The 144179-nt window shown below is 38.6% G+C and overlaps 1 protein-coding gene across 1 annotated transcript; it reads left to right on the top strand.

Moving 5' to 3' along the window:
• Window positions 1-62123: 62123 nt before the first annotated feature.
• On the top strand, window positions 62124-63084 carry LOC149244326 (uncharacterized). The gene is made up of 2 exons (XM_089367970.1): window positions 62124-62860; window positions 62973-63084. The coding sequence occupies exons 1-2, from the start codon at window positions 62174-62176 to the stop codon at window positions 63027-63029; spliced, it is 744 nt and encodes a 247-aa protein (XP_089224096.1). The 5' UTR covers window positions 62124-62173; the 3' UTR covers window positions 63030-63084.
• Window positions 63085-144179: the final 81095 nt, after the last annotated feature.

The following is a 144179-nucleotide window of genomic DNA, read 5'->3' as shown; positions in this document are numbered from 1 at the left end:
GCCCCCCCTCTCTCTCTCTCTCTCTCTCTCTCTCTCTCTCTCAAATATTTTGTATAGATCAATTGGTTCAAAGACTTTTTAAGAGAGTAGAGGTCTTGGGTTCAAGTCTCCATTTTGTGGGGGCGGATTTTTTCATTCCCGCACATTCGCGCACTTTGCCGGCAACGTCAACAATTTTTTTTCAAAAAGCCATAACTTCTTCATCCGGAAGCCTTTTTCAGAGCCGTTTTTTTTAAAACCGCCTATTTTTTCGAGATCTATCCATTGGACCACTTACTTTCAGCATCTTCAGCTTCAGGTTTTTTTTCAAAAAATGGAAAGTCCATGCCAAGTCATTCTTGACAGCACTAACTACTTCCAATGGGTAGCCTACATGGGAGATTTACTTAGAAGTAAAGGTCTCTTCAGAATAGCCACAGACCAAGAGAAGAAACCCAAAGATGAAGACAAGGCCGAAAAATGGGAAAATAGACAAGATCAAGCACGTGGTTTGATAGGAATGTCTGTTTCTCCTGATCTTAGATTCCACATTGCAGAAATTGAAACTCCTCATGAAGCATTAGAAAAACTTGCTAAAGTTTTTGGGATTAAAAATGAAATTAGAGCCCATCAACTTGAGAATGAGTTGCTTACTTTGGATCCTAATAATTTTTCTTGCATTGAAGATTTCTTGTCCAAATTCAAGACCCTTAGATATCTCTTGGAAGGTGTTAAAGTTAAGAAAGAAGATGGTAACCTTATTTATTCCATCCTTACTAAGTTGGGACCAGCCTACTCTGTATTTGTTTCCACTTTCCATTCTACAAGGGAAGCTTTCATTTGTCAAGGCAAAGACTACAAACCCCCTTCCTTTGACTCCTTTTGTGATTCCTTAATAAGAGAACAAGAAAAACTCTTACACCTTGGTCTTCTTAATCTTGGAAACTCTTCCTCAAAAGCGTTAGCCGCCCAGCAGCAACCAAATTCAAAGAATCCTAAGAAGTCTTATCCTCAAAGGAATGGTCCTAAACCAACTCAGCCTCAAGATGAAAGATCATTTCAGCAAAATGACAAGACCAATAAAAACAAATGGAAGAGGACTGACAGACATTGTAACTTTTGTAATCGAGATGGCCACTTAGAATCTAAATGCTTTAAGAAGATGGAAGCCTTGGAAGCCGCAATGAAGAAACATAACATCCATCTGGAGCCTACTTCAACTTCAACTTCCGGAACGGCACTTTCTGCATGTCATCGTCAATCATCTCAGTCTGGTTATGCATTAAATGTATCTTCTTCTTCTTCTCATTCTCATGAGTGGCTCATTGATTCTGGAGCCTCTTGTCACATGGCCAAAAACCAAGCCATGTTTTCTTCTTTAAATGATTGTAACACCAAAAATATATATGTTGGTGATGATAGATCTCTTAATGTTGTAGGGACTGGAACTGTTCATCTAGACAATGGTCAGTTCAATGATGTATTATGTGTTCCAAACTTATCCTGCAACCTTCTATCTGTCTATCAGATAACTCATTCAGGTGAAGGTAAAATTGTTGAATTTTCACCTCATGATGTTGTAATCAAGGATCTAAAAGATCCTAAACAGATTCTAGCTACTGGTCTTGCTGATGATTCCAAAAGGTTGTATAAGTTTCACAACTTTGGGTCATCCCATCTTCCCTCAGTATTTGTTGCTCATAATGATGAAGTGAGCAAACTTTGGCATGAGCGGTTTGGTCACTTAAACTATCGCTCCCTTCAGCATCTATGTAAAGAAAATATGGTGACAGGTCTTCCTATGGTATCTTGCAAAGATGGTGTTTGTTCCGGATGTGTACTCGGAAAACATCATCGGGACAGTTTTGACAAACGTGCCTCTTGGCACGCCTCAGCCCCTTTACAGCTTGTGCACAGTGATTTATGTGGTCCTCTTCCTGTTGCTTCATTCTCTGGCTGCAAGTACTTCTTAACTTTCATTGATGATTTCTCTAGACGCACTTGGGTATACTTCTTAAAACTCAAGAGCGAAGTATTTAGCACTTTTTTGGCCTTCAAAGCATTTGTTGAAAAACAATCTGGACATCAAATTCTTAAGCTAAGAACTGATAATGGTGGAGAATATGTTAAAAACGCATTCATCAACTTTTGCACCGAAAATGGAATTCAAATGCAACATACTGTTCCATACACTCCACAACAAAATGGTGTAGCTGAAAGGAAAAATCGCACCTTAAAGGAAATGGCTAATTGTATGCTGCAATCTAAAGGACTCAGTCTTAGTTTTTGGGCCGAAGCAATTAATTGTGCAAATTATATAATCAATCGCACTCCTACTAAGGTTCTAGAGAATATCACTCCAGAAGAAGCTTGGAGTTCCATTAAACCAGATGTAAGTCACTTTCGTGTGTTTGGAAGTGAAGCATGGGCCCATATTCCAGATGAAAAGCATAAAGCTTTAGAACCTAAGAGTGAGAAATGTACTTTTGTTGGATATTCTGAAGATGTAAAAGGTTATAGACTTATTCCATTTAAGTCCAAAAATGTTATCATTAGAAGAGATGTAAAATTTGATGAAAATAAATCGGCCTGCGAGCCTAGTCCGGCGGATGTGCCACCTCTTCCTATCTCTTCTATCTTTGAAAACATTTCTTCTTCTGATGATGAAAGCGAGGATGATAATCCTCCCCCACCTTCTCAGGATCCTCAACTTCCAAGATGGGTCCGTGCTACTCGGGATGCAGCAGGTGATCTTGCCGGTGATCCTACAGATCAGCGACGTACACGTTCTCAGTTTGAAAGAGCCTCTTCTTTACTGGCTCAAGCTCCAGTAAATCATGATCCTGACACTTTTGCAGAAGCTTCAGGCCATCCACATTGGGAAGCAGCTATGAATGAAGAATATCATTCATTGATGACAAATGATACATGGGATCTTGTTCCTCTACCAAAGGGACGCAAACTTGTTAGATGCAAATGGGTTTACAGAACCAAGTATGGACCAGATGGGAAAGTTGATAAACATAAAGCTCGTCTAGTTGCTAAGGGCTTTTCACAGGTTGAAGGCATTGACTACACTGAAACCTTCTCTCCAGTTGCCAAAATGAACTCTATCCGCCTTGTTCTTTCCCTTGCTGCCTCTTTAAAATGGGAAGTCCATCAAATGGATGTTAAATCTGCCTTCTTGCATGGGGACTTGCAGGAAGAAATCTATATGGAACAACCCATTGGCTTCATACAAACAGACTCCAGCCTCGTTTGTCGACTTAAGAAATCCCTTTATGGCCTCAAGCAAGCTCCTCGGGCTTGGTATGCCAAAATGGATAGCTTTCTTTTAGAATCTGGCTTTTCTAGGTGTCATTCTGACAATACTGTCTACACCAAGAAAGTGGGCAACTCTCTTATCATCCTTGTTCTTTATGTTGATGATCTTATTCTTACTGGTAGTGATCCCAACCTTATAAACCATGTGAAGTCCAGCCTTAAAAAGAAATTTGAAATGACAGACTTAGGACACTTACACTATTTTCTCGGTCTTCAAGTCTTGCAATCCCAAGAAGGTATTTTCCTTTCCCAGTCCAAGTATGCTTGTGATATTCTTCGTCATTTTCACATGGAAGACTGTAAGCCAGCCCCTTCTCCCTTTCAGTCTGGAGTCAAACTTTCAGTCTCTTGTACTTCTCCTGAAGTTGATGCTACCTTATACCGTCAACTTGTCGGAAAACTCTTGTATTTAACCCATACTCGTCCTGATCTTTCCTTTGCTGTTGGCCTTGTTGCTCGTTTTATGCAAAACCCCCGTGAAAGTCATTGGAAAGCAGCTAAAAGAATACTTCGTTATGTTCGAGGTACAGTACAGTTTGGGATTCATTACAGTGCCAAAGCAGCTCCTCTGTTAGTTGGTTTCACTGATTCTGATTGGGCTGGTGACCTTGATGATCGGAAGTCTACTGCCGGTTATGTCTTCACTCTTGGTTCAGGACCTATTACATGGGCTTGTAAGAAACAGGCTGCCATTTCTCTTTCGTCAGCAGAAGCAGAGTATCGTGGTGCCGTGGAAGCTAGTAAGGAAGCCTTGTGGCTTCGTCAGATCCTATCAGAGTTTGGCTTTGAGCAGCAGCATCCAACCACACTTTGGTGTGATAATCAAAGTGCCATTCAGCTATGCAAAGATCCAGTCCAGCATCAGCGCAGCAAACACATTGAACTACACATGCACTTCATCAGAAAGCTCATTCATGACCATGTTCTTGAAGTGCAATATTGTCCAACAGATGATCAGGTTGCAGACATCTTCACAAAGGCTCTCACAGAGGCGAAGTTCACTAAACTTCGATATATGCTTGGAGTTCAGGAAGTTGTCACTAAGGGGGGATAGGCTCTAGTGCCTCCTTCCTTCTCCTATTGTGTCATATTTGTAAATCCTTCAATCCTATCCCAAGTTGTTCTTAAGGGGGGATGTTAGGATATTCCGACACATAGGATATAGTTAAGTTCAACTTGGTCTAGTAGAGTTAGGTTAGAGTTAGGTAAAGTGTGTTTCTTTACCGTTGTACATTTTGTAACTTACAATCCGACGGTCACGATATGTAGTGATCCGACGGTTCACTCTCACCTCGGTATTACCGACACTTGATCCGTGGCTTGACACCCGATTGGTCCATGAGTTCTATTTAAAGCGCATGGAGGGTCATTGTTCGGGTAATCCGTGCATGAGAGAAGCTTATGTAAATTTTCATTCTTTGATTAATAAATTGTCTGTACCCACGTTGGGACAGGCCGTGGACTGTTTCCCTCCTTGCACTCTGAGGGTTTTAACCACGTCAAAAATACTGGTGTATTGATTTGAGATCTGGTTGTGAGCGGTGTCCTTTTGGTATTCTTTCTGAGGAACTTACCCTGTAAATTCCTACACACCACGCAGGGCGGCTATTAACAAGAGTGGACAACAGACAAAGACAGAGGAAACCTGGACAGAAGACATAATAACCCGATGAGAGGAGGAAAGCAGGGGTGGCAAGCCTCGAGGCAAAAGAAGGTCGTTGAGGACCAGGGGCCTGGTGGACTGCAAAGTCAGAGGCGCTTGAACATTTCCATGACCGGGTTAGATCTTGACATGTAGATCTGCCCTGGCTTGGACGAGTTGCCCTGCTGGTCTCCTGATGGTTCACCCTTCTGCATGTCGGAAGGCTTGTTGTCTTGCCCAATGGTTTGTTTCAGAAGCTTGATCAGCACAGTGAGTTTCTTATCCATGGTATCGACTTGTTGGTGAATCGCGCTTAATTTGAATTCGCTGCTTTCCACCACCGCCATGTGGTCATGCGACATAGTTTCGGCAAATTGCTTAAGCTTACGCATCTGCTCTGCGTGTTCACCTTGGACATCCATAGCTTTGACGAGGAGGGTGTTCATTCGCCAACTTTCCGCTTGAGTTCTTATGAACTGAGTGGCCCGAGTGCTGGGAGTTCCAGGGTCCTGGAGCCAGTCGACTTCTTTCCCGATTTGCTGATCAGAAAGCTTACTTTCCTTGTCCTGGATAGTGGCTTCTAAATCAATGATTTTGCGCTTGTTCCATTGCGAGGTTCGCCTCTCAAACATCTCTCTTGCCTGCTGTAGATCATTGTTGGTGGATTTGTTGTGGCTAGTCTCCCCAGCCATGGTGTTACTGTCTTACCTAGCTTTATCCCGAGCACTGTTTGCAGAGTGAGGAAGAATGGTTTTGCTACACACTGAGACAATGTTTATCGTTTGGCAATTGAGAGTGGTTAAATAACAAAAGTCGAGGAGATTTCCGGTGTGTGATCGATTAACTTTGTGCAACTTGCACGTCAGATCACCATAATTGCTACGTGATGGAGTTTTGGTTGGGTTGTGGGATAATTGAACCCGTCTACGGTCACCGTGCCCTGCTTGCTCTAAATTGTGCCATGTGTCCCTTTTTCTTATAATGTTTTGGCGGCTCATATCACCACAGATTGTGGCCCTGCACAAATCTTTGTCACCGGCTTCTGTCATGGTTTCCCTCATCTTGTGTGTCCTTCGCATTCTGCTGGAAATTAATGGAACGCGCCTAGTCAGCCTGTTCATGCAATTATGGCATTGGGCTATTCGACCCTCCGGTCGGACTCCTCTGCCATCACCATATCTAATCGTGAGAGTTGGATGCATTTGCTCCTTAATTTCTGGTTGTCAACCTGCTGCCAACAGCTGTCCCATATTTTGTTGGGGTGTTCAATCCCATGATTTTCCAAGTGGTCAGCAATCGCATTGGCATTTCGCCTTACCGCCTAAAAGATGAGGCCTTTCATTGCTCCTATCAGCTTGGCAATGTTGTCTGTGACCTTGGACAATCGCCAGTGTTTTGTGACTTTGCTGGCTGGCGTTCCTCCATGGATTTTCCTGGCCACATTGATGGCTACCTCTGAGTCTCCCTCAATTACTGCTTTGCTTGTTTGGTTAATTTGGAGGATTCTTAGCCCTTTTTCCAGAGCTGCAAATTCCATTTCATTATTTGTGCCTTCCCCAAGAGCTTTGCTGTAGATGTAAAGTATTTCTCCTTCATGGTTTCGAATGATTCCTCCAATGCCTGCTTGGCCGGGATTGCCTCTCAAGGCACCGTCAAAGTTTAGCTTTAAAAACCCTTCTGGCGGACGCTTCCAGCCCTGCGGCTCCATGTTTAGGTTTTGCTGCTACCCAATAGATCCCAGTTGTTGTGCGTTGAGCAGGTTGAAGGCATTCAGAATTCGCTGGTCCTCGGCCGAAGGATGGTTATCAGGGTCTGCCTTGCATTTTACCAGGATTAATTGGCTCATGTTTTGGATTAAGGTGCTTTGCAGGTACTCTATATTTCTGTGCTCATTTTGAAAGATTCTGCGATTTCTTTCTTTCCATAAGGTCCAAGTTATGAAGCCTGGTAGAATTTTCCATATGTTGTTGATTCTTGTGTTGTTGGAGTACTTGCTAGGCCAATTCGTGATGGTATTTTGAATGGATTCCCTGTCTCTATTTGTTTGCTGCAATATAGTTTCCATCCCTTGCCATAGGTGATCGGCCCATTCACAGGTATTGAAAAGATGGTTCATGGTTTCTTCTGCTTGATTGCACATAGGGCATATGGAGGGGCCTTCAAAACCTTTTTTGCGCAGGTTCTCCCATGTGAGAGTTTTTCTTCTCATGAGGAGCCATAAAAAGGTTCTTATTTTAGGCCAGAATATGGCATCCCAAACCTTGCTCCACCATTGTATCACCTCCATTTGCTCCAAGAGTTCTAGATGTTCTCTGGCCTCTTTGAGAGTGAAGTTATCGCTCCCTTTCATACCCCATCTCAGGATGTCGTTTTCTGTGGTCTTTCTGATAGTGCGATTGTTTATGCATTTCAGGAGGTCCTTTGTGTTGTTGTTTTCTTCAATTGGGTTATCAACATCCTAGAGTGCCCATTCTCTCCATTCCTGGTCGTGGCTGTTAGGGTTCCAGTAGTGGACTGTAAACTTTCCCCTGTTCTGGCATTCTCTTTTGAACTCTTCTAGCTCTAGTTTTTCCAGCTTTGGGAGCTGCTGCCATGCGTCTTCCCAGAAGAGGGTCGTTTCCCCATTACGGATCTCCCAGAAGTTGTGGTCCTGAACTAAGTTGCGGTTTCTTCCAGCTAAGTTCCATATTGGAGAACCCTCCGGTGTTTCCTGTATCCTGATTAGGTCCTGATCATTGTAGTTAGGAGTGTATTTCTCCTTCCAGTGTCTGGCTCAAGGTAGGTTGATTTCCTTCAGCCAGCGCCACCACAATTTGGCTCCACATGTCATATTGATGGTGTGGGGGTCAATTAAGCTTAAACCACTTGCTGCTTTCGAGGTGCATAGCTTGTTCCAGGCTACTAGTGCCCATTTCCTTTTTTCCGCGTTGCCACTCCATAGAAAGGATCTTTGAATGTTTCTAATTTTCTGCAGGAGACCGCTGGGAGCCGGCATGATGGATAGCAAATATTGCAGGATGGCCTGCAGTATAGCTTTAGTGAGGACAAGTCTCCCAGCAAAGTTAAGAGCCCTGTGTGTCCAATGCTTGCATTTTTTCTCCAGTTTCGCTAAGATGTTTTCCCAGTGAATTTTTTGCCAAGGCTTAGTAGTGAGAGGGGCTCCCAGATACTTAGAAGGAAGAGTGCCTTTTCGGAATCCAAGAATGCTGGAGAGATGGTTCTGGATGGCGAGATGAGTGTTAAAGAAGAAGATAGTCGATTTGGCATGGTTAATCTCCATGCCTGAAGCTTTTCTAAAGAGATGAAGAATGTTTTTGAAGGCCATAGCTTCTTTGACAGTTGGAGTGCCATGCAGCATCGTATCATCGACAAACTGTTGGTGCGTTGTGGCAGGAATGGAGGGGAAAGGGTGTAAGACTTTAAGCTTCCTTTCCTCTCTTGCTTTGCGGATGAGCCTGCTGAGCCCTTCCATGAGGATTACAAATAGGAAGGGGGAGAGAGGGTCTCCTTGTCGAATGCCTCGGGAGGGTGAGAAAGGAGCCGAGGGGGAGCCATTTACCAGAATGGAAAAATTGGTAGATTTGATCAGAGCAAGGATCCATTTGGTCCATTGCTTGTCAAAGCCAAAGGCATTTAGAGTGGCCTCCAAGTAATTCTAGTTGACTTTGTCAAATTCTTTTGAGAGATCTAGCTGCATCAGCATGCCTGGAAGTTTCCTTGTCTGCAGGGTGTGAACCATCTCCTGTGCTAAAAGGATGTTGTCTAGAATTTGCCTACCTTCCACGTACCCTGACTGCTCTTCTGAGATTAATTCAGGTAGAATAGGCTTAAGTCTGTTGGCTATGACTTTAGAAATGATTTTATATATCACACTGCAGAGAGATATAGGTCGAAACTTGTTAGGGGAATTGGCTTCTTCTTCCTTGGGGATTAGCGCGATGAAAGTGGAGTTCAGGGATTTGAGAATAGAGCCTGAACGTCTAGAGTCTTCGACAACTTCCCATACCTCTGTTTTGATAGTTGGCCAGCAAGCTTTGTAGAAGTTGATTGTAAAGCCATCAGGCCCCGGTGCCTTATCATTTGGCATACTTTTGATTGCGTCTTCCACCTCCTCCATTGAGACCTTTCTTAGTAGAGCAGAGTTTTGCTCGGAGGTTATGATGCTGGGTATAGCTTGAGTTAGCTCCTCTATGGCCTCGGATCTTTCTTCCTGCGTTTCCTGAGCTATATGCTTGAAGTGCCTGGTGAGCAGTGTTGATATGTCCTTGTGGTTTTGAAGAGTTTCCCCTGCTTCATTTTTGAGCCTGAGGATTTTGTTTGCCCCCCTGTAGTCCAGCGTCGATCTGTGAAAAAACTTTGTATTTTGTTCTCCCTCCTTCAGCCATTGGATCCTTGATTTTTGCTTCCACAAAGTTTCTTCCTGTTGGCAGCGAAGTTGCCATTGCTGCATCAGAACCTTCTCCTGTTCTTTTGAGTCTTCTCTATAGTTCCCGGAAGCCCATTCTTTGTGAATTAGATTTAACTTACCTTCAACGATGTTCTTTTCCTGGAAGATGTTTTCAAACTCCGCAATGTTCCACTCTTTAATTCCTTTTTTGATGTGTTTTAGTTTGCTTTGGAGCTTGAACATTTTGGTTCCTCTTAGATCTGATGGTTCGCACCACCATTCCTTCAGCAGATTTGCAAAGTCGGGATGAGTTAATCAGAACTTTTCAAATCTGAAGGGCTTGTTTCTAGGGGTGCATAGGATGGCTGCTTCCAAAGCTATAGGTCAGTGATCTGATCCTCCACTGGGGAGGATGTCAGAGTCTATTGTTGTTCCTTCGAGTAAGATGCTTTCTGAAATTAGAAATCGGTCCAGTCGGGAGGCGATCCTATTGTCTCCTCCTCTTCTGTTGTTCCAAGTATAGGAGCCATTTTTGGGGAGAATGTCTACTAGCTTGGCAGCTTCTATGAAATCAACAAAGAGTTCTGTATCTTTGTCAAGCTCTCTGAGACCTCCTTTCTTCTCCAGTAGGAGGTAATCATGTTAAAATTCCCCCCCATGATGATCTTAGAGGTTGGGTATCTTAACTTTAAATTCACAAGAGAATTAAGAAAAGAAAATTTGGCATCTAATCTTTGTGGTCCATAGACATTTATGCATAGGTAGGTCTCAGAGTTACCTGTTATTTGAACTTCTGTGGCAATAAACGATCGTGCAGCCTCCATTGAGATAATATTTATTGCTCGGGTGTCCCAAAGTGTAGCTATGCCTCCTTCCCATCCTTGACTGGCTACATCTGTATGAACATAATGTCTGGCTTTTCTTGTTGGAACTTTCTCTTGAGCAGTCTTTGCTTAGCTTGGCTGTTGAGCCCTCTTGCATTCCATGAAATGACCTTCATTGATAACTAAAAACTTATTGGTACGACGGGAAGGCATGAAGAGCCTTCATTTTTCCAAAGTTGATCATTAGAATCCCCAGATCGTGTAGCACCTCCCCACTGGTTCTTCTGCCTCTTCTTTTATTTGGCTTCCGGCTTGTTGGGTTAAGAGATATGCTCTTTGACTGATTACCTGTGCCTTTTGAAATTCCTAATCTTCTGTTTTGCCTGTCTAGTTCCGCCTTTTATCTTGCGATGAAGAGATCACTGATCTTCCTGATTTCTTCTTCCGGAATGTTGTCTAGCCCTTGGGATTTCCAGTTTTTTTTCCATGGCTGGGAGGTTGACTCCTTCTTTTTCTAGGACTGCATTGAGCTCTAAATCCTCGCTACCCCCGTCGCTGGTTATCATGTCAGTGTCTTCATCATGTTCGTCTTCGAACTCTTGCATTTGAACTTCTGTTTTGAGTATATTTTCCTCCCCGTCCTTAGTTGTGTGTTCTGGCTTGTTTTTTGGTGCTTCAATAAGTTTTGTTTCCCTATTAGTGCCTTCTAAGTCTGTATCAGTTTCCAGAATGCTGAAGGTGTTACTGATGATAACAGGTCCTGTCTCTGCTCTGTGTATTCTTTTTCTGTTAGCTCTCTGTCTTATTTTTTTCTTTGTGAAGGCCTCTTTACTCTTTGCTGCTTGCTCTTGTTTGTGTTCATCCCCTATTTTGTTGAGAGGGCACTCTCTAACCAGGTGTCCGAGTTCATGACACCTTCTGCAACGGAAGGGGATTTGTTCGTAGTTGATGGCTTGATAGTAATCCTCATCTCTGAATTCCAACCACAGACCTTCATGCAGGGCTCCTGAGACGTCCATCTTGACACAAATTCGTGCGCAGGAAGTATATCTTCGTTGCACCGTTGCTTCTGAAGCTTTAATGAAGGTCCCGAGCCAGTCTCCTATCTGCTTAAGCGTTGCCAGTCCCCAGTAGTCTATAGGAAGGGAGAATAGGCGGATCCACATTGGAACCTATGTGAATGTCTCTTGTTCAGGTATAAAGTTTGCCTTCCAAGGTCTCATGTAGAGTCCAGCTGAGGCAAAGAAGTAAGGTCTGCCATCGAAGATTCTATTCTTGTCTTCCAAGTTTGTAAAGACAACCGTAAAGAAGCCTTTTGCTCCAAGGTGGAGTTTAACATCACCTTTTGGTTTCCAGTGTTGTTTGATCCATTGGAAGAGTGTGCGTTCTGTTGGCCACAGTCCCATAAATTTGCAAATAATTGCATGTTCCATCATGTGGTCTCTATAGGCCTGAATGTCCGGATCTAAGAAGACTACTCGAAGGGTTTCCTTTTTCTTTGGTTTTCATGCTCCTTGAGTTGCCTGTTTGGAGCCGGGGTTAGCAGTCTTTGCTTGCTTCTCTTCCTCTTGTGAGTGCTGCTCTGTTCCATTTTCGTTTTCGCCTTTTGTTTGGGTTATTATTGGTGCTGTGTTTCTTTGTTCTGCTTCTAGTCTTTTGTCGTTTTTCTCCTGTCCATTATTGGCTTTACCCGTCATCTTTGGGTTTTTTCTTGTCGATTTCTGCAGCTGCTGTGTTCTTTCTCCACTGCTGCCGCTGCCATCCTTACGATCTCCATAGCCATGGATTTTAAATCCTTCTTGCGTTTTCTGCTTTTGCATGACTACCTGCTTGAAAGTTGGGGTCCCAGTGGACCCCTCGTTTACCATTTGTCGGGTCATTCCTCGACCTCTGAGGAGTAAATCTGCTAATCTGTCTCTTTGTGCTTCCAGAACTGTTGCTAAGGCTGCAGGTTGCGGCCCCAAACCCTAGGTCTCGAACAACGCTCTCTAAACATTCCACATTACATTGGTAATATTATTATAATAACTAAATATAATTTAATCAATTTAAGTATTAATTCATATATTAATATATTAATTAAAATAATAATTTAAAATGGTTAGTTTAGTAAGAAAATACTTACTTAATACATAATTAATATTTAATATATTATTAATATTTAATTATGACACTAATATAATATAAAGGCACATACATAATATTAATAACATTACTATAACATTTAAACTCAATATTGTAAATCCTATTATATTAATCCCAACATTCTAAACCCAATATTATAAATCTTAATATTATAAACTCAATATTCTAAATCTTAATATCATAAACCCTATTATAAACTCAAATATTAGAAACTCAATATTGTAAACCTTAATATTAAATCCAATATTGTAAACTGTTACGTAAAAATTAGTTAGTTATAGATTATTAGGCAAAGGGCATGATCAAAGATCATGCCCATTCACCAAGAGGCATCTAAGGCGGTATATAGCCAAGGCCTCTCACAAAATGTAATCATCATATATTCAATTTAATAAAATATTTTTATCATGGCTGTCAATAGTAATACAAGATATGTTCCACCACATCGTCGTTAAGGTGAAAAATCTAATGTGGAAATTACAAGGATAAACTGGACCTTGCACTGTTGAGATTTGGCAGGATGGATATGCACATACTACTCTCCTACTGCACTTTCCCTATGTTCAAAACCCTAAAGAAAACTTGAATAATGCAAGGAACCGTATGAAGCAACAAGCAGACACCTTGTGTGGAAAGACGAAGGTATCTTATCTACTAGAGAAAGGAAGCTTTGATCTCGTACAATCAATGAATACTTGATCAAGTGGAAAGACTTAATAGAAGAAGAAGCTTCATGGGAGACTAAAGCGTTTCTTCAGCAACATCTGTCACTATGTATGGTTTGAGGACAAATCATTCTTTTGAGGGGGAGGCAATGTTATGTAAAAATTAGTTAGTTATAGATTATTAGCAAAGGGCATGATCAAAGATCATGCTTGTTCACCAAGAGGCACCTATGGCGGTATATAGCAAAGGCCTATCACAAAATGTAATCATCATATATTCAATTATTAATAAAATATTCTTATCATGGCTGTCAATAGCTAGTTTTCTGCTTCATAAACCTTAATATTAAATCTAATTTTATAAACCCTAATATTAAAACAAAGATTATAAACCCTAATTTTGTATTGTTGCAATGTGACATTGTAACATTGCAACAATTAATGTTAGATTGATTGTTACATTGTAACAATGTTTGTCACAATGCGATGTTGGATAAATTTAAATATAATTTTAATGTCACAATATCAAATGCCAATATTAAACAAAATATTATAAACCCTAACATTATCAATCATAATATTATAAACCCTTATATTAAACCCTAATTTTCCAATGTGACATTGAATAAGTTGCAATGTAATGTAACATTGCGACAATGGTTGTCACATTACAACAATGTATGTCACAATGTAATGTTGGATAAATTGTTCCATTCCAAAGTAAGAATATTAAACACTAATATTAAACCAAATCTTATAAACTCTAACATAATAAATCCAAATATTAAATCCAATATTATAAACCTTAATTTTTCAATATTGTAATATGATTGTTGAAGAAGTTCTGTAATGTAACATTGTAAGAATGATTGTGATATTGATTGTCACAATACGACAGTGTTGATCACAATCTGGTTAGATAAATTTATATATCATTCTAACCTAGAATATAAAACCCTTAACATTAAAACAAATATTGTAAACTGTAACATTATAAACTCAAATGCTAAAAATCCTAATTTTATAATGTACCAATGAGATGGTAACTTGGTATATATATAAAACAATGATCTGGCTAAAGTGTATTTAAAATCCGCTAATTACTCACCTGAGTCGAAAAGTTAATTCTAAAAGTTGCAGTCTTCCATTGTGACATTTGGGTAGTTACATGAGCTCACTCCATTTAACAGAGAATCAATTGGATAGATGCCTCTTTATATGCATCGGGTCCATCGGGTTTACGCTCAGGCTTATCCATCATTCACTTCACTACCCAATAGTTCCATTTAAGAAAAATGGTAATACATATGCGGTCATAACACAAATAGATTGAGAAACGGGATTTGGTAACCTGCAACTGATACAACTCAAGTATTCTATCTTATTCAATTATGCTTTACAAGAATTCCAATTAATAGAACTCGTAGTTTACAGAGAGATAATAATAAAAAATCGACGTCCATGTCGGCGCTCTCGATGCCCAGTGTAAGGTCCTCGAGTTCTACCTGAGCGTGGGCGCGGTTGGGCGCTGGGCGAGTCGACGGGCGCGCGGGTGCACGGGCGGTCGACGAGCGCGCGGGCGGGCGCGGGGGCGCACGGGCGGGCGCGGGCGCACGAAGTGGGCGTGGGCTGCACGACGGGTGGGAGAGAGCTGCATGGCGGGCGGGCGCGACGTACGGGCGTGCGACAGCCTGCGGAGAAAATGTGACGAAACAATGCGACGAAAACAGAAATGTTGCACGACACTTGGAAATGCGGCTAAGTGTTGGAAAATTTATAACGCGACTTGAAAGGAGCATGCTACAAGGATGTGTGGGTGCTTGTAGTGGTTTTGGGGGTCGGCTAAGGGACTGCACACCCCATGTAAGCCCACACATGTAAAACCAAGTTAAGACACATATAAATGTGCATGTGTTGATTCATTTGGAGCACACAACTTCGCACTTGAAGAAGTACGCATAGGTGAGAGGTAAAAGTGCGCAGGTTTAAGGGGTAAAGCGCATACCTCATGCGCTGGTCTTAAAGGAGCGCTTCGAAGATCTCTTGTAACCGGTTGTGGATTGGGCAAGGTATGCCCGGGCGGATTTCTATGGTGCGGTTCTTGGTGTAAGACTTGGCAAGGATTCTTGGTGGCTCGAGTGAGCACCGTCCTTTCTGCAAGAGATGCACAAGATGTTGCAAAGGCAGGTTTGCCTCTCTGTTGTAATATTCGGTTAAGTGTGAGACTTGGTTCGGCCAAGACACACTTGTATTGTAATCTGATATTCTTAATAAAATTGTCGGGCAGACTCACATTACGGAGAGTTGCCCCTCCCCTTTATACTTGTTGCAATTGTTGTTGTTTTCGGTATAATTGCATGATGATAATGAATGAGTATGGGCTTCATTAAGTATAAAGGATAATTGCTTTTACTTAGTTGCGAAACACAAGCTAAGTATGTTAATGTGAAAGTAGGCGTAGTCCACGAATGTTAGTATTGGTGAAAAGAACGCGTTCGGTGGTGCCGCACCTTGCTACAAGCAGTTGGAAGATTACCGCAGGTGTAGGGGCGTGACAGTTGGTATCAGAGCTCGGTCAGAGCTGGTGAGCAAGGTTTGCTCGTGAAGGTTTGAAGTTGATGACAGGTATTGAGACTTGAACAAGGTTCAGGTGTTGAAGCATTTGAAAGTAGTTTCAAGACTCAGTTTGAGCAGGGTTGCTCGTGACAGTGGAAGCAGGTTTAGCAGAGGTGAAGCTTAGTGCTTGGGCCAAGCTGAACGACAAGGCATGGCAAGTTTGGGAGAAGGTGGAAGGAAGCTCTTGCTTACCTTGGACAGGTTGAAAAGGTTGAAGGAAGAGAGGCCCCGAATCCGGAAAGAACTTGAAGTCTTGGAAAAGAATGTTGAAGACGAACTTCTTCAACTTGGTTGGACAATGGAGCAAGATGAAGTTGCAGATTGTGCTGGCCGGGAAGAGGAAGCCGTGATAGTTGAAGATGTTGCAGACATGACCATGATGGAGGATGAACTTGAGGATGATCAAGTTGGACCAGGATCGTGCAGTTTGTGGACATGGATGAATGAGGAAGAGCCTCATGATGATGAAGTAAGTATTGGTACTTGTATTTCATTTGGGCATTTGGGAGATGGACCGTATGCAGGGAAGGGATAAGCCAGTTTGCCAAGGCAAGGGAGCATCTTACCATGGATGACTATGATGGAACCTTGTAATGAGAAGCAAGGATTGTTGATTGTTGAAGGACTTGTTGGGGTTGTTTGTGACCTTATGGTAGAAGGTACAAAGGCCCGTGACAAGGGTGGAACTTGATGATCATTGTGGATGATTGGGTCATGCTTTAGCCACTTTGGCTAAGTGCCCGGCATGACTCATGGACAGATTGAAGGGCACACTCTTGGGTGGACTTCTCATGGCTGAGACCAAGAGATAGTCTTGGTGGACACTTTGGTGGAGGAGCTGTGATGGAAGAGACTCATAACATGATGATATGGTTGAGTGACCGAGTTCACCAGACCGAAGATTGAAGACTTGGATGAGGATGACCGATTGTTGTGATGAGTCTACTTGGTTGGACTACATGGGCAACTTAGTCATGGACATCAGGTTGGAGACATGGAGCATGGCAGTCTTATGCAGGGACATTATGTGGGAGCACTTGTAGAGGTGTCATGGACATCCAATGAGGAGTGCCAAGGCAGGGATGTTGTGCAGATGGATTTGCTGATGTGACATGGAGACTTACTACTTATGAGCCTATGGAGAGGTTGTACACTCTTGTGCAACAAGACCATGGACTTGGATGGAGTTGTGAGCAGATTATGGAGCATTCCTACTACATGGAGATGTTGGTTGGAGATGACTCAAGGAGCTCATGATGACATGATATTGTTGTGACTTTTAGGGACTTCAGACATGGTGGACTCAGAGGATTTGATGCATTGAGGAGCTGAGGTCAGGAGACTTTGATGCAGTATGGGATGCATACTTTCAAAGTACATGTATGGCCATGGCTTGGAAGAGTGACTTGATGTGGAGGATTGATATGAGACACTTTGGAGTGATGGAGTTACAACGATGATGATGATGCCTTGGTGGCTGCACTTGGGCATGGGTTGAGCCGAGACTCAACTACTTTTCACACATGATGATGTTGGGATAGATGTGGCTGATTTCATATAGCACATTGACACCAAACATCATGGACAGCATGTTGCAAATGAGGTGGATGGAGTTCCATGGACCTGAGCATGGATAGTGGAGATAGATTCTTGATGAGTCAAGAATGTGGCAGGATGTTTTGAGAAACGACTGATGGCGGCATGAGGATGTTCACTCTCATGGTTTGAGCGTGGCAGTTGGACTGGCCATCCGACTAGTTCAAACATGGGGTCGCGAAGTGTACAGAGATGTGTTAACATTATGTTGGAGTATCGTGGCAACAGTTCACATGAGGACACATGATGAAGACAGGAGGTCAGTAATCATGGATCAAGATGACATCTGATGGAGTGCATACCGTGGAGGTGCATGCCTTGGTATGGTGAGCTTGGTGGCAGTGGGTCACTAAGTCAAGGCATGATGGAGATGAGGGTCTACATATGTTGCAGAGATGTTGCCTTATGTGGAGAGGTCGACATCATGGATGACAATGAACTTGGTGGATGGCTACCGGGATGGTATGTTGTCGAGGACGACAACGATTTCAGGTGGAGGAGGATGTAAGGTCCTCGAGTTCTACCCGAGCGCGGGCGTGGTTGGGCGCCGGGCGAGTTGACGGGTGCGCGGGTGCACGGGCGGTCGACGGGCGCGCGGGCGCACGGGCGGGCGCGGGTGCACGAAGTGGGTGCGGGCTGCATGACAGGCGGGCGAGGGCTGCACGACGGGCAGGCGCGACAACACGGGCGTGCGACGGGCTGCGGAGAAAATGTGACGAAACAATGCGACGAAAACAGAAATGTTGCACGACACTTGGAAATGCGGCTAAGTGTTGGAAAATTTATAGTGCGACTTGAAAGGAGCACGTTACAAGGATGCGTGGGCGCTTGTAGTGGTTTTGGGGGTCGGCCAAGGGGCTGCACACCCCATGTAAGCCCACACATGTAAAACCAAGTTAAGACACATATAAATGTGCATGCGTTGATTCATTTGGAGCACACAACTTCGCACTTGAAGAAGTACGCATAGGTGAGAGGTAAAAGTGCGCAGCTTTAAGGGGTAAAGCGCATACCTCATGCGCTGGTCTTAAAGGAGCACTTGGAAGATCTCTTGTAACTGGTTGTGGATTAGGCAAGGTATGCCCAGGTGGATTTCTATGGTGCGGTTCTTGGTGTAAGACTTGGAAAGGATTCTTGGTGGCTCGAGTGAGCACCGTCCTTTGTGCAAGAGATGCACAAGATGTTGTAAAGGCAGGTTTGCCTCTCTGTTGTAATATTCGGTTAAGTGTGAGACTTGGTTCGGCCAAGACACACTTGTATTGTAATCTAATATTCTTAATAAAATTGTCGGGCAGACTCACATTACGGGGAGTTGCCCCTCCCCTTTATACTTGTTGCAATTGTTGTTGTTCTCGGTATAATTGCATGATGATAATGAATGAGTATGGGCTTCATTAAGTATAAAGGATAATTGCTTTTACTTAGTTGCGAAACACAAGCTAAGTATGTTAATGTGAAAGTAGGTATGTTAATGTGAAAGTAGGTGTAGTCCACGAATGTTAGTATTGGTGAAAAGAACGCGTTCGGTGGTGCCGCACCTTGCTACAAGCGGTTGGAAGACTACCGCAGGTGTAGGGGCATGACAGTTGGTATCAGAGCTCGGTCGGAGCTGGTGAGCAAGGTTTGCTCGTGAAGGTTTGAAGTTGATGACAGGTATTGAGACTTGAACAAGGTTCAGGTGTTGAAGCATTTGAAGGTAGTTTCAAGACTCGGTTTGAGCAGGGTTGCTCGTGACAGTGGAAGCAGGTTTAGCAGAGGTGAAGCTTAGTGCTTGGGCCAAGCTGAACGACAAGGCATGGCAAGTTTGGGAGAAGGTGGAAGGAAGCTCTTGCTTACCTTGGACAGGTTGAAAAGGTTGAAGGAAGAGAGGCCCCGAATCCGGAAAGAACTTGAAGTCTTGGAAAAGAATGTTGAAGACGAACTTCTTCAACTTGGTTGGACAATGGAGCAAGATGAAGTTGCAGATTGTGCTGATCGGGAAGAGGAAGCCGTGATAGTTGAAGATGTTGCAGACATGACCATGATGGAGGATGAGCTTGAGGATGATCAAGTTGGACCAGGATCGTGCAGTTTGTGGACATGGATGAATGAGGAGGAGCCTCATGATGATGAAGTAAGTATTGGTACTTGTGTTTCATTTGGGCATTTGGGAGATGGACCGTATGGAGGGAAGGGCAAAGCCAGTTTGCCAAGGCAAGAGAGCATCTTACCATGGATGACTATGATGGAACCTTGTATGGAGAAGCAAGGATTGCTGATTGTTGAAGGACTTGTTGGGGTTGTTTGTGACCTTATGGTAGAAGGTACAAAGGCCCATGACAAGGGTGGAACTTGATGATCATTGTGGATGATTGGGTCATGCTTTAGCCACTTTGGCTAAGTGCCCGGCATGACTCATGGACAGATTGGAGGGCACACTCTTGGGTGGACTTCTCATGGCCGAGACCAAGAGATAGTCTTGGTGGACACTTTGGTGGAGGAGCTGTGATGGAAGAGACTCATAACATGATGATATGGTTGAGTGACTGAGTTCACTAGACCGAAGATTGAAGACTTGGATGAGGATGACCGATCGTTGTGATGAGTCTACTTGGTTGGACTACATGGGAAACTTAGTCATGGACATCAGGTTGGAGGCATGGAGCATGGTAGTCTTATGCAGGGACATTGTGTGGGAGCACTTGTAGAGGTGTCATGGACATCCAATGAGGAGTGCCAAGGCAGGGATGTTGTGCAGATGGATTTGCTGATGTGACATGGAGACTTACTACTTATGAGCCTATGGAGAGGTTGTACACTCTTGTGCAACAAGACCATGGACTTGGATGGAGTTGTGAGCAGATTATGGAGCATTCCTACTACATGGAGATGTTGGTTGGAGATGACTCAAGGAGATCATGATGACATGAGATTGTTGTGACTTTTAGGGACTTCAGACATGGTGGACTCAGAGGATTTGATGCATTGAGGAGCTGAGGTCAGGAGACTTTGATGCAGTATGGGATGCATACTTTCAAAGTACATGTATGGGCATGGCTTGGAAGAGTGACTTGATGTGGAGGATTGATATGAGACACTTTGGAGTGATGGAGTTACAACGATGATGATGATGCCTTGGTGGCTGCACTTGGGCATGGGTTGAGCCGAGACTCAACTACTTTTCACACATGATGATGTTGGGATAGATGTGGCTGATTTCATATAGCACATTGACACCAAACATCATGGACAACATGTTGCAGATGAGGTGGATGGAGTTCCATGGACCTGAGCATGGATTGTGGAGATAGATTCTTGATGAGTCAAGAATGTGGCAGGATGTTTTGAGAAACGACTGATGGTGGCATGAGGATGTTCACTCTCATGGTTTGAGCGTGGCAGTTGGACTGGCCGTCCGACTAGTTCAAACATGGGGTTGCGAAGTGTACAGAGATGTGCTAGCATTATGTTGGAGTATCGTGGCAGCAGTTCACATGAGGACACATGATGAAGACAAGAGGTCAGTAATCATGGATCAAGATGACATCTGATGGAGTGCATACCATGGAGGTGCATACCTTGGTATGGTGAGCTTGGTGGCAGTGGGTCACTAAGTCGAGGCATGATGGAGATGAGGGTCTACATATGTTGCAGAGCTGTTGCCTTATGTGGAGAGGTCGACATCATGGATGACGATGATCTTGGTGGATGGCTACTGGGATGGTATGCTGTCGAGGACGACAACGATTTCAGGTGGAGGAGGATGTAAGGTCCTCGAGTTCTACCCGAGCGCGGGCGCGGTTGGGCGCCGGGCGAGTCGACGGGCGCGCGGGTGCACGGGCGGTCGACAGTCGGGCGGGCGCGGGCGCACGGGCGGGCGCGGGCGTACGAAGTGGGCGCGGGCTGCACGACAGGCGGGCGAGGGTTGCACGGCGGGCGGGCACGACGACACGGGCGTGCGACGGGCTGCGGAGAAAATGTGACGAAACAATGCGACGAAAACATAAATGTTGCACGACACTTGGAAATGCGGCTAAGTGTTGGAAAATTTATAATGTGACTTGAAAGGATCATGCTACAAGGATGTGTGTGTGTTCTTGTAGTGGTTTTGGGGGTCAGCCAAGGGGCTGCACACCCCATGTAAGCCCACATATGTAAAACCAAGTTAAGACACATATAAATGTGCATGCGTTGATTCATTTGGAGCACACAACTTCGCACTTGAAGAAGTACGCATAGGTGATAGGTAAAAGTGCGCAGGTTTAAGGGGTAAAGCGCATACCTCATGCACTGGTCTTAAAGGAGCGCTTGGAAGATCTCTTGTAACTGGTTGTGGATTGGGCAAGGTATGCCCGGGTGGATTTCTATGGTGCGGTTCTTGGTGTAAGACTTGGCAAGGATTCTTGGTGGCTCGGGTGAGCACCGTCCTTTGTGCAAGAGATGCACAAGATGTTGTAAAGGCAGGTTTGCCTCTCTGTTGTAATATTCGGTTAAGTTTGAGACTTGGTTCGGCCAAGACACACTTGTATTGTAATCTGATATTCTTAATAAAATTGTCGAGCAGACTCACATTACGGGGAGTTGCCCCTCCCCTTTATACTTGTTGCAATTGTTGTTGTTCTCGGTATAATTGCATGATGATAATGAATGAGTATGGGCTTCATTAAGTATAAAGGATAATTGATTTTACTTAGTTACGAAACACAAGCTAAGTATGTTAATATGAAAGTAGGCGTAGTCCACGAATGTTAGTATTGGTGAAAAGAACACGTTCGGTGGTGCCGCACCTTGCTACAAGCGGTTGGAAGACTACCGCAGGTGTAGGGGCATGACACCCAGCATGTCGGTGACGAAGGAATAGACCTTTGAGTTCTCCTTGATGTCCACGGTGGTGCCGACGATGGTCTTGGTGTCACCGATGTAGCCCTGGGCGGGCAGATCTAACATCTTCTCGAATTCGTCTGGCAGTCAACACCTTAATGACCCACTGTGAGTGGAACTCAAGGCTGGAGGGTACACAACAATGAATTAATTGAAAAAAAAAAACGTGTTATCTTATGGGCCTGCTGTGTTAAAAAACCCACCACAGTGAACAGATCACCATTAGATTAAATGAGAAAACATGTGACATCTTTTTACAGGTTCGGGACAATGTTATCTTATGGGCTTGCCGTGTTAAAAAACCCACCATAGTGAACAGATCACCATTGGATTAATTGGAAAAAAATACGTGTTATCTTATGGGCCTGCCGTGTTAAAAAACCCACCACAGTGAACAGATCACCATTGGATTAAATGAGAAAACACGTGACATCTTTTTAGAGGTTCGGGACAATTCATAACTTTTTTTTTTTAATATTCTGGGAAATTTATTATAACTTAGTTGAGGACAGTCATTTCTAACTACTATTCTCAAATGCAGGCTCACTCATCAGCAAAGAAAATCAATCCACCTGAAATAATTTGCCAATAATCCGTAAGGGCTTGATCTTAGACTATTAACTAAACAAAAAGAGTTTTAAAACATAATTAATTAACTTTTTAAAATATTCATATGGTTTAATTAAAATACTCCTTAAAACTATATATACAGGATACATACATACATATATATATATGAGATATGAATGACAAAGTATTGAGCAAGTTTATGAGCACACAGTGTCATGTTACTTTATGGTCTCTTTACTTGATACTAGTATTAAAAAAACTCAATACAAACGACGTATCCGGTTGGTTTTTTCGATGGTGCTACGCAAACGAACATTTGTGGATGTGGCTTTTGGATAGCCATATCAAAAGAACTAGAATACAGGATTCACTGGAATGCGGGAAGCGGCTCTAATACTAGGGCTGAAGCAATGGCCTTGTGGGGTGTTTTATGGGTCACAAACTTCCTCAATATATCTGATATACATATTTTTGGGGATTCCAAGATTCTTATTGATCATATAAATGGGTCTGCAAATATCAACCAACCATTGCTCATTGGATGGCTATGAAGAATTGACAATCTATGGACTCAGCTCAATAATACAACAATTAAGCACATAAACAGAGAACATAACCATCTAATAGATAAACTTTCAAAGAAAGAACTTCAAAGAAATTTGAGTGATATACACATTAAAATAATTTTAGAAGACAATATTCTAGATATTGGAGAAATTCCTTTTCCTAAATAATTCCCCTTGGTTTTTTTATTTTTTATTTTATTTTTTTTTATTTTATAATTTTGTGATTTTTTTTTTAAAATCTACTAGACACATAATCCTCGTGCATGAAATTAGCTATAATTGATATGGTACACTATGTATATCCACATTTTTCTTTATATCCTATTCTATATATCTGAACCACAATGTATATAGGACATATGCGTACATATGATGTATATAGTGGTATCTGATTTTTTGGGTTTGGGAAGCATGTTTTCTTTCCCAGATAAATATTGAGATTTTCGGTTTTATTTAATTGGGCAGAAATCTCATGTATGTGACAACAATAGGATTAGTTTCTGTATTAGCTCCAGTATTTTTTGAGGAGGAGTTAATGCATCCTATATTTGTTGTGAGGGAATTTATGATTCAGTTTTATGCTCCAGCTATATAGATATGTAATCCATAAATGATTGTAAAGAGTGTGTAGAGAAAATAGAGGAAATAGGGGAGAGCTGAGAGCATGTGTGAATTATTAGATTTGTTGTCTCCTTTGAATAATAAGATTGTCGATGACTCTGTTCTGGTGGACGTAGCCCAGATTGGTTGGGTGAACCACGTTAAATCTCTGTGTTATGGTCTTATGAGTTTTTTTGTTTTGTGCTGTGTATGTTTCTATTATTTCAGCTGCGCTTTGTTTAGTCTAACAAGTGGTATCAGAGCAGCGCAACGGAGCATGGAGGGCCCATAATCTACAAGTCGCTGGTTGTGGAGCTGGTGCACGTGAGAGATCGGTTGAAGGTGGAGTTTCAGCGATTGGCACGGTTTTAGCAGAGATAGTCGTGCCAATTTTAGCAGTGAGCGGGTTGGCGCGATTTATTTTTGAACAGAAGCGCCAATTGGCAAGGATCCGAGTCTGATACTCATGCCAGACATTTAATACATCGATTGGCGGAGAGTCGACCGGTTTAAGCATGCCAATTTGTCGTCACTTAAACGGATTTTGCTCTGGCGCGGTTGATCGGCTGTCAGCAGAGCGCCAAGCAGTGAATGTGTTTTAGGCACGGTTTTTTCGCTGTCCAGGAGCACCCGACAGATTTTCCCTCTGGTAAACTTGCAATTTTGGTTTTTTCTTTTAAAATTGTGATTACACAGTACGACAGAGGCGTTTTTTAATTCGGAATTGGAGATTGTTTGTTTTATACAACATGGCAAAAACTCAAAGTGCTCATTTTGAGATCGAGAAGTTTAATGGCAAAAATAACTTCGAGATCTGGAAAGTGAAGATGAACGATCTGCTTGTGCAACAAGGCATGGCAAAGGCGTTGTTGGGCAAATCCAAACAGCCATACAACATCACAGATAATGAGTGGGCCGAGATGGATGAAAGAGCAGTGAGTGCTATTCGGCTGTGTTTGGCGAATGATGTTTTGTTTAACATCGTGTCAGAGAAAAAGGCTGTTGGTTTGTGGACAAAGCTGGAGAAGTTGTACATGACAAAATCCTTGACCAACAAGATTCTTCTGAAGCGACAATTATACAGTCTACGTATGAAGGAAGGTACATCTATCACTGATCATTTGAATGTCTTTAATACTCTGTTGGTGCAATTAGAAAGCATAGAAGTAAAATTTGAATCAGAAGATAAAGTTATAACTTTATTGTGCTCGTTGCCCGAGTCATGGGATCATTTTGTTACTTCTATAAGCCTAAGTACATCAGAAACCATTGAGTTTGATGATATCGTTGGAGCTTTGTTGTCCGAAGAGACAAGGAAGAGGTCAAATGCCGACACCTCTACATCAGAAGCAATGATGGCTAGAAGTCGTTCGCGAGAAAGACGCTCTGGTAAGCACAGCGACTCACGATCAAAATCAAAAGGGAAGAAGAGTAAGGTAAAGTGATGGTTTTGTGGCAAATCGGGACATTTGAAGAAGGACTGTTGGAAGAGACAGCAAGCTTCCAAAGAAGACTCTTCGACAACGAAGCAAGAAGCAAACACGACAGATACAGGTTCAGCATCTGGTTCAGGTATGGGTGAAGAAGTGTTATCAGTTAATTTGTCAAATCATGATCAACATTGGCTGTTAGATTCTGGTGCATCAAACCACATGTGTATTCATAGAGACTGGTTTAAGACGTATAGATCAATTAATGATGGAGTCGTGTACATGGGTAATGATGTCACATGTAATATTGTGGGAATAGGGAGCATACAACTGCAAATGTTTGATGGGACAACCAAAATGTTAACTGATGTAAGACATGTACCAGATTTAAGGAAAAATCTAATTTCACTAGGAGCACTTGACACAAATGGATATAAAATTGTAATTCAGGGTGGAGTAATGAAAATTTACAAAGGTATTTTACTAATAATGAAAGCTAAGAAGGTAGGAAATCTATTTCAGTTAGAAGGAAGAACAGGGTCAGATCATGTGTCTACGGTGTCTGAACATGACAGTAGTTCCATTCGCTTATGGCATCAAAGGTTGGGCCATATGAGCGAAAGAGAGTTAAAAATTTTGGCTGATCGCAAGTTACTTCCTAATCTAAATTCTGGAAAGTTAGATTTCTATAAACATTGTCTGTTTGGAAAACAAAGTAAGCAAAAGTTTAAAAAAGGCAAACATACTAGTAAAGGAATACTTGATTATATCCATTCCAATGTTTGGGGTCCAGCCCCTACAACTTCATATGGTGGCTCGTCATATTTTGTCTCATTTATTGATGATTTTTCTAGGAAAGTGTGGGTCTACATGCTGAAAAAAAAGTCTGATGTTTTTACAGTTTTCAAGCAGTTTAGAGCATTGATAGAAAACATCACTAGTAGAACTATAAAATGTTTAAGAACTGACAATGGTGGTGAGTTTACTTCCAAGGAGTTTGAAAACTATTGCAAGGATGCAAGGATCGAGAGACATAAGACCACTGTTTATACTCCTCAGCAAAATGGAGTTGCTGAACGCATGAATAGGACTCTTTTAGAGAGAGCAAGGAGTATGCTGAGTAACGCCAGTTTGCAGAAGGAATTGTGGATAGAAGCGGTGGCTACAGCTTGTTATGTGATAAATCGATCACCATCCACGGCAATAGGTTGCAAGATTCCTCAAGAGGTATGGAAAGGTCACCCTTGTGATTATTCTAAACTCAGAGTGTTTGGTTGTGATGCATATGCTCTAGTGCCTAAACATCAGCGAACTAAATTAGATCCAAAGTCAAAAAGGTATATCTTTGTTGGATATGGTGATGGAACTAAGGGATATAGATTGTGGGATCCTACTACCCGCAAGATCATCATCAACAGAGATGTAAAGTTTAATGAGTCCTCTCTTGTACAGTTAGATGTAGATAATAGATTGAAACAGGATGATGTATCTGATTTTCAGCACATTTAGTTTGAAAGCACTTCTAATGATAGTCATGATGACCATAGTTCAGATACTAGTGATGAACAGGTTTCAGAATCAGATCATGAACAAGGTTCAGATGTAGATCATGAACATGTCTCAGATGTTGATCATGAAGAAGTTCCTACAGATGGTAGTCAGCCAATTGTGGAAGCACCAGAAACATCTTTAAGGAGGTCTACGAGAATTAAATGTCCTCCTAGAAGGTATGATGATTATGTTACTTTAGTTGCTTTAACCGCTAACGATGATGAACCTTTGTGCTATCAGGGAGCTGTAGAAGGTTTGAAAAGTGAAAAGTGGAAAGAAGCCATGAAGGAAGAGATGATGGCATTACACAAGAATGGCACATGGGATCTGGTTGAACTTCTGAAAGACAGGAAAACTATGGGATGTAAATGGTTTTTCAAGTTGAAACGGGGTGTGAATGATACTGAGGACAGTTACAAAGTGAGGCTGGTTGCAAAAGGTTTTTCTCAGAAAGCGGGCATTGACTTTCATGAGATTTTTTCACCAGTTGTTAAAATAGTTTCAATTAGAATTGTGTTAGCATTAGTTGCTTTGCTTGATTTAGAATTGCAGCAACTAGATGTTAAGACTGCATTTTTACATGGAGACTTAGATGAGGAAATTTATATGGAACAACCGGAAGGGTTTGTTCAGCATCGCAATAAGAAATTTGTCTACAGGCTCAAGAAATCATTGTATGGCCTGAAGCAGTCGCCTCGGCAATGGTACAAGAAGTTTGATTCTTTCATGTTGAGTCAGAAATATATAAGAAGTGAATATGATCATTGTGTTTATTTTAAGCAATTAAATGATGGCATGTTCATTATCTTAGTGTTATATGTTGATGATATGCTTTTAGCAAGCAAAAGCATAGTGGAGATCAACAAGTTAAAGGCTCAGATGGCAAGGACGTTGGATATGAAAGATCTAGGAGCAGAAAGACAGATTTTGGGCATGGAGATTTTCAGAGGCAGGAGCAATGGTAAGCTGTGGCTATCACAACATAAGTATGTTAAGAAAATACTCTTGAGGTTTGGTATGAACAATGTGAAGCCTGTGTCAGTCCCTTTAGCTTCCCATTTTAAGCTTTCTTCCAGTTTATGTCCTAATACAGATGAAGAAAAGGATTATATGTCTCGAATTCCATATGCCAATGTAGTAGGATATTTGATGTATGTGATGGTTTGTACTAGACCAGATATTTCACATGCAGTTGGGGTTGTCAGCAGGTATATGGCAAATCCAGGTAAAGAACATTGGTCAGCAGTGAAATGGGTGCTTCGGTATTTGAGAGGCACAAGTGATTATTGTATCACTTATAATAAAAGCAGTGAATTTGTTTGTGGATATGTTGATTCTGATTTTGCAGGTGATTTGGATAAGAGGTCAACTTCAGGGTATGTATTTACTCTTGCAGGTGGAGCTATTAGCTGGATGTCAAAGCTACAGAATATTGTTTCTTTATCCACTACTGAAGCAGAATACATAGCTGCTTCACATGCTTGCAAAGAAGCGGTTTGGTTGAAAGGTTTGGTTGGTGAGTTTGGGAGGTTACATGACAACATCAAGCTATTTTGTGATAGTCAAAGTGCAATTCACTTGGCTAAGAATCCAGCCTATCATAGTAAATCAAAGCATATACCAATCAAGTACCATTTTGTAAGACAAGTTATCACTGAAAGGGGTGTTTCTCTTGAAAAGGTGCATACGAAGGAACACTGTGCAGACATGTTCACGAAACCAGTTTTGTTAGAGAAGCTGCGTTGGTGTCTGGCTTCTCTTGGCTTGTAGAAAAGACAAAAATAATAAATGAACAAGGCATCAGGGTAATTGTTGTCAAGGTGGAGATGGTTGAGATTTTCGGTTTTATTAAATTGGGCAGAAATCTCATGTATGTGACAACAATAGGATTAGTTGCTATATTAGCTCCAGTATTTTTTGAGGAGGAGTTAATGCATCCTATATTTGTTGTGAGAAAATTTATGATTCAGTTTTATGCTCCAGCGATATAGATATGTAATCCGTAAAGGATTGTAAAGAGTGTGTAGAGAAAATAGAGGAAATAGGGGAGAGCTGAGAGCATGTGTGAATTATTAGATTTGTTGTAATCTCCTTTGAATAATAAGATTGCCGATGCCTCTGTTCTGCTGGAGGTAGCCCAGATTGGTTGGGTGAACCACATTAAATCTCTGTGTTATGATTTTATGAGCTTTTTGTTTTGTGCTGTGTATGTTTCTATTATTTCAGCTGCGCTTTGTTTAGTCTAACAATAAATTACGCTGATACTAGATAGAGATAGATGACAACTTTAGTGGGGTCCCTTCATTTATAATTTACCCTTGGGTGACCATTTTTATGGGAGGAGCGTGTGTCTCATGACCACCTTAAGTGGTGTCCATTCAAAGTTTTCGTTTTCTATCCTGAAGACCCGCTTCTTCATTTCTTCCATTGGCTGGCCTGATGTCGACATGGTTATTATCCATTGCATCCCAAGCTTTTAGGAGTGGGTCCATTTCATTTTGACTCCAAATCGGATGGTTGGCCACCATGAACCTCATGATTCACATCATATATTATTATGAAGTTTGGAAAAGTTTAAAGTTGATTGATAACGTGTTCGTTCAATTTTTCTTTCAGCTGGCCACTTGTCAACGTGGCATTGTATAATTGTGTATTGAAACATTTTAGGAGTCAGTTCATTCCTTTTTTACTCACGCTGATGGTAACACGTTCAATATGTATCGCTCTATAACGTATCTGTGCACCATCGGCATCACCGTGTTTCCCTATGCAACCTTAACACTGATTTCTGCGGGCCTAAGAATCTCCTCCCTTAATTTCTGTCTTTACTTTCAAATTGGCAATGGTTGTATCAGTATGTATTTATAAAAGGGAAGATTCTTTTATTTGTAAATATTTTATTATTGACCTCTATCTATTTTGATAGTAATAATAATTTCTGACTGTGTATGTATTTATAAAAGGGAAGATTCTTTTATTGGAAGATATTTTATTATTGAAAATTACATAGAACATTAAACTAAATATTATAAATTTAAATGTTAAAAATTTTAATTTCGTACTGTCACACTGATATGGTAATTTGGTATATATATATATATATAACAATGGTTTGGGTAAGTGTATTTACAATTTCCTAATTACTCACCAGAATTGGAGAGTTAATTCTAAAAGTTGCACCCTTCCATTGTGACATTTGGGTAGTTACATGAGTTAACTCCAGTTAACGGAGAATCAATTGGATAGATGCCTCTTTGAATGCATCTGGGCCATCATGTTTAAGCTCAGGCTTATCTATCATTCACTTTACTATCCAATAGTTTTATTTAAGAAAAATGGTAATTATTTTGATAGGCTTCTCTTTTATTGTAATCGGGAATTTTAATCATTTTTCTATTTAATATTTTTGATCGAGCAGTTTAAATTGAAAGATGGTACTATATCAATAGATGAAATTCAAATTACTAATTTTCTTGCATATTTTAAATCACTAACTTTCTTACCTATCTAAACTATATTTAAATTATTTTTTTATAAAACATGATTAAAAATACACTGTGCTATTTATTAATGGTCATTTATTAAAACTAACGTGAAGTGGAAAAATGTGGAAATATAAAACGATCCAACAATTTCAAATTTACAAAATTACAATTAAATTTACTATACCACCTGCCACATATCATTTAATGAGAAATAAAGTGGCGCTACAGTTACAAGACGTCCTCCATCAAGGGTTAACGAGCTTGCTATTGGGCATTAAATGTCTGTTTAGCTGCAAGCTCGATAGCCATATAACTTTCGGTGAAAACAGAGTGTTCGGAAAGCACCGCGCGCGTCTATTTTATATGACTATCGAACTTACAAGTAAGCGGGCATTTAATACCCGATAGCAAGCTCGTTAGCCCTTTCCGACGTCCTCCATCATATGATTTAATGAGAAATAAAGTGGTGCTACAATTACGAGAGGTCCTGCAACATCCGTCATTGTTAGCGACGTGGCCCCACACATTTGCAATACCCGTTGTTAGCATTCAGGGAAAAAAATAAAAAATTAAACCTTTCAACGAACCAATCAGAGACATGGCAATGTGGAAGTTGGGTTATGAAATGCCCTCCTGTTCTATTTAACTTTAAAAAATGACATTAAAACAATGTAGGAAACATTGCATATTTTGGTTTTCTAGAACCAAGATTTGGTTAGTGAACATTTTGGAACATAACACTGTCTTTATTTTTATTATTATGATTAATAAAAACCTACTCTATTTAGCCAAAATCGATTATTAAACTTTAATATTAAAGAAAACCCAATTAGCGATAACCTATTTTGATACGTGTCTTTATTGTTGAAAGGCTGATTGGATCATGAAAGGTAGCTTGAGATGGTTCGTTAGTTCGAGATTGGATACATTTAATTATTTGGAAGTTTCGTTAGCTCAATATGGTAGTTATCAATTTGAAAAACATAAATAAACATAATTGGTTCCTCCCAGTGTCAAAATCTTATCATGTCATAATCAATGTACGTAAATCTAATAATAATATTATTATTAAAGTTTAATAATTATATTAATTAATAATAATAGAAGGTTTTATGAAAGCTAATTTTTAATATTAATATTTAATGTTTAAAATTAATATTAAATAATTTTTTTATAATAATAGTTATAATAAAGGCTACTAAATTTAATATTTTTAGAATATTTTAATATAATTAATCAAGGATATTTATGATTAATGCAATAACTTTTGTTAACATGATAATCATAACTTATCATAAAAATGTATGGCAATATGTGAAACAATAGGAAGTTATGTTTAACTATGGGAAATATAGGTTAATAATGGTCAATCATGATCAACCATGATGGTCAACCATAACCTTACAATTGTTAACTATAGTGAAAACATAGTTAGCAATGTTTAAACATGGTGAATATGGACAATTATAGTCAACTATGGCTAGTCATAATCAACAATTGTTAGACATAGTCTTTCTTTAGCTTTGATAGACCAAAGTTTGGTCTTAGTAGACATTAACCACCACCATCATCATCATCATTAACCACTATTAATAAATATTTATATTAATGTAACCATTAATATTAAATAAATGTTATTAATATTAATTATATTATAAATATTAATAATTATTAATCTTATTAATCTTACTATATTAGATAATAATATAATAATATTATTAATATATTTTATCTAATATATTAATATTATTAATATATTAAATATTATTATACTTTGTTCCTATGGAATAGATTAGAAGAGCTAATGGTTCCTTTCGAGTTGAGAGTTGTTGCTATAAGGTTATAAGAGAATATAATTGCCAAGTTGAAGAGCAATGAGGGGTGGTCGAAAGATATTAAGTGTAATACCAGAGTTAAACAAGGTTTCCCCCTCTCCCCTACCCTATTTGGCATTTAGATCGACAAGCTAGAAGGTTGTTTAAAGGAAGCAGGCTGTGCTGGCACGATATTAGCTGGGATAGTCATCATCCTTCTTCTCTATGCTGACGATATTGTTCTTCTCACAAGGTGCCCATCTGATCTTGATAAGCAACTTAGACTCCTTAAGGATTTCTACTCTACCATAGGTATGATTGTTAACACTGACAAAACAAAAGTTATGATTATCAAATCCAAGAAGGACACTTACGCTAATTTTATGTATGACAATAGTAACTTGGAGGGAGTTTTTTCTTACAAGTACCTAGGAATTGATATTCATCACAAGCTCAACTGGAACTATAGCATTGAGAAAAGGATTAATGGGGGGTGGAAAGCTTATTTTGGTCTTGAAAATAATTGTAAAACGGAAAACATCGTAATGTGGGATAGAAATAAGTTCCTCTTTGAAACTTTAGTCACTCCTGTTATCTTATATTGATGTGAGGTTTGGGGTTGCAGCCTCTCTAGAGAATCCTGGAGAAAGATTGAGCAAATCCAGAACCATTTTATAACGTATAACCTTAAGATTAAAAGCAATACACCCTATCCTATTCTCCTTATAGAAGTGGGTCTTTCCCCTATCGAGAGCCTAGCTATGACTAGGCTTATGTTGTACAAACACAAACTCAATAACATAGGAGACCATATACTTCCTAAGCTAGCTATAAATTCCAGCCAAAACCACCTAAGGCTCAAACGAGGTTGGTATAAAGACACTAGGGCCTGGTTAAACCATTGGGAGATCGACGAGAATGTTGCATTGCAGAGCATTAATAACATTAAAAATATTGTTACTTCTAAGTTCAAAGAAAAAATGTGGTGTGAGAAAGATTTAGCAGCTAAAAGAAAATTAAGATATTATAAGGAGGTCATCAACCCCACCCTAGAAGATCAAAAGTATCTCTTTGTTTTAAATAACTCAAAGAAGAAAATTAATATAGCCAAGACTAGAACGAACTCTCATGAGCTCCATAGTGAAACGGGTCATTGGGTAATTCCTAAAACACCATGGATGGAAAGGATCTGCCATCTTTGTGAGAATATGAACATCGAGGATGAAAATCACTTCCTCTTAGAGTGCCCTGCGTACAACCATATTAGATCTCAGTTTCATAATCTTTGTTGCAATATTGACCTTCCTAGCCTTTTACGGTGTCAAAATTATAGTGAGCTCGGGAAGCTTCTCTCCAAGCTTTTTTAGCACAAGAATAAAATATTAAATCAAACTAAATAATTCATTTCTTTAGGTCTGATAGACCAAAGTTTGGGTCTTAGTGGACGTTAACCACCACCACCACCACCACCATCATCATCCTCAACATCATCATACTATTATTTTTAATTAATATTAGTATTAAATATATTAGTATTTAATATTAAATAATTAATATATATTAGTATACTGATATTAATAAATATTTAATATATTATTGTATTAAATATTATATATTAGTATATTGTATTACTATTAAATATTAAAAATACATTAATATTAATAATTATTATTATTATGGTCATAGTCATTCATAGTCTTAAGGTTTATAATATTAATTCTTGGGTTTTTAATCCCTTGGGTTTATAATATTGATCTTAGGATTTATAATATTTTAGGTTCATAATATTTATCTGAGGGTTTAATATTATTCTCATGGCTTCATTATCCATTGGGTTTATAATTTTAAATTTTTGGGTTTATTAATCCCTTAAGTTTATAATATTATTAGTCCCTTGGATTTATTAATCCCTTGGGTGAAAAATATAAATAATCTCTTAGGTTTAATAATCAATAATCCTTTGTCAAGTCCTAGTAGCACAACTGATTGAGGGTGGGTCTCATTAGCAAGGCGACCCATGATCAAACCTCACGGGGGGTGGTTGTACCCTGTGCTAGGGGAGAATACATGCTAAAAAATCGAGTCATGTTAGGGTTGGTGTGGCCCAAGTCGGGTGCGATCCTCAAGTGGCTTTAATGAATTAGATTCTCGTGGGTCATGGCTCCTCAAGCCACATGTCAAGCCTGGAGGATCACAAACAACTTGACAAAAAAAATCAATAAACTTTTAGGTTTAATATTGTGACGATGTAATGGTATGGAAATCTACCCAATGTTGTACTGTGAAAGAAATTGTCATAATGTGACAAACAATGTGACAATCATTGTCAACAATTTATTCAATGTCGCATTGCGACATTCTTAAATTAGGGTTTAATAATTTCATTTATAATATTATATTTAGGGATTAGGGTTATTTCGACTTATAATATTGGTTTTAGGGTTTATAATCTTAATGTTTATAATCATATGATTTATAATACTAATTCTAGGTTTTTTAACCCCTTGGGTCTATAATATTAATCTTAGGGTTTATAATCCCTATGGTTTATAATATAAATCTTATGGATTAATATTATTCCCATGGTTTATGATTTATAATCTTAAGGTTTATAATCCGAGGGTTTATAATATTAATCCTAGGTTTTTTAATCCCTTGGGTTTATAATATAAATCCTAGTTTTGATAGTATTCCCATGGGTTCATTATTCTTTGGTTTTATTATATCAATCCTTCGAGTTTATTAATCCCATGAGTTTATAATATTATTAGTTTGTTGGGTTTATTAATCTGTTGGGTTTAAAATATTAGTAATATCTTAGATTTTATAATCAATAATCCCTTGGGTTTAATATTGTGACATTGGAATGGTACAAAAATCTATCCAATGTCACAGTGTGGTAAACATCGTCACAATGTGATAAGCACAGTGACAATCAATGTCACAATGACACATTACGCTGCAAGTTCTTTAATGATGCATTGTGGCATTGAATAAACTAGCTTTTAATATTGTGGTTTAGTATATTGGGTTTAGGGTTTATATTATTAAGGTTTACAATAGTAGGGTTTATCATAATAATCCTAGTGCTTTTAATCCCTTGGGTTTATAATATAAATCCAAGGGTTTAATATTATTTTTGTCGCTCCATTATCTCTATTAGCCTCATACTCACAATCAATAAGTCCAAAATAATAAAATTATGAAACATGGAAAATATAATTCCTACTTGTCTTTGATGTGCTCATAAATTCTAGAATGAGTTTGTTCCTAATACTTGGGAGTTTGTTGAGGTTTAGTTGGTTGAGATATTCTCTCCAACTAGTTAGCTTCCTAGATTAGTCTGTGGTTGAGATATTCACTCAACCAAGATATTGCATAACTAACTATCTCAAAACATAGCTTGATGTATATATATTGTATCATAATTTTCTGTAAATTAATGAATTAAGGGTTGAAATCCTTTTCTCAACATTTTCTATCTCATGTCATTAATATTTTGTTTTTAATAAATATTTCAATTATCTTCAATTGGTATCAGAGACTTGAGATATTTCGGGAGTGATTAAAGGAGAGATGGATCTTGTGTTTTAGGCTACATGAATATGGTCCGTGAATCCGCTTTGGAAAAAGACCTTTGTGCGTGGAGCAAGTGTTGATCACACTTGAGCCTCTTAAACGATTTGTGAAAATTGTGATACCTTTGATATGTGAGTTTGAATTCTATAATTTTGGTTGATCATGGAGTTTTGTGGTGTGTTGCTGCACAAAAATAAAAGAACGTTAGAATTTTGTGACATCCTTAGAGACATGTTGTGTTGGGTGAAGCTAAATTCTAACGTTACTCTAATTGTTCTGAGGCATTTGATGTTGTATAACTATAAGTAAACCATGTTGTGATGTGGATAGGTCGATCAATGTGAGCAAAGTTGAAGTGTCTAGTGTGTTTGGACCTGTAATGTTTCAAATTTGAAGAAATCATTGTCGAAGCAACACACTATGTAGAGGAGGTTTCCATTAATGGTGAAAATTTTAATAACAAAACCTAGGGAAGGTTGAATGGTGATATGAGTCGAGTAGCGTTCACTACAAAGATGCATGGAGAAGAGGTGAAACAATTCCTTTTGCATTGATTCAGTTATTCCACTTAAATCAAATCATCCAAAAATTGGAATCCCTCATTGAGTGATAACCTTTTGTAAATTGATGGCAAGTCGGTTCAATAGACTTATAAGCCAGATCTCTCAAAATATTTTTTTCATGATCCTTCTACTTGCCTCCAAGATATGTTTTTTCAATCTAGCTATTAACGGTCTAAGTAAGGAGAAATTGATTGTTGAAATAGATTCATTGTTAGTAGCAACCACTGCGTGATCTTCTGACCATGCATCATTGCATTGATATATTCTGCTAGATAATTTGTAGAGGGAACAACACAATTGTTTAATCCATGAAAGGGAATTTTGATTACCACTAAAGAATATACCATCATTATCTATCAGATTGGATGTGTAGTTGTTGAAGAATACAAGGGATATGTGTTAGAATAGATTCCATGAGTCACCATCTACTGCAGCACTATGTGAAGAAGGTGGATCATGAAAGATTGGAGGTAAGGTCTTTGAAATATGATAGCAATAAAAGTTGTTAGAATTAATGGAGAAAGTTACAATCAATTGTTTTAAGGATAGGATTGAGACTGTGAGATTAGGTCTCAGATCCTACTATCTAGGGAGTGGTTGAAACCACCCTGTCAATGTGAAAGCCTATATGTACTAGGTTATCCTAAATGAATAGAAGCGCATTGTGTGAATTGCTTGGGCACTCTACAAGTATCTCACCTGGAGAGCCACTTAATTAATTGAATATTAGTTTTTAAAATGGTATCAGAGCTATAAGTAGTAGTAAGGAGAGATTGTTTCTCGATTGAGAGAGAGGTCCTAGGTAGAGTGAAACCTCCTCTGAGTCGTATAGTCTGTGTGCTAATAGTCAAGGTTCCCAACTGCTGAGAGAAGATCGCCCCGTGGCAGGAAGATCACCCATGGCTAAGCGTTGGTGTTGTAGGTGAGGTGAGATTTGCCTCATGCAGAAAGTCGGCTACCAGGAAGATGTTTGATCGATTCGATCTGTTGGGATAGGAGCCCAGGTTTGTGTCTGGTGTATGTGAGCCTATTGTGTGAAGCTATTTTTGGTGCAGCATGTTGGTGCTGGATTGAGCAGCATTTGAAATCTTTGTTGGAGAATTGAAATTGGAGCAGCCTGCATGTCTGTTCATGGGCATGTTTTTTTATTTATCTGCAACATTTTTTTTATCTGATCGTTTGGTACGGTGATATTTGCTGCCAGTGCATGCTTCCCGTGAGGATCACTGGAGGACGCAGTGCGTGATTTGTTTTTTTTATGTCCGCTGGTGGGTGGTGGATCTGTGGTGAAGTAGAAGTAGATCTGTGTGATTTGCAGATCTGCATGAGAGGAGATATTCATGGATCTGCTGGATCAATTGAGCAACGAGGCATTGAGAACGTGAAGAGATGCCATTGGTTGTAAATACAGTTGTGGTGGATTGTAAATAGCAGTGGATCCTGAGCTTGGCCGAGGCAAATTTTTTTGCTATTGATTTGGAGCTGTTGCATGGGTGGAGTCAATCCGCATAGGTCGAATTGACTTGTGTTAGACGTTATGGAGTTCTGCAACAGAGGAGTGAAGGGCCCGAGTCTGGCATCGACCCACCTAGTTAAGCCTGTGGAAGTGTTTGAGTGGCCTGGGTGTGAAAGTTGAGGTCTTTTAGCCAGGGAATCAAAGATCCATTCTCTTCCCCTCTGTCAAAAAGAGGAGATCCACTTGATAACGAGTCTAAGGGAGCTGTGTGGAGATGTAGGGTGGCGCAAAGGAGACAGAGGAAACAAATATCACTTTTCTAGATGTGTATTCTTTTCGTTGAGTTGTGTTTTTTGTTGCTACTTGTTCGAGGTGTCTTGACGGAGTCCATGTTTGAAAAGGTCAAATTCATTTTGTAATGATCCAACAAATTTCTATGTTATTCTTTTAGTTGTATTGGTGACTTTCTTTAGATTTGGTTGTGGCATAGAATCCACAACGTGCACCCCAAGGTTCTACAGTTGAAGAGCTGCCAAAGGGAGAAGTTTCCCACCTGCATGGTAACGAGGTTGTTGGAGCTCTTGAGAGGACTAAGTGGAGTAAGAAAGAAATCTGGAAGTGAGATAAGCTTGACTTTTCCAATATGGTTACACTTTTAGACAGATTTGACCCTGATGATATTTTTTTCATGAGGCTTAGTGGTTTTATTAATGCCCATGATTATCAAGAGATACTATATGTTCTGCAACAACGTGAGACTGAAGACTCACGAGTTGTTTTTCAGGAATGATGTAAAGAGGAACATATGGTTGAAGATCAAGAAGACCCATTAGTCATTCTTGAGGAAGGGAGTAAAGAGGAACATATTGTTGAAGATCAAATGGACAAGCAACATGAAGCTGATTGCAAAGACTTGGCAGAAGAAGACAAAGCTGGAAAGAATTCAAATTATAATAATCTCATGAATGTTGAAGACAACATGACTAACGTTCAGTTATTTGACATCGGAAGTAGTGAGAGGAAAAATTCTTCTACCAAGCTTGTACATTCTAAAGTACTATCAATTACCATCCTACAATCAAGATCGAGGAGGATAAGAGTTCAAACATTCCATCTTTAGGGAAGAAAACCCAAAAAGGAGGTGAAAATCTACCACTACCTCATGGCAAGGAAAGTAATGATGAAGCCTCGCCTAGGAATGAACAAGCATGGACTCTCAAGCAAGAAGACTAAAATGAAAACTCTGTTACCAAGTTTTTATGTACTATTGTAAGCCTAGTTGAGACTAGACCAGCAAGCATATGTTATTTTTTCAGTACCCTTTCTCCATTAAGGGGGAGTATTAGAATTAATGGAGAAAGTCACAGTTAGTTGTTTTAAGGATAGGATTGAGACTCTAAGATTAGGTCTCAGATCCTACTATCTAGGGAGTGGTTGAAACCACCCTGTTAGTGTGAAAGCCTATATGTACTAGGTTCTCCTAACTGAATAGAAGCGCATTGTGTGAAGTGCTTGGGCGCTCTCCGATTATAATTATATCACCTGGAGAGCCACTTAATTAATAGAATATTGGTTTTTAACCAAAGTCAGGTCAATAGAGGCAAATGGAGTAGATGAGACGGAGAGGGCTTTCAATAAATGTGCATAATATAATGAATGAATGGAATTCAATGTGATATTGAATGCCTTTGTATTGGATTGAATCCTATTGAGTGGATTAATTAGTGGATTTTTTTTGTGGAAGATTTCTCTGTGTACTTCATCTATCATTGAACACTCTAGGTTGATTGTTCACCAACGTGCGATAAGCTTGTGGAAACTAGAGTTTCCTTTTATGAATTGTTTATGTATTGAAATCTTGGTGACACTTTGTTGGGAAATTTATGGTTAAGCTCATGAAATATAATGAAGTTATGGGTTGGAAACCTGCGTGAAAAATTAGCTACCTGGAAATTGGTGCCATCCCTGAAAGAGAAAGTTCCTGTTGCAAATCTCGTTGGGCATTTAAATTTCAAATAATTGATTCTCTGACTTTTTGAGTCAAAATATTCTTAATTATTGTATCCACTAATGGAATACTATTCTTGAAAGATCATCATCAATGACATTTGATTCGTTGGCTCTTAGTTTGGTCAAAAGTATATTAGCCAAGGAGCCCTCTGTGGTTAGAAAGTGGCTACGGTGCATTGTGAATAGATAGCACTTGCTAAGCTAAGGGATTTGAAGGGGTTGCCTCCCTCATATGACAAGAAGAAGGTAAAAGATCATAAGAAAACAATCCCCAGAAATTAAAGTACAGAGAAGCCCAGAGTATACTCCATTTTAAGAGGAAACTACCTAGATTTCCTTGTGTGTGGAGAAGATTCAAGCCATGATCAATGATATTTGAAGCCAAAAAAGGAACGGAAGGAGGATCTGGTGACAGGGAAGATGAAAGAGTAAGATTTGCGAGATCCAAAGAGAAGCCACAAGAGAGATTTGTGGTGCCCAGGTCGTGGCCTCAAGAAAATAAGAATAAATATTATTCTTGTTTGAATGCTACTTAGGGAAGAAGAATTTATGAAGTGATGGACTGTGGCAAGAAAAGGAAAGAGGTATAAATTTTAAACAATTTGGAATGCAACTATTTGAATCATTTTGGAAATCAAATGCTTAGAAAATGATGACCATTGTATGGCCATTGGCGGAGAAGAAGTGTTATCCAAATTATGGAATAGTAAGCTAAGATGGAATATCATCCTACGTTGTGCTATTGTGATTGCTTCCCATTCACATTGAATACTTATGGAAGTCTTCTTGTGGATCTATGCATAGGAATTGTTGAAATCGTGTTGGTAGCTTCTCATTCATTCAATCTACTCCCTTTTTGTGGAAGAGATCGATGTTTCATGGAAGCATGTTGCTTGTGGCAAAGAGGTGATGATGTATGTTGTTGAATTTACAAAAACCTGTATGGAAGATCGAGCCTGAGGAAGCCTCTAGTGTTGATAATCAACGTAAGCACCAGCGTGAGGAGCACTGGATTAAAGTGTTGCTGTGTTGGATTGAAGAGTTGCATTGCAAGAACAACGTTGAGCCAACGTAGAGGATCAAACACTGTGGACTCACTGGAACTCATCTACATTGGACTGTTAGCTCAAAAATTTCCAAAGGATAAGTATGGTGCATGCTTTATAATTTTAATTCCCGTATGGTGCATGTTTGAACACAAAGTTTAAAGTGATATATATATATATATCTATATATATATATATATATATATATATATATATATATATATATATATATATATATATATATATATATATATATATATATGAGTGTGTGTGTGGAAATATAAGGTGTAGCTTTTATTTTGAAATTTCTAATATTTGAGTGTTTCTTTATTTTTAACTTAGTAATATTTTGGAGTGATAAGAAGATATTTTGGAGAGATAAAGTGTGCTACAATTTTTAAATTTTGTTGTAGTACAGTAATAAGGTAATTTTGTAGGAGGGGTAAATCTTTTGAAGTGATAAGGTAGTAATTCGAGTAGTTTGAAAAGTCTTTTTGCTGAGTCAAGTCCAAGCTATGAATGGTTTAATTTTGTCAAATTGAGTGAAGTTTATAATTTTTAAAATAAGTGTAAAAGTCTAAATTTGAGTCCAAGTCAAGTTGAGAATCATCAATGAAGATGAGTTTAAAGCCCAAGAAATGTTTGTGTTGTAACAAAAAGGGTGCATTCTCAGTTGATCCCGACACCTAAAATATTCATTAAGTCAAATCGATAGGGGTTGAGTTCTTTAAAATTAATAAGAAGTCATTTGAACTCGTCATCTACTTATTGTAAAATCATTAACTTGGGTGTATTTTTGGTGGTAACCGACACCCTAAGCTTGTTAAAACAAAATCAAGTGAGCATGTATTTGAGAGAAGCAAAGTACAAATCTAAGATCAAGCGAATGAGTTCAAGAAAGCAAGTTTAAGCAAACAAATGCAAGCGAGTGAGTTCAATATTTCAAGTGAATGAGTTCAACTGGATCAAAGCAGTCAATTGTTAATGCTTCTGAACAATCTAATACTATCCACTGCTAAAGACACAATGAAGATCAATAAAGCCACTCTTCCTAATACTAAAATGCATCTACATCAGGCGCATGAAATGATTGAATTTGTTGAACTTGAATCACAACTACAACGTGATGAGCTACAACAAAAGAGTCAGAAGACATTCAACAACAAAACTTCAAATGATGTAGATAATTCCAAGCTACTCAAGGATATAATTTCAAGTGTAGAAGTTGTACATGATCAAGTTCAACCTTCTTTTTCCAATCCAATCATCAAACCATGGGAATAAATTCAATGTTACAAAAATCGATGTGGTTTAGGATATGAAAAGGATGACAACAATTTGCATATTCTTGATTATTCAAAACCAATCAAGTTCATAATTAGACGATTTCTTGATCAAGAAACATCAGAAACCAATGAGAAAGTTGATGAAAAGTCAAAATATCAACATTGTTAAAGAACTGGTCATATGGAAGATCATTGTTTTGATCTCCATTCTTGTCACCATTGTGGCAAGAACAATCACTCGTCAGAGAGATGTTGGAAATGAAACAAAATATCCAAATTGATGATTAATTATGCATGGATTGATCCTTGGGAGTGGTTATCCACAGTCAAACAATTATATATGTTTTACTGCAGAATTCATTCTCACATGAAGACAAATATTTCAGCCAATAGTGAAAAGATGTTACTCTAATGCACCTGAAAGGGGGAGTACAACAATGAAACTCTCCTACGTCTTAAGGGGCGGAGTTCAAAATCAAGTGAATTAGTCTCTCCTTTCAGTTGACAAAGGGGGGAATTGATGATGAAATTAAAATTGAATTGATGATGATGTTTGTCACACTAAAAGTTTTGCCAACAACACAATTTTTAAGTGGGAATCAAAATTTTTCAATGGACAAGCAATTAGGATGTTGATTGAGAGAAAATGTGGGAATTTTTGTTCACTTGGATGGTCATTGGACCCAACAAAGGATAGATAGATCCTTTTTCATTGTAGCTTGGCATTAGATTGAGTTGTTAAGCATTTTCAAACATGTCTCAGACTTGTAGTTGATTCACTTATCTAGGTTCGTTCTCTTCATATTCGAGTTTTCAGCATCCAGTTTTAGCGGTTTTTTAGTGAGGCGCAGCTCATCTATTTTAGCATGAAGACTTGGAGATGGTACCAAGTTCTTACTTTGGACTTATGATTGAGGAGGGGAATGCTAGCCTAATACTCACAATCAATAAGTCCAAAATAATAAAATTATGAAACTTGGAAAATATAATTCCTTGTTGTCTTTGATGTGCTCATCAATTCTAGAATGAGTCTGTACCTAATACTTGGGAGTTTGTTGAGGTCTAGTTAGTTGAGATATTCTCTCCAACTAGTTAGCCTCCTAGATTATTGTGTGGTTGAGATATTCACTGAACAAAGATATTACATGACTATCTTGAGACATAGCTTGATGTATATATATTGTGTCATCATTTTCTGTAAATCAACGAAATAAGGCTTGAAATCATTTTCTCCCAATTTTATGTCTCATGTCTCTGATATTTTGTCTTTAATAAATATTTCAATTGGTTTCAATCCCTTGGGTTTATAATATTAATCCCTTGGGTTTATTAATTCCTTGAGTTTATAATATTATCAGTTTCTTCGGTTTATTAATCCTGTCAGACCAGCAGGTAACTCCTCAAATCAAATCATGTTTTCATTTAGGTTGTTCATTATTATATACAAGAGGGAGTGACTGTTCAGTTCATTTCCCGGTGACTCTCCATGTTTTCTATTATTTATTTGCATTAATTACAGTTGTTCACCCAATCCATATGATTAGGTGTCTACATTCCACCCCTTAATCTGAAGGGATGTTCGTGAGTCCAAGAATCGTTCTGAATCTTTCAAGCTTTTCTCTTCCAAGCACTTTCGTGAAGATGTCTGCAATTTGCTCATTAGTGGAACAATGGCAGAGATGGATTGTTTTGGCCTCAACATGATTTCGAATTAGATGATATTTAGTATTGATGTGCTTTGTTCGATCATGGAACTTTGGGTTCTTGGCCAACTTTATTGCCGAGGTATTGTCAATCATGAGTGGAGTCGATTGTACTTGTTTTACATGCAAATATTCAAGAATTTTCCTGAGCCACACAATTTATTTTGTTGCCTCAGCTGCTGCCACATATTCTTCCTCTGTTGTGGAATCTGCTAGAATTTATTGTTTGTGTGATCTCTAGGAGACAGCTCCTGATCCAAGACTCATAGCATAACCTGAAGTAGATACCCTAGTTTCTTTGTCTCCATTGAAGTCTGAATCAAAGTATCCAATCAAGCTAAAGTCACCCACCTGTGTATATTTGATTCCAAAGTCTTGAGTTCGCTTCAAGTACTTTAGAACTCCTTTTGCAGCAGACCAATGTCCCTCACAAGGCTTTTGCATAAGCTTGGAGAGGATTCCAACAGCAAACGAAATGTCTGGTCTGGTAGTAGTTAGGTAGTTGAGAATTCCTACAAGCTGTCTATACTTTGTTGCATCCTCAAATTCTTTTCCTTCAATGGATGTGAGCTTTAAGTTTTGTTCCATTGGAGTAGTCAGAGGATTGCATTCAGTCATGCCAAATCTGTTCAACAGATCTCCAATGTACTTCTTTTGAGAAAGGAATATGGACTTCGGATGTTGAGTTACTTCAATACCAAGATAGTAATGAACATAGCCCAAATCAGTCATTTCAAAACCTTTCCTCAATTCCTTCTTTATGGATGCAATGTAGCTTTCATTGTTCCCTGTCATCAAAAGATCATCTACATATACCACAAGATATAAAAATGTTTTTCCAACCTTCTTGACAAACAAAGTTGCATCATCAAGATCATAATGTTTGAAATTGAGTTTCAGAAGATGCTCAGTTAGTTTTTCATACTAGGCTCGCGGTGCTTGTTTGAGGCCATACAAGGATTTCACAAGTTTTCATACTTTATGTTCATGTCCTTTCACAACAAATCCTTCAGGCTGGGACATAAAAACATTCTCTTTTATATCTCCATTCAAGAAAGTAGTTTTTACATCCATTTGATGGAGTTTCCAACTGTTCTGAGTTGCTAAGGCAAAGAGTGTCCGGATGGTAGCCCATTTTACTATGGGGGAAAAAGTATCCTCATAATCGACCCCTTCTTTCTGTGCAAAACCTTTTGCCACAAGCCTGGCTTTATGCTTGTCAAGTGAGCCATCAACTTTATACTTGTTCTTGTGGATCCACTTGCAGCCAATTGGTTTGGTTCCCAGTGGAGGATCAACCAGCTTCCAAGTGCCATTCTTTATCAGGGCATCATACTCCTTTTGCATCACTTCTTTCCATTCATCATGAGAAGCCACTTCTTTGAAGGAAGTTGGTTCAAAATATGTAGACAAATTCAATTCACAATCATAAGAAACATCCATATCAATAGGTGAATCAGAGTCATCTACATCACCTCCATTTTGCCGGTTTGAATTTCTAGTGCCTGCCTTTCCAACCTCATCACGATGAATACTTTCAAATGTCTTTGTCAGCCACTTTGGGGGACCTTTCTGAGATGGTCCATGCTACTCTATTGATTGAGTTGGGACTGAATCAGGATTGAGTCTCCCAATTCTGTCAATCACATCACTCAAAGTATCATCCGTTGTTGGAGTTTCATGTGGGGGAGAGAGTGCTTCAGAAGAAGATTCCACAGGTTGATATAGTATAGGAATACCCCCTTCAAGATGTGGAATCTGATTATCAAACTCTTGAAATGATTTTGCATTTGTGAATCTATCCAAGTGATCAAGTTTCTACTCAACAACATTGTCAGTTTTAGATGATTCTAGAAAGATTACATCTATAGACACCACAAACTTTTTATTGACTTCATCATAGAGACGGTATGCTTTGGAGGTGTTTGAATACCCTAGGAAGATACACTTATGACTTCTTGCACCAAGTTTGTTTCTATGTACCTTTGGTATCAAGGCATAACATGTGGAACCAAAGACCCTGAGATGATTTACCGAAGGAATGTGCCCATAACACATTTCATAAGGAGTCTTGTTTTTAATAGCATTTGATGGACATCTATTCTTTACATATACAACACATAGAACTACATCAGCCCAAAACATCAATTTTATATTTTTGAAAAACAACATGGAGCATACCATATTTAAGATTGTCCTATTCATTCTTTCAGCTACTCCATTATGTTGGGGATTATAAGGCATAGTTGTTTGATGTTTGATCCCATGTTGGTGAAGATAGTTTTCAAATTAATTTGAAGTGTATTCTTTTCCATTATCAGTGCGAATAGAGCCAATATGAGATTGCGCATCATTTTCAATCCATGTATGAAAGTTCTTGAATGTTTGAAAAGCATCAGATTTGTTCTTCAATAAATAAACCCAACACATTCTGGTATAGTCATCAATAAATGTCACCATATATTTATTTCCATTTGCAGAAGGAACACACATTGGACCACATAAATCTGAATGAATGAGTTCAAGTTTTATATGTGCTCTTGAATGTGAATCATGAAAAGATTGTTTGATATGCTTTCCTAGAATGCAAGCATCATATTACTTAAGTTTCCTAGGAATTTTAGACAAACCAGTCACACCATTTTTCTTCAACAAGCAGAGGCTGTCATAGTTCAAGTGTCCAAATCTAGCATGCCATAATAAACTTGATGGAAATATACCTTCTTCATAATGAGAATTGTATGAGAAATTTTTTGCATGAGCAGAGGTACCCTGCAGCTTGAGAAGCCTTTCTTCTTCTATCCCCATCATGAAAAGTGAGTGGTCTAACGCTTTTCTCACCTCATGCTTGCCATCAAACATATGAATGGAGTGTCCTTGCTGAAGAATGTGGACTAAGGACAACAAGTTTCTCCTCAGCTGTGGGAGATATAGAACATGATGCAAAAGAAAGTTTGGAAGACCAGGCAATTTAAGCCTGATTGTGCCAAGCCCTGATGGCTTGAGTTTTGATTTTTCTGCAAAGTATACTTCTCCATCAACATTGTCAGTAAATTCTTCAAAAAAATCTTTTCTAAAATTCATGTGGCAAGTTGCTCCTGAATCAAGCAGCCAATCATTTTTCCAAGAAGCAAGTGAAGCATTAAATAAGTCTTCATTTACTCCAATATTACAGTGTGCCACAACATAGTGAGCGGATTTAGGTGCTTTACCTTTCACTCTGTCATTAATCTTACCTTTGGGTTGGTTTTTTTCCTACTCAATTCTGTCCCAAGGCAGCTTGCATGTGGATGCATCATGTGATCCATCTCTTTTGCAGTGTATGTAGTGCAAATCTTCCTTTTCTCCTTGAGAGTGTCTGCGCCCCCTCCCCCCCCCCCCACCTCTGAAATTTCTTCCTCTTCCTCTTCAACCACCTCTTCCTATGGAAGAATCTTGAGCAAGATTCTTTTCTCTATGAGCAAGACACACAGCCTCTTCAGAAGATTTAGGAGCTGTCTTCTTCCCAAAAGCTTTCTCTCTTTCAACAATTTTTTTCACAAGGGAGTCAAAGGTAATATCTTTGAGATTTCCATTTGCTTGCAATGACTCAAGATAGTTTGAGTAAGTGGGATAAAGTGCCTTGAGAAAAGCTATCAGAGGAATATCCAGTTCAACATTAGTGACTTTCATATCATGCATTATAGATTTTACTTCTGATGCGAGAGCAAGAGGATCATTGTTTTGTAATTCAAGGGTGAAGAGTTTAATCATGAGTTGAACAACTTCAAGTGCAGAGTGTGAGTCATAGAGTTCCTTCAGTTTTTGTAAGGCTTCGAAAGCATTTGAAAATGACGAAATATGGCGACTCACGTCTTCATTTACTGATGCTGCAATCAATGCATAGGCCTTTCTATTCTTATTTTCCAAAATGGCGAACTCCTTGCCCGAGGTAGGCTATTTTGGCACTTTGTCTTCGTCTCCAACACACACTCCTTTCCACAACTCATTGAAAATGAGGGTGTGTTTTATCTTCTGGGACCACTCAGGATAGTTCTCCTTGCCAGTGAGAACTACTCCCACAATAGATATGATTGAATGCATTGTAAAATCTGCATATTGTGGAAAACAAACTTCTGCTGCAAAAAAAATCTGATTCTGATAGAGGTATTATGTGGGGAAGGAGTTATATCATGTCAGACAACGTTCAACTTATCAACATTGTATATATTGGAGTGGATATCAAAGTGGGTTCGAGCCCCACAACGGTATTTACAAACAATATATTAAAATCACAGTGAATATACCACCCGTGCTACGAACATAGTAGTATGGGGAGACAGAGGTGTGAGGGGACTGGTGTGTACAAGAGTGTAACCAAAGCGGCGGTAGCGTTAAAAAAAACAACACAATGTAAAATGAAGTGATACCATGCAGCGAGAAGCGCAGTGTGGAGGGACGAGGGTGGAGCAGCGAGCAACGCAGTGTGGAGGGTCAAGGGTTGAGCAACGAGAGACACCAGAAGCACTATTGAACTCGCGAGGTGTATAGGAGAATCGATCAGGGAGAGGGCCGTAGGGAATGAGACTTCCACAAAGTGAATCGATGATAGAAGATACTCCAGACAGAGCCACTGCAAAAACTCCACGTTCTTTAACTGTTGCCTCCCCTCATACAACATTTAGAACTTGAATTCTCACCTGCACATGTAGTCTACTTGAATTCGCTCCCATAGCGCTACTCTAGCTACATATGGCAACAACGACGGTTCCAATGATAAGGAGTATAATGAGCTGTGGGTTATGGTGCATCCATGCCACAACATGCAACAACAATATAATACAACAATTATTAAAAAAGACCATACAGACAGTATGGCATAGATCACAGAGAGCGCAGAGAATAGAGGGATAGAATATCGCAGAAAACTGATACCAGGAGTTACACAAAAGCTAATTTTGGGAGCTGGCTCTGATACCATGTCAGACCAGGAGGTAACTGCTCAAATCAAATCATGTTATTCATTCAGGTTGTTCATTATTATATACAAGAGGGAATGACCTTTTGGTTCATCTCCAGGTGACTCTCCATCTTTTCTATTATTTATTTACATTAATTACAGTTGTTCACCCAATCCCTATGATTAGGTGTCAACAAATCCCTTGATTTTAAAATATGATTAATTCCTCAGGTTTAATAATCAATAATCCCTTAGGTTTACTATTGTGATGTTTGAATGGTACATAAATATATCCAATGTCGCATTATGACAAGCATCGTCACAATGTGACAAATAGTGTGACAATCATTGTCAAATATATATTCAATATCACATTATGACATTGAATAAATTAGGGTTTAATATTCTCATTAATAATATTGGGTTTACGGATTAGCACTTATTCCATTGGGTTTATAATATTAATCCTAGGGTTCAAACATTGTTGCAATGCGACAAATAATGTGAGAATCATTGTCAGATACTCATTCAATATCACATTGCGACATTGAATAAATTAGGGTTTAAGATTCTCATTAATAATTTTGGGTTTACAGATTAGGGTTTCTTCCGTTGGGTTTATAATATTAATCCTATGGTTTATAATCCCTTTGCTCTATAATATAATCACAGGGTTTAATATTATCCCCTTGGGTTTATGATTTTAGAATATTATTATTCCCTTAGGTTTATTAATCCCTCAATTTAAAATATCAATAATACCTTAGGTTTAATAATCAATAATCCCTTCGGATCAATATTATGACATTAGAATGGTATATAAATCTATCCAACATCACAATGTGGCAAGAATTATCGCAATGCAACAAGTAGTGTGACAATCATTGTCCCATTCATACATTACATGCAATTTATTCAATGTTACGTTCTGACATTGAATAAATTAGGGTTTAGTATTTTCGCTTATGATATTGGGTTTAGGGTTTATAATCTTAAGGTTTATAATTGTAGGGTTTATAATATTAATCTAGAGGGTTTATAATCCGTTAGGTTTATATTAAAAATCATAGGGTATAATATTATTCCCTTCGGTTTATTGTCCCTTATATTTGTAACATGAAACCCTTGGGTTTATGATATTAATCCCTAATATGTATAATAATATATTAGGTTTTATAATATTAATCTTAGGCTCAATATATTAATCTTAGGATATAAAATCTCTAGGATTTTTAATCCATTGGTTTTATAATATAAATCTTAGGGTTTAATATTATTCCCATAGTTTCATTATCCTTTGCATTTATAATATTGATTCCTTGGGTTTATTAATCCTTTTAGTTTATAATATTATTAGTCTCCTAGGTTTATTAATCCCTTTGAGTTTATAATATTAATCCCTTGGGTTTATTAGTCACTTTGGTTTATAATATTATTCCCTTAGGTTTACAATACTAATAATCCATTGAGTTTATAATACTAACTAATAATATTTTGGGTTTATTAATCCCTCGGTTCTATAATATTAATCCCTTAGGTTAGCTAAGTTCAACTAACATCATCGTTGGTCAGTCACAATCAAGATTTAAAATTGTTTAATAATAATGATATTAATATTAATAAAGTAGGCTAATAATAATAATAATGCAACATTTGAGTGGTACATAAATATATCTCAACTATGATCAACATTATCCACAATCATAATCAATTGTGGTCAACCATTATGGTGATCTATAATGTTCAACCAATATGGTCACCCAGAATGGTCAACCATTATGGTAACTATGGTAAACTATGGTCAACCATGGCTAACCATTTTCAACTGTTATCAATTATTGTGAACCATAATCAATCATGGTCAAACATGGTTGAACATGCTTAATCATAGTCAAACATTATGTTCATAAATAGTAAATGAATATGGTCAAACATATTGATCAACCCATTATGGTCATAATATTAATCCTAGGATTTTTTTATCCCTTGGATTTATTAATCCGTTTATTTTATAATATTATTAGTCCCCTCGGTTTATTAATCCTTTAAGTTTAAAATATCAATAATCCCATAGGTTTATTAATCCCTTGAGTTTATAATATTAATTCCTAATATGTATAATAAAATATTAGGGTTTATAATATTAATCTTAGATTTTATATATTAATCTTATGGTTTATTTAATCACAGGGTTTTTAATACCTTGGGCTATACTATTAATACCTAGGTTTAATATTAATCCGTTGGGTTTATAATATTAATCTTAGGGTTTATATTCTTCAGGTTTAATATTAATCCTATTGTTTAGTACTAATTCTTTGGGTTTATAATCCCTTAGGTTTATTAATCCCTTGGGTTTATAATATTAATCCCTTGGATCAGCTAAGGTGATCTAATGTCATTATTGGTTGGACACAATCAAGATCACAACCATGATCAACATTAACCACAAGCATGATCAACCATGGTCAACCGTGATCAAAATATGATGAGAACTCAACCATGGTCAATCGTGATCAAAATATGATGAGAACTCAACCATGGTCAACACTAATGGTTAGTCATGGTTGGTCATAATGGTGAACCATGGTGAATCATTGGTAACCATGGTAAATCGTTATCAACCATAGTCAACCATGGTCAACCATGGTCAAACCTAGTTGAACATGTTCAATCATAGTCAACCATTATTATCATAAATGGTCAATAAATATGATCAAACATATTGGTCAACCCATTATGGTCATAATATTGAGTTTATAATATTAGGGTTTATAATACAGGGTTAAATATTAAGGTTTATAATATTAGAGGTATAATATTAATATAATAACACAATATGTGTGTTGGGTTGTTATTGTATAACTATTAATACTAATAAATAGTCAATTAATAATTATTGAGTGTATGGTAGGGATTTAAGCCTAATTAAGTATATCAATCACATTTACTAATGTGGTTGTAAATATCCTTCATATATATTTATCCGGCTATATCAACCATATTAATAAATGTGATTTGGCCGGTCTATATCAACCCTATTAATAAATAATATGATTATGATTGTATAAAATATGATTATGCTAGTTCATATACGATCATAAGACAAATAGATTAAAAGAATGATTTGGTAACCTTCAACTCATACAACTCAATGTTTTATCTTATCCCATTACAGTTTACCAGAATTCGAATTAATACTACTCGGAGTTTACATTGGGATCATCAATTCAGGTAGTACTCTTTCTTGTGATAGATTGCCCTTCCCATACCTTGATTCATTTATAAAGTTGTCTACCAAAAGTGGTCGAGGAGACCACAAGCTATCTAGGGCATCAAGCGCATATAGATAACAACTTTAAGCTTTACAGATACATGTGTGATTCTAGTCTACGCGCTACTATAAATGTAACATTGGTTATGACCCAATTCCAATAGCGTTTGATTGTATGCCGCTTAAGCCGCTTCATTGTGTATGATTGCTATTCAATGATTGAAATAAAATCATAATCACAATTTTTAAACAATAAAAAAAATCATAATCACAATTTTTTTTTTTTTAATCATGGAATCCCATTAGAGGAAATAAAAAATAATTAATCGTATCAGACCCTGTCTAAATATCCATATCGTCGAGTTGTCTGATTCTCGACAGCATCGTTAAAAGGAAATCTTGCCGTACATTAACAGTATGATACCCGTCACAAAATGTCGACATCCTCCGGAAATAATTTGACTTCTAATTCCTCCCTATAGGGCCTTTCATGATTACATCTTACCTCGCCTTTAAGTGTGCGCAACTTCACCGTTCTTTCGCACACCAGAGAATCTGCTACGCGCATATCAGTTCGGCATTAAATGAGAGACAACTTTTACGAACGGTACTTTTTGGCTTTGGCCATTCGGCCGGAAGGCTTAAAAGATGTAAAGCACACCCACTCGCTGCACATGCACGAATTTCACTCTACTTAAATTAAATTGTATAATTAAATTTAAATTATAAATGAATAAATGAAATTTTAATGTAAATTAAATTTATAAATGAATAAATGAAATTTTAATGTAAATTAGACTAAAAATAGTTTACGGAATTCTTAGTTTTTTTATTTTTAGTTTTTTGTAATCTAATCATTGGGGTGACTCAACTTTTTAGCAATCCCTTCAAAAAATACACATTTTTTTTTCCTCAAGTTCTTTAGGCCTTTTCCACCTATGGTTTCGCATTTAAGTTGATGCGAGTTAATTCTTAATTAAGCAATAAGAATCTTTTCTGTCCATGGAATACTAGCTCCAATATACTTTTTTTGTTGGAGATCACAAATGGGGTTGAATTCCTGAGCATAGTACTTATTATTTCTACCCAACTATTTTCCCCATATATTCCTCCGAAACTTCTCTATAACAAAATTCTTTAAGTCCTTTCTATTTGTGGGAAATGCATTGAGGTAAATATTCCATTTTTGCATCCATTTGTTGTTTTGTCTCATCCATGATTTCTTTCTTTTACTCATGCCTTCATTGAAGATAACTTTAGGCCATCTACCTATTCCCATTTACTCAATTTTTTGAAGTACCTTATAAAAAGCACCAATAAAAACTACTCGAATTTCACTTGACATTGTCTTATAAAAAAACCATTTTTTATTTTATTTTAAAATTACCCATAATCAAATTAAAAAAAACCATTAGCTTTATAGAAATTTAGTTTACTACTTTCCATCCCAATTCTCACACGCAATTTAGTTTACTACTTTCCATCCCAATTCTCACACGCCATTGTGGCATTGAGCTATCGCTTAATTTCTAAGTACTTTCTTAGACTTTGACTAATTTAGTAATTTATATTATAATTTAAAATGATTAGACACTAATATAACTGTACATTAACTCTTTAAGTATTTCTTAATAAACCTAATTACATTTTTTATTAAAATTAGAATATTACTAGCAAGAAAGTCAATAACTATGTTGTTAATTCTTTAACAAATACAACTTAAGTATTTGAAAAGAGAAAACGAAATCCCCCATAGATTTGATTGTTGACCTCTGAAATATGTGAAAAACACAATCGAATTTACTTCCAGATACTTTTTATAGCCCTGTCTATGTTATTGGTTAAAATCATCAAAGGGACCAACGTCAGCAGTCTCTATTCTTAGTTGAGCTTCATGGGGGAGGCCAGCAAAAAAGTCAATCGTTATCGTTGCTGCTTAACCTAACAAACACACGTCACAAGTCACCTTCTGAGTACTTGGGTAGGAAACCCGCAGTCTGGACTGCGTCATCTTTATTTGTCAATTTGTCATACCGACCAGTAATTTTAAGCACTTCATGTTACGAATTAAATTTCTCAATTCAGATCTTATTCATACCCTATGATACTCTGATAGCTCATATGACGTTGTTGTGATGAAAATAATGGGTCACTGGTAAAATTTTTAAAAGAGAGGGCGTCATACAGTAAATGGGCGAGGGGAATGCTGCAAATAATTAGCGTGGGCACGTTAAGTCTCACTATCCTTAGAATTGATCAATCTCCTGCATAGGTTTTGCAGATTTGGAAGGTGCTTCAAAGGCACGATTACGTTGTAAAGTTTTCTCTCAGAGGATGCATCAGACGAATGAGAAACAGAGGAACGGAAGTACAATTGTTCGCCCGTACTTATACTGGATATAAGTTGTCATCGTCCATTTGTGCTGTTATATTTATTACTTTGGTCTTATCGGATGTGTGGAAGGCCTACCGAAGGAAGGCTACCTGGATTCCGGGACGAGCTCTTGTTCTGAGCGCTATTACGATCCAGTTGCTCCTTTTTATTGATCATTTGGATGTGAGTGTAAATTCAAGCAACCAATATTTGAAAGATATGCAACTGATTCTTTTGGTGGAGGAGCAACTCCTTATCGACAGCAGGAGAGTTATGATGTGTGTATTCATTGCCTACTTGCTTCCTGGAATTGTGAGTCGGGGCTTGAGAAGTGTATGGGGCGATGTTGAAGCATTGGCATTAATTGTAATAGCCCATATGGCGTATGAGGCTTACTTCCTTTTAACATATGATGAATGGGAGGTTTCTCGAAATTATGAGGAATATTGGGCCATATACGATCTTGGTCCTGTAGAATGGTTGATACCGTCTTACATTGCCGTATCATTAGCCATGATATTGTTGGTTGTGCTCTTGAGTTGTGCAGTCATAGCAGGTAAAAGCATCCGAAACACCACGTCTCAAAAGGTTCCGTCAGTCCTCTCTTCTTGTTGCGAAAACAGATTGTGCAGCAACATTAAAGATCACGTCCTCAGATCTTGGATTGTAGTTCGGGCCTCCCAACCAGACTACATCATGGCCAGATCTGTATTCAGTGCATTCGCCGGTGTGGTCGTCACAGTTTGCGATGTGTTATTAGTAGTTAAATGGATATGCGTTGCACTTCCTGTCCATTATCCCTTCGATATAACAGTTTATGCGACTCATTTTAGCTTCGTGGTAGTAGGAAGCATAGTCGTGGTAATCAGATGGTTCACTGCTGTTTTTTATTTTCCCAAAGATGTGGGCTACTTGTTGTACTGCGAAGATTTTTGGACAAGGGAACTTGTTCAACAGAAAGGCGATCTCCGTGGATGGGGATCCTTTCTGTCAATTCTACTCACCGTGTTTCTTTGGGTGCAGAAACTCATGGTCAAACTCAGCAAAATCTGTTGGTATCTCTCTCAGTTTGCATTCGGAATGATCAGACTTTTCTGTTGGGGATTTTTCTGATAAAATCCCCAAAACAAACAAAAACTGAACACACACAGAGACAATGCTCTGTTTCTACCTTTCCAGGATCTTTTGTGCACAGGGAAACTTTAAAAAAATGACTGAAGAACAGAGTATTACACCACCACGAAAAACATTTCTATTGATTAAAACAAAATGTCTGATACAAACTTCATCCTCTTTGCTGAGAGGGATTCACCAAAAATACTCTGCCTCTTTTACAAAATGATTTTTACACTGCTGTGTAAAATCTTCATTCACTGCTGTAAAACAAATTTACATGGATTTACTGCTGTAAAAGAGCTTTTACATTTACTGGTGTAAAACTATTTTTACACACTGCTGTAAAACTAATTTTCATATGCAGCTCCACACAAAATGATGTGCTTACACTCCCGCACTGCTGTGCATATTCTACATACCTCACTCAAACATATGCGCTCCCCTCTGTTCTTTTCTTCATGCACTGCTGTGCAAATTCTCTCTGTTCTCTTTCGCTGCCCCCGAGCTCTCACATATTACAATTGGTCAACACACTACAAAAAACATAACATATATATTGTATATACAATACAATAAAAATATAATACGTAACCTGCATATGCCCATACCTCCGACATATATAAAAAAATAAAATTGAAGTTTTCACCAACCTATTACCAATCATAATAACTATGCAATAAATACTTTTACGACGGTCAACCAAAATTGAAATTCACTCCACGCAAAGTCATTAATGCAAGCTTGAATGCATGTTGAAGCGATGGACGGCGGAGAATAGTGGAGCAGATCGAACGGCGGACAGAGATATCGGGAGGCCTTACTTGACTGAACGATAGCACCCGAGAAATGACGTCTGCTTACGTATGCTGAGAACCACGCGGCAGCACTATATTATATCGGCCTCAAAAATACGAAAACTGCCTTCACGCAAAAGCGGTCCGATATCCCTCAAGCGGTTTTGCTGAGCGGTTTGGGCGTTGGTACGGCTGCGTTGAAATTACATATTCAACACTCCCCTTTAATTTCAACTGCTGGGCATTCGGTCATACCCAGACACTTCCTCAAAAATTCAAAGCTTTTCTGATCCAAAGGCTTTGTCAAGATGTCTGCAACCTGTTCCTGAGTCCTGCAATGTTCTAGGACAATTTCTCCATTGTTCACCAATTCTCTGATGTAGTGAAACCTTGTATCAATGTGTTTCGTTCTCTTATGAAACACTGAATTCTTTGACAATGCAATAGCTGAGCTATTGTCACAAAAAATCACTGTCGCTTTTGCCTGCTCTTGGCCTAAGCTCCTCAACATTCTTCTCATCCAAACTGCTTGACATGCTGCTGCTGTAGCTGCCACATATTCAGCCTCTGCTGTAGACAATGCTACAATGGACTGCTTCTTAGAAGCCCATGAAATGGCTCCTGAACCCATATGAAAAACATAACCGGAAGTGCTTTTCCGATCATCTACACTTCCAGCCCAATCACTATCAGTGTATCCAATTAAATCTGAACTTTCTGAGACACTATATAATATGCCAAACATTTTGGTACCTTTGACATACCTTAAAATTCTTTTTGTTGCTTGCTAGTGTGCCTCCTTTGGTCTCTCCATGAATCTGGAAATTAAACTAACAGCAAACATAATGTCAGGCCTAGTAGCTGTTAAATACATAAGGCTGCCAACAATACTCTTGTACAAACTAGGATCAAAATCCTTGCTGCTGTCCTCTCTGCTGAGTTTTAATCCCATTACTGTGGGAGTGATCGCTGCTTTGCATTCTTGCATGTTAAATCTGCTCAATACTTGATTTACATTTCTTGCTTGTGAGATAAAAATTAATTTTTCATTTTGATCTACTTCTATGCCTAAGAAGTATCTCAAGAAACCCATGTCAGTCATTTCAAATTCCTCTTTCATGACTGACTTAAAATTCTCAATGAGCTGATCATCATTACCTGTGAAAATCACATCATCAACATATAAGACAACAATTAAAATTTTACTATCTTTTTCTTTGATGTAGACGGTGGGTTCTCCTTCACACTTGTCAAATTCATTATCCAATAGATAGGAATCTATCCTGCTGTACCATGCTTTTGGCGCTTGCTTCAGCCCATAAAGAGCCTTCTTCAATTTGTACACTTTGTGTTCTTCACCTTTCTTCTCATAGCCTAGAGGCTGTTCAATGTACACCTCTTCCTTTAACACTCCATTTAGGAATGCTAACTTCACGTCCATTTGGTAAACTTTCCACTTGTTTTGAGCTGCTATAGACATCACTGCTCTCACGGTTTCCATTCTTGCAACCGGTGCGAAAGTCTCCTCATAATCTCTCCCATATTGCTGCTTGTACCCCTTGAAAACCAGCCTTGCCTTATGCCTTTCTATCTTGCCTTTAGCATTGCTTTTGGTCTTGTAAACCCATTTAACTCCAATGACTTCTTTACCTTTTGGTAGCTCAATCAAATCCCATGTTTTGTTTCTCTCTATGGCATTCATCTCCTCATCCATAGCTTCTATCCATTTCTTATCTTTAATTGCATCTTCGAAATGAATAGGATCATCAACATGACAATACAAGGCAAATAAGGAATTTATTTCTTCATCATAAATATCACTTAGATTTCTAAATTTCTTACCTCTTTCATTTGGTGTGCAAGTGCTTGAAGACGCACTTGAATTTCCTCCTTGTGGTGTGCTTGGAGAAGCACTCTCATTTATCCTCAATGGTGTCCCTTGCTGTCCTTGTGTTGGCACTGCTGTTTGGGGATGCATTTCAACCACCTCCTCATCATCTTCATCATGAGACAAACAGTTTTTAACATTCACTGTTTTCTCTATGCTTCCATCCCAAGCTTCCTCTTCAATGAATTGAACATCTCTGCTGACAAAAAACTTCTTGGTGGATGGGATATACAACCTGTAAGCTTTTGATTCCTCACTGTATCCAATGAAAATACATTTCTCCCCTTTGCTGTCCAACTTCTTCCTTAGCTGATCTGGTATGTGTGCATAGGCCACACATCCAAAAACTCTCATGTGGGTGACTCCTTGCTTTCTCCCACTCCATGCTTCTTCCGGCACTTTGTTCATCACTGCTTTTGTAGGCTGTTCAAAATATACACTGCACAATTTACAGCTTCAGCCCAATAATCATTTGGCAAATGCTTTGCCTTCAACATGCTCCTTGCCATATCCATGATTGTCCTGTTCTTCCTCTCGGCAACTCCATTTTGCTGCGGAGTGTACCTTGCTGTAAACTGTTTATGAATTCCATTTTCTCTACAAAAACGTAGAAACTCCTTGGAGATATACTCACCTCCTCTATCAGTTCTCAAAACTTTAATATGCAGCCCGCTTTGGTTTTCCACAAGTGCTTTGAAATTTCTAAATTTTTCAAACACTTCACTTTTGTTTTTAAGGAAATATACCCAAGTTTTTCTTGTAAAGTCATCAATGAATGTTAGGAAATATTGGCTGCCTGCTAATGATGGAGCTTGCATTGGTCCACATAAGTCTGAGTGGACAATCTCTAAGGGTGCCTTTGCCCTTATGCTTTTCCCTGATGGAAAACTTTCTCTATGTTGTTTCCCCAATATGCAACCTTCACAAAGGCTGTCTGGTTTCTCTATCAATGGTAATCCTCTTACCATTCCTTTCCTACTCAACAAATTTAGACCTCCAAAATTGAGATGTCCAAATCTCAAGTGCCACAACCAATTTTCATCCTTTGGCACGCTTTGGAAAGCCTCTTGGGTAACTGCTGCAATTTCATTTTTGTTTTTCAAATATGCCTTGATCCTGAGAGGGAACAACCTGTTCCTTGTCATTTTTACTTCAGCAATGCATCGTTTGCTGGGTGCTATATCCATGATGGTGCACACATCATTCACAAAGAAAACATTGTACCCCTTATGGACAAGCTGTCCAATACTCAAGAGGTTACATCTCATTCCAGGGACATAGTAGACATCTGCTATGGTTTTCCTTTCTCCTTGCTTTGTAAATATTTTTACCTCTCCTTTTCCCATAACAAAGATTTTACTATCAGTGCCAAGTGTAACTTCTGATTTCATATTCTGATCTAGAGCAGAAAAGAGGGCTATGTTTCCTGTCATATGGTTGCTGCAACCTGAGTCTAAAAACCATATGTCTTCACTGTTTGTTTCAGCCATGTTACAAGCTAACAACACATTATCTTGGCTGTTGTTTTCTCTAGTAACATTTGCATTTGATCTATTGTTCATATCATGCTGCTTCTTCCTACATTCACTGGAATAATGCCCATATTTTTTACAATAATAGCATTGGAAATTGGATTTTTCATACCTTTGTCCTTGAGCATGATGTTGTCCTCTTTTTTGGCTGCTGCCTTGGCCTTGGTTCTGATTTAGATTGCTGCCTCTTCCTTGAGCATTTGCTAGACTGTTCCTTCCACCTCTATTCTGACTTCTGCCTCTTCCTCTCTTGTTTCCTCTGCCTTGACCTCTTCCTCTTGCAAAGGACATCTGGGTCTTGAAGGCTTGCTCTAGAGATGAGTTTTCATTTCTACTCAACCTCTGCTCATGTGTTATCAGTGATGCATGTAGCTCATCAACTGAAAAGTTTGAGAGATCCTTTGTCTCTTCAATGGTGGTGACAATCGCATCAAACTTTGAGGGCAAGACCCTCAATATTTTCTCCACAATCCTCCTTTCTTCAATGGTTTCTCCATGAGTCCTCATCTGTGTGATTAGACCAATCACATGTGTGAAGAATGAGTCAATGTTGTCTGACTCCTTCATGTTCAGATTCTCAAAATCCTTCCTCAGCAATTGTAGTTTTGCTGTCTTCACTCTCTCCATGCCTTGATAGGTTGTCTTGAGAGTTTGCCATGCTTCATTGGATGTCTTAGCTGCTGCTAACCTTGGAAACACACTCTGGTCTACTGCTAGATACAACAACACACGGGCTTTTGAATCCTTCTTCCTATTGCTCTTCAGCAGATCCTTCTCTGCTGGAGTTAATCTATTAAACTCATTTTCATCTGCTGGTTCTTCAAAACCATCTTCAACTATTTCCCATAAATCTTGAGAGGCAAACAGGGCTGTCATGGTTATTGCCCAATAGTCATAGTTTTTCCCATTAAACTGTGGGAGCTGGGTGTTAAACATACCCATACCAGTGCTTGTGCTGGCCATTCCTTGCATCCTTAGTTATGCTTCAATTTCTTGACTGTGTATTTTAAAGCACTGACTGTTTCTTCAACAATAACAAAAAAAACTTTGAGGAATACCTGAATCTTTTGCCTGAGACTTCACTTTGCTGGAGAAGATTTACTGCTGCAACAAAAGACTCCTCCCTTCAGCTTCTTTGTCACCTTCAAAGAGCCTAAGCCTTCTCTGATACCACTGTTGGGGATTTTTTTGATAAAATCCCAAAAACAAACAAAAACTGAACACACACACAGAGACAATGCTCTGTTTCTACCTTTCTAGGATCTTTTGTGCACAGGGAAACTTTAAAAAAATTACTAAAGAACAGAGTATTATACCACCACAAAAAACATTTCTATTGATTAAAACAAAATGTCTGATACAAACTTCATCCTCTTTGCTGAGAGGGATTCACCAAAAATACTCTGCCTCTTTTACAAAATGATTTTTACACTGCTGTGTAAAATCTTCATTCACTGCTGTAAAACAAATTTACATGGATTTACTGCTGTAAAAGAGCTTTTACATTTACTGGTGTAAAACTATTTTTACACACTGCTGTAAAACTAATTTTCATATGCAGCTCCACACAAAATGATGTGCTTACACTCCCGCACTGCTGTGCAAATTCTCTCTGTTCTCTTTCGCTGCCCCCGAGCTCTCACATATTACAATTGTTCAACACACTACAAAAAACATAACATATATATTGTATATACAATACAATAAAAAATATAATACGTAACCTGCATATGCCCATACCTCCGACATATATAAAAAAATAAAATTGAAGTTTTCACCAACCTATTACCAATCATAATAACTATGCAATAAATACTTTTACAACGGTCAACCAAAATTGAAATTCACTCCACGCAAAGTCATTAATCCAAGCTTGAATGCATGTTGAAGCGATGGACGGCGGAGAATAGTGGAGCAGATCGAACGGCGGACGAAGATATCGGGAGGCCTTACTTGACTAAACGATAGCACCCGAGAAATGACGTCTGCTTACGTATGCTGAGTACCACGCGGCAGCACTATATTATATCAGCCTCAAAAATACGGAAACTGCCTTCACGCAAAAGCGGTCCGATATCCCTCAAGCGGTTTTGCTGAGCGGTTTGGGCGTTGGTATGGCTGCGTTGAAATTACGTATTCAACATTTTCATGATAAGTAAGTGCAAATCTGGTCTTTTGAAAAAAACGACCAAATCTGGTCAATTTAGGAAATACGAAGATGCTTTGAACATCATGCGAATGCCAGGGGAAAGTGCTTACAGCGTGTGGAGAGCAAATAAATACGCCTTTAAGAATACAGAGAATAATTTCAAAAAGGGCATTGAAAATGGTAATTGTACTTCTAAAGAATTGATCAGTTTGAAAGAATACAAAACAGGGACCCCAAAAGGTGAGCTTCCCACTTCGCTGGAAAAAGAAAAGCATTTGAAGGCAGTTGGTAAAAATTCGTGGAAGATGAGAGCAGTGTCATTGATACATTTAATCATCTACTTCTATGATGGAACTAATTCTGATTTGGTTAATAATTGTATAGAAGCTTATCGTCAAGCATTGTGTTTCATGGATATGGTCGACCATTCAGATCCTGAAGCCAAATTAGTGAGCGAGGCGGCGGACAACGAATTCAACACTATTGAAAGCGTTTGGAAGAAGCATCGTAAGATGCAGTCTCTTGAAAATTTGAATCGCGCCCAATGGGACGAGGAGAAAGCATCAAACAGACCGCACAATCAACTGGAGGAGGCTAGCGAAACAGATAATCAGGAGAGAGAGTCAAAGAGGCTACACAATGAATGGGAGGAAGATATTGAAACAGAATATCAGGAGAAAGCATCAAACAAGCTATTGAAACAGAAGATCAGAATGCCTCTTGAAGACAATATGGAGCAGCTGGCCCGGGAAGAAAAAGCAGGCGGCAAAGAAGGCCACAAAAATGGTTGCGTGCATACTCTGCACGACACCAAGGATTTGAAGACAATAGCTGCAAAAATTAATTTGTATAAAGTCTGGAAAGCTACCGTTCCAAATCCTAATACTAATCCTAATCCTAATCCTAATCCCAATCCCAATGATGCAATCCGTATTTTAAGATGCGTATTGGCAAACATTATTTTTCATTGCCTTGAAGAGAAGGTGCTGGACAAAGCCCTTAGAGAAAATTGCAACAAATGGGCAGAGGAAGGTGAGGAAAAAGAGATATTCAATGCAGCGTTCATAGCAGGCAAAGCCGAAGGAGTGTGGCAACAGGTAGGTACACATTTAGTAATGTGACACCATAATATCATCACTATAAAATAATTCGATGACAGGCAACGCTAACAATTATTCTGTTAACTTTGTGATTTTGTTTATTATGTAGATACGCGAAGGCAAAGACGACGTTGTACTGGTTGTAGTTGAAGGGGTCGAAGGCTAAGGCTACTGCACAGTTCGTAAGTTTAGGGTTGACTATTGTCAAATTTAGGTACAAGGTCATGTTCAATAGTTATCAGATTTGAAGCACTGTCTTGTAATTGGAATTTCTGTTACCTTTTTCGTATTTTGTAATTCATGTATTTAAGTAGGTAGGTTATAGTTGATTTTAAAGATGATTTTACATATTATTTTTTTTTTTTGTTATTAATGCAAAAATTATATTAGTTATATTCATTTTTTATTAAGTTAATTTTTTTTTTTGGGGTAATTTAATGCTTTTTTGGAATGATAAGAGGGATCATAGCGAATGGACGATTGAAAGTGGGATGATGATACTCTTATAATATCAGTAAAGAAGTTTTAGAACTAGGTATATTTTTATTTGCTATGTTGTAAGACTTATTTTCTAATTATCGCTATAAGCTTTTATTGTGCTTATAATTAGATGGTTGTAAATCTTTGTAAATTTTTATATTCAAGCATTGAAATCACTTCTCCTCCATTCTTTAATTGTTATCTTTTTGTAATAGGTCTTTTAGGCTTTGCACTTTAGTCCTTGGGTGATTTTTGCACACTTGCATGGTATTAGAGCTTCACTACAAGCACCTCATTTATTTTGAGAGATCTATTGCAAGTTGGGATCAAGACTACTACATAGAGGTGGGTTTTAAGACAATATTTAAGACAATTTACAAGTTTTTTTTGTCTCAAGTTAAGACAATTTACTAAAAAGTAAATTGTCTTAACTTGAGACAAAAAAAACTTGTAAATTGTCTTAAATATTGTCTTTAAGTAGGTGTCTCAAATTATTGTCTTAAAAAATTGTCTTTATAAAGACAATATAGAACACAAGTGTTATTATCTCTCAAGACACTCTAGCTATTTGTCTTAGAAAATTGCCTCTATAAAGACAATATGGAACACAAGTATTACTGTCTCTTAAGAGACAATTCATATTTGTCTCTCAAGAGACCATAGCTATGCTTAATGACATATTGTCTCTATAAAGACAAAATCTGAGATTAAAGACATACTGTCTCTATAGAGACAATATGTCTTTAATCCCATTTAGACAATAATTTTTTTTTCTCTAGAAATAAGATATAGAATGTAAATGTTCTTGTTTCTTCATTAATTAATTCATGGTAGGCTACGATGGAATTGAACCACCAACCTCTTGCTTGTAAGGCAGGTGCTCTTCCATTGAGCTAGTACCCTTTAAAGAAATGTGTTACCTCAATCAGAAAAGTTAAAATGAACGAGAACTCAAAGAAACCAAAAACCTGAGAAAACATAGTAGTGAAAGATATCAAGCCAAGAAATATAAGGTATCTATATACAAATAAAATATTAACAAGAAAAATGAGGGTAAATACAGATGAACTAATCCATGATTTTGTGTGTATATAATTCAAATCAAATAACTATGTTATATATGTTTTAAAGCCCCAACGTTTTAACCTTTGAATCTTTATTACTCAGTCTAGTAAGAAATTAGACAAGTAGTAAATGTTACATAGAGTTAGGCAACCTGTACTATTAGGCATTTTATTATATGATATTGACCCAAATAAAACCCACACACTCCATAGTGAATCGGTTGAATGAATGTTGAAACATAGGAAACCGACAGTGTCCTCCTTTACATATGAGATTATTGCATATGATTGCTTTAAAACGGAAAAAACAAAATTGAAGTAGGAGTTTGATAAATATATCATTCTCATGAAATTTCAAGTGAGTAATCTCAACCTTAGTTGCACATTGTACTACCACGAACTCTATAAACATCAGAAATGAGAACAAAAGCACTAGAATGTAAAAATCAATGAAAATAGAGAGTTGTTTTATTGAGACTTTGTGTTGAAGAAACGTCTTGACATTTATTGTCAACAGTTGTATTCCTTGCATAGATATTTCTAACGAAGTATCGTGTGCATCAAATGAAGATCGTATGCCAAAGTTATGACCCCGGGAAATTGATGTACCAATTTAACCCAACGGGGCCCATAGTTTGGCGTTTCATCTCCTAGGGTTAGGTTTTTGGATGTTTTGAGGTTTTGCATTGCTTCTCAATAATAAATAGGCCTTTAAGCAGGGAAAATTTTAGGGGCTAATTTTCCAAGCTTTAAAAAAAAACAATTCGTGAATTTCCAATTTTTTAGAATATGATTTGCCCAAATTTTATAGTATAAGAATATTTTTCCTTAGAAATCGCCAAAATTTTATAGAGACTATACAAAATCATTAGAAATGTGAATATTTTTACAAAAGTATCACCAAGCCTTTTACAATTTTCATATTAGGGACTATTAATATTCGCCAAGATTTCTAAACTTTACGATAAATTTATATCCTTAAAATTTGCCCTACCTTTAAGCCTCATTGTAACACAGTTCAGAGGCATGTAGCCATCACATCTCTTCTCAGAGATATGCTACCATCGCATGAGATAGTTTATTTCCATTATGTATGTAAGCATATTTCATTTATTTGATATTAATGAAATTAAGTTTTATTTATGCTCCATATTTGTCTTTATGGTTATATCTGTAATTTGTTGCATTCCTGTTTAAATTCGGATCACAAATTAACTTAGTTAACTACTACAAGTTGCTATGATAATAGAATTTCGATTTAATTCCTAATTTAATTGAAGGAAAAATTAAATTATGATTTCTTGTTTCTATTTTTAACACTCCCTCTCAACAAGAAAGGGATTATCTGTTACCCCCATCCTGCCTCTTTGAAACTTGAATTTGCATCTTGAAAAACCGTTTTTCAAAATATCTGCATCCTTCTCCTCTGTGGGAATGTACTCCAACAACATAATTATCCTGTGCACACAATCTCGAAGTTCATGATACTGAATAGCAATAGGCTTGGACCAATCATGAAAAACGGATTCTCAGAGAGTTTGATACAACTCTGATTGTCACAGTAAATCACAATTGGATCCATATGCTGACCAAACAAACCAACAAGAATCTTCCTCATCCAGATAGCCTCACAAGCTTCTTGACTAGCAACCACGTACTCTATTTCTGCTAAACTGACTGCAACTGATCTTTGTTTCTTGTTGTACCAAGAAATAGTTGCTGACCCAATACTGAAGATCCCGCCTGATGTGCTCTTCCTGTCGAATGGAATCCCTGCCCAATCGACATCGGTGAAGCCTTGAAGCTTCACTCCCTCTATCTGTTTGTACCAAAGGCCATACTAAGTAGTGCCTCTAAGGTATATAAACACATGTTTGGCTGTGTTCCAATACAACTTGGTTGACTTAACCATTGCTTGACAAAGGTGTTTAATTACATAACACATGTCCAGTCATGTGTTCACCAAATACATGAGTGAACCCACAAGCTGCCTGTAAATATTAGCCTCCACTACTTCACCGGAAGTAGCATCCTCCTTCCTTCAGTTGCCAACTAGAGGAGTCTCCGTGGGTATACTGCTATCCATGTGGAACTTCTTGAGTATCTCATTGGCATAATTTCTCTGAGAGACAAACAGTTCCTCATCTCCTTTCCATACGTCCATCCCTAGAAAGTAGTGCATGAGCCCTAAGTCCTTCATTTTGAACCCTCTTACAAGATCCTCTTTGCAAGACTTGTTCAACTTTTCATCAACTGTTAGAATAAAATCATTGACATATAAAATAATGATCAACAATTTATCTTCAACCAAAATATGGTAGAGTTTACCTTCAACAATTATGTTGCATGCTTCAGCCCACAAGTTTAATGGTAGACCTTGTTCATGCAACATCACCTGTGCCACTCCCATAATACTCATGTTCTTCCTTTCAGCGACCCCATTATGCTATGGGTTATGAGGTGCTTTCAACTCTTGTCGAATGCCTTTTGATGCACACATTTTTTTGAACTCATTCGAAACATACTCTCCACCGTTATCACTCTTGAGAGATTTAACTTTCTTGCCAGTTTCTCTCTCAACAAGTTATTTAAATTCACAAAACTTAGCTAAAGTCTGATCTTTCTTACACATGAAGAAGATCCAACACTTAAGAGAAAAATCATCAAAAAATATCACATATACATGTGCTTGGTCGTGGATGTTGTTGAGAATGGTCTGCACACATCTGAGTGAACTTGATCAAGGATCGCCTGTTCTCGACTGTCTTTGTCATGGAGGAACCTTTGGTGTACTTTTCCAATGTACACCCTTTGCATGTGTTTACCTGCTCTAGTGTATCCTTGGGAAGACCAATATAAATTTGTTGCATGATCTTCAAAGCGCCATGGTGCAAGTGACCCAATCTCCTATGGCACATCTCACTGATGTCTCGTCTCTGCGCCTTCTCTACTTTAGTGCTCAAGGCAGTACAATATTCTACCTCCAACTTATAGAGGTTCCTCACTCAAACCCCTATCCTCTTCACTTGTATTGTGTCTATGTGATGAAGGATTGCATTTCCCTTACTAAATATCACATCATAGCTTCTATCCTCCAACATGGAAACAGATACAAAGTTCTTCTTCAACCCAAGAACATACATAAAATCTAACAAAGTGAGGGGAGAACCTGACTCCCTCTAAAAGGTAACTATATCGATTTCAGTAGCACTATACCTCCCATCATCACCCTTCTCGATATGCATTTGGATATCCTTCTCCTCCATGTTACTGAAGAGCTCTTTGTTACCAATCATGTGGAAAGAAGCTCCATTGTCCAGGTACCGCACACTACCCATCATCGATGACACCATACAAGCGATGAGGGTAAAGTCCAATTTGAACTATGAAGCAAGAGCTTCACCTGTCGCTCCTCCTGAGGGATTCTTATCGACCTTCTTGAGCAGTCACTTTGTGGAAAAGTGTCCCATCTCATGACAATGAAAGCATTTGACTTTCGACATGTCCTTCTTCTTGCCACCCCGACAAGAATTTGATCTGGACTGGGATGGCTTCCTCTTCCCTTTTTTCCTTACGCTCTAAGGGACAATTCTCCTCGTCATCATGTTTTTATGAGGATCTGTCTCTGGTGTCCCCCCGAATCTCTTCCTGTACCAAGTCGGAGGACAACCAATCCAACTCTAGTAGCTTCTCCCTCCCATTAACTGAGTCCTGGTAATTGTGCCAGCTCTTGGGAAGTCCTAGAAGTGTTAGGCTCACCAAATCGTCTTCAGCAACAGTAATCCTGACACTTACAAGCTCATCCTGACATTGGGTGAACTTGGTCAAGGACTTCGGAATTAATTCGCCCTTCTCCATCTTGATCTGTCTCAGTTTTTCCTTCAGTGCTAGATTCCTATGGTCACTGCTATTTTTAAATGGGTCTGTCAATGCCTTCCACATTGAAAATGGACTTTCCTTACCGTGGAGTTTCGATACAATGTGATCTTGAACTCCTTCTAGGATAATCCTTCTCGCTTTTGCCACACACTTTCTCCATTCAGCTAAATCTTTAGCATCAGATGCTGGAGGCTTCAGAATATCATGATCTATGAATTCCTTGAGCTCGTTTTATTCTAACACTACCTCCACCCTGTCCTTCCAAGCTATGTAATTCAAGTTGCCCTCCATGGCATACTTAAGTCTCGAACCAGAGAATGACATATTGTTGACTCTGATGTATGAACTTGCAAATTCGATTTCACCTACACAACAAACTCAAAATCTTCTCTTCTATATTGTCTTCAGTTCCAATACCATGTAGATTCAACAGCTTATGTGATATTCTAAAACACAAGACAAGAATCTACTCTACTCTTCAGCTGAAACTAAAATTGATCGATGAAAATAATAAGCAGAAAAGGAAGAATTTCAATCGCACATAACACAATATTTTTATAAGGAAAGCAACTGCTCAAAACCCTGACTATCTATATTGCATTAACCAGAAGATCTAAGAATAAAATACAATTCTTGTTCAACCTGAACAATTCTTGCACAAGTACAATCTATCTCTTTGCTTCACAAACAAACTCATGACAACACTTAGCCAAATCTGCTACCTCCCAAGCCCCTACTTCCTTGTGCAATTCTTGAGAGAATTAGCCCATATTTAATTATTCTTTTTTGTCACTGCAACAAACACCCTCCAAAATTTTGCTTACACTCGAATGATGTAGTCTATTATGGATCTTGTGATCAATCATTCTATATTCACTTCTTGGTCAGTTGATGCTTTTGAGCTCCCTTCTTGGATTGGAAGTGTCAAAGTCACCTTCTCACACATGTCGAGCCTGTAACAAATGCATGAGAGAATTCTTTTACGCAAGCTTGAAAAATCATAGCACATCCCATCAATATTGTTCCCATGCTAGTACAATCCATGTCGTCAGTCAATGTGCACTAACATCAACAATTTCTCACTTTTAGTTGCATTTGTACTTCTATTTCGGTGAGTTTTGCAAATTGTTGCTTCACGTAGCTTTGTTTTCACGAGTTTCATTTTCATTGTTGGTTATATATTTTGCTTGATTTCCCTTTAATTAGTGTTGTTTTCATGTCATCTTCACCTTGGCATGTGTTGTTTTCACCATCCTTGGCATATCGCAAATGTCGTTTGCACTTTTATTTTCATATAGCAAGTGTCATCTTTTGGCGTGGGAATTGTCGCTTATTGTGTAAAGTGGAGTTTTGGTTTATTTCAAGGGGAAATATTTGTGATAATTATTTTTTGTTATACAATCAAGACATGTTTCGCACTCATTTCCAAAGTTTCACGCACTGTCACATGAATGTCGTCATTGTCGTTGCAAAGTTTATAATTAGTGTCACACTTGGAATGGGTTGTCGCAATGTTGTTGCAATGAGGAAAGTATGTTGTTCATGTGTTATAAGTGTTCCATGTTGTGTCGTCAAGTGAAATAAGTGTGTGATAATTTTCAAGCCTTGATTTTATTCAACTTCCTCTCACTAATCCAACACTTAGTCAAAGTTGGAAAAAATCCCGACTGGGCCACTCAGCCTCATCTAGCCTCCTGAATTACACACTGTGCAGTCTTAGTCCTCAATTAGTAACCTTGTATCTTGTAACTACGTAATGCACAATATATACTCCTAAAACTACGCATTTCACAACCTCAATGCTCAAGCCTAGCCCTTGATTCCTAGAACTACGCAATATTTTTCTCCAACCAAGCCAACATTGTGCATTGTGTAGTCTTAGTCCTCAAGCCTCATTCTTTAGCCCCTGAACTGTGCGACTAAGGAATCACTAGCCTTGCTTATTTCCAATACTGTTCATTTCATTACATGTGACCCTAACATTCTAATTGTTTAGGTTAGGAGTAGGACTAGTTGCATTGTTGTTACAGGGAAAAGTGTCTATTTAGAACTGCTCTATCCCACTAAGGTGTGACAGCTGCCTTAGAAACAAACAGAGAAAAACTACTTTTGTATTTCCTTTATGAATTATAGATAGAGAGGAATAGAAAGAACCAACCTGTGTCTTGCGCTAATCCTTTGATCCAATCCCTCTCTCCTTTGATAGTCTTCAGCTACCTGCTCCCTTGCATGCCCAACTTTCACAAAGTACCTGTAAGATCACAGAAGAAGAGCACTATACAAAGACATGGATCTATATTCATAAACAACTTAGGATCAGATTTAAGTAACCATACAAATGTAACAAGCATCAATGATACAAAAGCATGGAGGAGAACTCAAATAGTTTTTATTGATAAACAAGAAAAGATCCAGGAGGAGTTACAACCAGTGGTTCTGACCCAGCATCAGCCTCCCAGCCAAGAAGCCCCTCTTCACCTCAAACAAAGCATAAATGACCCAACAATCTGATGTTTGTCTCTAGAAACCAACAGCAATTCCTTACAATATGCAAAATTCCAGCCTCCGGATCTCTGGGATGAGGGATCCATATATAGATATATGTAAGGAGGATGAGTCAGCTTGTGATTTGATTAGTGTCTTCTCTCTGTCATTTCTTGCTTCCACTTGGAGACTGAGGGCCTCTTACTCATCCTTGGTCGAATTCAGTGAGGCAAGTGTCACAGGAGAAGATTCTAGAAGCTTCCATTGCCTCTCCACCTTGCGGAATGACACTGCCATTTGTCATTTCTCACCCATCGCACCCTACAGAAAGGAGTTTTGAAATGCAACGCACCCTCATAGTGCATTTGGGTGAGATGCAATGCACCTAGCCAGTGGAGCAACTGCAATGGTCCTGTTTTGACCAATTCTGAGCAGTTTCTGGTGGAGAACTTCTGGGAGAAGCTGTAATCTGTTGACCTTGTTCCTTTAGGGGTTAGAACAACACTTTTAGGGACTTAGGAGCCCTTGGTTTATGGACATTTCATGCTTAGAGTTGTAGGGCACAAAAATGTCTATAACAGTTGCCCCCTAAAGTATGAGGCCGTTAACCTTTTGGTGTCGGGTGAAATGCTTTATTATGAGGATCCGAAGTTCTTTCAATGCTGGGAGGAGACCTGTAATAAGATACAATACAATACATTATCTTCATACTATTTTCATGATCTAGCTGAGGCGGGCATTCCCATGCTCAGCTTTATAAATTCATTTTCATGTACATAGGACAGACAATCGTCTAAGTGTAGACTGATGATTCTGATAGAGACATCATCCTTTTGGTAGGATGATTATTTATGCTGCAATGCTGTACATTAAATGTCTTTATTTCCTTGAATATATATCGCAGTCCGAATGGATGAAACTAGATCCGGGGTCTTCAATCTCGTCTGATCTTCACTCGAAGTACAAGTCGATCCATGTGGGAAATGTTCTAAAGTCGAACATGGAAAGACATCGCTTGATTACCAGTCAATGATGTAAACTGTTAACAAGCATGAGAGGAATCACCGATAATGATAATGATCCTCAAGGTACTGCAGTACAATTCACGTGGTGTGAATAAAGGACTTGGCGTCGAACACCACGCAAAATCTTTCGGTCGAAGGTCATTGATGTAAACCTGTCGCCGGAAGTGAGAAACTTGCCATTGAGGCATGCAAGCTTCAAAGTACTGAATGGGGTGTTCCTAGATCAACTTCTTGGATAATGAGCTGATGTCGACAAAAAGTGATCCGTCACAGGAGGGCCTTAATGAATCCCACATCAATGACATGGAACGGAGCAAATGATTTTGGTGGAGGTGAAAACGATTTGATGATATAAGGTTCAGGGTGGCGGTCATGAAAGAATGGAGTATAATGTATGGTAGTGGGTGAGACACAGGTGACTTCTCTTGAACATATCGGCGACACTGATGTGATGGATTGGTAGCATTAACCCCAAATGTGGATGGTATGGCATGACCATGGTGATGTGATCGATAAATGAAACAACCCAACCCGACTCGGACACGGAGTGGAAGTGTCATGTTCAAGAGCGACTTGCTACCAACAAAGTTTCTTTGAGTTTTCTTCCCAATTTTTCCCCAGTCATTGCTGACCAGTACCTCTTTATTTTTGTCAAGCTTGAGGAGGATAACATATGCTTGTTCTATAATTTTCCCTTCGGGAAAACCCATCGCTATGTTTTAACGAGCCTAGCGATAGTGAAACTCGTTCGCGTCTAAAGACAAGTTTGTCGCTATTAATCTTTTTAACGAGTTTAACGACAAAGATAACTCGGTCCTTTTCAATTTTAGAGAGTCTGAAAAGGAACATAAAGGTAACTCCAAAATTCCTTTTTCGTCATCTAATCCCTTAAGTCCGAAAAAGTATAAAACAATACAGAAGGGATGAATTTTCGATAGTTTTAACGAGCCGAACAAAACAAGCGCTCGATCTTTTTGTGTAATAATCCCTCAGGTCCAAAAAGATTAAAATCTAGAGGAGGGATAGCACTTCCTGTCCCTTTAACGAGCTGGAGAGGCCAATGGCTCGGCAATCTTTTCATATTTTACGAGTCAGTTGAAAAGAGCTTAAAGGAGACTCGTCTTTTGAGGAACGAGTGATAAAACGGGTAGCAGCTGATTCCAGGTAAGGTTTGGAATTTTCCAATCACGGCAGTGTCACGAGGATGGCTAGTGAAATCACTCTTCGCAGCTGTTCCTCAAAATGGGTAAACAATCAAATGGAGGTGAATGATCGGCCAATGAAAAGTGGAGGTGATGGTGCAAACACGACCAAGGCTTTAACGGCTGAAGTACTACATTCACGATGGTTATTTACCAGGGAATAGTTCATTTTTTAATGAGCTTAAACGCGGGTGGAAACATTTGCTCATGTCTTATGTTTATTTTTTAACGAGCTTGAACTATGTGCTAAAACTACTCGATTAATCCAATCTTGTGATAAGAATGTCCCATATAAAAACGACAACTTTTAGAGTTTTGCCCCACATCCTTTCTTTATGCAAGTTAGGAAACGACCAATCCTATGAGTTTAAAGGGTTAGAGGTCCTATAAATTTAAAAAATAAATAGCCGCTCTTCGCTTGCACTCCAAAAGGTTTGCATGCCCCCAGGTATAAAACAAAGTTTCAAGGTTACCCCTACTTCTTTCTGATAAAACATTTGTTTTGGCGAGAGGGGCCTACCTCTTACAGGTTACCAAAGATAGTTCTATTTACGGTGTAAACAAAACACTTCTCTGGCGATGTCTACCGAAATAAACAAAGGTGAGCGACGATGCCCACCAACTCACATAACTTTGACAAGAGAATCTTGTTCTAGAATAACCCCCTCTTCCAATCACGGACGAGGGTACAGACTAGTCATATTCTCCCGCGGAAACCTACCCTATACCCGAAGTTTTCCTGCCAAAGCAGACCAGGGTGCATGCCCCCTGGGTTTCAGTCATGTCCCTCCGAATCACTCGCGCTCATCGGGAGGACAGACTGGAGATTGAGACATTTCTTGCGTGAAAAGACCATTCAGGGATGGTATATGACTATTTTCTATGCGTGATCCAGGAAATGAAAGCTGGTCCACGAGCTTGACCACTCTTCCTTCGTGCAGAAAACACATCACTCTAAATAGTGATGAGACAATGGCTCTCAAGCAATAAATATAGTCTCGTCCAAGGAGTAGATTGTAATCTAGAGGTCCTTGAACTACCATTACGTTCATGTGAACGGTTTTCCCTCTCAATGTTATGGGCACATCGGGAAGGATCCCTAACGGTCGACTGGTTCCTTTATCAAAGCCTGTTAGATTTCTCATCTCATGCAAAAGCGATGGCGAACCAAGCGCTTTCCAAGCAGTTGAGGAAAGGATACTCACAGAAGCCCCCTCATCTATGATGGTACTAGCCATAATCATTCTATATATTTGAACAATAATCCGGAATGGTATACTGGCCGGTAAACGGGGTCTGCCTAGTTGATTCCAGTCGAAGGAGACAACTAGGTTGCTTGGAGGTGGGACCGAATAGATGGCCGAGTACGACTCTAACGAACTTCCTTCCTGCGGTAAAGGAACGGGTAAATTGTCCCCATGCTCGTTGGAGTCTGTGATTATGAAAAGAATTTGGACGGTGTCATCCTTGTTCTCTTCAGTGATTGTATCATCTGAAGACGGAACCTCTGAAGGCAAGACTGGGCCAACTGCCACCTCAACCTTTTGACTTTCGTCTGGTATGGATTAAGATGGTTCCTCTTCAATGATAGATGCATCGGCTGACCACCTGAGCAGGTCAGCCGGATTTTCAACTAGTGACGGACTCGGCAAGAGTTTTTTATATCCAGGAGGAAGTCGTAACGGTGAAACCGGACGATCATCCAAAACTCTTTTAGCTTCGTCTAAGAAGGGACAATGGTGGACGGCATGATCGCCTTTGCACAGTTGACAAGGAAATCTATATTTTCCTTTTTGTCCTGGGGCTTCACTTTCGCTAGTTGACGGTGTGTTTTCAACATGATCATCAGAGGTTGACGACACCGGGTTGTGCAAACGAGGAGACCAGTCCCTTAAGATCCGAGGGATGCAAGGACAATCTCTGTGAAAATGGTCTCCTTTGCAAATGACACATGGCGATTTAGGCCTGGTCGGTGCAGTGTGTGGATTTTCGTTAGACGACACTCGTTTGCCCCCATTCGCTTTCAGCTCCTTCTTCTTCTTCTCTTTCTTCTTCTTTTCCTTCTTCTCCTTAGGAACTTGACTTTTGGCTTTACCAGCCCCATCAAGCGAAGAGGAAGGAGGAGAGGAAGAATTAGAGGAAGTAGAAGGTTGGTGGGTAACTCTGGTCTCGTCTAATTGCTGATTTGATTATTCAGGAATAGTGGTGTTCTGAACGATAGAGGTTGAGAAGAGCCATACAGGCAAACCAATTGTCAGTCCTGGAAGCGACAATGTGGCCATATGGGGTGCACCAACATCTCCCCAAGAGGAGAAGGGACTAGGATTTCCTCCAAGGGGAATTCCTTGGTTGGTGGACTCCATTTTCTCAACCCAAGATCAACGTAGGAAAGGGGTAATGAATATTCCGTTTAAAATAAATTTTTAGACGCTTTGACACAACTTGTTTTTTCAGTTTTTAAGAGTTGAGAAAAAAGAAAAGATGACTCTAGTCGCCTTCGATTTTTAATGAGCCTGAAGTGACAAGTGCTTAGATGGACCTTTTCCGTTAAGGAGTCTGAAAAGGAACGAAAGGGACTACTCTGGAGATCTAGGTAGAGGGAGTACCAAACCAATCGCAAAACTGCAGAATAATTTTTACGGTACGACAGTTAATCTTCTCGAATGCTATGTTCAGTGCATTGCGATCGATAGGGCGGCAGACATGGCTTCCTAAGGATAAAGGATTTAAGCCTGTAGGGGTCTCCCAAAATATACTCGACGGTACGTGGGAGCACAAGTCCGTACTGGCACTTATCGTCTCAAAGTGGAGGAATCACCCAACCATCAGTGAGGACAACAGTTACCAGGTTTTACGACGCCGGAATACGTCTCTAGCCTAGACCTCTAAATGTTGTGCGTTAAGTTCCAAAGCGTTGTTAGATTCATTGAATTTATTTTAAGTTGATCTTGTTTATGAAGTTTGCCTTTCGGGTTCACCACGAGATGTAGATGTAATTCCTAAAATGCAATCTAAAGATGATAAACAAAATTTTTATCTCTTTTGTGCAATGAAAATCCTAGCTACTAGGGGAAAAGAAAGACATAATCTTTTCACAAAGAGCAAAGAGCACACTGTAAATGCACTTTCCTAAATCAAGCCAAACAGACTGTCTATATGCAAATGCACATGCATGTATTTGTTTTCGACTTTCTTAGTATTGATGCTAAAAAGAAAGTTGATGTACAAATCTAAATTTCTTTTCAAGCGACAAATATAAACAAGCTCTTTTTCGAAATAAAAAATAGAGATGATTACGACACCTTACGATTTTGAAATGAACACTCGTTCTTGACACTAGAAAATTACAAATTCAGACCAAAAGCAATAGTAATAGTATAATCGACCATCAACAGCAATCAAACTTTCTCCTATGATTGAAATCGACACTTGCAACAGATTCAAATCAAAGGACGACAGTACGACTATTCTACTTTTGCAATGGAAAACTGTAAACGACTCAACAAACACACAAAAACATCTACAGTTCTTTTGTACAAAGGAGGCGGAATAACAGCAAGGAAAAGAGGTTTCAAACAGACATATACTGATCACAGGCAGCAAAATTCAGGGATAGAACTGGAAAGAATGAAGCACAAGAACCACAGCTGCACAGAGCTAGTCTGATCAGCGCACTTGTAACACAGAGAATCTGAAATGCAGCGCAGGTTGTCCCTTCGGGAAGTGCACTGAAATTCAGGATCTCTGAACAGTACCTGCGCTGGGCCAGAAACGAGACTCTGTCCGGGTTCCGGGTCACAGTTTGCAGTTCAGTCCTTGGTTTTTGGCCGAGTAAAAAAGCAATCAGTAATGCAACAATCAGGGGTAGATTTAAGGAGGATCTAAGAGCTATCACAAGGGCAATCAGATAGTTTGTGAATCAGCTGTTTAAATCATAAACAGATCCAGTGAATGGATTGAAGCAGCAGTTATCTACTTTGCATTTGTTATGGCAAATGCAGTTCAAAAGCTACTTATAAGTTTATGAAACAAACAACAAAGAATGATACACAAACAAACTAATTAGACATTCCCCAGCGGAGTCGCCATTTTGTTACAGGAAAAAGTGTCTATTTAGAACTGCTCTATCCCACTAAGGTGTGATTGCTGCCTTAGAAACAAACAGAGAAAACCTACTTTTGTATTTCCTTTATGAATTATAGATAGAGAGGAATAGAAAGAACCAACCTGTGTCTTGCGCTAATCCTTTGATCCAATCCCTCTCTCCTTTGATAGTCTCCAGCTACCTGCTCCCTTGCATGCCCAGCTTTCACAAAGTACCTGTAAGATCACAGAAGAAGAGCACTATACAAAGACATGGATCTATATTCATAAACAACTTAGGATCAGATTTAAGTTAACCATACAAATGTAACAAGCATCAATGATACAAAAGCATGGAGGAGAACTCAAATAGTTTTTATTGATAAACAAGAAAAGATCCAGGAGGAGTTACAACCAGTGGTTCTGACCCAGCATCAGCCTCCCAGCCAAGAAGCCCCTCTTCACCTCAAACAAAGCATAAATGACCCAACAATCTGATGTTTGTCTCTAGAAACCAACATCAATTCCTTACAATATGCAAAATTCCAGCCTCCGGATCTCTGGGATGAGGGATCCATATATAGATATCTGTAAGGAGGATGAGTCAGCTTGTGATTTGATTAGTGTCTTCTCTCTGTCAGTTCTTGCTTCCACTTGGAGACTGAGGGCCTCTTACTCATCCTTGGTCGAATTCAGTGAGGCAAGTGTCACAGGAGAAGATTCTGGAAGCTTCCATTGCCTCTCCACCTTGCGGAATGACACTGCCATTTGTCATTTCTCGCCCATCGCACCCTACAGAAGGGAGTTTTGAAATGCAACACACCCTCACAGTGCATTTGGGTGAGATGCAATGCACCTAGCCAGTGGAGCAACTGCAATGATCCTGTTTTGACCAATTCTGAGCAGTTTCTGGTGGAGAACTTCTGGGAGAAGCTGTAATCTGTTGACCTTGTTCCTTTAGGGGTTAGAACAACACTTTTAGGGACTTAGGAGCCCTTGGTTTATGGACATTTCATGCTTGGAGTTGTAGGGCACAAAAATGTCTATAACAATTGTAGTTTCCCCTCTCTTCCACTCATCCCTCACATGTTCTCCTTAGTATTTCTTGTTTTTTCTTTCTTTTGTCTTGCATCATGTTTTGGTTTAGCCTCTTTTAGCTTGTGCGTTGGTTTTTATTTCTGTTTGTGTCATGTATTTTCCTTTTTTTCTATAAATAAGACTTTGCATGAAGGGTGTCCTATTTGGGCTCAAAAGAGAATGTGGAATAATAGAAAAGGACTTTGTGACACTGCAACATTTGGCTAACTCTCTATACTTCTTCCTTATCTTGGTTACACCTTTTGGTCAATGATTTTTAGATAGAAAATACGATCCTTGTGTTAGGAAAGCCTTCGGTCAAACCATGATCTCTATGTCTATTCTTTAAATCTTATTCCTACACTCGGGTTTTTATGTTTTGACATTTTCAGGCTGATCCAATAAAGTAGAGAAGGAAAAAGGGAAAATTTAAATGATTAAATCAATATCAGAGGTCTTATATATGATTCTTTGAAGGTACAACCTATTTTACTCTCAATAGGTTAGGATCCCTCTTCTGCCCATGAAATAAATAAGTGTCGATGCACTATCCTATATAAAATAAATAAATAAAGGTCAAAGAAGAGAAAGGCTTCCTGCGTAGAGAGGTGAAACAAGTAACTCTGTCAGGGTATTGTCCAGGCTTGTTGGCAGTGGAGTAATGTTTGTGTCTGTGAAGTGACTCTTCTAGGGTACTATCTAGGTCTGCTATTAGTGGAGTAACACTAGAGATGAAAAACTACACTTTGAAAATCTAAAGCTCGCGAACTTCATTACGCTTTCCTGGATCAAAATATTGTGTGGTCATTGACCTTATGTTTGTGTTTCACCGAGTAAAGGAGTGAAGGGGACTATGTTTATGCATGGGTTAAATGGGGAAGCCATGGTAATCTTAATGATGAATCAATACTCCCTAAAGAACTAGACCCTGCATGAAAGAATTGACCAAGGTAGATAAGTTGGAGTTCTACCAGTGTGTCACCAAGTGTTGTCTCAAAAAACACCCCCTAAAATTTTGCATACACTTGAATTTCAGAGCCTACTGTGGATCTTGCAATCGGTCATTCCGTATTCACTTCATGGTTAGTTGATTCTTTTGAGCTCCCTTCTTGGATTAAAAGTGTCGAAATCACTTGCTCACACATGCCCAGTCTGTAACAAGTGCATGAGTGCATTATTTTACGTAAGTTTGAACAAGAAAAGCATGGTCCATAAAGAATGTACCTATGTGATGTCCAATCCATATCAACTGTCAGTGTGCACTGACATTGATAGTTTCTCACTTCTAGTTGTGTTTGTACTTCTATTTCGATGAGTTTTGCAAACTGTCACTTCGCACACCTTTGTTTTCGCGAGTGTCGTTTTAATGTTTTTGGTTGTCTATTTTGCTTTATTTACCTTTAATTAGTTTCATTTTCATGTTCTCTTCACCATGGCATGTGTTGTTTTCACCATTGGTCACATATCACAAGTGTCATTCGCACTTTTATTTTCATATAGCAAGTGTTGTCTTTTGGCGTGGGAATTACCACTTATCATGTAAAGTGGAGTTTTGGTTTATTTCAAGGGGGGATATTTGTGATAATGAGCTTTTCTTATCATGTAGACATGTTCCACACTCATTTCCAAAGTTTCATGCACTATCACACAACTATCGTTTTTCATCGAAAAGTGTATCTTTAGTGTTGCACTTGGAATGGGATGTCGCAATGTTGTTGTATTGAGGAAAGTATGATGTTCATGTGTTCTAAATGTTTTGTGTTGTGTCATCAAGTGAACTAAGTGTGTGATCATGGTAAAGTCTTATTTTTATTCAAATTCCTCTCGTCGATCCAACACTTAGTCAAAATTGGAAAAACTCTTGATCGGGCCACTCAGCCTCATCCAGCTCTCCCAAACTGTGCACTACATAGTCTTAGTCCTCCAATAGTAACCTTGTCTCTTGGCACTACATAATTCATAATATTTGCCTCCCAGAACTGTGCACTTCACAACCTAGTGCTCAAGCCCAACCCTTGAGTCCTAGAACTGCACAATGTTTCTCTCCAATTATGTGCAATATCAAGCCTCAACGTTGAACTCCCGAACTATGCAATTGCGCAATCACCTGGCCTCTTATTATTCCAGTAATGTGCATTTTTCAATTTCATTGCTCAAGCCTAGGCATTGGCCTCCAAAACTTCGCAATCATGCCCTCCAGCCAGGCCTGAACTGTGCATTGTGCAGTCTAATACATCAAGCCCATCCTTGAGCTCCTGAGTTGTGCAACTGCACAATCACCTAACCTCCTCTACCTTGCAAAACTGCACAGTTGGCTAAAATAGCGAAAATCCCCTCAACCTAACTCACTGACTCCAAAAAATGTGTAATCTACTTGCCCCGTTCAACCTGAACTATGCATTATGCAGTGTCAAGGCTCAAGCTTCACCCCTGACTGCCTGACCTGTGAATTGCACAGTCACTGAGCCTCTCCCTCAGCCTATCAGAGAAGCATCATGCAACATCTGAGACTAGGGGTTTATCAGACTAATGTCATATTTTCATGAGTGGATTGCAGATACAGATACTCTATCATGCTATGGCAAGATGATGAAGAAGGAGATGGAGAAGGAGGACATGCTAGAAGATGCCTAAGGAGTTGAGGAGATAAGGTGATCATCAGGAAGGAAGACGAAGGAACACTAGACTATATCATAATATGGAAGATAAAGACCACATTGAAATCTCCTTATCTTCAAGTCATAAGGAGGAGGAAGAAGAAGAAAATTCACCATATTTTCAAGAAGACACAAATAAAGAAGCATCAAAACATGACTTGACATTTCCATGTCATCAATGTCATATCATGTTGTGTCATGAGCCATCATGTGCCACATCATTCATGGTTATGTAATTATATATTGGAAAATGTAATGTGAAGTGGAAGTGCAAGAGTCATCTATGTAATGTGAAGAGTCATGTAGGAAGTCGAAAAGTCATGAGAAGTCAAACAATCATGAGTATAGTCCAAGATTCATAAGGGAGGTGGAGGATCACCCCATTCGTTATATATACACCCTATTTGTACATGCAAAGGACTTTTGACCTTGGCTTCTACCATAAGGCATCTATGATACATAGTTAGTACTTTTAGGGAGCAAGTCATGGCTCCAATGCTCCACTATTGCAGCTAGTGATGTTTGTTGTATTCATGTATCTTGGGACTTTTACATTATACTTGAAGCTTGATGGTAGGCATGTTTTCATGCATGGATTGTGAATATTTGTAAGATTGTTCTATGAATATTTATGATTCATTTTTGTTTTCACCTATACTAAAGTAGTTGAACTATTTCGGTTATTTTAGTGATTATCTAATTGAAGATGTGTTGTAATGGTTGTAACAATCATCACATCTATGTGGACTATTCTGCTTAATGTTAGGCAGTTATCTTTTCACTTGTGTGTGCCTCTACTAGGATGATACTATTACCTCTCTCTTAGAATTTCACCTTTCCTCCCTCCTTAGTAGAAGAACCTAGATACACTTGCAATTAGACATTCACTAGGCACACTTGATTTTTGCAAAGGCACATATATGCCTCTCTCTCTTGCTGAGAGTTAAATCCAAGGAAAATATATAAGAAAATATGGCAACTGAGCTGATACTCTAGATGGGGCTCCTATTCCAAATGGTGTGAGGTATAATTGGGACTTCACATAAGGTATACCCCCTTGGTTGACGGATTTCCAGCACCATCAATATTCTCCAAGATGGATGTAAATTCTGATGGTGGAGTCTTAGCTATACTTTTTCTACTTCAGCGCCAATCATGTCATTTCTAACCAACTGTTTTGGAACATTCGGGTACTTGGAAACCCATTCCTGGATTTGATCAACAACGTTATTCGTCACCTTTAGGAGTTTATGGATTCTTGTGCTTTATTTTGTATACCAGCAAGGGGTGCCAGTACGTCATGGAGAAGTATCATTTCATCATACAATTGTGCCACGGTATCTTCCATTGGCCCCAACTCCTCCTGTATGGGTGACTCACATTCTAACATGTTGAAGTTGTGGGAAGATAGTTGTTGATTTTATGCAGCAAGATGTTCTACTTGTTTCTTTACTACAGCTGACTCTTTCCTCAATCGTGCATTCTTACTAAACAAATACTTTGAGTTATCTCATGTTGTTTTCATAAAAGAAAGATTAGCCGCCATGATTTCCCGGGGATTCCTCCTAGTGTTTGTAGTTACACCTTTTCTATGGATATAAATACTGGATTCTGAGGATAATTTGGGAATAATAGTTGCATTTGTTGCATGATCCATTTCTTTAGTTGATCAAATGTGACATTACACACAACGATGACTTTGTATTTTGGTGGAGGTGTGATTCTGATCTCATCAAATGAGAAATGGCCACTTGTGAGAGGAGGTTCTACCAGAGAACCTAGTCCATAATTTATGAGTTGGATGGCATCATCTTCCTCCAATTATTCTTTTATTTCCTAAGTCAATTTTTCTTCATCCAACCTCAATGTTTCTTCCTCCTACAATTGCCTTTGTCATTCTTCTTCCACTCTCCTTCTTTCTTCTTCTTCTTCATGTTTCCTTTTAAAACATTCATCTTACTTCCTCTTCTCCTCATCTTCTTGTTACATCTTTGCCTCTAATTCTCTCTTTTATTTTTCATCTTCAATAGCTCCCTTATTCAAAGGATCAGCTTTCCATTTCCTGCTACTTTCTGTCGTTGGATCATGTTTGATCCTTTTCCTGGGAGATGCAATCCTTTCTTGAGGAGTTGTTTGATGTTCCTCTTGTACCTATACATCTTGAGCTGGTGGAACTTGGGGGCGAGAGCTTCAATTGTTGGATGTTTCTTTCTTAGTGCATTGTACCATTTCTTCACCTTTTCATCTTTTACAGTAGCCATTGATGAATATCCCCAAGATAAGCCAATCCTATCACAATGTTTCTTGCACACTCTTCTGGGGTCATACCCATTAAATTCCTTGACTGAAAAGCGCAAGCAATCTAGCTCTTGTATTTCTACATTTGTCACCTTGTAGCTCTTCAAGTCATACATTCTGATCCTCAAGGGGAAAGTGGGCCAACGGGCTTTCATCCTTTTACGAAGAACTCTTGACAACCATTTATTCAACTGATAAGCAACTTCTTGCAAGATCAACTTGTTGGTCACATATCGTGGCATAAGATGAGGAGAAATCTAACATATAAATCATTTCATATATGTACCTTTTGGTGCAAAAAACCAATATGTGACATCTTGTAATGACTCCTTCACTTGGTCAGTCGTGCAAGGAGGATCAATGTCATATATCATTTGAAATATGACTACAGGTAAATGTTCTACCAATCTGTCATATGCCCCTCTGAAACTCAAATTTGATAACACTCGACAATGGAAGTAAACTGGAAACTTATCTTGTTGGGTCTAGTTCCAATACATCCCTAGGAATACATACCATGCATAGATCCCATCTAATAAAAAGGTTGACATATAAAACTTTAGTTCTTGGTTTGTCCTTAGAGATCCTTTAGCCTGCCCAACATGATGCTACAACTCAAAAGAAAGTATATCTTCCCAATTGAATATTTTTCCATGTGTAACAACCAAGTTTACCATAAATATCCAATTCTCTTTAAATAATTTATCTTTCTTTCGCTCATGCAGCCTACAAAACATAGCAATATCGCACTAATACACCTCCCTCAAAATCCTAGTCGGATAAACTGCAGATGCATGGTGTCAGAACTTAGTAGGCTCTCGACACCAGTACTTGATGATATCACTTGTGTCAAGATTGGCCCATCTAGTGTAGAAGTTGTTATTGGCATTGTTATATGGAATTTCACTTCTGTAGACAAAAATGAATTCCCTAGATCTAGTGGTTTGATCTAGAACAACAAAGGACAAAAAGAATTAATGTTTTCCTTAGAGAGATTGGAATATGGAAAAGGAACCTACCCAAAAATTGTAGCAGGTCCTTCTCACTGCTTTGCTTGTAAGATCCAATCCTAGCTCCACGTGCTATAAATGGAACTTGCAACAATGACTAAAACAAGCAAAGGAAATACAATATCCACATAGCATAATCCAATATCTCTATTCAATGAGTCAACATGGCATTGAAATACAAGAGCATAATCATAACACAAGTATAGGAAAACAAGATGCTTTTTGTATTAATAAATAAAGGAGAGAGTTACAACCATATATAGAAGCTGAATTTGTAGATGTGTCTCCCCACTTGACTTGTCCTTCCTTGTCACAAAGCAAACCTTCACACTCAACCCTAATGAAAATGGATGATGATTCCTTAAGCTCAAAGAAACAACATGAGGGCACTAGAAATCTCCAAAAGCCAACCTAATAATCTCCAAAAGCCAACCCAGACTCTATGGGAGGCAGTAAATTTATAAGGTAAACATGGTAGTTTAGGATTTACCAATCTAGGCTTGAGATCAACATTTCAGTGAGCATAAGATCAAGGGATAAGAGATAAGATCACTAGAGTAGGATCAAATAGGAATTCGAGATCTCTATCCATGGTAAATGGTTTAAACCACCCTAGAAGCTTCTAGAAGGAGAATATTTGAAAATATTTTTTAATTTTCCTAAAATTCTAGAATCAGTGCACCTGTAGAGTAGAGAAAATTGCACTGATTAGTGCAGATGCTCAGGCATGCAACTTGCACCCAAGAACAGAGGGTGCGCTAGACCTAAAAAAATGGTTTTTTAGAAGATAGACCCAAAAACTCAGACTTTTTGGAGAAATGATGCTTAGGGATTTGCAAAGGGATTATGAAAAAGCGTTTAAGGATGTTGATTGATTCGGTTTTTAGGCATTTTGGGCCAATGTGTCAAAAGGGCCTATAACATATTGCCCCCTAAAGTTCAAAGTCATAAGCAATGGTTGAGGACTGAAGTGCTTTACCTTGTGACAAGTCTATGTCAAGAACAAATTGGTCAATATCCTCATCTATTAAAATACATATTATCATCATGATATCATTCTTGAGGGTGACACACCCATACTCAACATATAAGACAATATTACATGTACAATGGTCAAGAAGTCTTGTCTATTAATGAAAAAGTGTGGACCTATGCTTAAATGATTTTCTAAATGATAATTGCCATCATACTTTGTAATCTTATATGAATCCTAAAATCGCAACTCGGATGGATGGAGCTAGATTTGGGGTCTTCTATCTCATTCACTTGATTACTTGATAGTACGAGTCTAGCAATGCGAATAAATGAGTTGATGTCGAACATGGTAGACACCTGTTGACGGTGCTGGACCTGCCAGCATTCAGGGGATCTCCCTGTTATGAATTCCAAACAAGACCTCACATCATTTGGTGTAGGAGTCCCATCCGGTACAATGGTCTGGTTTCCATTATATTAAAGATATGCCTTAGCTGTAGTTGTTCAGCACATGAGAGTGATATACTTAGTCTTCAAAAAGAGAGGTACATGTGCCTGGTGTGTGCGTAATGTAACTTGTCTCTGGGTTCCTTCATTGTAAAGGGAGTGGGTGAAAGTGAGTCTCTGGTTGAGAGGGAGTAGTCCCAACTCAGGAGTAGTCCACACGGATGCGGAAGTCACAAAAACCAAAGAAAATGCATAACACGTACAACACCCAATGAAGTATTCCACACAGATGCGACAATCGTTATAATAAGTATACAAGATGAATCTATCTAATGTCCAAAGACTCCAGTCAGTTTGATTGTGGAGTTTTTGGAGGAGGTTGTACCCTAATTTCACTGTGTAATCTCCTCCATCTGGGTCCCAAACAAAGTCATCTTGCGCTTCTATGTTGATGGGTGTAGCCCCAGCCAAATGGACTTTTAAAATTTCCCACTGAATTTTAAGTCTTGGTGGAGTGGCCAGCTTTTTCCATCTAACCTAGTTATTCTGATCCCAATCCGAAATAAAATGAAGTGTGTTAAAACTTTGCTCTTCCATCCATCTCTGAAGGCACCTTAAATTTTGTTGCTGATTTAAGGGGTTTCGCCCCATTATTTTATCCTCCCAGATAGAAATTTCTTTTCCATTCCCTGGATTTTTGGATATTTGATCTCTAATAAGAGGAATTATCCTTTTAACCAATTTCCAGATTTGGGTGCATGGCTTGTCTGGAATAGTATCAGTGAGAAGCTTTGTTCTATGACCATTCAAGTATTTCATTGTTAGTACTTTTTCCCACTATTGGCCATTCCCATTTATCATTCTCCAGATAATTTTTGTCCCTAGGGCAATGTTCATTAGTCCTGGCAGTCTTATTTCTATACCTTCTTTTTCATAGGGAAGAGTAACTTGCTCCCATTTAACTAGGCTAAATTTTTTATAATCTTGTTTTCCTCCTTGCCAGAGGAAGCTTCTAATTATTGCATACCGGAGCCATAATGATTGCATATTGATATATACGCAAGGCCGAGAGAAGTGCTTTAATCAGTGTTACTCTTCCTGCCAGGTTGAGCCACATCACTCCCCAGTTCTGAATTTTTCCCCTCATTTTCTCCACTTGCCTGTTCCAGACTTCTGATTTTACCACTTCCTTTGCTAAGGGCAGCCCAAGATAAGTGAAGTGGGTCCAATTTATTTGTAGGGGTATTTCCAGAATTTGTGAGATACGCTGCATTGTTGTTGTTGGGGTGTTCCAACAATAAATTTTGCATTTGAAGTTGTTTAAAGTTCCTCCTGAGGCTAGGAGAAATTCATCCAAGACTTTTTTGAAACGCTTGCAATAATGCAGGATGCCCCACCTATGAGAAGGGTATCATCTGCAAAGAGAGAGTGGTTTATATCTTTGATTCCTCTCAAAATGTGGATCCCTGTTATTTTTTTCTCTTTTCTCTGATTTTCTAGCATAGCACTCAATGATTCAGCCATGATGATTTACAAGAATGGAGAAAGAGGATAGCCTTGCCTCAACCCTCGTGTGCTTTGGAAGAATTTACTGGGCCGACCATTGATTAAGGGAGCTATCCAAGAATTTGATATACATGCCTGGATAATCTCTATGAAATTTTTTGAAAATCCAAACCTTTTGAGAGCTGCTGCAAGAAAGTTATGGTTAACTCTATCAAAAGCATTAGCCATATCTAACTTAACAATCATTCCTCTCTCCTTTATTTGGATACTGTTGTGGATAGCCTCTTGTACAATTATCACATTGTCTGTGATTTGCCTCTTGGGGACAAATCCTCCTTGGTTCTCTGAAATTATTTCCGGGAGTAATTTTTTCATTCTGTTTGCTAGGATTTTGGTAAGTATCTTATAAGATGAGTTTCAAAGGAGATTGGCCTATATCTGTTAAAAGTTGTAGGATTGGGTTCTTTGGGAATGAGGGCTAGGAAGGAGGATTTAGTATTTCCTCCAATCTTTTTTTTTTTTTTGGAAAGCATTTTTGAGCATTCTCATTAGGTCTTTTTTGATAATTTCCCAATGTTGTCTGTAAAAGGCCATTGTAAACCCATCTGGACCTGGTGCCTTATCAGGGTGGAGGTTCCACACAACTTCTTTGACTTCTTCCTCAATAATTTCTTTGTCTAATTCCCTATTTTGTTGGTCGCTTATTTTTTTGTTATATGGTGCAAAATTTCTTCACTGGCTGCCTGCTGGTCACTTGTTGAGAGGAGTTATTTAAAGTGTTTATGGGCTGCGTTTTTTACTACTTCAACTCCTTTTATTTCTTGACCATTTACTTGAATTTGTTCAATCTGATTTTTTGACCTCCTTATTTTCATTGTATTATGAAATAAGACTATATTTTTGTCTCTGGATTTTAGCCAGAGGCATCTTGATTTTAGTCTTCTTTCCTCTTCTTCTTGTCTATTTTGCTTATATATTTCCAGATATATTTCCTTTTCTTGTATATGATCTTGCTGGCTTTATTCCTTGTTCTCTTTTTCCTTGCAAAGGTTATCCATTTTTTTTGCAATTTGATTTTCCTGGCTTTGTCCCGGAGATCATTTTCTCTTTCCCAATTTTTTAGGTGTATCCTTAGGTTCTTTAGCATAGTTTCCCAAACATACTGGGGAGATCTTGTGACACTTTGGTTCCAACTGTCCTTTATTTTTTTGTCAAAATCTTCCTTACTGTCCCAAATTGAATTATATCTGAAGGGACGGGGTCCTTGATTTTCCAGTTTCCCCAAGGTTAACACCACCAGCTTATGATCTGAAGTTGAGTTGTGAACAATTTTACTTTTCACAAGGGTGTAAGTAGTTGCTATGCTTTCATGAATAAGAATTTTTTCCAACCTTTCATTTATGTTGTTTTTTCCAATCCTTTTGTTGTTCCAAGTGTATTTTCCATTGCTTTGTGGAATGTCTATTAATTTGTGTTCTTCTATTATTCCTTCAAGAGCTTCTCTTGATGGATCATTGTGGAAGATTCCGCCAAATTTTTCTTCTGTATTCCTTATCAGATTTAAGTCTCCTCCCAGGATTAAGTGCCCACTTTGTCTCTCTGCTATTTCTTCTTTAATTGATTTCCAGCATTGTTCTTTCTCTCTATAGTGATTTGGAGAATACACATTTAAAATGCTATACTGTTCTTTTGTTTTGAGATTCCTCAACTCTATTCTAATCCAGTGTCTGCTGATTTTTTGGGTCATTAGTTCCCATTTTCTTTTATCCCAGATAGTGTTGATTCCTCTTGATGCTCCTGTGGCTTCTAACACTACTTCTTCATAATTTTTTAGTTTTTGAATCATTTTTTGATTTTATTGCTTGTTTAGTTTGGTCTCTTGGATCATATATATGTCTGGTTGTTCCTTGACTAAAATGTCTCTAGCTGCATTGACTTTGAAGGAGGTGCCAAGGCCGTGACAATTCCAAGAGACCACTATCATTATTTATTGTTGTGTTGGTGTGATCCTCCCTTTCCTCTTTGCTGAGTTTTTTCATGACTTCCTGTTTGTTTCCCAAGGAATGAATCCATTGGTTGTTGCATTCCTAGGGCCATTTCTTTAGCTGCTGCCTCATCTCTGATTTCTTTATTGGATTTCCTTCCCACTTTTTTTTGTTGATCCCAGGCTTGGGGAATTTCTTTGGCTTTGTTTCTAGTGAGGATGCGGTCCACTGAGGGAGGAGGTGGGGAGGATATAGGGTTGGGGGTGGATATGAGAGCTAAAGAGGTAGGGTTTGAGGGAGGGGATCTGGGAGAGGGTGGATCAAAGGAGTCTTCTAGTGGCTCAAAAGGATTCAGAGTTGTGTGATCAGGAGGAGTAACCTTCGCTGGAGGCTGAGAGGTTGTTTCATTTGCTTCTTGGGACTGATACATATTTGATGTTGTCTGCTTGTTGGTAGGTTTTTTCCTTTTCACTTGTTCCCATGTAGGTTCTTGCTCTTCTATATTTTCATGCTCTACTTTTTTAAGACACCTATTTGCAAAATGACCATACTCGTGACATACCTTGCATTTAAATGGTATTTTCTCGTAGTCCAAATGCTGAATGTGTGTCCACTGGTCAACCTTGATCTTTATTGCTTCTGGGAGGCCTTTTCCGAGATCTACTTCCACACATTTTCTTGCACACGCGTGCATGTTGTATTTTGGCTCACATCTGTCAATATATTTTCCCACTGCATTTCCTATAGCCTTCACTGATTTGTCTCCCCAGCAGTGAAGAGGAAGATGCAGGAGGCTAACCCACACAGGCACAACGTTTGGGACATCCATCTCTGGATCAAAGTCTAGCGTCCATTTATTCAGGTATAAACCTCTGGAGTCCATGAAGTAAGGTTTGTTTCTAAATATCACATCCCTGTCCTCCTTTGTTTCAAAGAGAAAGGTGTAGTATCCCCTTCCACAGAATCGAATTGCTATCTTCCCTTGTTTGGTTGTGTTCCAGTTTCTTTCCACCCATTTTTGCACTGATTTGGGTGAAGGCCATAGCCCTGTGAACTATCCAACAAGTCCGCGCTCTGCTAGAGAGATGGCCGCTCTTCTTGGAAATGCTGGAGGGAGAGAAATCTCTAGGATACTTTCAAGTTTCTTTACAAATTTATTGATTGATGGTTTGTTCCTTGGAGCTCCATTCTCTGCGATCATAGATTCGAAGGCTTCTGCATTTTCTTCAATCCCTGGCTACATGGAAGAGTGGGGATCTCCCTCCTCAGAGGGCTGCATGGTCTGGTTGGCCTCAGCAGCAGGAGGATGCCGAGGGAAGGATCTGTAGGGGCAATGGTGGCTAGGTCAGCAGAGGCAGCGACAGCTAGGGCAGCGGCAACATTTTTCTGGACAATGATTCAATTTTCCTTATTTTGCATTTTAATTAAAAATAAAAATTATTATTTCTGAGCAGTAAGTCTTATAAATTAAATTTATTTTATCAATTAAAAAAATGTTATTTTGTTATCTCAAAAAGAAGAGAGGGAATGTCTCATCATCTTTGAAATTTAAGTAACTAAAAAAAATGAAAAAGATTAAAATTGAAATGCTTTTTTAATTCAACCTTTTTTGTTTTAATTGATTTTTAATTTATTTAAACTAAATGTAATTTTTTTTTTACAGAAACAGATAGTGGATATATTAGATACTTGGCCTTAAAGCCAAAAAACAGTTTACAAAAGGAGAGCCTAATTCCACGGATGCCTCACAACCTTGCAAGGTCGTGTCATTTATGCTTAGTTCACATCTCTTTTTAGTTGCTACTATGTGGTCAATTTCAGAGATTTTCCCAAGTTTGTGAATACATACATACTGATTTAACAATAGACAGTAAAACATGACAGCTCTCTAAATTAAGGAATTGGTTCCCATGTTTCCTGTCCGCCTCTGAGCAGAGCTCCAGCCGTAAGAAGGGCTGCTTTGTTGGCTTCAATGTCCGCCTCCTTATTATTAGCTCTCAACACATGGTAGAATTTCAAATTCTGAAATGAGTCTCCAATATCTGCTATTCTGAAGATCAGCCTTGCAAGCCGTAGATCTGTTGGCTTAGTTTGAGTTACCATAGTGTTAATGATAACCTGAGAATCTCCAATTACATTAGCCTCCCTGATGTTCAGCCCTTTCAAAAGCTTGAGTCCTTGGAAAAGAGCCAAAGCCTCAGCTTGAATGCTAGATGCGATGCCCAATCCCCAGGCGAAACTGTGGATCCTTATGCCATCTGGATTTAATATGACACCTCCAGCGCCAGCTCTTCCAGGGTTTCCCTTTGCAGCCCCATCAAAAAAAAAGAGTGTCTCGGATGATTTGTAATCCATCCCTGGAATTCTTTTGTTGTAGCCCTTATTTGCCAATCTTTGGGGAGGGAGATACTTTTTGCCATTTTTTGGAACTGAAGATCAAGAGAAGAGCCCCAATTTATGTCTTGCTGACTTAGATTTAAATCATCTTTGTGCTCTCTCAGGCACTCTTTTAATTGGCATTTAATCTTAACTGCCACAAGCTTGGCATCCTGTTCATGATTTCTGAAGATCCTTTTATTTCGCTCTAGCCAAATCTGCCAACAGACTATTTTAGGGAGAGTAGACCAAGCAGATTTGATAATTTTGTTTTTTGGAGGGGGACCAGGATACCTTTTCAGCCATTTAGCAAAAAAATCAGGAATGGAAGAAGGCAAAGTGAAGCTGGAACTCAAAGATCCCAACAGCTCGGTCCAAATGTGCTTCGTGAAGGTGCATTCTAACATCAGGTGAGTTACACTTTCCTGGTTTTCCTTGCAAAGGCTGCACCTTGAAGGGCCGTGGAAACCTCACTTCTGAAGATTATCATCAGTCAAAATTTTGGAGTGGCATAGCAGCCAGTTGAAGAAGTCAATTTTTGGCAAGGAGGGATGATGCCATATCCCTTTCCACGGCTCTGGGTTCGTGGCCACATGAGGGTGCTCACACAGCTTGGCATAGCCAAGAGCTATGGTGTATCCTCCAGCATTCGCACCCCAACCTCTTGAGTCCCGATTTCGTGCCAGCGTTGGAGCCAAGCCATGCAGCTTGGATAACAGGATCTCTCGCTCCATAAACAAATCTGGGGGCATTTGAATATTCCAGCCAGCCCAACGTGAATCCTACCAGGCGGAAATGTCCCACAGGGAGCACAATCCAGCCTCGTTCATCCATGTGCGCAGCGCTTGGAGAGAGTGACAGTCTCCCAACGGCTCATTATTCATTATCCTGTCTATCCAGAGATTGATCCATTTTCCATTGCCGGGAATCCAGTAGGCGTGGGCCTTGATGAGTGGGCAAGCTTTGGTACAGAGCTTTAGGAAGGGAGTATTTGGGAGCATCTGAGGATGATCTAGGCAGCGGGAGTGTTGGCCTTTGAAATATTTTTTCCACAGAGCCAATTGCGCCCAGCCTGGGTTAGGCGCAATAATTCTCCAAATTAATTTAGCTCCCATTGCAATGTTATGGTTGCCAAGATTTTTAAAATTCAAGCCTCCTTCCAACAGTGGTTTGGAGATGGATTCCCAGTTGACTAGCGAAATCTTTTTCTCATTCTGTTTGCCCCCTTTCCAATTTTTTTTTCGAATGATCTCCTCCATTTTCCTGAGAATTCCAGTGGGAGCAAGAAGGACAAAAAACTGAAATAAAGGAAGACTGTTGAGAACAGATTTGATGAGGACAGACTTACCAGCAATGTTTAGCCAGGAAAAGCCCCAGGCAAGCAACTTGATCTTGAATTTCTCCAATTGGGGGAGCCAATCTCTGCTGTAGGCTCTTTTGAGAAAAACAGGGAGGCCCAAGTACTTGAAGGAAGTCCAATTTGAGGAGGCGGCGAATCCAAAGGTTCTGGAAATGGAGTTGAGCAAGCTAGAAGTGGTGTTCCAGCAATAGATATGACATTTTCCTTTATTTAGACTGCTTCCCGAAACCATACAAAACTCGTCCAGAGCTCCTTTAAATATGGAGGCTATAAGCACAGAAGCTGCTCCCAATAACAAGGTGTCATCCGCAAAGAGGGCATGATTTATGTTTTTAACATCTCTTGCAATGCAGAGCCTAGTGATATCTTGATCCATCCTTTTTTTGTCTAAGTAAAAACTGAGGATAGAGGCTTGAAGAACAAATAGAAGTGGTGAGAGAGGGCACCCCTGCCTGAGCCCTCTCGTGGCTTTGAAAAAATCAGCAGCTCTGCCATTTACTAATGGGGCAATCCAAGGCTCCGAGATGCAGGCCCGAATCCAATTTATAAATTTCTCACCAAATCCAAGCTTATGTAAGACTTTCAGCAGAAAACTATGTCTAACTCTATCGAAAGCATTTGCTAAATCAAGTTTGACAACCATACCTTTTTCATTGCGACTCAGGCTTGAGTGGATTGCCTCTTGGACCAGAATGAAATTGTCCACAATCTGTCTACCTTGAATGAAGCCTCCTTGGCTTTCCGGTATGATTTTGGGGAGGATGGGCTTCAGTCTATTAGCGATGACTTTGGTGATCAATTTGTAACCAATATTACAAAGCGAAATCGGGCGAAACCTGTTGAAGGAGTTGGCTCCCTTCTCTTTGGGAATGAGAGCAAGAAAAGCAGAATTCGTGCTGCCTCCGATTTTCTGGCAAACTTGGGACTTTAGAACCATTTTGTAAAGATATTTTTCCACAATCGACCAGCAAATTTGGAGGAATCTGGCTAAGAATCCGTCCGGCCCAGGGGCTTTGTCTGGGTCCATGGCAAAGAGGGCATCCTTGACTTCGTTCTTGGTAACTTTAGCTTCAAGGAGGTGATTCATTTCAATAGAAATCAAGGAGGGGACCACGTCCATCATATCTGAATTTTGATCCAGATTTATATCTTCACTATACAGGCTTTTAAAATGAAAGGAGGCTGCTTTTTTGATGTTTGCATTATCCTTGTGAATGGTAGTGCCATCTTTGATTTCGGAAATGGAATTGGTACATTTCCTAACTTGAGCTTGTTTGTGAAAGAAGGAAGAGTTCCTGTCCCCTACTTTAAGCCAAAGACTACGTGACTTAAGTCTCCAGTATTCTTCCTCAGCTAGACAAGCCTTGTGGTAGTTTTGCTGAAATAGGGCTTCTTTATCTAGAATCTCTTTTGTTATGTCAGCTGTTTCAGCTTGGAGATGATGTATTTCCAGAGTGCGTTGAATTTTTTTTCTTTCGTTGGTTGGATTGGGCAGAGATTTGGCCCAGCTTTTCAAAGCCCTTTTCACTCTTCTGAGCTTCTCTTCCCAGACGAAAAAGGGGGAGCCTTTGACCGGCTGTAACCAAATGCCCTTAACTAATTGCATGAAGTCTGATTCCTTAGCCCAGAGCAGGCTAAATCTGAAGGGAATAGGTCCAAGATCAAGCTAAAACACGAGTTCCAGCTTGATGGGTTTATGGTCAGAAGTGTTGCAAGGGAGAATATGGACTCTAGCCTCTAATCCAAGTAGAAGAAAGGAGCTTTGAAGAAAGAATCTGTCCAACCTGGCAGCTATGTGGCTGAGGCCAATTCTTTTATTAGTCCAAGTGTACTTGCCAGAGGTTGGCTTGATGTCTAGCAGGTCCCAGTCCTGCATAAGGTCCTCTGCCCATTCCCTTGCCGGGTCACGAACAACGCTGCCTCCTCTCTTGTCTGCTGCCAGGAGAGTGAGGTTCAGATCTCCGACAATGATGATATTCTCGAGATTAACGAGGTCTGCTTGGTTTCTTAAGGAGTCCCAACAGGCCTTTTTTTCCCCAGCGTTCACAGGGACATACACGTTGAAGAGACTAAAAATTTGATTTGTATCTACATGCTGCAATTTTAAGAACAACCAGTGAGAGTTGAGGGTCTCAGAAATGACTGAGAATTTGTTAGCGTTCTAGAGGGTGCCCACCCCACTGGAAGCCCCTTAGGCTGAGATTTCTTTCGCCTCACATTTATTCCAGAGTTTCTTACTTACCTGAAGGAAGGCGGAGTCCTCCAGTTTGGTCTCCTGGATGAGAAGTATGTCTAGTGCTTCTGTCCTGATTAAACTTCTAATGGCTTCTTCTTTGATTCTGCTCCCCATACCTCTACAGTTCTAGGAGACAATCTTCATCATTTTTATTTCTGGTTGGCTCCCTTGGAGCCTTGGGGCTGGTTTCTCGCATTATTTGGTTTTGTCGCTAATAGCTTTTCAAGAGTTGGCTGGCTGCCTTGGAGCTTGTCTTTGAAAGTTTCCAGCTCTATTTTTTCCCGATCTGTTTTGGGGCCTCTTGTGGATCTCCTTATCGAGGCATGGGAATCTCCTATTTTTCCTTCTTCCTCCGAGCCTTCAGATTCTTGCTCAACTTCCTCGACTTCTACAGTGTTTCCTTTGGAGCTCTCAGCAAGGCTTGCCGCCTTGGGAGAAGAGGGGGTATCTTTTGTTAGGGGGGTTGATTTTTGGAAGTATGCTTCCTGTGTTTCCTCTATTTGCGAGCTTAGAGGGGCGAATTTGTTTTCTTGCTCCATTCTGGAAGGGGGTTGCTGAGGGCCTCTTTCGATTGGACCAACATGCTTATGGGTTTTCTTGGCACACTTGACCTAATTCCAGCCTTATTCTTTACCCTTATCTGGTTCAACATTGGTTGGGCATCCTTTGGCGGAGTGACCGTAGACATCGCATTTTCAGCACTCGAAGGGCAACTGCTCATAATCTAGCTTCTGCAAATGAGTCCAGCTTCCTACTTTGATTTTGATGGCTTCCAGAAGTCCCACCTCTAGGTCTACTTCTACGCAGATTTGGGCACAGTCATATTGATCTTTTTTGTTTGCTCGATCTATGAATTTCCCTAGGGTGTTGCCGATGTGCTTCAACGAGTCCTAATTCCAACAGTGCACTGGGAGGTTTGGAAGCCTGACCCACACCGGAACAGCTGTAGGAACATCGATTGCAGGGTCGAAATCCGGCGTCCATTTGTTGAGATAGAGGCCTTGGGGGCCCATGAAATAGGGGCCATTTTGGAAGATCAGATCCTTGTCTTCCTTGGAGGTGAATTCGAAGAAGAAAAACCCTCGTCCTAAGAAATAAGAAGTGACGCTATTCTTGATCAAAGGAGTCCAGTTCTTGTTGACCCAGTTCTCAGTGGACTTAGGAGAAGGCCATAGTCCGGTGAACTGACCAATGAGTGCCCGCTCAGCCAAGGACAGGGCAACTTGGATCAAAGTCTTTGGTGGTAGGGAGATTTCAGGAATATCCTCGAGCCTCTTGACGAATTTGGCTACTTCACTCTTTTTCTTTTGTGGCAAACCGGCCAAGAGCCGAGAGAAGGCTTCGGCAGAAGAAGGCAGAGGGGGGGGGGCGGGGGGGGGGCCGAGGGGGCTTGCCTGGGGCGAGCCCGGGACCTCCATGAACGCGAACTTCGAACTCCTCCCAGCAGCAATCGAGCCACACAGGTAGGCTCTCAACTAAAGCACGCAGGAAAGCTCAGCAAGACAGAGGGCCCAGGGCCGCGGGGCCGCAGGGCAGGGGAACCTAGGGCACAGGCAGAGAACTAGGGTTTCAAGGGCGCTCCATCGCTCTAGGTCGGCCGCGCACACTATGCCCTGTTTACTTCCCACTTAAATGTAATTTTAAGTAACTAAAAGAAATGAAAAAAATTAAATTGAAAAGTTTTTACTTTTATTTATTTTTAATTGATCTTTATTATTTATTTATTTAAATTACATGTAATAGAGACATGTAAGCATTTTAGTGTAGTAATTTAAATATAAACATTATGACAACATTTTAATATAAAATAATAAAGAAATGGAAAAAGATGTTAAAAGAGATATGGTATGTAGTTTAATGGTTTTTGTTTAAGAAAATTATAATTTTTTTAAATATAATAATATATTTACACATTAATGAAAAAAATAATGATCACAATTCATATTTTACGACACAAAATAATTTTAAGTTTACAATATTTCAATTAAATGGTTTTTATATTTCAAGTTGGAAAGGCAATAGATGCAAAGAATTCACTATTTTTAAAATGTGTTGGTATTATTATTTGTATTTATTGAATAAAATGCAATATATGTAGTTGAAATGTCTGCACTTGTATTTATGGAGTGAAATTACATTTTCATATTGATAAAGATTTATGAATAAGTTTTTGTTTTATAATTAATTCATTTTAACTGTAAAATTTAAAATGCAAATTAGAAGCGTGAAGGTGTTATTAAAAAGATTTATAGAGGAAAATAATTATATTTAATTATATATGTGTTGTTTATGGACATATAAATTTGTTTAGTATGTTTTTATTTTCTATTAGTAATTTGTAAAAGACCAAATTCATATTTATTCAAAGAAATGTTTACTTTATTACGTAAATCTACATTATCTATTTCAATTTAATTTAATTATTAGGTGGATGGTACAAATTTAACCTCCATGAAATATTCTAGAATATTCTTAATAGTAATCATATACATAGAAATTTAATGGAAGATAGAGTATGGAAGAAGAAATGTGTAGCTCTCAGGTGAGGCTAGCTCAACCTAGAGATTGTTTGCACTCACAACTTGATCCATTCAACCAAAAAACACATACATTTATAGGATTAGGAATCCGTTGAGGAGTTTGAACAACTTCCTTATAAATAGGATCTAAAAACTAAATAACACCCATGATCTCTATGAGACACAATAAGTAACTAATAATAATATAATCTATAAAAGTCAACATTTCTCCATGTTTTTTGTTGACTAGCAGAATTGGAAATGGCGGTGGTATCTTACTCGTGTTACACGGGGTCGAATCCCACTGGTTGCCACTATAACCTCTAGGTGGAACTGCCCAGCCCACAAGAATGGCCCTCGGTTAAGACGAGACTTGAACTCATGACCTGCACAGTGGCACGAACGACTTAGTAGACCATCTGCTGGCCACGAGACCAAACCCCTACGGGCCAACATTTCTCCATTATTCTAAGTCTCCCCCTTAATGGAGAAATGTGTTTTCTACCACACCTAACATAGTTCTAAATGACTCATACTTTGCCTTTCCAAGAGGCTTTGTAAAGATGTCAACCACATTATCATTGGTATTACAATAAATTAAAGTAATTTCTTTAGATTGCATATTTTCCCTGACAAAATGATACTGAGTGTCAATATGTTTTGATCTTGCATGGTACACAAGATTATTGGCCAATTTGATGGAGCTTTGATTGTCACACTTAATGAATGTAGGCAATTTCAGTTCTTCTCCAACATCTTTGAGAATTTTCCGCAACCAAACTACTTCACATGTAGCACTATGCAAAGATTTATATTCAAATTTAGTTGATTATAAAGAAACAATTGGTTTTTTCTTGCTGCTCCATGCTACGATCCCAAATCCAATCCTAAATGCATATCCTGAAGTTAATCTTGAAAAAAAATATCTCTACTTGCAAAGACTTTGTGTAGAGGGATCAAACATTTTATATGCCTTATGATCAAAACAATAACCAATAAAAATACACATGATAGCTTTCGCATCAAGTTTCCTCCTATTTTCTTTTGGAACATGAGAAAAAACTTTGCTTCTAAATATTCTCAAATTGTTTATTGCTGGTCTATAACCATAAATAGCTTCAAATGGAGCCTTATGGTTTAAACTTGTTTTTGGATTTTTATTTTTTAAATAAACAATTGTACCAATAGCTTCAACCCAAAGAGCATTACTAAGATTTTTACCTTTCATCATGCTCCTTGCACATTCCACCAAGATCTCGTTCTTCCTCTCAACTACTCCATTCTGTTGTGGAGTATGTGGCACCATGTACTATTGTATGATTCCATGGGATTTGTAGTACTTGACAAATGCACCCAATCTATATTCTCCCCCTTGATCAGATCAAAGGATTTTGATGTATTTGCCTATTTGTTTTTCCACCAAGTTTTTGAACTCTTTAAAATATTCAAATACATCATTTTTCTTTTTGATAAAATAAACCCATGTATATTTTGTGCAATCATTAATGAAGATCAAGAAATAATATGCTCCTCCTAATGATCTAGTTTGCATAGGCCCACACACATCTATATGCATAAGTTCCAAAACATCCCTTTTTCTTCTATCTGTATTAGTATAGAATTCTTCCCTATGCATTTTCCCTAATGCACATCCTTCACATGCAAAATATTCATTCTACCATTCTTTGTTTATGAAGTAGCAGTTGTTATGATAATTAAGATGATCATACAATTGGTACCAAAGAGCTTACACTATCATGGTTGTAGACGCCAATGATTGATGATTTTTTCTTGTCACATCAAGCTCATATAAACCTCCAATTCTCACACCTGTAGCAACAACTTTGAAGTGATCCTACATGTATTTCAAAAAATAATGTGACTTCACAAACTCTACCTTCAAATTCTGGTCTATTATGGTAGAAACAAATATTAAAATTTTCTTAATGCCAAGTACATACATCACATTATGAATATGTTTAACACTGCCATTTGGTATTGTTACAGGAACATCACCATACCCTTTAATTTGGTGTGGACGATCATCCCTAAGATATATGTTTGCACCATTGTTGGTTTCATGAAAATTCTCAAACCAATGTTTATTACATAACATGTGAATAGAGGCTCCAGAGTCAACAAACCATGCATTTGAATCATCAGTCTCAGTAGACAGTGAAACATTTGAAACAAATAATCTAAGGTCCATAAAGTCATTATTCATGGCTTCTCCAAAATGACCTGTATGCCTTCTACTTCTATGTTTTGATTCATCATACTTTATTTTATAGCAATCTCTATAATGATTCCCAAGCTTGCCACAATAATAACATTTCATTCTAACATCACCCTTTAAAGGAGCTTACTTTTTAGAAAGAGGATTCAATTTTTATTTTTACTCATACAAATCCTTAAGTGTATTTCATGTCTTATTGGATGTCTTATAGTCATGAATATGGGGAACGATACTATCTTTTACAAACATCCTTAACAATACCTTCAACTTATTCTCTCATTGTTCTCAATCTTGAATTGATAGAGTTGTTGCACATGTAGTCACACTTGGCTTCACTTCTTCTCCACTTGCTATCGACCACACACTGTAGCCTTCCATTAAAGTTTGCAATTTTAATTTCCAATTTACATAAGCAAAGCCATCTGGTTTATTTTCCTCATTTAAATAGGTTTATACAAGATAATTAGCTATCTTGAAAGAAAATTCTCCAATATTTACACAACTCAATAAAAAAATTACACAGTCTAACTGAAAATTCAGAGAGAAATAAAAAATTACACCCCACAAGTACAAAATATCAACACTACATCTCAACACATACCAATATCAACACACCTTCCTTTGCACAGAACGTGGATCTCTTCTCCTCCTAGTCTGCAACGGGCATTGGCTCACAAAAAATGAGCCCCTTGTGCAGTTATGTTGACTTGCAATGAGCCACTATAAATAAAATGATGTCTCAAAAATAAAAGATGGAAAGTTGACACTACAAATCATGCGTAAGACAAGGCTAAAATGGTGGGAAAATGCATCCCTACACTCCACTCCACTCTAGCTCTAAAGATCCAATGCTATCCACACCACACATGATGGCCGCTCACAGATGAATCTATGCATTTTTCCCATTGTTGACTTCACCCATTTTTCCATGATTACAATAAAGATTCACGACTGCACCTCAGTCTACACCAATACATAACTATCCAACATCAAACAATGCTTTGAAACATCTGCAATTGAGAAATCCGACCAACATAGGCTCCATTGATCAAACTATTTGTGACTTCTCCACACACAACAATCACAAGTCTACAGGTCACTGCTTGAACAACTCCACTACTTCAACAAGCACTCTGAAGCGTGATTCAATGATGCTACCTTCACACACAAGTTTGCGCTCCTGTCAATTTCTTCAATGAGTAGAACAAATCCAATAACAATCAAAACAACAACAACCACCGATCAAAGTTGATACAACAATCCCAACACACTCATGCTACACTAGTTTGCTCATGATAGTCGTGACAGGGATTGACCACCCAAAACTTTCCAGAGCAGTGAGCTTGCATAAAAGCAACGTCTAAGAAACCTCACCCACTCACGAAACACACTAGAACAAGTACTACATAACTCAATGACCTGTGCTAATATTGATTTATCACACATCAAACTCAACCACAATTCAGATAAATTCTACTCTCGCTATTGCTCTGATACCAACACATAAATTTATTTGAAGACATAGAGTATGGAAAAAGAGATGTGCAACTCTTAGGTGAGGCTATCTCAATTTGGAGACTGCTTGCACTCACAACTTGATCAATTCAACCATAAAGGGCGTATATTTATAGGATTAGTAATCTGTTTAGGAGTCTGAACAACTTCCTCATAAATAAGATCTAAAAACTAAATAAAACCCATGATCTCAACAATACATAACAAATAACTAATACTATTATAATCTATAAATTTCTACATTTCTCCATTATTATAAGTTATACCAAAGGTTAAATTTTATCTCAAAAGTATTTGTGCTCTCCTTTTCTTTTTCAAGTCTAAAAATTCTATTGATCAAACAAAAATAAAATTACAGCGTTTTCCATCATGACTAATTTTCTGACACACTATGCCATATACTAATGGTATCAAATCAAATATGAATGGTATTGAGAATAGCAAAGTAGATGTAAGGGGACAAAAGAGGCAACTATAAAGGAAAATCACCCAAATTGGGGCTAATCCTCACGACCTTTTGTTCCTTTCTTTTTTGAAACCTTGACCCAACCTTTTGAAGGTGGTTTGACCAAAGAAATTTCATATTGTCATTTCACATTGAAGGATATTCCTTATAAGAGTTCGAAGAAGCCAACTCACGAGTTCAATTCAATACACCCAAAGAAGCATTACTATTCAATATCTTTGTGCTTGTTGAAGGAGCATGGTCCACACTAGGAGCCACAAGAGATGTTTGAGGCATTGATTCTTGGACCTTGTCCCACGGATGGATTTCACCATCAAATTCTTTATCTTCCATGTATTATGTAGAGAATTCCTTGCCCTCCATAAGAGGAGGATTGCATGGCTTCTAACTTTTAGATATGGAATTGTGGATGTTCCGCTTCTATTTAGAATTAAACGTTTGACAAGATTTATGTAATTGGCCTGTTTGATGATAGAAGTGACAATTAAAAGCAGTATTGTCATAGTACAGAGCTTGGGTCTAGTGACAATCACCAATTTTTAAATTTATTTGGTATGGAATCCCTTTACTGATATCGATTTCAACACAAATTTTCCATAGGTATATACACCAAGCTACCCATCAGAGGCATCAATAGTAAGGTAACAACCTAGAGAGTCTCCAATGCCTTAAAAGATTGTGTAGTGCCACAAGTGAGATAGTAGATTAGGAATCTTGACCCATATTTTCATCTTGGTAATGATAGTTGTGGAAGGGTAAAAATCTAGGAACCAAGGGGTTAAAAATAATTCAAAATTGCCCTAAAAACATGGCCTTTTAGATAAAGCTTTTAATATGACAATATTCTAATTTTGCAAATAATACAATGAAGAATCATTTTGATCATAAAATAACCTTGAAATTCTTAGTCCATATAGAATGGATCATGGTTGGTAGAGATTGATCATGCAAGTCCAGAAGCCATTAAAACAAAGAATTAGGGTTGCCTCTGAATACAACTGATGAAGATCCTCCATATATGAATTAGATATTTCTGGGGAGGGAAATTACTTTGATGTTTCCACCAAAAAACACCTAGGAGTGGTATGGGATTGATTTACCTTAGGGGGAGGGGGGGTGAGCATGGACGACATCTTTATAAGAAAAAGTGTAAGAGAAGGAAGGATTGAATCCAATCCCCCCTCATAGATGAAGAACCATGAAAACACTGACATCTTTACCAATGTTGTAAACTGAGAGAGGAGAAACATTATTCAACTACTTATCTTGAAAAGCAGGCATTGCATGCTTGAAGGAGCACTCATGCATAGCTCTAAATGAATCTTGATATTTCAAACCAGATATGAGGAGAAAACCTGAATGAGCAGTGACTTCCCAGAGGGGAGATTGATAAATATCTAATAACAAGTTGGTGAATATGGCACATGATCTCTTGACAACATATAAGCAGTTATAGTCTCGGCCGCCATGATGGTTTCTAAAAACTTTTGATCATACACAAATCCTAAAAACCCTAGCAAAGCTTCTCCAAAATTAATTTGTAGTTATTCACTCTTTCTAATTAAATTGATTAATTAAAAAAATGTCATATGAAGATGATTTATGCTTCTTTGGGAATATGGTATTAGTAAGCCATGTTATTGTAGCAAAGCCTATTTATAGGCTAAGAATCTCCACGGTAAAGTAGAGGTGAATCTCCATGGTTAGGAATCTTGTTATCTATATATATATATATATATATATATATATATATATATATATATATATATATATATATATATATATATATCTATATTTAATTAATAATATAATTTAAAATAAAGTTATATAGTTCATTATTATTATTATTATTATTATGTTGACATGGAGTAAGTGTTTTGATGTCTATTGAACGTTTACCAACATGTGGTTGTGGTAATTTTACTCTTAATATTTGTAATTACTAGTTTTACAAATTTAATTAATGGACCATAGTGGGCCAACTTTAGACTACAAGTTTATAGTAAAAAAAAACATGCTATGGTCCAATGATATATTTTTTGGGGGGAATTTGAATCAAGGAATGCATAAAAGGTATCTTCTATTAAAATAAAATTTTGAACCATGAATGCACAAAAAAATTCAATGTAACAAAATATGAAAATATGGTGTACAAAAATGATGTAATTAAATGGAAATATATTTTTATATAATGAGCCACAATTGAAATCATATATGGGACATGTTGTGTGTATCCATTATAGGTTTCTTTTCCAATCAAGAGATTCCGATAATCATCTAAGTAAGTTGAAAGAAAGGCATATTTTCAAAATATAGGTAAGAAAGGTATGCAAATTTTACCTGGGAATTATATTGATCACATGATATTTATGCAACCTCGAAGCTCGCAAAACTCCAAAATATAAGAAATACCATAAAATTCGAATCATGCAATACCTTGTAAGGGATTCTTCCACTAGTCTTCATTTACAATCCCAACGACACTGAACATGCCACAATCAAAGCAAAAAGAGGTGGGATTTAACTAGATAACATATTTTATCACAAAAAACATTTTAAATGGATCTAGACATTTTAATTCTAATGTATATGCTAATCATTATAGGATTTAAAATCTCTTGACACAATTCCTCACTAGTTTACATTATCGAGAAACCAAACTTTTGAAATAATGAATATTTCTTTGTTTTAGCCATGACACTAAATGAAAGAGTAGTATGTGGGTTTGTGCATCATAGGGTCTAGTCCAATATCTATGCTATGTATTATATATAAGTGGCCCATTATTTAACATAGCCTAATAACCATCTATAATTAGGGTTAGGGTTTTTGGATCCTCTAGAATATTCTTGAAATTATAACACAAGACTAGCACAAAGTGTGAGTAGTAGGGATTGATGTGGCATCTGCTCAATGCCATAATGACCAATATGATAAGTTGGCTTGTAAAGCTATTGGAGCAGTGTTTTGTGGTACAAGTTTTGGGAATTGCACGAAGGAGCACTGCGTAGAAGTGTATCACATAGGAAGGTCATCCAAGGGTCAATGTGCGGAAATGTGAAGAATAAGGAAATTTGTTAGGCTTATTTTGTAGGTTTTAGCCCATAGTAATGTTTACTAGCCATAGTAATATTCTACTACTAAAGGGTTTTTTGCTAGCTTGCGTTTAAACACAAATATATAAATAGATTAATGCCATGAAGTGAAGGACATGATTTTGGCTTGAGACAAATTTAGATATATTTTTCGATATATGTTTTTCATAGTCTCGCACTGTAAGGAGAATTGATATAGGCTGGTGAGCAGTGATGGAAGTGATTGTAATGGAAAATTCATAATATTAATGGAAATATTTGTTCCAAATTATTTTGTGTAATTTGTGCATTATGTGATGACTTGTTTGTTTTTCATGTTATGGTTATGTTAAATGTACAAATGACAGTTTACTACACTGAAGAGGGGCATACCTCAGTTTATTTTTCTAAGTGATAAGAAGTAAGAATATGTTGAATATTGTAATAATAGCATAAGGACTCCATCTTTTTTATCATTTTAGAACTATCCAAGTTCCTGAATTCCCCCATAGATGCCTCAACTGAGACTTCACTTTCTCGTAAATGTTTTTGAAATGACTGGTGTTTGAAGGGGATTTGTTGGCTAATTCATGTTAAACCTGATTTTCCCCTCACGTGTGAACAAATGGTTATGTTGTCAGGACTAGGATCTGCTACTGAAGGGTGTGTGGAGGCGTATTAAGGAAGAGACACAACTGGTGGTGGAGATAAAGGAACACAAATTACTTGTAGAACAAGCAAGAAATTAGTGGACCAACCCTAAGAAATGGATGTAAAGGTATGTGTTTACATATTTTCACGAAGTTCTCTTTGTCGAATTCCCAATCATTTCGCTGAGTGGTTACAAAGATTGGTAGAAATAAATGGAACTTGGTGCCATATTGTACCATGCAATTGAACTCCAAAATTAATCTAGAGGGTGAGATTTGTAAGTAACAATATTTCTCACGCAGTTGATTTTTGGCTTAGTAACTTATTGGAAGGATATGTTGTTGAGTTTGTTGTAGAGGGTACTTAGTCATACATCACACTTTAAAGGGAACTCTTTAAGGACCACAAAGAATACATTTGAGATCATTGTTTACCTAGATAAAAATGTTATTGCATGAAAAAGGGGTTACGTCATTGGATTCTGGTACCATGAGTAACTAAATTTATTTGCGCATTATGGTGAGACTAGGGGCTGACTAGAGGATGGCTTGAGGATACAAATGTGTGGGATATAGTAAAGAATGAGTTAAGACTGAATCAGTTAAGGATGTTGAGGCATCATAGAGACAAAAGTAAGTAAAATTTGAGGAGAGTAACTGTGCACATCGATGTAGGAGCAAAGCACAATAGAAGAAGTGAGCAAAGTGTTATGCAGTGGAACGAGATTTTAGTGTAGAATCGGGATAAGGAAGAGATATATGTGAAAACTTGCTAATGACCCTCAATATTACAATAAGAATGTTGAAAATCTTAAGGGTCTCAACTTTAATTATCATCCTAGGGTTCATACAAACTTAAGAGGTATCGACACTATATGTGAAACATGCAATATATTATACTTTGGTTGATGTGATGCAACTGAAGAGAAGATTAAATGCACAGAAACTACTTGGCTACAAGAAATGCTCAAAAAACCAGTGGACAAAAAATATGTTGATTCTATCTTGTAGGAAAGGAATCATCAGAAAGAAATCATTAATCTATCTTGTACGAAGAAAATTACAAAAGGTAAACCCTAATGTAATTGCAAAGAATTAAATAATAAGAACCCTACTCTTTTTTGTAGAAAGTGAATCTATGCTCGTACAAGAAAGTAAATGACTGAAATAAACCTATGCTACAACAAGAAATCAAAGCAAATAAATCCTACTCTATGTTGGAGGCAAATCAATCCTACTCTATGTTGCATGATAAATTAACTTGCAGTTGAAAGAAGACATACAAAACAACAAACCCTAATTGCAGAAATAAAGCTACAACTACTAGGGTAAAGTTTCTAAGGGGTCTCTGAACCTCTAAAATATATCTCCAAGGTCTAATGAATGTTGTATAGTTCTAATTAATTATAGACATGATTTTGGTGCAAATTTGGAGGCATTCTATGGCAATCTACATATTCTTATAGGATGACCCTATTTTGTTACATGAAACATCTGAGAGAAAATTTATGAGGTCTAAATGTGGTATGAAGGGTGGAGAAGGTGGAGGAAGGTTGTAGAAGGGTAGAAGGATCATTTCCAAGCTTAGGTACACCCAATGGATAAGTTCAAGTGTGGTATAGGCAAATCTGGGGGTTTCCTCTAGCTCGTCTAGGCATAATTCAACTTACTGGAAGATTACATAAATATATGATAGTGGGTTAAAACATGGTTATGTAATTGAAATAGATGCATAAAAACAATACTAACTATGCCTATGAAGTAACACTACTCAACTGAAAGAAAAATGCATGGTTAACTAGTGAAAGCAAAAGTGTAATATTCTAGATTCCATGTGGCTCTACAAGATGAAGCATGTTACAGATGACAATGTTAAGAAGTTCAAGGTGAGGTTTGTGGCTAAAGGGTTCTCACATGGAATCTAGAATATTACCCTTGGAATATTTTGTGGAATATTCTATAGAATATTCTCTTCTCGATAAGCAAGCCTGTGCTAGACCCCCTCAGAATGGTTCCAAATCATGCTCGCAATTCTGCCTTTGTTATTAGACAAATGAGAAAATGGGTTTATATATATTGTTTTTAGAAGATTGTTTAAAGCTCCATTGGTTGCCGTATCGGTAAAATATGGTAGTTGGCTGGGTGTCTCCTAGGTTCCAAACCCTGTGGCCGACTCGTTTACCTTAACATGGTGTGTGGTAGTTTTTATTGTTGGTAGAGTGTTTAATTTGGTTGCCACTGAATTTTATTTTGGGGCTGCCTGTAATGTCGCCACCCCACATTTACCTGCTTTCGCAAGCCCGCTAGATAAATGTGAAGTACAGTGGCATTATTACATGACCCAACCTACAAGCTTCAGTTATGGAAGTGGGTTTGAGAACTGGCAACTCACAAACATCCCTCAAGTCTTACACAACACTCAATGGCCAAAGAACCACCCCAGGTGACCAAATTCTGAGCTAAAGTTATTTTTCTCTGACCTAACACCCCAAATACATTTAAAAGACTACAAGGGCATGTTTATGACCCTTCAACCGCATGCACAACACTTCCTCCATGTGGTTGTAGCCAAAAATATGTAGTTCAGAGGGTGCGGTCTCGAGATCTGAGCCACTTTTCCAGGCCAGCCTCTAGACCATTGCCCAGAACTACCTGTAACTTCTCAAAATGATAAATGACATAATGAAAATATTATTCATATAAAACTTGAACAAGAAATTGACCTAACTAGACCTAACCATGACAATCATTTCGTCAAACATGTGGTGAACATGTATTCTATAGGCCATGAATGCATATTTGATCATAAGAGTTTGAACTTCATCTGGAAATCACCAAGAAGGTCTATTGCCCTCTCAAAATAGATGCAATAACACTTGTTAGCCCATGCATTCATTAACCATTCATATACTTATCAAATCTCAAACAAGTCATAGCTAGACCACATTACAAATACATGCTTATAACCAACATAAAACTAGATCAATAACCATGACAGACAAGCGATCAGATCATCATAATAACTAGTACAATTTCTCATAGATTACAATTGGAAAATAACTCTTACTAACTTTCGAAAAATCCAACTAATTCAGGGACTTCCACGTACCACGTGACCATATATTAGGTTCAACCAAATATTTCTTTCATCAAATCATCCCCGTTCCATATTCCGAGCATGAATATGGGATCTCAAGACATAAACCATCAGGGCTTTCCAAAGATTAAATGAATTCCACCCTTAGGCTATCATGATCTCGCCAAAACTCGTCAAGAGATCACGAAGCCCAAACAACCCTGGATGCCTCAAAGTTTCTTCACCATTACCTTGAGGAAATTTCCTCTCTCCACCCACCTATCGAGGGATTCCCAAAGATTAAACCACCTCTAGCCCCAACCCATGGGAATTTTCCTGATACCACCACACCCAGTTCCAAAACCTTCCAGTAATCCAAAGCTCAATTAGAAAATAATTCCATCACACCATGGATACCCAACAAATGGCAGGGAAAGGATGAAACCACTGTCAAACTAGGAAAACCCATGCCAATGACAACAAATGAACCAAATAAACAAATGCATGTACCATGCATTCACTCCCCAGCTATGAAATTACACAGGCAACTCGTTACCTACAAAATCTTCATGTTGAAGCTGCTTTATCCAACCTTCTTTGCTTGTCCTTTTATTTCCTTGTCCTTCCTTTTCCTTCCTTTCTCCTATAATAGAGTGCTCCAATAATTCTCTATGTGTGCAAGAATAGAAGAGACCTCCAAAAATGAACTAACAAAAGCTAAACCAGTAAAAAGTTGTGAATTGATCCTCATAAGCCTTTTTTATCATTGATGCCTCTAATTTATTCATTTTTCCTTCAATTTCCCTCTCATGAAAATTTGTGACACTTCATCTCCCTTTTCTCCTATTTTCCTTTATTTCATAAATAAATGTCAATTATTTCCTCTTGTCTTTTCCAATTCCTTTATCAATTTCCTTAGCCATAATAAACAACAAGTGACATCCACTAGGATTTTTTTCCCAATATTTAGTTTGGAAAACGTGTCCCATGACCTTGGTCTTATTTTGCCTTTATTGTCCTTTATTACATGAAATTTTAACATAGGGTTGTTACAAACCCCTCCCCCTTGAGGAAATATTGTCCTCGGTGTTCTATGACACTTATGACCAGCAAAATCACTAAAAACCAAAACATACTTCCTATGGAGCTTTATAACTTAGCTCGATCCAGTATTTACAATAGCAACATGTTGAAAAACAAAACCAATATGAAAAAAATGACAACATGACAATCATATCGCTTATTGGAGATTATATAACACAGTTGATTGTGATATTTACAATAAAAACCATACATAGATATGCATATATACCAAAACTAATTTGCCTCAACCGAAAAATAATGAAGGATGTAAAGCCTGAATCTGATCATCCATCTCCCATGTAGCTTCATTAGGCCCAAAGTGCTTCCACTTCACTTTAACTTGCTCGATTGCTCTATTTCACAACATGAGTTGTTTCTAATGTAATATGCATTGAGGTTCTGACTAGAATTGTCCTTCCGGTTCCACCTACAATAAAAACCAATCAATCACATGATCGACATATTTCACATATATATAAGTAATGAAACATGGAAGACATCATGGATTTTCACTGTTAGCGATTGTGCAAGTCTATAGGCCACTAGTGGAATCCTCTCAAGGATCTCAAAATGCCTACAATACCAAGGTGTCAGCTTGGCACATGACCTAATCCTCAAGGAGCTCCTCTAAGGCTTGATGCGCAAGTCCACATGCTCCCAACCTAAAACTCCTTAAATTCCCTGTGTTGATCTACATAACTCTTCTTTCTTTCCTGTGCTTCTTTTGAATTCTTCTTGATAACCTACATTTCCTATTCCATATCAGCCAACATGTCCAGTCAAATAAACACCCTATTCACTGGATCACTCCAACTGATGGGAGTATGTAATAGCCCTAGTAAAAAATTCATGTAAAAAAAATATAAGACCAAGGTCATGGGACACGTATTCCAAGTTGAATGTTGGGAAATACATCCTAGTGGGTGTTCATTTTGGTTATTATGGCTAAAGGAAATTGGCAAAGGCTTTGAAAACATAAAGTGGCATTAATTGTTATTTTATATATGAAAATAAAGGAAATTAGGAGAAAAGGAAAGTGAAAGGTCACAGGTTGTATGTGAGGAGAAAATCGAAGGAAAATAATGCAAAATCAATAAAATAGATCCCTCGTTAATAAAAAATCTTTTGAGGACCAATTCACAAAATTTTTGACAATTTTTGGGTGGAGATCTCTCTCCATCCTCTCTCACACACACTTAGAGCATTCTTGGAGCACTCTAGCATTGGATCAAGGAAAGCAAAGGAAGAACAAAGAAGGCAAAGGGAAGCAAAAATTAAGAAAGGAAGAGCTGGATCAAGCGACGACATCAGGATTACTTACAGGTATAATTTTTCATGTGTGATTTCCTTGCTAGATTTGGCATGCATGGTACATGCATGTGTGTATTTGGTTCTCTTGTTGTCATTGGCATTAGTTTTTTTAGGTGTGACAGTGATTTTCAACCTTACCTTGCCATTTCCGGATAGCCATGGTGTGATGGTTTGTATTTTATTTGGTTAAGTTGGATTGCAGGATGGTTTCAAAATTGAGTGAGGTGGTCTTTGAAGAAGAACACAATGCCTAGGAATACCTGGACTAGAGAAGGTTGGATTGCGGTAAAGTCGTATTTGGTGTACCTTGGTGGGCCTAGAATCCCTGACCAGTGAATGCTGAGATATATAGTAAAGCATAGAGGTTTGTGCCCTCATTTAGGTCTAGGAATCCTCGATTGGTGAATGGCGGGATATATGGTAAATCATGGAGGGTGGAGCCTCGATTAGGTCTAGGAATCCTCGACCAGTGAATAATGGGATATATGGTAAATCTTAGAGACTATGAGACATGAAAATTCCTCACGGTGTAGGTGGAGAGATCCAGAGGCAACCATGCTTGTTTAGGGCCTAGTGATCCGGTGGGGATTGTGGCAAATTCTAAGGAAACTTGGTTGGTTTTGTTGTGAGTCCTACATTCATGCTTGGAATATAGCATGGGGGTGATTGGATGAAAGAAAGATTTGGTCCAGCCCAATATATGTTCAGGTGGTACATGGAAGTTCCTGAATTGGTTGATTTTTACATATGATATTAAGATCTATTTCCCTCTTGTGTTCTATGTGTAAAAGTACTTGTTAATATATGGTTTTTAAGGTTGTGATATCCTTATTATTATGTTGGTTACATGTTGGTTATAAGCATGGTTTATGACAAACTTTAGTTATGGATTTCATCATGTTTTTATTAATAAATGAAATAATGATGAATGTATGACCTAATAGATGTTATTGCAGCTATTATGAGAAGACACTGGACCTTATTGGTGATTTTCAGATAAGTATTAGATCCTTATGTTCAAATGTGTATATATGACTTGTAGATTTCATGTTCATGATATGTTTGGAGGAATGTCTGTCATTGATAGGAATTGTTTGGTCAAGTTGTTGTCTAAGATTTGTATGGAAGGATTAGTCCTTGTGTCATTCATAGTTCTGGAAAGTTTCATTAAGTTATGAGCATAGGTCTAGATCCTAGCCTGAAAAAGTGGCTTAAATCCTGTGGTCGCAAGCACAAAACTAGGTGAAAAAGACTGTAGTTGCTCCCTTATAGGCATCATGCATGTGATTGGAGGGTTTTAGTCAAAATCAAGCAGTGTTGTGCCAACATCTCAGAGATTATGGCACTGAAAAGAGAGGCTTAATTCAGGGTCTAGGCACCTGGAAGGGTGGTTTATACGTTGGTGGTCCTATAGCACCTAATAAGGAAATATTTAAGGGTTTTGTTTTGTCAATTCCACTTCCTTAGGTGATCTGGGAGGTTGAATCATATCATAGTAACTCTTCATCACATGTTTACCCCAATAGGTTGGTAACTTGGGTAAATGTGGGAGGAGGGTGTTACAGAGTGGTATCATAGAATGGTTCAACACTTAGACTCGATGGGTGGAATGTGTTTGTCATGCATGCATGTAGGTACTATATGTGCTTGTTAGGTATGCATGGTAGTGGTCATTGTTATAGTTGTGTTTCCATGTGGGAGTTGATAACATTGTTTTTTGGATGCTTTAGTCATGAATGCATGTCAGTTGTATATGCATTTTTTATGCATGTTAGTGTCTATATGTTGTTATGCATGCATTGTCATGGTTATAGTTATGCATGTATAGTAGGTCAAACATGAATTGTGAGGTCATTGTAAGTAGTTTGTGTCATCATGATGTTGTTGGTATGTTATGATGTTGATGTGTTGGTTGAAATAGAGAAGCAAATGCAGATCATCAGAGCAAGGTTGTGGTGCGGGACCTCGGGGTAAGAGCAGATCGTCATACAAGTTTGTATGTTGGGAATGCATTTATGTAGGATAATGGTTGTTATATTCATTATGGTTATGTATATGCCTTTCATTCTATTGATGTTATGGTCACAAACATGATAGATTCTAGTTAATCAGTGTGGTTATATGCATATGCATTGGATAGTCATGAATGATAGTAACTTGTTTTTGTATGAATTGTGGTCATATGCATGATGAGTATGGTTATTGCGTTAAGTTATTGATGTTATATGTATCATGCTAATCTAGATTGGCTTGTGCAGATGGTTATGGTTACGATATTTAGGTATGAGCCGACATATTTGTGATATTGTGTTGTACTAATCTAGACTGACTATGCATATGTGATTGTTATGCATGAATGACAATTGTTTATGAGCTTATGCTGTCAATATGTTAGCTAGCTTCTTTCATGGATATCATGACCTTATTTATGTTTGAGTTGATGTGTTGTGAATTTATATCATGCTAATCTAGATTGATTGTGTAGAAAAGATAGCCTCCTTTGAGATACATTAAGGTATGAGTTTGCTTATGTCGTCTATTTTGTGTTTGTATGTTTGATTATGTCATTTATTTGGTGTTTGAGTGCTTGGTGTCTATTATGTCGCCTATTTGTTGTCTGAATGTTTGATTACTTGCATGATATGATTATGTGTCTATAAGATTACATGAAGGAATGATCTTGTTTTAAGATAGTTTTACTAACACATATGCGTTGAGACAACTGATATGTACTCGAGTGTAACTGGGTTCCAGATGTAGTATTATGATTGGTGACGATGAGTTGACTGTTGAGTATGACATGGCTATTAGTCTCGATAAAGGTTGATTTCAATTAATATACATAATGTTTTAATCTTTGGAACATGTGGCTACCATGTGTAAATATTTGCAGGGCAACATGCTTGGTATTAGCATGACAAGGTAATGGTTGATTTGTTTACATAACTATCTATTGGGTTATGTGACAGTACATAGTAAGACTCAGTTGCAACAAGGTATAGGTAAAATAAATAAATTGGGAGAGAATTCTTCTAGCTATGTTTGAAAACCACAATTCCAAACGAATGAGTGCTTGAATGAATATAGGAAGTCTTCTTAACCTATATTTTGGTTGACATTATTTGGATATATGTTATATTCATAAACATGTATTTGACAGTCATAACAGTTAGTTTCTAGTTATGGCTAGATTCAGCAAGGAATTGGAGTCCCTTGAGAGATGATATATGTACGTGTTCAATTACAAGGAAGCGTGCTTGGCACTGTAAGTTAAGGTAGCCAATGTATTGTTATGTTTATTTATGCACTGACAATTATGTGCTTATGGTAGTGTGATGCAGGGATTACATGACAAAAGAGACTACTTTGAAATCTTGAAGAAGGCTCATGTTTATCTTTCCGTTGGAAGCATTGAGAACCCATGGGGATTGAGTAATGGTGTGTGTTCCTAGTCTTGTGCTTTCGGTCTTTTATGATTTATCTATGTTTGATTTGTGGTTTTATTTATGTCTAGTGCAAGACCTTACCACTTCGTTTGGGGTGTCATATTTTTATTGTTTTTTTATGGTTTTCTTCTTGTTTTTTTTTCTTGCTTTTTGTGTTTTGAGGGTCTTGGGAATTGGTTGGGAAGGAGGAGGTTATTGGAACTCGGGGAGAGATGAATGGAAGCCAATCGGTAATGTAAGACCCAGATGAAGCTCGATGCATAAGTAAGGGAAGTTGAAGGAAAGAATATGACAACTAGTTGAACTGGTTGGGTCCATTGGGATAAAAGGACAGTGGCAAGACAATCATGAGAAAGGTAATAGTAAATGTAAAGGTAATGTATTTGAGGTATTAGATGCCTTATTGGGAACTATTGTTCTCATTTTTGTGCATGTTGTGCATGAATAAAGGGAGTTCTATTAACCTTGACCTTATGGTATCTGGTAACTATGTTGTGGTCATGATTGTGCTAATGTCTATGTATGTATACATGTATGTATACATGTATGTATGTCATGTCTGACAGGGTCATCATGGATCATGATTATTTTATGATAATGTTTATATATATGTATGTATCTATGTATCTATGTCACTGTCTGATAGGGTTGTCAGGGATCATTCTTGTGGAGGAATGATTGCTTATGCAGGTGAATGGCATGAAGAGATTCCTGGTCTTATGGGGAATCAAGTGGGAAGAGTAGTCCTGACAAATCTATGAGGTCAGTATCATGTGGTTATGAGTTGATATTATGTGATTATACTATGTCTATGTTATGGACAGGCTATGCTGAGGGATACATCAATGGAATGAAAGTAGTGTGCTTTGCGGCATGCTGGGACAAGCATGGATAAGACAATAGAAGCAAGGTCATTTGGTAAGGACAATGTGGTCTTAGGATGTGCAGTACTAGTGTTGTGTACATGTAACATATGTAGTATTGTGTACATATGATGTTGTGTGCCTATTGTATATATGGTGTTGTGTGTATATTGCATATGCAGTGTTGGGTATATATGGCACTATGTACATGTGGGATATGTGGTATTGTGTACGTATCGTACTGTGCGCATGTTGGATATGTGGTGTTGTGTGCATGTCGTATATGTGGTGATGTGTCCATATGGTGACATGTACATGTTATATATGTAGTGCTATGTACATATGGTGTTGTGTGCATGTTGTACATGTGGTGTTATGTACATATGGTGTTGTGTGCATAATTATACCTGTGATGTTGTGTGCATGTGGTGTTGTGTACATGTTGTATATGTCATGTTGTGTGCATGTGGTGGTGTGTACATGTCGTGCATGTGGCATTGTGTACATGTGGTATCATGTACATGTCGTGCATGTGGTGTTATGTACATGTGGTATTGTGTACACATTGTACAAGTGGTGTGATGTACATGTGGCATTGTGTACACATTGTGTAGATTGTGCCATGTACATGTGATGTTGTGTACACATTGTGCAGGTGGTGTTGTGTATAGGTGGTACTGTGTACATGTTGTACAGGTGGTACTAGTGTACATGTGGTATTGTGTGCATGTCATACATGTTGTGTTGCGTACATGCGGTACTACGTAAGTGCATTGTGTAGTTGTGACATCATCACAACTGTGTTCATTGTTTTGTACTTTGTGTACATATATGTATTGTGTTTTGCACCAAGTGTAGGTGTATGTATCTGTTGTGTTGTACACCAGGTGTAGGTGTATGTATTGTGTTGTGATGTACATTGGATGTAGTTGTATGTGTTTTGCCGTATGCTAGATGTAGGTGTATCCATTGTGTGGTGTCGCATGCTATGTGTGGATGTATGTCTTGTGATGTACATTGTGTATGTGTACGTGATTGAAGAAAATAAAAAGGAACTAGGTGTTTGTTGGCTGTGGCAACTGATCTAGTGTGTGTATGGAAAGGACAAAGGCAAAAGGGAAGGACCAATCAAAGGATCAATATCAATATTTTATTTCAGTTTTACTATGCATGTGATCTATGATTCCGATTTATGATGGTTACATGTGATCTATGATTCTGGTTTATGAAGATTGCATGTGATTCATAATTTTGATCTATGATGGTTATGTTTCGAGCTAACCGGACGTGATATTTTTATACTTAATGATTTGATAAAATACCAAGTTTGTCTTGTTTTGAAAGAAAGTAAACAAAATTTCAAGTGTACCTTATCGATGGGCCACTGACGAGGTGTGATGTGAATTTATTTCAATTTATTTTGAATCCCATGGAAGTTATGTGATTGGTACATGAATGCATGAACATGCTAATTTGGGTGGTTGGAACTGGCTGCAAGAATTAGTAGCAATAGAAAAAGGAATTGGAACAGGAAGTTGTGTGCTCGTAAAACACTTTAGGAGTAGGGCCATTGTGGAACACTGGTACCCAATAGTGTCCATTGATTTCCATGAGCATGCTATGACTGATATGATGGTTTTTAGGCAAGGATATTCCTTAGTTTTTGGACCTTCCAATGTGAGGAAAAATTTCCAAGGGATGGATCGCCTGGGACAGGGGATTTCGGGGAACTTGGAAGGTGAGTGACTGCATTATAGGGGTGACCCAATTGGCCGAGGGACTGTGTAGCAGAGAAGGGAAGGTTGGGAATGAATTTGTTTTGGTCATTATCATTTCCAGATGGAATCAAATGCACATTGGAGTGTTCCCTGGAAAAATGAGTCGGTAATTGTTCACTAAGAGGATAAGTGGCACAGGATTATAGTGTTAGACATTAGATGCAGATTTGATTTTTAAAGTGGATTCTAGACTTCTTGGGAAGGAGGTGAATATTGATATTACTTTGAGAGTGGAGGTGTGAGACTATGGATTCCTATGGATTCCCTTGTTGTGGATGCAAGCATCATATCATTTTATTTACTAGTTAAAGAAAACGTACATGTGTGTATATGTGTATATCATTGTAAATATTGCATCAAGATAGATTTATAAAGCTCCATAAACAATATGATTATTTGTTGGTTAAAGCAAATGTGCATAAGTATATGTGGTGGCTATTGTAAATATTGTAATGACTTGTGTTACAAATCTCGAGTAAACAATATGATTGTCATGTTTTCAGTAGGTTTTTCATTCTAAAATACTACAATGACCTAGGTTATAAAACTCCATGGGCGGTATGTTTTGGTTTTCAGTAGTTTTGTTGGTTGTAGGTATCATTGAACACTAAGGATGATGTTCCCCCAAGGGGGAGGGTTCTATAAAAACCCTGGTCAAAAATCCATATAAAAAATATATAAGACAAAGGTCATGGGACACATATTCCAAGCTGAATGTTGGGTAAAACATCCTATTGGGTGCTCATTTCGGTTATTATGGCTAAAGGAAACTGGAAAAGGAAATGAAAAAGGCTCTGAAAAGGAAAAGTGGCATTAATTGACATTTTATTTTTGAATTTAAAGGAAATTAGGATAAAAGGAAGGTGAAAAGCCATAGGTTTCATGTCAAGAAGAAATTGAAGGAAATTAATGGAAAATGAAGAAAATAGAGGCCTCATTAATAAAAAGGCTGCTGAGGATCAATTCACAAGATTTTTTACAGTTTTTGGGTGGAGTTGTCTCTCCATTCTCTCTCTCACACACTCAGAGCATTCTTAGAGAACTCTAGCATTAGATCAATGAAAGAAAAGGAATAAAAAAGAAGGCAAAGGGAAGAAAATATAAAGCAAGGAAGAGCAGTATCAAGTGGATACAATAGGATTACTTGCAGGTATCAATTTGCATGTGTAATTTCCTTACTATATTTGGCATGCATGGTATATGCATGTGTGTATCTAGTTCTCTTGTTGTCATTGGCATGGGTTTTTCTAGGTGTGACAGTGATTTTCGGGCTTGCCTTTCCATTTCTGGATAGCCATGGTGTGATGGGTTCTCTTTTATTTGGTTAATATGAATTGCTAAATGGTTTCAAAATTGAGTGAGGTGGTCTCTGAAGAAGAAAACAAGGCCTAGGAATTCCTGGACCGGAGAAGGTGAGATTATGGTAAAGCCAAATTTTGTGTACCACGTTGGCCCTAGGAATACTCGAACAGTGAATGGTAGGATATATGGTAAATCCAAGAGGTGTGTGCCCTTTATCAGGCCTCAGAATCCTTGACCGATGAATGGTGGGTGTTTGGTAAATTAATTGTCCTTAATTTCATCTATTAATTATCAACCAAGATTCCCATATTTGTGAAATGTATGTGCACTATATATGCTATTTTTATTATTGTGAACTAATTGATTCTAGAAATGAAACTAGATCTAAGTATAGACACAAATTGGAGTGTAATTACGGACACGTTCTTTCATTTTAAAGTTATATTAAATCCTAATTAACTGAATTGAAAACCTCTTCTTTGCAAAAATTGAAAATCTATCTTAAATTGTAGAATTCAAAACTTTCTTCTATGAAGGTAAAATTCTAAAAGGCCAATATTTATGAAAGATACAATATAATTCTATTTTGCAGAACTCAAAGCATTCTACACTATCTTGAGAAAAAAAACTCTTATGCTAGATTTCAATAAAGAAATTAGAGATTAATTGCATGAAGGATAAATTGCCATAAAAAGATCTACTTACAGAAAATGAAATGAAAATATTTACAACTTGAGAATGACTACTTGTGTGTGTATTTATCCTCTAAAGAGTGTTGCATTGACAATTAAGAATTCAATTTAAACTATGAAATGATCAAGTATTGGAAAGAAGATGTATTCAATAACTAAAATCTTTTTAATGCTTTTATGTTTATGAGTACCCTGCAAACAAATGAAAACAATCAAGAATGTAACAAGACTTTAAAAAAAATGCATAAAAGAAATGATAATGCAGGACACAAAACAAAAACTATGAATATGACCTCAGCTCACAGGGAGGCCTCCTAGAGTGCAAGTTTGATTAATGATCAAAAGTTCTTTACACACGAATTTGAAAACAACAATGATTTGTATTATAAAACAGAGTATCAGTCTTCTCCACAAAAGCACTATAAACATAGTAATAATAACCTTTTGTCTCTCATCTTTCTTACAACATTTATACAAATTATAAAAAAACTTTGAAAGATTTTTAAGCCGATATGCTATGAATAATTTCAACACCTATGAGACTGATTTATCTTAGAGTTCAATCTCTTTATGACTTTCTATTGAAAAAGCAAGTCATAGGAGATTTTATCTCGATCTACAATCTTGACAATTGATCCAATCTTCAGTCTTGCTCGCTTGATGTTTGTTATTTCTTGTTGATTTTTAATGTACCTTGGACAAGTGGTTTCCCATGGGTTAGTCTCTACCTAGGGAAAAGTGTCCAAAATAATTCATTTCCTAAATGTGAGTTTATAAAGTGAAACTTACTTTATAAGTGGTAAAGTCAATGTTAAATTATAAAGTGAAAAGTGACTTTACACATAAAGTAAAATATGGGTACTTTAATTAATGGGTGACTTAAAAAATAGTAAGTGATAATTAAATGCACTTTTATTCTCATACCTTGATCTAAATGAATATGAGCCATTAGATATTAGGGTTGCCCAAAATTCATTTAGGGAAGCAAGAGGGGGAAAGAAAAGAGATACTGCATTCATTCTTCATGAGCAGATTTGAGAAAGGAGACTGAGAGCTGTAGAAAACTTATGAAGGAGAATATTGTTGCAGCAAGATGGAGTGATTTCTGGGAAAAGTTGGGCATGAAAATCAAGGCATAGAGGACAAAAGAAGGTACAGTAAAAACAACATTAAATGTTTTGAGTTGCACGTTGTTCGAGAGAAGTTTTTGAAAAAAAATAAAAAAAAAATCCATACAGTTCGTACAGCGGTACAAAAATCTATACAGTCTGTACGAAATTCGTACATTACATTCTATACAGTCGTATTTGTATAGTGCATATTTTTCGCTTCAAGTGGGAATAGGAATCGAGGCAAAGTGGGCATGGTTTTCAAGGAGTTTTGGGCTGAAGAGATAAGTTGTATTTTGTTGTTTTGTTTTGTCTACAAATGTATTCTTCCTGAACTTGAAAGATAAACAAATTTGAAGAGCTCTCTAATGGGTTTTCCCCTGAGAAGTTGAAGGGGTTTCACCTAGATCTAAGTTGACCAAAAATTTGTGTATTTTTATGTGTGTTGCTGGTCTGTTTATGTCCATATTTATTTTCAGCATGTGTTGAGAGTCCCATGAGTTTTAATCTGAAAATTTCATTTCCAGAATTCTATATGTTGAATGTGTGTTTATGGGAAAGGGCATTTAACTGAATGGGAGTGATAAGGTGAAATTAAAACTAGGTTGGGATTGCAGGAAACATTTTAGTCATCAAATTTCAACATGGTATCAAAGCTACAGGCTAAAAATTACAGTTTGAACAACAGACAGTAGTTTGGGACAACAAATAGTGGTTTGGACAACAAACTCAATTTGGATAGCAAACTAAATTTTTGGGACACCAAGGTGAAATTTCACACAGACTAAACTTTTGGGACAACAAGGCGTGTTGGAAAGTTCATGTCTCCATTTTCCTGGTTTTGTAAATTTTGGATAGTAGTCATGGCCATGTTCTTAAGGATAGAGGATATACTGGATGGGATATCAAACTATGCCATTTGGAAGGACAAAATTCATACAGTGTTTGAGGAGGCAGCAGTTTGGGACATAGTGCAGCAAGTGGTTGTACCTCCTACTGCTGTAGATGAACTTGTTGAATTCACAAAACATAATGAAAAGGAAAAAAGGATTTTGATGGACAGTATGAAGGATCATGTGGTTCCTCAGGTGAGAGGAAACACATATGCATATCAGATGTGGACAACTCTAACCACTCTCTATCAGAGTACCAATGAGAGTAGGAATATGGTACTCAAAGAACAATAAAAGACCATTAGGATGACAAAGGCTCAAACTATAGTTCATTATCTTGGTAGGGTCAAATATGTAAGTGATGATTTGATTGCTATTGGTGAGGCAGTTGCACCCACAAATTTAGTTAGGATAGCTCTAGCGGGACTTCCTAAGTATTGGGAGGTCTTTGGAGATGTGGTTACTTCTAGGGAGAATCTTCCCAATTGGGATAGATTCTGGGATGCTTGTGTGCAACATGAGATATGGAAGACTTGCAGTGGTGAGGTGAAGATAGCATATGAGGAGGATGCAGCCTTGACAGCGAGGGGGGAGAAAAAAGGGAAGGCCAAGAAAGGGGCCTCATTAGATGGGGCTAAGGGAAAGGAGGAGAAGAAGAAGAAAGATACGGATATGTCCAAAGTCAAATGGTGGGCATGTCAGAAGATTGGAAACTATGTTGCTACATGTCCTGAGAGGAAGAAAAAGGGGAAGAAGGGTACTGTAGCTTCAACAGAGGTGGAGTAGTTTTCTTCATAGTTTGACCAAGAATTTTCATTTATTATTTCTACATCTAGTAGGATTATATCATCTGATGTGTGGTACATAGACAGTGGGGCTTCCATCCATGTGACAGGTGCATGGGAGTTCTTTTTAGATCTTGCAGAGAGGGCACTTGATATTGAGATTGTACTAGGAGATGACCGCACTGTGATAACTGTTGGTGTGGGGACTGTGACCTTTGAGAGGGAGTATTTACCTCATTTGAAGGTCATGGATGTTTTTTATGTTCCGAGGATGAAGAAAAACTTTATTTCAGTGTCTGTTATGGAGGAGAAGGGGTTTGATGTCAATTTCTTAGGAGAGCAGGTATTGATGCATCCCAGCAGAGCTTCCATCACTTCAGCCAAAGTGATTGGAGTCTGCTCTGGGAAACTATATAGGTTTAGTTTTCAATCGGAAAGAGCATTGGTGCATAGCACATCTGGTAGCACTCACACTATTACCACCAGTAGTAGATACATATGTGAGTTATGGCACTAGAGGATGGCGCATATGCATCATGGAGCTTTGAGAGTAGTGAGGGAGATCACTACTAGAGTTCCTGATTTTAGTGTCGAGCATTATGAGGTCTACAAAGGGTGTGCTTTGGGCAAGTACACCAAGTTACCATTCCCAGCAAGCAACATAATATCTATAGGTATAATAGACTTGATTCATACTGATGTTAGTGGTCATATGTCTCATGTCTCTTTGGGTGGTTATCAGTATTATGTTATATTAATTGATGACTACTCTAGGAGGACTTGGATATATTTATTGAATACCAAGGGTGAGGTCTTCAGTCTCTTTAAAGAGTTCAAATTTCTTGTAGAAAATCATAGGTAAGAAGATTTGGGTCTTGAGGTCAGACGATGGTGGTGAGTACACCGATGGTGGGTTTTCTGACTTATGTGCCTAGGAGGGAATTAAGAGAGATTTCACGGTTCCTTAAAACCCCTAGCAAAATGGGGTGTTTGAAAGGAATGACAGAGATATTGTTGGGGCTGCTATAACGATTATTCATGATCAGGGGTTGCCTTTGTTTTTGTGGATTGAAGCCTACAATACTGTTGTTTATCTTCAAAATAGGAGTCCTCACAGAGTATTGGGCAAAATGACTCCTGAGGAGGCCTTCACTGGATATAAGCCTCATGTGGGACATATTCGTATCTCTGGGTGTCTCACATATTATTATATCCCCAAGGAGCAGGGGACGAAGCTAGAACCCCTGGCAGAGAAGGGTATCTTTATGGGTTACAGCGAGACTTTGAAGGCCTATTGGATATTCATTCCTTCTAAACAGAGAGTGGTAACAATGTAAAATTTGAAACGGGAACCCATACTGTTACCCGTTTTTTTGAGATAGCAAAAAAGTGACCCAATTTTGAAAAGGGGTGATGCAGAACACACGTGTTTTTTAGAGCTTAGTTTTTGGCACTATAAATTTTTTTATGTACATTGTGTTTTATAAAGGTAGTGTTTTTTATGCTGATTTTAAAATGTGGTAATTCTACACCAGGCCCTTTTTTTAAAAGTTTAGTTTTTTTTTGTTTTTTTTTTTTTTTCTACTGTATGAAATGTAAATAATTATTTTGTAAATTTAATAATTTTTGAAGTGGTCTTTTTCTTCATATTTTCTTGTTTTTTTTTTTTTTTTTTTTTGTAGTGAGGTTTTTATTGTTTCGCATATTTAAAGAAGAAGGCTGATATTTTGAATTTTCGATATTCTACATATATATACATCGTTAATTAATTTTTCAATCCACATGAAATAATTGTTTCTAAAAAACAATACTTTTCAAAAATTGACATAAAAATAGCCATTTTTAACATAAATATAATTAAAAAACTACACGTTTTGATAACTTTTTGTTACAATTGACATGCGAAAATCACAATTTTTATACGAAATTTTTAACTAAAAATAGTTAAATAATAGTTTTTTAATGAATTTCATGTCAAAAAATAATAATAATCACTTTTTTTTCAAAAAATAATGATTAACTTAAAAATTAATGCGAAAATCACATATTACAGATATTGAACGCATAACAACCTTAATTGAGTGTATATTCTTCTCATAAAATGTCAAATTCAAAACATTGCAAGTATAACTACTTAATAGTTACAAAAAATGAGCTTGATTTCCAAGCATAACTTAAATTTAATCAACAATGTCACGTAATCCAAACTCTTCATCCTCTAGAGTTTCATCATTGTCTTCTTCCACAATATTTTCTGCTTCCTTTTGCTCATTTTCGTCTTCTAATGGATCTTTGTTGTCTCCGAATCTCCCAATGTATGTCTTTTCAAACATCCCATGTAATGGTGGTTGAGGTTCCTTTGCCCTTTTTGCCACACGTGATTCACTAAAGTCCCCTTTCTTCAACCCAATTTCTTGCATTGCATCTGGAAGAAATTGAAGAGCATTAATTCTTTGCTGAATGAAATTGCAATGTAATGGATCTTTTTTAATTGCAATGCAATTTCTTCCTTTTTGAAGGCAGCATGCTAGTGTTGTACCTAATTATCAAGCACAAAAGAAATAATGAAGTAAATTAGTACAATGACATATTAATTAAAAAATTAACATATTGAAATTCAATTCTATATAATAAAACTTACCTGAGCCAGAAAATAAATCCAGAACCCAATCTCTTTCATTTGAACATATGTCTATAAGATAGTTAATCAATAATTGTGGTTTTTGATAAATGTTAACTATCTCTCCTTTTGCTTCTTTGTCTTCATATGTTAGTTTTCTCACAACAGCATCATAAGTCAGTATTTGGCTATGACTCTTTCCGTCCACCCGATTAAAAATCATAGACATATAGCTATCATCTTTTGTCCAACTATCAATATGAATGAACTCACAATCATTTATAAATACTTGATCATCACGGTTAAGAAGATTTGACTTTTGCCTGTAACATGAAATAGTAAAACTTCAATCAACTTGTACATAAATGAATTTTTCAACATTAATCAAATATACATTTTGAACGTCTTACCATGTAAGCTGCATCCTTGAATTTGTTTTCCCTTTGAAGCTTGACAATATCATTGCCAATTGTGTGTCTGAATGAAATGTCACAAATCTCCATAATGGTGATGACGTGACTTCTACAAATCCCACAACCACTTTACTAAGAGCTTGATAAGTATTGTTAAGAAATTTAACCGAGAACACAAATTAATTACGGAGAATCACTGAGAGAAACAAATATAAAAATAACCAGCAACAACCATAAACACATAAACACAAATGTTTATCTGGGAAAACCCCAAATCCGAGGAAAAACCCAACCTAATAAGATCTCATTAGCATTGGCCAAAACCCTGGCCAATCTGACCAAGTGAGCCTTCACTGCTCACCTCCAGGTCTTGCATTACAATGAAGTCCTTCCAGCCTTTTATAAGCTCCATTACATATAATACCACGGGCAGAATACTATGGGTGCACAATACCATGTGCCCCAAAACCATCACTGTTTAACCTGGTCAACTTTGACTCTATCCCGAGTCAATTTTACCAAACAATTCCCCCCTTAAACTTGAGTTGAGGTTCCTTGACTAACCTGCTAAGTGAGACAATCCCGCTCACTCTAGCTCTTACCCCATTCAGAGTTTTTACCTGGGGTATTGTTAACCCAACTTCCCCCCTATCACCTAGGTCTAACCCAGACTTTACCAGTGATCACCGAGGGGTACACATGCCTTACCAGGTCTTACAGTAGTATGCCCATTTACATGCAATAAATTTGACTTTCAATTTTTTTTTGTTTATTGCTGCTACGATTCTGATCCATCCTCTCTCAATTTGATCCAAACTTCTCCAACTGCGAGCCCGACGAGAACCTCGTAGATTCCAGCTCCAATGGCCTCACGTAGCAGAAAACAACAATTTTCAAAGCCGCATGAACAATTTTCTTCTGCTGACCTGCATGCAGCCCACGCCTACTCTCCACCATTATTTTCCAGACCCTGATCTGTAAAAAGGCTGCATTGATCTCATCAGGCGCTATAAATCCCTAGCATCAAAGAATCCCTTTGAAACCAATATGTGGCTCTAATACCAGTTGTTAAGAAATTTACCCGAGAACACAAATTGATTACGGAGAATCACTGAGAGAAACAAATATAAAAATAACTAGCAACAACCATAAACACATAAACACAAATGTTTATCCGGGAAGACTCCAAATCCAGGGAAAAACCCAACCTAATAAGATCTCATTAGCATTGGCCAAAACCCTGGCCAATCCGACCAAGTGAGCCTTCACCGCTCACCTCCAGGTCTTGCATTACAATGAAGTCCTTCCAGCCTTTTATAAGCTCCATTACATATAATACCACAGGAAGAATACGATGGCTGCACAATACCATGTGCCCCAAAACCATCATTGTTTAACCTGGTCAACTTTGACTCTATCCCGAGTCAAGTTTACCTAACAAGGGCTTGATAAGTATAAGGGTCACTATCATAGTCAATGTTTGGAATATTGAAACCATGGGGAATATCTGCAATAACTAGGGCATACTCCCTTGTAGGTATGAGTTTAGCAATGTCTTCATGGTCGCCTTGTATTACTTGATATTGAACAGTGTCTAGCCCGTTCCAAATAAAATGAGCAAGAGTTGGATCAAGTTCAACATTCTTAACACGTTGCTTCCTCAGTCTTTCGGTCTTTATTTTTTCAATAAAGGTTCTGAACCTAGTTGGGACTCCATTATCATCCTTCTTCATCTTTTATAAAATAAACAAATATATGTGTAAATTATAAATTAAAAATAGTACACAGATGAATATAAATGAATGTGTAAATCAAGATACCTTTCTAAATGCAAGATAAAAATCTTTTAATGTTGATGTAGAACTTGAATCTGGATAGTTGTGTACAACATCATCCCAACTATCTTCATTCAACAATCTAACCGTTTGTTCTTGAATTTTCATGTAAACTTTGTGACTGCATAGATAAAGTAACAAAAAGTCAATATAATGATATGTATAACAAATAATACCAAGAACAACATGTTTTATTTAAAAGAAATTATAATCTAGAAATAAATAAAAATAATTCAACAAACTTACTTTTGAAATTCCTTAGACATTTCCTCCAATGATAATTCCCCTGACTTCACACGAGATAATATTGTTTTGACAATTTTTTCATCTTTCACTCCTTGCATTGCTCTCCAAGGTGTGATAGTCATATCTTCTAGAAGCTGCTTCAATTCAGGACCTAATTTACTGCCGCCACATATCAATGGCTTAGACTTTTTGACCTTCTGGTTTTTAATGCCAATGTTTTCCCACATGCTGAAAATCTCATCAATCAACTTCCAAACATCTCCAGTTCTAAATGCCAATTGGAAAATGTTATCAACACCTCTGAATATATCACTAGAAAGGTTGCATTTTCCACCTTTTGAATTGGGTTTATCTTCAATTTGATAGCCTATTTCCATACAACATTCCCTTCGGAAATCTGCAGTAACATTTATCCTATCCCCACCACATTTTTCTTGAAATTCACTATGAATAAATCTAACCCTTTGGATGAAAGTCATAGACATCCTATATTCATTATCTGAATTATGATCCCATGCCACTAACTTTGCTTCTGTATCCGATAAACCAGCATAAATGATACATTTCATTGTTTCAAAACGTGGGTTATTGGGATATTCCTCCATCAATTGTCTTTGAGCTTCTATAGAATGGTTCCCCCCAAGCACATAATAATTGTATTCAAAACATTTTGACTTATCAAATGCTTCTTTGTTGGGAACTTGAACTGGATTAACAAGAAGCACATAATTAACCACATGAGCATATGGATTGTACCTCATTAATGTCTTCAAGTTGTGAACGTGCAGATGATGTGGCTTTCTGACTTGATATTGATATTGTCCTTCACTTGCCTTATAGGTTTGTCTGAAATTAAGCTGAAATGTACGACCACCATCAATTAAGTTTTTCTTTGTCAAATTCTGTCGAATGGCATTTTGTTTTGTTTTGATAATGCCATCCTCTAAATCAGCTCCTGGTGTAACGATTTCTCTGCTTTCTTTTGAAGTTTCACTAGGTTCTTGACTGCTGGTAATGACTACTTCAAAATCTTCAACTTTACTTTTCTTCGTCATAACATTCTCAACAAATTTATTCTTGGGCATTGTTACTTTTGGTATTTTATGGCTCTTCTCAGTTCCAATGTCATCTTCAGTAACGACAACATATGCTTCACTGTCAGTTTCAACTTCATCGCCCTCAAAAGTAACTTGTCTACCCTTGCTAGATTTATCCACTAGAGGCCTTTTTTTCTGATCCTTTGGATGTAGTTTTGTAGCATCATCAACTACTACATTTTTCTTGTTTTCCATATCTTCTTCTGACATTGAGTAAAAACTGCTGACAACTTTCATGATATCATGCTCTATGAAATGAATGCCTCCCAACCTAATTGAACAACTTTCAACAAAATTCTGCCAAACAAAATATCATATGTCAATAAAAACAAAATTAAAAAAATATAGCGAGACACTTTCAAGAAAGCAAAATACAAATATAAATAACAATACTTACAATGTTTTGTTTCATCTCATTTACGATTTGTTTACACAACTTTGTAGATACCTCTCTCGTGTCATACAATGAATATGTTAGTCGATATTTAATCCTTTCATGTGACTTGGGAGCTTTTGTAAGTATGTAAACAACTTCAGTGTCTAGTACCGAACACATATCTATGACTCTTCCCATCAGCTCAAAAATTCCATTTTCATTCGGTATCTCAATATATAGATATATGTTCATATTTTGGCTTTCTCTTTCTTTCACATACCAGATTCTTGATGGGAATTTCAACTCTTTTGAATTCTTCCAGTCTGAAAGCATCTTCTTATCATTTGAGGCACTTGAAGGATTTGTAGCCATGAGCTCAAGTGGAGTTCGTTCATCAATGTTTTTTGAAGATGCACCTTTAAGAGTCTTTGGTCCAGAAATATTCACAGAAATATTCTTTGATGCCGTTTTCCTGAAAAATAGAAACACATAAATCAGTTAATAATGAAAACATATAAACTTAAATCCACAACAAAAATATATCATAAATTTTTAATTTGTATAATCAGATAATTGAAATTAAAAAAACATTAACACTAAGAAATGGCAGAAGCCCACCGACACCATCTCGTCCATCCACAGAGTGGCGGGTGATTTCCCCAACCCTACCCCCCACGCCCCCCTTACCCCTCTTCCCCCCCAACCGACCCACGCCACGCCACGCCACCCCACCCCACAATCAGACGGCCACCCAACCCTACCCTTACCCCCGTTTCACCCCTCCCCCCTACCCCCACGCCATCCCACCCCGCAACAACTTCCCCCCCATGCCCCAACCCCTACAACCTACCCCCCCACGCCCACCCCACCTCCCTTCCCCACTACCCACTGCCCCCCAATCCCCACGCCACTCCACCCCCTTCCCCTCCACCCCCCAACCCCCTATAGCCTACCCCCACATCCCCCAACCGAGCCACCCCACCCCACAATCAGACGGCCACCCCAGCCCACCCTTACCCCCCTTCCACCCATTCCCCCTAGCCTCCTCGCCCCCTGCCCCCCCAACTGAGCCACCCCTCCTTGCAATCGGACGGCCACCCCATCCCACCCTTACCCCCCTTCCCCCTACCGCCACTCCCCCAACCCCATTACCCCCCCTTCCCCGACCCTCCTTCCTATCCCCCTCCCCTACTCCTAACCCCTCCCTCGGCCCTCCCTACTACCCCTCTAACCCTCCTTCCCACCACCCTCTCCCCCGGCCCTCCTTACCACCCCCGTCTCCCCCTCTCCCTCGGCCCTCCCTCCTACCTCCCTTCCCTACCCCCACCTCCCCCTTTCCTTCCCCCCCCAACCCCCTACCCCTCGGCACCCCCCCTACCTCCCCTACCCAGCCCTCCTACCCCCCTACCTGGCTCCCTCCACTACGCAACCCCTACCCGACACCCACCCGCACCCCTACCCCCCTCGGCCCCCCCACTCCACCCGCCCTACCCGGCCTCCCGTCCCCCCCCGTTACCCCCTTGCCTTACCCAGGCACCCTCCCTAGCCCCCTACCCGGCCCCCCCACTGCACCCCCACCCTCACCCTACTCGGTGCCTGCACCCACCCTCACCCTACTCGGCGCGCACCCGCACCCCCACCCTCACCCCCACCCTCACCCTCACCCAACCCTCCTACCCGGTCCCCCCTTCCCTTCCCCCTACCCCACTACCCAACCCGCACCCACCCCCCCTTCTCCCTACCCCCTACCCGACGCCCCTCCCTTCCCCTTCTCGCACCCTTCCCCCTCCCCCCTCGGCCCTCACCCACCCCCCCTCGCTTCCCCCTCGCCCCTCAGCTCCCCCGCCCTACCCCCTACCTGGCCCCTACTCGCCCTACCCTCCCTTCCCCCTCCCACCTTGGCCCCCCCTACCTGGCCCCCCTACCCTTCCACCTCCCACCTTGGCCCTCCCCCCTACCCAGCCTCTACGTGCCCCCCCCTCCCTTCCCCGTCCCCCATACCCAGCCCTTACCCGCTCGCCTACCCGGCCCCTATCCTCCCTTCCTCCCTTCCCCCTCCTCGGCCCCCCTACCCGCCCCCGCCCTCCCCTCGGCCCCCCCTACCCACCGTCGCCCTCCCTTCCCCCTCTCCCAACCGGCCCCTACCCGTCCCGTCCTCCCTCCCTTGCCCCCTCCCCCTGCCGGCCCCCCATACATGCCCTCCCCTCCCTTACCCCTCCCCCACTCGACCCCTACTCGCCCCGCCCTCCCCTCCCTTTCCCCCTCCCCCACCTGGCCCCCACCCATCCCCTGTCCCTTCCCCCTCCCCCACCGACCCTCGGCCCCCGCCTCCCGCCCTCTGCCCCATTGGACGACCACCCGTGCAGGTCGGCAGGCCGTCGGGGTGGTGCGGAGTGTGGCGCCGCCGCCACACCCCGCGCCACCCTGGGGGCCCGCCGGCTCGTCCGAGGTGGCAGTCCGATTCCGGGAATCGAATTGCCACCCCAGGCGGGCCGGCGGGCTGCTGGGGTGGGGCGCTGCCGCCCATGCCGCGCCACCCTAGCGGCCCGCCAGCCCGCCTGGGGTGGCAGTCCGATTCCGGGAATCAGACTGCCACCCCGGCAGGCCGGGGTGGCGTGGGGTGGGCGGTGAGGAATCAGACTGCCACCTCGGGCGAGTCGGCGGGCCAACACGGGGTGGGCAGTGGCACCACACCCTGCACCACCCTGGCGGCCCGCCGACCCGCCTGGGGTGGCCATCCAATGGGGCGGAGGGTATGGGGGTCGGGTGGAGAAGGGGGGGGACAAGGGGGGTCGGGTAGGGGGTTCGAGTGGGGAAGGGGGTAGTGGGCCGGGTAGGAGGGGGTAGGGAGCGGGGTAAGGGGATGGGGTGGGAGGGCTAAGGGGGGAGGGGGAAGGGAGGTGGGCTGGGATAGGGGTTGAGCGGCGGGAGGTGAGGGGGTCGAGGGTTAGGCGGGTGGAGTGGGATGGGGCTGGGGCGGCAAGGTGAGGGTGGGGTGGTCGAGGGGACAGGGTGGGTGAGTTTGGGTAGGGGGCCGGTAGGGTGTGCAGAGGGAGTGGGTGGCTGACCGATTGCAGGATGGGGGTGACCCGGGCCCACCATGCTCACGGCGGAAATATTGGTTAATTTGGTTGACAAAAAATTTTAAGTTTAAAAAAAAAAATCTACTTCGTTAAACTAATTTAATATGAGAATTTTCAAGGAAAAAAATTTAACTGACCTTTCAATTGCGAGAATTCTTCGTTGAATATGTTGTTGATACCAATGTAGCTGCTCCACAAATTCGCTCCAAGTCTTTCAACGAACCTCGGAAAACCTTGATGTAATGTGAGTAATAGTGATAATGGAGTATATAGGTGAAATTACGGAGATGTTTTACCGTACGGTGAATGCGGGATTAATCAGTTTTAATAAATTTTAACATGTTAATTTTTTATGGCGATGAAGGAAAATATGATAAAGCGAATATTATGAAATTTTTTTACAATGGGGTGAATGTGGGATTAATTGTTTGACAATGTATTATAAAAATTAAAAAAAACATTCAATTGTTTAGTAAATATTATATCCTTTGACTATCAAAATAATTTAGGTAGAAGTCGTAATTTACAATTTTAACTTTAATGATTTATTTCATAAAAATATTTAGTTTACATTTTTCATTAAATTGTAGAATAAAATAATGAAGATAAATAAATCTCACAAACTTTTAGGAGGGAAATATTTTTGCGAAATTTTTTGGGGGGGAAATGTTTGGAGGGAAAATTTCATTCTCTAAGCTATATAATATCTTTAGGGGACTCTCCATTTGTATCATTCAACATCTTCTATTTGAAAGGGATGGATTGTCCTGATAGTGAAGTTTTGATTTATACAGCATCAACATCTTCATCGCGTAACAATACTATTCATATGGATGAATATAGCAGGAATTATTCCACTATGAATAGAAAGTCAATTCTTCCATTTAGTCCTGATCCTAAGGATTATGAGAGCAGCACTGATGAAAGAGGGGATGGAGAATTTCAAATAAATAAAGAGTCACAGATTCCACTTAGTCCGAATTCGAAGGACTATGAAAGCAGTAGTGATGATGAGCTTGATGACAAATTTCAAAAGAATGGAGTCTCACGGTGTCCACTTAGTCCTAATTCTAAGGACTATGAAAGCAGCAGTGATGAAGAGCATGATGGTGAAGTTCAAAAGAATGGAGTGTCACGGTGTCCACTTAGTCCTAATTCTAAGGACTATGAGAGCAACAGTGTTGAAGAGCATGATGACGAATTTCAAAAGAATGGATTGTCACGGTGTCCACTTAGTCCTAATTCTAAGGACTATGAGAGTAGCAGTGATGAAGAGCGTGATAACGAATTTGAAAAGAATGGAGTGTCAAAGTGTCCACTTAGTCCTAATTCTAAGGACTATGAGAGCAGTAGTGATGAAGTGCATGATGATGAATTTCAAAAGTATGGAGTGTCACGGTGTCTAGTTAGTCCTAATTCTAAGGACTATGAGAGCAGCTTTGATGAAGAGCAGGATGATGAATTTCAAAAGTATGGAGTGCCATGGTGTCCAGTTAGTCCTAATTCTAAGGACTATGAGAGCAGCTTTGATGAAGAGCGGGATGATGAATTTCAAAAGTATGGAGTGCCACGGTGTCCAGTTAGTCCTAATTCTAAGGACTATGACAGCAGCAGTGATGAAGAGCGGGATGATGAATTTCAAAAGAATGGAGTGTCACAGTGTCCACTTAGTCCTAATTCTAAGGACTATGAGAGCAATAGTGATGAAGAGCGTGATGATGAATTTCAAAAGAATGGAGTGTCACAATGTCCTCTTAGTCCTAATTCTAAGGACTATGAGAGCAACAGTGATGAAGGACATGATGATACACTTAGTCCTAATTCTAATGAGTATAAAGGTAGCAGTGATGAAGGACAGGATGATGCACTTAGTCCTAATTCTATGGACTGTGAGAGCAGCACTGAAAATGCACATGAGGAAGAATATCCAATAAACATCGAGTCAAATTTTCCATTGAGTCTGAATTCTAAGGACTATGATAGTAGCTTTGAAGAAGGGGAAGATGAAGAAAATCCTCCAAGTCAGTATTTGAAAAGCACAGTTGATCATAGTGTGGATAACATTCCTCTTAATGATGATGAAAATCCTTATACAAATGATGATCCAATGATGGAGATGTTGCCAAGCAATATTGTATCGAGGAGTAGGAGTAGACCTTTTCGTATCAATGCAAGATGTTCTAGTTATACAAGGGGTAGAGCAGAATATCTGACGACAAGAAGTTCTATCAGCGCACTCATTTCAAGTGAATGTTGCCAAAAAGATTGCTTGAAACATATGGATTTCAAATTTGCATTAGGGAGCAGGAAGAGATATTTGTCAATGAATAAAAGCATGCAAAATTCATATTTAGTTGGGTGCATGCAATCTACATTGTCAGGTTATGATTATCATATTTGGACTTTATTTATCTGTAGAAAAGCTTTCAAAATGTTTCATTCGATTGGGAATTTTCGTCTCTCGAGAATTCAAGAAAATTTGGAAAAGGATCCCACATTTTATTCTGAAGTACGTCATAAAAGACAGTTTGGGCCATTATCAAATACTGCAATGTCATGGATGAAAGATTTCTTTTCAAATTATGGAGAGTGTATGCCATATAGAGAGACAATACATTTTCCAGATAATTTTTCATGACGAGAAATCTACAACTTATACAAAGAATATGCAGAAGGTGCTGAGGGACATGGCCAGTTTATTACATATCAATAACTTGTGAAGGTATGGAAGAAAGAATACAACAATTTCTGCATTCCTAAGAAGACAAGGATGGGGATTTGCAGTGCATGTGCTTCTCTTAAATAAAAAAGGGACAAATGTGAAGGGTCAGAAAGAGGTAGGCATTCATAACTTTAACTTTTAAAATTGTATATTCATCAGGTATGAAAACATATTTCTTAATGGCTTTCTTTCATGTTGTGTAGATTCAATTGTCAAAGAACTTCAGGAGCATCGCGAACAATAAACAAATGAAAGGAAAAAGTTGTACAAGCATCGAAAGAAATGTTATGACAATGCGAAAAAATATTTGGGTTTGATAATTGATGGTATGGACCAGAAGAAAACACTTTTACCACATTTTGTTCGCACATCCAAAAATTTACAGGAGGAAAATTTTATTCAGCATCACTTGGTCAGTTGTATGGTCTTCAATGGGAAAATGGTGCCAAAGGTGTACTTCACAGCTCCAAATATTCATAATGATTCAAATCTGACCATAACCATAATTCATGATGTGCTTTCTCATTGGTCTGGTAATCTTCCTGAAGTTTTGTATCTACAATTGGACAACACTTCCCGTGAAAACAAAAATCAGGTTGTTTTTGGATATCTAAACATGCTTGTTGAATTGAGAATTTTTCAGAAGGTAAAGGTTGGTTTCCTTCTTGTCGAGCACACTCATGACCATATTGATCAGATGTTCAGTCGTTTTTCAGTCACATTGAGGAGGAAGGAAGTTGGGAGCTTGCCATCATTAATTGAATGTATTAAGAAATCATACATACCAGAGCCTACTTTTGATGTGTCGGAAGAAACTGTTGACATGCGAAGGTTTATTATGGGATCATATGGTGAGGGGAAATGCATTGAACAACTTAATGACATTAGCTTCCAACATCAATTTCGTATCAAAAAAATTGATGGGAAAAGACTAATATGGGGCAAGACGTATTCAACTACTGCAGAATGGGCACCATAATGAGGTTTGCAATTTTTGAAGTTTATTCCAGATCATCCAATATCTGCATCAAAAATATTGTTATTAAAATCAGTTGGTGAAGTTCATAATGCATGCAAACAAAATAGAGATATAAATTATTCTGATTGCCTAGAAGAAATTAAAAAATGTATTAGATATACATATGAGTACTTTGACGTTGCTGATTCAGTTTGGTGGGAGTCATTTTTCAATAATCAAAGTGACATCATTTCAACAACAACAAATGAAGATATACCTTTGAAAAATCCATTTATTTGGCCACAAAATGTGTTGAATGCACGTGAGGAAATAAACATTGTTGAACAGCAACGATCTCAAGGTATTGTTAATTCTTCACAGGCAGAGGAAAGAGAGATGTATATCGGTTCCAGAAGATCTCGTGCACAACGTGAAGCCATGGAAGACCTTTACAGGGGTTCAGTACAAGATATTAAGGAGGGTTGCATGATCACAGTGCTAGCAGATGGAGATCCCAATGGCTATCCATTCTGGGTTGCTAAATTTATAAAGGTCTTTACAGAAAATGAGGATGTTACAAGTGTTGAAGTACATTCGTATGCCACAAATACACACCCATTCAATGGTGTGTATAAGCCACAGATGGTAGCTAACAAAAAAAATGGCGGAAAGAGAAAAAGAAAGGGCACGAATATAAATTGTCGCCGCACAGACATATTGAAATTGGAGGATGTTGACATACTTGTTTATGACTTCAATTTAACAAAGAGAGGAACTCTTCGCTTCAAGATGATAGAGATTCTGAAAAGGTTGTTACGAGAAGGAACAATGTTGAGATGGGAGTCTGCTGAAACCAGTGGTAGATCTAGAAGAATTTTGAAACCTGAAATGATGGGATTGCATGTGGACTCAGATGGGGCACTAGTTGATGAAAGAGAAGAATATGGAACATCTTCGTCAGCATCCAGTCACTCATCTGAAGATGTGAATTCTGATGGTGTGCAAGAAAATATGAGCGATTTTGAATAATTGTTTAAGACAGTTTATCTAACTAATGTATGCATCGTATCTTGAAATAAAATTTTCGATTTCCATATGGTGTTAAATGAGATGTTATGAGTCATTTTTATTTTGTTCTAGCATTTATTTTTAATTTTGAAGATTGACCCTAAAAAAAAAATCATCGTTCCAGTGTAATCACTTTTTCGTTTTCAAGCTGTATTTTGCACGAAAATTTTGTTTTCACTGCCATTTTAAAACATGTTCAAAATTGTCCCTAAAAAAAAAACCATCGTTCTAGTATACACACTTTTCGTTTTTAGCACTGTTTTTGATGTTTTTTTGGCATTTTTTGGCCAGAGTTCCCGTTTTGAGTTTATAGTTCCCGTTTCAAAGTTTACATTGTTTGGTGATTAGGAGGAATGTGAAGTTCGAGGAGAAAAGGGCCTATCAAAGATCACATGATTATGATGAGAGAAAGCCAAAAAGTTCTCCTCAGCAAGGAGGTTAGGTACAAGCAGCAGGACCTTAGGGTTCTAGATCGACTTGTACAGGAGGTACTTCAGTGTTAATGACATCTGGGGCACCAGTGGTGAGTTCACCGAGCACTTATTTAGGGATTCCACTGGTACAGAGTTCAGAGTTCACATGGCACTTCAGCTGACACAGGCACATGTGCCAGTACAGGTTCTTTGAGGATAGGTGCTAGTAGAGGCACACCAAGGTCAGTTGGAAGACCTTCAGGTTCACCAAACTGGGGGGCAAAGGATGAGGTTCCCTATGGGGAAGCTTCTTCAGGGAAGAGGAGGTGTAAGTGGATTCAAGGAACCTTGAAGGAAGCGAAGTCCGTTGGTCTTCCGAAGAGGGTGAACAGGGAGAGTGTGCCACTTGAGCGGTTTTGCAGTTATGTAGCCAAGGCTACCAACATTGTTGATTGTGAGCCTACTAGATATGAGGAGGCTACCAGCTAGGAGGTATGGTGGAGGAGTATGTCTCTATCATTAAGAAAAATGTCTGGGAAGTGGTGCTTAGGCCTGAGGGCAAGTCATTTGTGACTTCCAGGTGGCTCTACAAGATCAAGCATGTTGCAGATGACAGCGTTGAGAAGTTCAAGGCGAGGTTTGTGGCTAAAGGGTTCTCACAGATAGAGGGAGTTGACTATGATGAGACCATCGCCCTCGTAGCTCTGTACACTTCTATCCGATCCCTTATGTCTATTGCTACATAAATGGTTGGTAGATCCATCAGATGGATGTGAAGACCACGTTTCTGAATGGAGTTATAGAGGAGGAGGTGCATCTTGGCAGCCACAAAGCTTTGAGGTACTTGGGTGGTAGACCCATGTATGCTGGTCGAGGCAAGAACTCTATGGACTTAAGCAAGCTCTGAGAGCTTGGTATTCAAGGATTGATACTTACTTGCACCATATGGGTTTCACGAAGAGTGATGCAGATCCTAACCTATACTACATTGTTGCAGGGGATGATCCACTCATTCTTGTGTTGTATGTTGATGACTTGTTCATTACTGGGTCAAGGAGACTGATTAGTGGTTGCAAGGAGGATCTTTCTATGGAGTTTGAGATGAAGGACATTGTGTTGGTGCATTACATTTTGGGGCTTGAGGTGTCGCAGGAGGAGGGGCAGGGGCAGTGTGCTGTGGATATGTTGAGTAGATTTCACATGGAAGACTGTAGACTCATTTCTACCCCTATGATCACCAACTGGAAGAAGTTTCATGCTTCAGATTCTAGTTTGGTGAATCCCACATTGTATAGGCAGCTTATTGGGTCCTTGATGTATTCGGTCAACACTAGGCAAGTTATATGTTTTGCAGTGAACACACTTATCCAGTTCATGGATGAGCCTAGGAGGGTGCATTAGGTAGCTGCAAAGCACATTCTTCGCTATGTGCAGGGGACTATTAATTATGGTCTGGACTATAGGTGGGGAGATGGAGTGAGGTTGGCAGGTTACATAGATGCATATTGGGGAGGCTCTGCTTCTCATAGGAAAAGCACTTCAGGGTGTTGCTTCGGATTGGTTTCGGCAATTGTGTTATGTTTCATTCGAAGAAAAAAAGTTAGCTGCTTTAAGCTCTTCTGAGGCTGAGTATATGGATTCTAGCTAGGCTAGTTGTGAGGCCATTTGGCTTCGCAAGTTGTTGTATGGCCTATCTGATCAGGAGTTGAGACTGACAGTTATTCACTCTGATAGTCAGAGTTGCATTAAAATTACGGAGAATCCAGTGTTTCATGATAGGTCAAAACACATTGACATCAAATATCATTTCATCAGGGACTATGTTCAGAAGGAGGCAATGAAGATGGAGTATATATCAACAGATGAGTAGGTGGCTGATGTTCTCATGAAGTCCTTGCCAAGAGGCAAGCAAAAGAGGCAAGCATGTCCATTTTAGGGACAATATGGGTGTGGTGAGAACACTTTCCTTGGTAAGAGGAAGTGTTGATTTTTAATATACCTTGGACAAGTGGTTTCCCATGGGTTAGTCTCTACCTAGGGAAAAGTGTCCAAAATAATTATTTTCCTAAGTGTGACTTTATAAAGTGAAAGTGGCCTAGTGATCCGGTGGGGATTGTGGTAAAGCCTAAGGCAACCTGGTTGGTTTTGTTCTGACTCCCACATTCATGCTTGGAATATTGCATGGGGGTGATTGGCTGAAAGAAAGATTTGGTTCAGACCAATCTATGGTCGGGTGGTGCATGGAAGTTCCTGGATTGGTTGGAATTTTCATATGATAATAAGATCTCTTTCTCTCTTTTGTTCTATGTGCAAATTTACTTGTTAATATATGGTCTTTATGGTTGTGTTATCCTCGTTATTCTTTTGGTTACATGTTCGTTATAAGAATGGTTTATGACAGACTTTGGTTATGGCTCTCACCATGTTTTGATTAGTAACTGAATGAATGATGAATGTATGACCTAATATATGTTATTATAGCTATTATGAGAAGGTAGTAGACCTTCTTGGTGATTTTCAGATAAGCATCAAACCCCTATGTTCAAATGTGTATTTATGACCTGTAGATTTCATGTTCATGATATGTTTCACGGAATGTCTGTCATGGCTAGGGCTTAGTAGGTCAACTTCTTGTCTAAGATTTGCATGGAAGGATTTTTCCTTATGTTGTTCATGGTTTTGTAAAGTTTCATTAATTTTTGGGCAGAGGTCTTGATCCAAGCCTGAAAACGTGGCTTAAATCCTACGGTTGTAGGCACAAATGTGTGAAAAATAGTGGAGTCGTTCTCTTGTAGGCATCATGCATTCGAATGGAGGGTTCAAATTTAAATAAGGCAGTGTTTTTCCAATCTCTGGGAGATCAAGGCACTAAAGAAAGAGGTTTAATTCAGGGTTTGGGCACCCGGAAGGGTGGTTTAGGCCTTGGGGGTCCTATAACACCTAATAGGTAAGTCATTAAGGGTTTTTGTTTTTTGATTCCACTTCCTTAAGGTGATCTAGGAGGTTGAATCATATCATAGTAACTCTTCGTCACATATTGACCCTGGTAGGCTGGTAACTTGGTTAAATGTGGGAGGAGGGCATTATAGAGTATTACAACTCTGCCCATAAAGTGCCTCAAATAGGCTCATCTTCAAAGATTCATGATACTCATTACTATAATAAAAATCAACCAGTGGAAGATACTATTACCACTTTCATTGTTTGTGCATGACATACATCCTCCACATGTCCTTAAGAATCTTGTTAACCCTCTCTATCTTTCCATCTTTCTGTGGATGATAAGCTATATTGAAACCCAACTATTTCCCTAAAACTGCAAGCAACGCCTTCCAAAACCTGGAAGTGAACTTGGCATCTCCATCTGATATGATATTCTTAGGAACACCATGTAGTCTCATATATCCCTAATGAAGACTTGAGCTACCTCACTAGGTAAATCGGTATAATTCACAGGAAAGAAGTGAGCTACCTTGCTCAACCTATCAACCACAACCATAATGAAATCATGCTTTCTGGATGTCCTAGGAAAACCCATAAGGAAATCCATTGAAATGACCTCCCATTTAGAATCTAGTATCGATATTGGCTGCAATAAACCACCTGGATGCTCGCACTCAGTTTTTACATGTTGACAATCCAAACATCTTATAACAAACTCATCCACCTCCTTTTTCAAGTTCAGCCGGTAGTAAAACTTCTTCACAATTTTCAAAGTTTTCTAATATCTTAGGTGACATGGATACAAATTAATATGAAATTCCCTCGAGATAAGATTATTAAGTTCACTACTATCCGACACATAGATCATGTCCCTAAATATCACCAAACCATATGTTGTGAGATGATAATCCACATCGTGATCAAATGAACTCTATTTTTGTAACTCATGCCTCAGTTGTTGATACCCATAATCATGTTGTCATTCCTGTAAGATCTTATCCTGCAAATTTGTCCCATATGAACTCATAGTTGCAATGTGATTTGTCTGCGCTCTTCTTCTAAGAGAATATGTAGCTGTGTTCTCTTTACCCTTAATGTACTTGATCTCAAATTCAAACTCACTTAGCGTGGCCAACCATATATCTTGCCTGGTATTTAGATTAGGTTGGTCAAACAAGTATCTCATCCCACTATAATCACTCATCAAAAATCCCTCCTTCCAAGAAAATAGTGCCTCCACATCTTCAATACATGAATGATCATTTCCAATTCAAGATCACGAGTCACATAATTATGCACGTTCTCATTTAGTTTCCTTAATTCATAGCATACCACCTGTCCCTCCTGCATTAGGACTCCACCAGGTCCTTACTTGAAAGCAACTGTACACACCACAAACTCTTTATTTGGATCTGGAATCCTTAGAACTAGAGCATTTGTGAGTAACTGCTTCAACTGCTCAAAACTGGCTACACTTTCCTTTGTCCATTCAAATTTATTTCCTTTCTTTTACAATGATGTAATAGGATAGGCAATCTACAAGAAGTTCCCGATGAAATAAAAATAATAACTTGTTAATCCCATGAATTATTTGACCTCATCCACATTCCTAGGAGCTACCCACTCCCTGATAGCTCTAATATTTTATGGATCCACTGCTATACCTTCCTTGGAAAAAACATGTCCCAAATAGTGAAATTATGTATTAAAGAAGGTACACTTACTAAGCTTGGCACACAAGTGATGCTCTATCAACAATTTCAATATTACTGCTAGGTGTTATGCATGCTCTTCCTTATTCTTGGAATATATCAATATATTTTTAATTAATACTATCACAAACTTGTCGAGATAAAGACACAACATACTATTCATCAAATGCATGAACATAGTTGGAGCATTAGTAAGACAAAAAGGAAATACTACAAGACTCATAATTCCCACACCTGGTATAAAATGCAGTTTTGTAGATGTCCTCTTCTTTGATGCATACCGGATGATATCCTGATCTCAATTCAATCGTTGAGATCACTGTTGCTCCCTTTAAGTGATCAAACAAGTCATCAATCCACGACAAAGGAGACATGATCTTGATCCTTGCTCAACTTCCTGTAATTGATGCACAACTTGAGAGTACCATCCTTCTTCTTCACAAACAATATTGGTTGATCCAGATTCTCTCAGCTACCATAATTAACAAAAATCTTTTACTTCTATGATGCTATCAAAATTGCATGTGAAAGAGTATGAAAAACCACATGTGCATACTTTAAATAAGGGGAAACATAAAGGATACCATAAAGTCGAAGAACACACACAACTTGATAATGGATTTCAACCAGTGTGGGTTATGTCTCTCGACTCAATGTCAAGAGTAGGGAGGTCACTTCATTAAATGTTGCAAGATGATGATGAGTACATGATGTGTTCTTTGTCAATACAAGGAAGAACCCCCTTAACTAGAGTGGCATTTCTCTCCATGAGACATAATTCTATAAGAACTATGATTCATATAAGTTATCCTTCAGCATGACAAAACATAAATATCTCACACAAATTGGCATACAAATATCATCTCACAATGTGACATACATGGATCTCAACATCAAATCATCATCTCAGAAAAAATCAAAAGAAGACATGGAAATAATGCACCTTATACCTCCAAGTCTGGGTATGGCTTGAAAATCGACTGCTCGGCTAAAGAAGTGGCATGCACCATCATGTTTCCCATGAAAAATTATGAAATATCAGTATAAATTATACCCCTTTAAGTGACGGTCAAATATGGGCTCTCCGAGAATCTTAAAAATTCCTCGAAGATTCTCTTCTATGGGTTGACTAAAATTTAGCGACTCAAATGAAGAAATTGATCACGCCATTGTGTTCCTTGCAAAACATTGAGTCAGATGAGTATAAAGTTAGCTTGGTTATGAAACTATCAATTTTGGGCCTCCAGTGATTCTTTCAGATTCCATGTAGATTCCTGCATCAAGGTTCCACCTTCATGGCCCTGTCCTCAACATGTTGCCTCTGAAAAATCCATTGCTCAGACCAAAAAATTGATCATGCCATCATAATCATAGTGAAATTATGGGTAATTTGAGTATAAACTTGACATAAATCTGACACTACCAAAAATTGTCTACAAAAGAATCTAAAAGATTCCTCCAAGATTCCCTGTGTCATGGTTTGACAAGTTCAGGGTTTCAACATTCATGGTTTCACCCCTGTGCATATCATGGTTCCACTACTAGCCTGGTTCCTCAACTTTGTGGTTTTTCTCGGCCTCCATTGCCTGGGAGAATGGCAGAGATGGTTTAAATATATTTTTATTGGGTGGTCAATACAATGATAGGTTGTTGGGCCATTGTTTTGAGCACTGGAGTCAAGGAATGGGGTTCTGCTAGGCATGAGTTTAAACCCTACCTTGTTCAAGTTTAAGGCACTTGTTTCTTTTATGTGTAAATATGGGGCCGCCCAATGGTGGCTGGCCAAACCGTTCGGGTCGTCGGCCCCCCGACAAGTAATACGACCATATGTCATTGGGTTGTTGGAATTTTTTTATTTTATATATTTATATGTGTTGGAGGGGGCAGGTCAGCTAGGCCCAACCCTGTTATATATATTTTTAAATTTTTTAAAATTAAGATGCTAAAAAATTGTCGGTCGATTTTTAAGGGTCACTGGAAAAATTAAAGAGGCGACAATTTCACCACTTCTCACTATCGCATAGTTAACAACCTCCATATTTAGCCAAACCTCCATATTTTTCAAACCTCCAAATTTAGTTATCACTCTACTAAATTTAGCTAGTGGGGCTAAGTTGACCAAAAAATTGACTGGCCATAACTTTTGCATACAAACTCAGATTGAGGTGTCATTTGTGCCATTGGATGTCTTGCAATTAGTCATTAGATCTGATCCTAGTTTCATTGCAATACAAATAGTTTTATTTTTTAGCCTTTTCAAAGCTACTTTAAAATTTCTGGGCCTTTTTGGAGCCACCTGGATCATTCCTCCCCACTAAGTAGCTTTTGGTCCTCCAAAAACATGAGCGCAATCTACAATTTGTTGTACTCCCTTGTCTACAAAACAAGTGCCCTAACAAGCAAAACTTCCCTCTCCTTCACCTCTGTTCTTTGGAGCCATATATGATGAATTGACACCTGTACTCTAGGAAAACCTATAGTACACTCTTTGATCAGGTGCTCATGTCCTAAGTGTCGTAAAATGCTCAAAATTTAAAGTGCTTATAACTGGTTCAAAGTTGAATGACTAGAAAGTGCTCGTCTTCCCAATTCCGGTGCCGCAAACGGTTCGAAAAACGGTTGCCGTATGAGGAAGTTATGGCAAAAAGAAGAATTTGTCCATAACATTAGAAATTTTAATTTTTCAAAAAAAAATTAAAAAAGGAATATTCCGCCGGGCACGAAATCCGAGGCAACCACCAAACATTAAATGTAACTGCAGTTAAGTTGGCAGAATTTTGGCAGGAGCGCCAAATTTGGCAGACCCGCCATAATTGGCGAAGCTATCTGGAGTTAACTAAACTTAGTTGGAGTTTTTCTAGGGGCAAACTGGAGAAACTTTAAATGGC

The sequence above is a fragment of the Pinus tabuliformis genome, chromosome 8 (genome assembly GCF_031772625.1).
Source record: "Pinus tabuliformis cultivar Carrire ecotype Pingquan chromosome 8, CPIR1, whole genome shotgun sequence".
NCBI classification, from domain to species: Eukaryota; Viridiplantae; Streptophyta; class Pinopsida; order Pinales; family Pinaceae; genus Pinus; species Pinus tabuliformis.
The sequence above is the reverse complement of the archived record's forward strand: the minus strand, read 5'-3'. Positions and strand labels throughout refer to the sequence as shown.

Bases quoted from the DNA above. Each gene is read 5' to 3' on its own strand.
- LOC149244326 (XM_089367970.1), top strand. From the start codon at position 62,174: ATGGATATGGTCGACCATTCAGATCCTGAAGCCAAATTAGTGAGCGAG. The intron at 62,861-62,972 runs GTAGGTACACAT...TTTATTATGTAG, and splicing joins CCGAAGGAGTGTGGCAACAG to ATACGCGAAGGCAAAGACGA.